The sequence below is a fragment of the Spermophilus citellus genome, assembly GCF_964194105.1.
Source record: "Spermophilus citellus genome assembly, chromosome: X".
Classification (NCBI taxonomy): domain Eukaryota; kingdom Metazoa; phylum Chordata; class Mammalia; order Rodentia; family Sciuridae; genus Spermophilus; species Spermophilus citellus.
In genome coordinates, this window is record NC_138190.1 from 61114863 (window position 1) to 61259041 (window position 144179).

Below are 144179 nucleotides of genomic sequence, written 5' to 3' on the forward strand. Positions count from 1 at the left end.
CGTAATTTTTGGAAGCTTGGCAACCCCTTTCAATGAAAGTGTTTCTCGCCAGTCACTGCTTAGGGCTACATCAAGAGGAAACATAACATAGAGACAGAACGTGAATCTACTTTACTGTGTGAAGTTTCAAGGAGCTAGCACAAACCGTGTTGGATTTAGAGTTCCAAATACATCTATCAATATAGGAGAAAACAGTGTGAAACGCTAAAATTCAAACTGTTACTGGAAACGAACGCTTCAACATAGAAGAACGAAATTTGGGGAACCAAGTGGGCTTCGTGCACTGATCATTACCTGAAAGTATTATCCAGTTTGGGTGAAAAAATATTTGCTGAGATTTCTGGAGATACTTAATTTTTGGAAGCTTGGCAACCCCTTTCAATGTAAGTGTTTCTCGCCAGTCACTGCTTAGGGCTACATCAAGAGGAAACATAACATAGAGAGAGAACGTGAAACTACTTTACTGTGTGAAGTTTCAAGAAGCTAGCACAAACCGTGTTGGATTTAGAGTTCCAAATACATCTATCAATATAGGAGAAAACAGTGTGAAACGCCAAAATTCATACTGTTACTGGAAACGAACGCTTCAACATAGAAGAACGAAATTTGGGGAACCAAGTGGGCTTAGTGTACTGAACATTACCAGAAAGTATCATCCAGTTTGGGTGAAAAAATATTTGCTGAGATTTCTGGAGACTCGTTATTTTTGGAAGCTTGGCAACCCCTTTCAATGAAAGTGTTTCTCGCCAGTCACTGCTTAGGGCTACATCAAGAGGAAACAAAACATAGAGATAGAACTTGAAACTACTTTATTGTGTCAAGTTTCAAGAAGCTAGCACAAACCGTGTTGGATTTAGAGTTCCAAATACATCTATCAATATAGGGGAAAACAGTGTGAAACGCCAAAATTCAAACTGTTACTGGAAACGAACGCTTCAACATAGAAGAACGAAATTTGGGGAACCAACCTGGCTTAGTGTACTGATCATTACCTGAAAGTATCATCCAGTTTGGGTGAAAAAATATTTGCTGAGATTTCTGGAGACTCATTTTTGGAAGCTTGGCAACCCCTTTCAATGAAAGTGTTTCTCGCCAGTCACTGCTTAGGGCTACATCAAGAGGAAACAAAACATAGAGAGATAACGTGAAACTACTTTACTGTGTGAAGTTTCAAGAAGCTAGCACAAACCGTGTTGAATTTAGAGTTCCAAATACATCTATCAATATAGGAGAAAACAGTGTGAAACGCCAAAATTCAAACTGTTACTGGAAACGAAGGCTTCAACATAGAAGAACGAAATTTGGGGAACCAAGTGGGCTTAGTGTACTGATCATTACCTGAAGTTATAATCCAGTTTGGGTGAAAAAATATTTGCTGAGATTTCTGGAGATTCTTAATTTTTGGAATCTTGGCAACCCCTTTCAATGAAAGTGTTTCTCGCCAGTCACTGCTTAGGGCTACATCAAGAGGAAACAAAACATAGAGATAGAACTTGAAACTACTTTATTGTGTCAAGTTTCAAGGAGCTAGCACAAACCGTGTTGGATTTAGAGTTCCAAATACATCTATCAATATAGGAGAAAACAGTGTGAAACGCCAAAATTCAAACTGTTACTGGAAACGAACGCTTCAACATAGATGAACGAAATTTGGGGAACCAAGTGGGCTTAGTGTACTGATCATTACCTGAAAGTATCATCCAGTTTGGGTGAAAAAATATTTGCTGAGATTTCTGGAGACTCGTAATTTTTGGAAGCTTGGCAACCCCTTTCAATGAAAGTGTTAATCGCCAGTCACTGCTGACGGCTACATCAAGAGGAAACAAAACATAGAGATAGAACATGAAACTACTTTATTGTGTCAAGTTTCAAGGAGCTAGCACAAACCGTGTTGGATTTAGAGTTCCAAATACATCTATCAATATAGGAGAAAACAGTGTGAAACGCCAAAATTCAAACTGAACTGGAAACGAACGCTTCAACATAGAAGAACGAAATTTGGGGAACCAAGTGGGCTTAGTGTACTGAACATTACCAGAAAGTATCATCCAGTTTGGGTGAAAAAATATTTGCTGAGATTTCTGGAGACTCGTAATTTTTGGAAGCTTGGCAACCCCTTTCAATGAAAGTGTTTCTCGCCAGTCACTGCTTAGGGCTACATCAAGAGGAAACATAACTTAGAGACAGAACGTGAATCTACTTTACTGTGTGAAGTTTCAAGGAGCTAGCACAAACCGTGTTGGATTTAGAGTTCCAAATACATCTATCAATATAGGAGAAAACAGTGTGAAACGCTAAAATTCAAACTGTTACTGGAAACGAACGCTTCAACATAGAAGAACGAAATTTGGGGAACCAAGTGGGCTTCGTGCACTGATCATTACCTGAAAGTATTATCCAGTTTGGGTGAAAAAATATTTGCTGAGATTTCTGGAGATACTTAATTTTTGGAAGCTTGGCAACCCCTTTCAATGTAAGTGTTTCTCGCCAGTCACTGCTTAGGGCTACATCAAGAGGAAACATAACATAGAGAGAGAACGTGAAACTACTTTACTGTGTGAAGTTTCAAGAAGCTAGCACAAACCGTGTTGGATTTAGAGTTCCAAATACATCTATCAATATAGGAGAAAACAGTGTGAAACGCCAAAATTCAAACTGTTACTGGAAACGAACGCTTCAACATAGATGAACGAAATTTGGGGAACCAAGTGGGCTTAGTGTACTGATCATTACCTGAAAGTATCATCCAGTTTGGGTGAAAAAATATTTGCTGAGATTTCTGGAGACTCGTAATTTTTGGAAGCTTGGCAACCCCTTTCAATGAAAGTGTTAATCGCCAGTCACTGCTGACGGCTACATCAAGAGGAAACTAAACATAGAGAGAGAACATGAAACTACTTTACTGTGTCAAGTTTCAAGGAGCTAGCACAAACCGTGTTGGATTTAGAGTTCCAAATACATCTATCAATATAGGAGAAAACAGTGTGAAACGCCAAAATTCAAACTGTTACTGGAAACGAACGCTTCAACATAGAAGAACGAAATTTGGGGAACCAAGTGGGCTTAGGGTACTGATCATTACCTGAAAGTATCATCCAGTTTGGGTGAAAAAATATTTGCTGAGATTTCTGGAGACTCGTAATTTTTGGAAGCTTGGCAACCCCTTTCAATGAAAGTGTTTCTCGCCAGTCACTGCTTAGGGCTACATCAAGAGGAAACAAAACATAGAGATAGAACTTGAAACTACTTTATTGTGTCAAGTTTCAAGGAGCTAGCACAAACCGTGTTGGATTTAGAGTTCCAAATACATCTATCAATATAGGAGAAAACAGTGTGAAATGCCAAAATTCAAACTGTTACTGGAAACGAATGCTTCAACATAGAAGAACGAAATTTGGGGAACCAAGTGGGCTTCGTGTACAGATCATTACCTGAAAGTATCATCCCGATTGGTTTAAAAAATATATGCTGAGATTTCAGGAGACTCGTAATTTTTGGAAGCTTGGCAACCCATTTCAATGAAAGTGTTTCTCGCCAGTCACTGCTTAGTGCTACATCAGGAGGAAACATAACATAGAGAGAGAACGTGAAACTACTTTATTGTGTGAAGTTTCAAGAAGCTAGCACATACCGTGTTGGATTTAGAGTTCCAAATACATCTATCAATATAGGGGAAAACAGTGTGAAACGCCAAAATTCAAACTGTTACTGGAAACGAACGCTTCAACATAGAAGAACGAAATTTGGGGAACCAAGTGGGCTTAGTGTACTGATCATTACCTGAAGGTATCATCCAGTTTGGGTGAAAAAATATTTGCTGAGATTTCTGGAGATTCTTAATTTTTGGAAGCTTGGCAACCCCTTTCAATGAAAGTGTTTCTCGCCCGTCACTGCTTAGGGCTACATCAAGAGGAAACAAAACATAGAGATAGAACTTGAAACTACTTTATTGTGTCAAGTTTCAAGGACTAGCACAAACCGTGTTGGATTTAGAGTTCCAAATACATCTATCAATATAGGAGAAAACAGAGTGAAACGCCAAAATTCAAACTGTTACTGGAAACGAACGCTTCAAAATAGAAGAACGAAATTTGGGGAACCAAGTGGGCTTAGTGTACTGATCATTACCTGAAAGTATCATCCAGTTTGGGTGAAAATATATTTGCTGAGATTTCTGGAGACTCGTAATTTTTGGAAGCTTGGCAACCCCTTTCAATGAAAGTGTTTCTCGCCAGTCACTGCTTAGGGCTACATCAAGAGGAAACAAAACATAGAGATAGAACTTGAAACTACTTTATTATGTCAAGTTTCAAGGAGCTAGCACAAACCGTGTTGGATTTAGAGTTCCAAATACATCTATCAATATAGGAGAAAACAGTGTGAAACGCCAAAATTCAAACTGTTACTGGGAACGAACGCTTCAACATAGAAGAACGAAATTTGGGGAACCAAGTGGGCTTAGTATTCTGAACATTACCTGAAAGTATCATCCAGTTTGGGTGAAAAAATATTTGCTGAGATTTCTGGAGACTCTTCATTTTTGGAAGCTTGGCAACCCCTTTCAATGAAAGTGTTTCTCGCCAGTCACTGCTTAGGGCTACATCAAGAGGAAACAAAACATAGAGATAGAAGTTGAAACTACTTTATTGTGTCAAGTTTCAAGAAGCTAGCACAAACCATGTTAAATTTAGAGATCCAAATACATCTATCAATATAGGAGAAGACGGTGTGAAACACCAAAATTCAAACTGTTACTGGAAACGAACTCTTCAACATAGAAGAACGAAATTTGGGGAACCAAGTGGGCTTAGTGTACTGATCATTACCTGACAGTATCATCCAGTTTGGGTGAAAAAATATTTGCTGAGATTTCTGGAGATTCTTAATTTTTGGAAGCTTGGCAACCCCTTTCAATGAAAGTGTTTCTCGCCAGTCACTGCTTAGGGCTACATCAGGAGGAAACATAACATAGAGAGAGAACGTGAAACTACTTAATTGTGTGAAGTTTCAAGAAGCTAGCACATACCGTGTTGGATTTAGAGTTCCAAATACATCTATCAATATAGGAGAAAACAGTGTGAAACGCCAAAATTCAAACTGTTACTGGAAACGAACGCTTCAACATAGAAGAACGAAATTTGGGGAACCAAGTGGGCTTAGTGTACTGATCATTACCTGAAGGTATAATCCAGTTTGGGTGAAAAAATATTTGCTGAGATTTCTGGAGATTCTTAATTTTTGGAAGCTTGGCAACCCCTTTCAATGAAAGTGTTTCTCGCCAGTCACTGCTTAGGGCTACATCAAGAGGAAACATAACATAGAGAGAGATCTTGAAACTACTTTATTATGTCAAGTTTCAAGAAGCTAGCACAAACCGTGTTGGATTTAGAGTTCCAAATACATCTATCAATATAGGAGAAAACAGTGTGAAATGCCAAAATTCAAACTGTTACTGGAAACGAACGCTTCAACATAGAAGAACGAAATTTGGGGAACCAAGTGGGCATAGTGTACTGATCATTACCTTAAGGTATCATCCAGTTTGGGTGAAAAAATATTTGCTGAGATTTCTGGAGATTCTTAATTTTTGGAAGCTTGGCAAGCCGTTTCAATGAAAGTGTTTCTCGCCAGTCACTGCTTAGGGCTACATCAAGAGGAAACATAACATAGAGAGAGAACGTGAAACTACTTTACTGTGTGAAGTTTCAAGAAGCTAGCACAAACCGTGTTGGATTTAGAGTTCCAAATACATATATCAATATAGGGGAAAACAGTGTGAAACGCCAAAATTCAAACAGTTACTGGAAACGAACGCTTCAACATAGAAGAACGAAATTTGGGGAACCAAGTGGGCTTAGTGTACTGATCATTACCTGAAAGTATCATCCAGTTTGGGTGAAAAAACATTTGCTGAGATTTCTGGAGACTCGTAATTTTTGGAAGCTTGGCAACCCCTTTCAATGAAAGTGTTTCTCGCCAGTCACTGCTTAGGGCTACATCAAGAGGAAACATAACATAGAGAGAGAACGTGAAACTACTTTACTGTGTGAAGTTTCAAGAAGCTAGCACAAACCGTGTTGGATTTAGAGTTCCAAATACATCTATCAATATAGGAGAAAACAGTGTCAAACGCCAAAATTCAAACTGTTACTGGAAACGAACGCTTCAACATAGAAGAACGAAATTTGGGGAACCAACCTGGCTTAGTGTACTGATCATTACCTGAAAGTATCATCCAGTTTGGGTGAAAAAATATTTGCTGAGATTTCTGGAGACTCGTAATTTTGGAAGCTTGGCAACCCCTTTCAATGAAAGTGTTTCTCGCCAGTCACTGCTTAGGGCTACATCAAGAGGAAACATAACATAGAGACAGAACGTGAATCTACTTTACTGTGTGAAGTTTCAAGAAGCTAGCACAAACCGTGTTGGATTTAGAGTTCCAAATACATCTATCAATATAGGAGAAAACAGTGTGAAACGCCAAAATTCATACTGTTACTGGAAACGAACGCTTCAACATAGAAGAACGAAATTTGGGGAACCAAGTGGGCTTAGTGTACTGAACATTACCAGAAAGTATCATCCAGTTTGGGTGAAAAAATAATTGCTGAGATTTCTGGAGACTCGTAATTTTTGGAAGCTTGGCAACCCCTTTCAATGAAAGTGTTAATCGCCAGTCACTGCTGACGGCTACATCAAGAGGAAACAAAACATAGAGATAGAACTTGAAACTACTTTATTGTGTCAAGTTTCAAGAAGCTAGCACAAACCGTGTTGGATTTAGAGTTCCAAATACATCTATCAATATAGGGGAAAACAGTGTGAAACGCCAAAATTCAAACTGTTACTGGAAACGAACGCTTCAACATAGAGGAACGAAATTTGGGGAACCAACCTGGCTTAGTGTACTGATCATTACCTGAAAGTATCATCCAGTTTGGGTGAAAAAATATTTGCTGAGATTTCTGGAGACTCATTTTTGGAAGCTTGGCAACCCCTTTCAATGAAAGTGTTTCTCGCCAGTCACTGCTTAGGGCTACATCAAGAGGAAACAAAACATAGAGAGATAACGTGAAACTACTTTACTGTGTGAAGTTTCAAGAAGCTAGCACAAACCGTGTTGAATTTAGAGTTCCAAATACATCTATCAATATAGGAGAAAACAGTGTGAAACGCCAAAATTCAAACTGTTACTGGAAACAAAGGCTTCAACATAGAAGAACGAAATTTGGGGAACCAAGTGGGCTTAGTGTACTGATCATTACCTGAAGTTATAATCCAGTTTGGGTGAAAAAATATTTGCTGAGATTTCTGGAGATTCTTAATTTTTGGAATCTTGGCAACCCCTTTCAATGAAAGTGTTTCTCGCCAGTCACTGCTTAGGGCTACATCAAGAGGAAACAAAACATAGAGATAGAACTTGAAACTACTTTATTGTGTCAAGTTTCAAGGAGCTAGCACAAACCGTGTTGGATTTAGAGTTCCAAATACATCTATCAATATAGGAGAAAACAGTGTGAAACGCCAAAATTCAAACTGTTACTGGAAACGAACGCTTCAACATAGATGAACGAAATTTGGGGAACCAAGTGGGCTTAGTGTACTGATCATTACCTGAAAGTATCATCCAGTTTGGGTGAAAAAATATTTGCTGAGATTTCTGGAGACTCGTAATTTTTGGAAGCTTGGCAACCCCTTTCAATGAAAGTGTTAATCGCCAGTCACTGCTGACGGCTACATCAAGAGGAAACAAAACATAGAGATAGAACATGAAACTACTTTATTGTGTCAAGTTTCAAGGAGCTAGCACAAACCGTGTTGGATTTAGAGTTCCAAATACATCTATCAATATAGGAGAAAACAGTGTGAAACGCCAAAATTCAAACTGAACTGGAAACGAACGCTTCAACATAGAAGAACGAAATTTGGGGAACCAAGTGGGCTTAGGGTACTGATCATTACCTGAAAGTATCATCCAGTTTGGGTGAAAAAATATTTGCTGAGATTTCTGGAGACTCGTAATTTTTGGAAGCTTGGCAACCCCTTTCAATGAAAGTGTTTCTCGCCAGTCACTGCTTAGGGCTACATCAAGAGGAAACAAAACATAGAGATAGAACTTGAAACTACTTTATTGTGTCAAGTTTCAAGGAGCTAGCACAAACCGTGTTGGATTTAGAGTTCCAAATACATCTATCAATATAGGAGAAAACAGTGTGAAACGCCAAAATTCAAAGTGTTTCTGGAAACGAACGCTTCAACATAGAAGAACAAAATTTGGGGAACCAAGTGGGCTTAGTGTACTGAACATTACCAGAAAGTATCATCCAGTTTGGGTGAAAAAATATTTGCTGAGATTTCTAGAGATACTTAATTTTTGGAAGCTTGGCAACCCCTTTCAATGAAAGTGTTTCTCGCCAGTCACTGCTTAGGGCTACATCAAGAGGAAACATAACATAGAGAGAGAACGTGAAACTACTTTATTCTGTCAAGTTTCACGAAGCTAGCACAAACCGTGTTGGATTTAGAGTTCCAAATACATGTATAAATATAGGAGAAAACAGTGTGAAACGCCAAAATTCAAACTGTTACTGGAAACGAATGCTTCAACATAGAAGAACGAAATTTGGGGAACCAAGTGGGCTTCGTGTACAGATCATTACCTGAAAGTATCATCCCGATTGGTTTAAAAAATATATGCTGAGATTTCAGGAGACTCGTAATTTTTGGAAGCTTGGCAACCCATTTCAATGAAAGTGTTTCTCGCCAGTCACTGCTTAGTGCTACATCAGGAGGAAACATAACATAGAGAGAGAACGTGAAACTACTTTATTGTGTGAAGTTTCAAGAAGCTAGCACATACCGTGTTGGATTTAGAGTTCCAAATACATCTATCAATATAGGGGAAAACAGTGTGAAACGCCAAAATTCAAACTGTTACTGGAAACGAACGCTTCAACATAGAAGAACGAAATTTGGGGAACCAAGTGGGCTTAGTGTACTGATCATTACCTGAAGGTATCATCCAGTTTGGGTGAAAAAATATTTGCTGAGATTTCTGGAGATTCTTAATTTTTGGAAGCTTGGCAACCCCTTTCAATGAAAGTGTTTCTCGCCCGTCACTGCTTAGGGCTACATCAAGAGGAAACAAAACATAGAGATAGAACTTGAAACTACTTTATTGTGTCAAGTTTCAAGGACTAGCACAAACCGTGTTGGATTTAGAGTTCCAAATACATCTATCAATATAGGAGAAAACAGAGTGAAACGCCAAAATTCAAACTGTTACTGGAAACGAACGCTTCAAAATAGAAGAACGAAATTTGGGGAACCAAGTGGGCTTAGTGTACTGATCATTACCTGAAAGTATCATCCAGTTTGGGTGAAAATATATTTGCTGAGATTTCTGGAGACTCGTAATTTTTGGAAGCTTGGCAACCCCTTTCAATGAAAGTGTTTCTCGCCAGTCACTGCTTAGGGCTACATCAAGAGGAAACAAAACATAGAGATAGAACTTGAAACTACTTTATTATGTCAAGTTTCAAGGAGCTAGCACAAACCGTGTTGGATTTAGAGTTCCAAATACATCTATCAATATAGGAGAAAACAGTGTGAAACGCCAAAATTCAAACTGTTACTGGGAACGAACGCTTCAAAATAGAAGAACGAAATTTGGGGAACCAAGTGGGCTTAGTATTCTGAACATTACCTGAAAGTATCATCCAGTTTGGGTGAAAAAATATTTGCTGAGATTTCTGGAGACTCTTCATTTTTGGAAGCTTGGCAACCCCTTTCAATGAAAGTGTTTCTCGCCAGTCACTGCTTAGGGCTACATCAAGAGGAAACAAAACATAGAGATAGAAGTTGAAACTACTTTATTGTGTCAAGTTTCAAGAAGCTAGCACAAACCATGTTAAATTTAGAGATCCAAATACATCTATCAATATAGGAGAAGACGGTGTGAAACACCAAAATTCAAACTGTTACTGGAAACGAACTCTTCAACATAGAAGAACGAAATTTGGGGAACCAAGTGGGCTTAGTGTACTGATCATTACCTGACAGTATCATCCAGTTTGGGTGAAAAAATATTTGCTGAGATTTCTGGAGATTCTTAATTTTTGGAAGCTTGGCAACCCCTTTCAATGAAAGTGTTTCTCGCCAGTCACTGCTTAGGGCTACATCAGGAGGAAACATAACATAGAGAGAGAACGTGAAACTACTTAATTGTGTGAAGTTTCAAGAAGCTAGCACATACCGTGTTGGATTTAGAGTTCCAAATACATCTATCAATATAGGAGAAAACAGTGTGAAACGCCAAAATTCAAACTGTTACTGGAAACGAACGCTTCAACATAGAAGAACGAAATTTGGGGAACCAAGTGGGCTTAGTGTACTGATCATTACCTGAAGGTATAATCCAGTTTGGGTGAAAAAATATTTGCTGAGATTTCTGGAGATTCTTAATTTTTGGAAGCTTGGCAACCCCTTTCAATGAAAGTGTTTCTCGCCAGTCACTGCTTAGGGCTACATCAAGAGGAAACATAACATAGAGAGAGATCTTGAAACTACTTTATTATGTCAAGTTTCAAGAAGCTAGCACAAACCGTGTTGGATTTAGAGTTCCAAATACATCTATCAATATAGGAGAAAACAGTGTGAAATGCCAAAATTCAAACTGTTACTGGAAACGAACGCTTCAACATAGAAGAACGAAATTTGGGGAACCAAGTGGGCATAGTGTACTGATCATTACCTTAAGGTATCATCCAGTTTGGGTGAAAAAATATTTGCTGAGATTTCTGGAGATTCTTAATTTTTGGAAGCTTGGCAAGCCGTTTCAATGAAAGTGTTTCTCGCCAGTCACTGCTTAGGGCTACATCAAGAGGAAACATAACATAGAGAGAGAACGTGAAACTACTTTACTGTGTGAAGTTTCAAGAAGCTAGCACAAACCGTGTTGGATTTAGAGTTCCAAATACATATATCAATATAGGGGAAAACAGTGTGAAACGCCAAAATTCAAACAGTTACTGGAAACGAACGCTTCAACATAGAAGAACGAAATTTGGGGAACCAAGTGGGCTTAGTGTACTGATCATTACCTGAAAGTATCATCCAGTTTGGGTGAAAAAACATTTGCTGAGATTTCTGGAGACTCGTAATTTTTGGAAGCTTGGCAACCCCTTTCAATGAAAGTGTTTCTCGCCAGTCACTGCTTAGGGCTACATCAAGAGGAAACATAACATAGAGAGAGAACGTGAAACTACTTTACTGTGTGAAGTTTCAAGAAGCTAGCACAAACCGTGTTGGATTTAGAGTTCCAAATACATCTATCAATATAGGAGAAAACAGTGTGAAACGCCAAAATTCAAACTGTTACTGGAAACGAACGCTTCAACATAGAAGAACGAAATTTGGGGAACCAACCTGGCTTAGTGTACTGATCATTACCTGAAAGTATCATCCAGTTTGGGTGAAAAAATATTTGCTGAGATTTCTGGAGACTCGTAATTTTGGAAGCTTGGCAACCCCTTTCAATGAAAGTGTTTCTCGCCAGTCACTGCTTAGGGCTACATCAAGAGGAAACATAACATAGAGACAGAACGTGAATCTACTTTACTGTGTGAAGTTTCAAGAAGCTAGCACAAACCGTGTTGGATTTAGAGTTCCAAATACATCTATCAATATAGGAGAAAACAGTGTGAAACGCCAAAATTCATACTGTTACTGGAAACGAACGCTTCAACATAGAAGAACGAAATTTGGGGAACCAAGTGGGCTTAGTGTACTGAACATTACCAGAAAGTATCATCCAGTTTGGGTGAAAAAATAATTGCTGAGATTTCTGGAGACTCGTAATTTTTGGAAGCTTGGCAACCCCTTTCAATGAAAGTGTTAATCGCCAGTCACTGCTGACGGCTACATCAAGAGGAAACAAAACATAGAGATAGAACTTGAAACTACTTTATTGTGTCAAGTTTCAAGAAGCTAGCACAAACCGTGTTGGATTTAGAGTTCCAAATACATCTATCAATATAGGGGAAAACAGTGTGAAACGCCAAAATTCAAACTGTTACTGGAAACGAACGCTTCAACATAGAGGAACGAAATTTGGGGAACCAACCTGGCTTAGTGTACTGATCATTACCTGAAAGTATCATCCAGTTTGGGTGAAAAAATATTTGCTGAGATTTCTGGAGACTCATTTTTGGAAGCTTGGCAACCCCTTTCAATGAAAGTGTTTCTCGCCAGTCACTGCTTAGGGCTACATCAAGAGGAAACAAAACATAGAGAGATAACGTGAAACTACTTTACTGTGTGAAGTTTCAAGAAGCTAGCACAAACCGTGTTGAATTTAGAGTTCCAAATACATCTATCAATATAGGAGAAAACAGTGTGAAACGCCAAAATTCAAACTGTTACTGGAAACAAAGGCTTCAACATAGAAGAACGAAATTTGGGGAACCAAGTGGGCTTAGTGTACTGATCATTACCTGAAGTTATAATCCAGTTTGGGTGAAAAAATATTTGCTGAGATTTCTGGAGATTCTTAATTTTTGGAATCTTGGCAACCCCTTTCAATGAAAGTGTTTCTCGCCAGTCACTGCTTAGGGCTACATCAAGAGGAAACAAAACATAGAGATAGAACTTGAAACTACTTTATTGTGTCAAGTTTCAAGGAGCTAGCACAAACCGTGTTGGATTTAGAGTTCCAAATACATCTATCAATATAGGAGAAAACAGTGTGAAACGCCAAAATTCAAACTGTTACTGGAAACGAACGCTTCAACATAGATGAACGAAATTTGGGGAACCAAGTGGGCTTAGTGTACTGATCATTACCTGAAAGTATCATCCAGTTTGGGTGAAAAAATATTTGCTGAGATTTCTGGAGACTCGTAATTTTTGGAAGCTTGGCAACCCCTTTCAATGAAAGTGTTAATCGCCAGTCACTGCTGACGGCTACATCAAGAGGAAACAAAACATAGAGATAGAACATGAAACTACTTTATTGTGTCAAGTTTCAAGGAGCTAGCACAAACCGTGTTGGATTTAGAGTTCCAAATACATCTATCAATATAGGAGAAAACAGTGTGAAACGCCAAAATTCAAACTGAACTGGAAACGAACGCTTCAACATAGAAGAACGAAATTTGGGGAACCAAGTGGGCTTAGTGTACTGAACATTACCAGAAAGTATCATCCAGTTTGGGTGAAAAAATATTTGCTGAGATTTCTGGAGACTCGTAATTTTTGGAAGCTTGGCAACCCCTTTCAATGAAAGTGTTTCTCGCCAGTCACTGCTTAGGGCTACATCAAGAGGAAACATAACATAGAGACAGAACGTGAATCTACTTTACTGTGTGAAGTTTCAAGGAGCTAGCACAAACCGTGTTGGATTTAGAGTTCCAAATACATCTATCAATATAGGAGAAAACAGTGTGAAACGCTAAAATTCAAACTGTTACTGGAAACGAACGCTTCAACATAGAAGAACGAAATTTGGGGAACCAAGTGGGCTTCGTGCACTGATCATTACCTGAAAGTATTATCCAGTTTGGGTAAAAAAATATTTGCTGAGATTTCTGGAGATACTTAATTTTTGGAAGCTTGGCAACCCCTTTCAATGTAAGTGTTTCTCGCCAGTCACTGCTTAGGGCTACATCAAGAGGAAACATAACATAGAGAGAGAACGTGAAACTACTTTACTGTGTGAAGTTTCAAGAAGCTAGCACAAACCGTGTTGGATTTAGAGTTCCAAATACATCTATCAATATAGGAGAAAACAGTGTGAAACGCCAAAATTCAAACTGTTACTGGAAACGAACGCTTCAACATAGATGAACGAAATTTGGGGAACCAAGTGGGCTTAGTGTACTGATCATTACCTGAAAGTATCATCCAGTTTGGGTGAAAAAATATTTGCTGAGATTTCTGGAGACTCGTAATTTTTGGAAGCTTGGCAACCCCTTTCAATGAAAGTGTTAATCGCCAGTCACTGCTGACGGCTACATCAAGAGGAAACAAAACATAGAGAGAGAACATGAAACTACTTTATTGTGTCAAGTTTCAAGGAGCTAGCACAAACCGTGTTGGATTTAGAGTTCCAAATACATCTATCAATATAGGAGAAAACAGTGTGAAACGCCAAAATTCAAACTGTTACTGGAAACGAACGCTTCAACATAGAAGAACGAAATTTGGGGAACCAAGTGGGCTTAGGGTACTGATCATTACCTGAAAGTATCATCCAGTTTGGGTGAAAAAATATTTGCTGAGATTTCTGGAGACTCGTAATTTTTGGAAGCTTGGCAACCCCTTTCAATGAAAGTGTTTCTCGCCAGTCACTGCTTAGGGCTACATCAAGAGGAAACAAAACATAGAGATAGAACTTGAAACTACTTTATTGTGTCAAGTTTCAAGGAGCTAGCACAAACCGTGTTGGATTTAGAGTTCCAAATACATCTATCAATATAGGAGAAAACAGTGTGAAACGCCAAAATTCAAAGTGTTTCTGGAAACGAACGCTTCAACATAGAAGAACAAAATTTGGGGAACCAAGTGGGCTTAGTGTACTGAACATTACCAGAAAGTATCATCCAGTTTGGGTGAAAAAATATTTGCTGAGATTTCTAGAGATACTTAATTTTTGGAAGCTTGGCAACCCCTTTCAATGAAAGTGTTTCTCGCCAGTCACTGCTTAGGGCTACATCAAGAGGAAACATAACATAGAGAGAGAACGTGAAACTACTTTATTCTGTCAAGTTTCACGAAGCTAGCACAAACCGTGTTGGATTTAGAGTTCCAAATACATGTATAAATATAGGAGAAAACAGTGTGAAACGCCAAAATTCAAACTGTTACTGGAAACGAATGCTTCAACATAGAAGAACGAAATTTGGGGAACCAAGTGGGCTTCGTGTACAGATCATTACCTGAAAGTATCATCCCGATTGGTTTAAAAAATATATGCTGAGATTTCAGGAGACTCGTAATTTTTGGAAGCTTGGCAACCCATTTCAATGAAAGTGTTTCTCGCCAGTCACTGCTTAGTGCTACATCAGGAGGAAACATAACATAGAGAGAGAACGTGAAACTACTTTATTGTGTGAAGTTTCAAGAAGCTAGCACATACCGTGTTGGATTTAGAGTTCCAAATACATCTATCAATATAGGAGAAAACAGTGTGAAACGCCAAAATTCAAACTGTTACTGGAAACGAACGCTTCAACATAGAAGAACGAAATTTGGGGAACCAAGTGGGCTTAGTGTACTGATCATTACCTGAAGGTATCATCCAGTTTGGGTGAAAAAATATTTGCTGAGATTTCTGGAGATTCTTAATTTTTGGAAGCTTGGCAACCCCTTTCAATGAAAGTGTTTCTCGCCCGTCACTGCTTAGGGCTACATCAAGAGGAAACAAAACATAGAGATAGAACTTGAAACTACTTTATTGTGTCAAGTTTCAAGGACTAGCACAAACCGTGTTGGATTTAGAGTTCCAAATACATCTATCAATATAGGAGAAAACAGAGTGAAACGCCAAAATTCAAACTGTTACTGGAAACGAACGCTTCAAAATAGAAGAACGAAATTTGGGGAACCAAGTGGGCTTAGTGTACAGATCATTACCTGAAAGTATCATCCAGTTTGGGTGAAAATATATTTGCTGAGATTTCTGGAGACTCGTAATTTTTGGAAGCTTGGCAACCCCTTTCAATGAAAGTGTTTCTCGCCAGTCACTGCTTAGGGCTACATCAAGAGGAAACAAAACATAGAGATAGAACTGGAAACTACTTTATTATGTCAAGTTTCAAGGAGCTAGCACAAACCGTGTTGGATTTAGAGTTCCAAATACATCTATCAATATAGGAGAAAACAGTGTGAAACGCCAAAATTCAAACTGTTACTGGGAACGAACGCTTCAACATAGAAGAACGAAATTTGGGGAACCAAGTGGGCTTAGTGTTCTGAACATTACCTGAAAGTATCATCCAGTTTGGGTGAAAAAATATTTGCTGAGATTTCTGGAGACTCTTCATTTTTGGAAGCTTGGCAACCCCTTTCAATGAAAGTGTTTCTCGCCAGTCACTGCTTAGGGCTACATCAAGAGGAAACAAAACATAGAGATAGAAGTTGAAACTACTTTATTGTGTCAAGTTTCAAGAAGCTAGCACAAACCATGTTAAATTTAGAGATCCAAATACATCTATCAATATAGGAGAAGACGGTGTGAAACACCAAAATTCAAACTGTTACTGGAAACGAACTCTTCAACATAGAAGAACGAAATTTGGGGAACCAAGTGGGCTTAGTGTACTGATCATTACCTGACAGTATCATCCAGTTTGGGTGAAAAAATATTTGCTGAGATTTCTGGAGATTCTTAATTTTTGGAAGCTTGGCAACCCCTTTCAATGAAAGTGTTTCTCGCCAGTCACTGCTTAGGGCTACATCAGGAGGAAACATAACATAGAGAGAGAACGTGAAACTACTTAATTGTGTGAAGTTTCAAGAAGCTAGCACATACCGTGTTGGATTTAGAGTTCCAAATACATCTATCAATATAGGAGAAAACAGTGTGAAACGCCAAAATTCAAACTGTTACTGGAAACGAACGCTTCAACATAGAAGAACGAAATTTGGGGAACCAAGTGGGCTTAGTGTACTGATCATTACCTGAAGGTATAATCCAGTTTGGGTGAAAAAATATTTGCTGAGATTTCTGGAGATTCTTAATTTTTGGAAGCTTGGCAACCCCTTTCAATGAAAGTGTTTCTCGCCAGTCACTGCTTAGGGCTACATCAAGAGGAAACATAACATAGAGAGAGATCTTGAAACTACTTTATTATGTCAAGTTTCAAGAAGCTAGCACAAACCGTGTTGGATTTAGAGTTCCAAATACATCTATCAATATAGGAGAAAACAGTGTGAAATGCCAAAATTCAAACTGTTACTGGAAACGAACGCTTCAACATAGAAGAACGAAATTTGGGGAACCAAGTGGGCATAGTGTACTGATCATTACCTTAAGGTATCATCCAGTTTGGGTGAAAAAATATTTGCTGAGATTTCTGGAGATTCTTAATTTTTGGAAGCTTGGCAAGCCGTTTCAATGAAAGTGTTTCTCGCCAGTCACTGCTTAGGGCTACATCAAGAGGAAACATAACATAGAGAGAGAACGTGAAACTACTTTACTGTGTGAAGTTTCAAGAAGCTAGCAAAAACCGTGTTGGATTTAGAGTTCCCAATACATATATCAATATAGGGGAAAACAGTGTGAAACGCCAAAATTCAAACAGTTACTGGAAACGAACGCTTCAACATAGAAGAACGAAATTTGGGGAACCAAGTGGGCTTAGTGTACTGATCATTACCTGAAAGTATCATCCAGTTTGGGTGAAAAAACATTTGCTGAGATTTCTGGAGACTCGTAATTTTTGGAAGCTTGGCAACCCCTTTCAATGAAAGTGTTTCTCGCCAGTCACTGCTTAGGGCTACATCAAGAGGAAACATAACATAGAGAGAGAACGTGAAACTACTTTACTGTGTGAAGTTTCAAGAAGCTAGCACAAACCGTGTTGGATTTAGAGTTCCAAATACATCTATCAATATAGGAGAAAACAGTGTGAAACGCCAAAATTCAAACTGTTACTGGAAACGAACGCTTCAACATAGATGAACGAAATTTGGGGAACCAAGTGGGCTTAGTGTACTGATCATTACCTGAAAGAATCATCCAGTTTGGGTGAAAAAATATTTGCTGATATTTCTGGAGACTCGTAATTTTTGGAAGCTTGGCAACCCCTTTCAATGAAAGTGTTTCTCGCCAGTCACTGCTGACAGCTACATCAAGAGGAAACAAAACATAGAGATAGAACATGAAACTACTTTATTGTGTCAAGTTTCAAGGAGCTAGCACAAACCGTGTTGGATTTACAGTTCCAAATACATCTATCAATATAGGAGAAAACAGTGTGAAACGCCAAAATTCAAACTGTTACTGGAAACGAACGCTTCAACATAGAAGAACGAAATTTGGGGAACCAAGTGGGCTTAGGGTACTGATCATTACCTGCAAGTATCATCCAGTTTGGGTGAAAAAATATTTGCTGAGATTTCTGGAGACTCGTAATTTTTGGAAGCTTGGCAACCCCTTTCAATGAAAGTGTTTCTCGCCAGTCACTGCTTAGGGCTACATCAAGAGGAAACAAAACATAGAGATAGAAGTTGAAACTACTTTATTGTGTCAAGTTTCAAGAAGCTAGCACAAACCATGTTAAATTTAGAGATCCAAATACATCTATCAATATAGGAGAAGACGGTGTGAAACACCAAAATTCAAACTGTTACTGGAAACGAACTCTTCAACATAGAAGAACGAAATTTGGGGAACCAAGTGGGCTTAGTGTACTGATCATTACCTGACAGTATCATCCAGTTTGGGTGAAAAAATATTTGCTGAGATTTCTGGAGATTCTTAATTTTTGGAAGCTTGGCAACCCCTTTCAATGAAAGTGTTTCTCGCCAGTCACTGCTTAGGGCTACATCAGGAGGAAACATAACATAGAGAGAGAACGTGAAACTACTTAATTGTGTGAAGTTTCAAGAAGCTAGCACATACCTTGTTGGATTTAGAGTTCCAAATACATCTATCAATATAGGAGAAAACAGTGTGAAACGCCAAAATTCAAACTGTTACTGGAAACGAACGCTTCAACATAGAAGAACGAAATTTGGGGAACCAAGTGGGCTTAGTGTACTGATCATTACCTGAAGGTATAATCCAGTTTGGGTGAAAAAATATTTGCTGAGATTTCTGGAGATTCTTAATTTTTGGAAGCTTGGCAACCCCTTTCAATGAAAGTGTTTCTCGCCAGTCACTGCTTAGGGCTACATCAAGAGGAAACATAACATAGAGAGAGATCTTGAAACTACTTTATTATGTCAAGTTTCAAGAAGCTAGCACAAACCGTGTTGGATTTAGAGTTCCAAATACATCTATCAATATAGGAGAAAACAGTGTGAAATGCCAAAATTCAAACTGTTACTGGAAACGAACGCTTCAACATAGAAGAACGAAATTTGGGGAACCAAGTGGGCATAGTGTACTGATCATTACCTTAAGGTATCATCCAGTTTGGGTGAAAAAATATTTGCTGAGATTTCTGGAGATTCTTAATTTTTGGAAGCTTGGCAAGCCGTTTCAATGAAAGTGTTTCTCGCCAGTCACTGCTTAGGGCTACATCAAGAGGAAACATAACATAGAGAGAGAACGTGAAACTACTTTACTGTGTGAAGTTTCAAGAAGCTAGCAAAAACCGTGTTGGATTTAGAGTTCCCAATACATATATCAATATAGGGGAAAACAGTGTGAAACGCCAAAATTCAAACAGTTACTGGAAACGAACGCTTCAACATAGAAGAACGAAATTTGGGGAACCAAGTGGGCTTAGTGTACTGATCATTACCTGAAAGTATCATCCAGTTTGGGTGAAAAAACATTTGCTGAGATTTCTGGAGACTCGTAATTTTTGGAAGCTTGGCAACCCCTTTCAATGAAAGTGTTTCTCGCCAGTCACTGCTTAGGGCTACATCAAGAGGAAACATAACATAGAGAGAGAACGTGAAACTACTTTACTGTGTGAAGTTTCAAGAAGCTAGCACAAACCGTGTTGGATTTAGAGTTCCAAATACATCTATCAATATAGGAGAAAACAGTGTGAAACGCCAAAATTCAAACTGTTACTGGAAACGAACGCTTCAACATAGATGAACGAAATTTGGGGAACCAAGTGGGCTTAGTGTACTGATCATTACCTGAAAGAATCATCCAGTTTGGGTGAAAAAATATTTGCTGATATTTCTGGAGACTCGTAATTTTTGGAAGCTTGGCAACCCCTTTCAATGAAAGTGTTTCTCGCCAGTCACTGCTGACAGCTACATCAAGAGGAAACAAAACATAGAGATAGAACATGAAACTACTTTATTGTGTCAAGTTTCAAGGAGCTAGCACAAACCGTGTTGGATTTACAGTTCCAAATACATCTATCAATATAGGAGAAAACAGTGTGAAACGCCAAAATTCAAACTGTTACTGGAAACGAACGCTTCAACATAGAAGAACGAAATTTGGGGAACCAAGTGGGCTTAGGGTACTGATCATTACCTGCAAGTATCATCCAGTTTGGGTGAAAAAATATTTGCTGAGATTTCTGGAGACTCGTAATTTTTGGAAGCTTGGCAACCCCTTTCAATGAAAGTGTTTCTCGCCAGTCACTGCTTAGGGCTACATCAAGAGGAAACAAAACATAGAGATAGAAGTTGAAACTACTTTATTGTGTCAAGTTTCAAGAAGCTAGCACAAACCATGTTAAATTTAGAGATCCAAATACATCTATCAATATAGGAGAAGACGGTGTGAAACACCAAAATTCAAACTGTTACTGGAAACGAACTCTTCAACATAGAAGAACGAAATTTGGGGAACCAAGTGGGCTTAGTGTACTGATCATTACCTGACAGTATCATCCAGTTTGGGTGAAAAAATATTTGCTGAGATTTCTGGAGATTCTTAATTTTTGGAAGCTTGGCAACCCCTTTCAATGAAAGTGTTTCTCGCCAGTCACTGCTTAGGGCTACATCAGGAGGAAACATAACATAGAGAGAGAACGTGAAACTACTTAATTGTGTGAAGTTTCAAGAAGCTAGCACATACCTTGTTGGATTTAGAGTTCCAAATACATCTATCAATATAGGAGAAAACAGTGTGAAACGCCAAAATTCAAACTGTTACTGGAAACGAACGCTTCAACATAGAAGAACGAAATTTGGGGAACCAAGTGGGCTTAGTGTACTGATCATTACCTGAAGGTATAATCCAGTTTGGGTGAAAAAATATTTGCTGAGATTTCTGGAGATTCTTAATTTTTGGAAGCTTGGCAACCCCTTTCAATGAAAGTGTTTCTCGCCAGTCACTGCTTAGGGCTACATCAAGAGGAAACATAACATAGAGAGAGATCTTGAAACTACTTTATTATGTCAAGTTTCAAGAAGCTAGCACAAACCGTGTTGGATTTAGAGTTCCAAATACATCTATCAATATAGGAGAAAACAGTGTGAAATGCCAAAATTCAAACTGTTACTGGAAACGAACGCTTCAACATAGAAGAACGAAATTTGGGGAACCAAGTGGGCATAGTGTACTGATCATTACCTTAAGGTATCATCCAGTTTGGGTGAAAAAATATTTGCTGAGATTTCTGGAGATTCTTAATTTTTGGAAGCTTGGCAAGCCGTTTCAATGAAAGTGTTTCTCGCCAGTCACTGCTTAGGGCTACATCAAGAGGAAACATAACATAGAGAGAGAACGTGAAACTACTTTACTGTGTGAAGTTTCAAGAAGCTAGCACAAACCGTGTTGGATTTAGAGTTCCAAATACATATATCAATATAGGGGAAAACAGTGTGAAACGCCAAAATTCAAACAGTTACTGGAAACGAACGCTTCAACATAGAAGAACGAAATTTGGGGAACCAAGTGGGCTTAGGGTACTGATCATTACCTGAAAGTATCATCCAGTTTGGGTGAAAAAACATTTGCTGAGATTTCTGGAGACTCGTAATTTTTGGAAGCTTGGCAACCCCTTTCAATGAAAGTGTTTCTCGCCAGTCACTGCTTAGGGCTACATCAAGAGGAAACATAACATAGAGAGAGAACGTGAAACTACTTTACTGTGTGAAGTTTCAAGAAGCTAGCACAAACCGTGTTGGATTTAGAGTTCCAAATACATCTATCAATATAGGAGAAAACAGTGTGAAACGCCAAAATTCAAACTGTTACTGGAAACGAACGCTTCAACATAGATGAACGAAATTTGGGGAACCAAGTGGGCTTAGTGTACTGATCATTACCTGAAAGAATCATCCAGTTTGGGTGAAAAAATATTTGCTGATATTTCTGGAGACTCGTAATTTTTGGAAGCTTGGCAACCCCTTTCAATGAAAGTGTTTCTCGCCAGTCACTGCTGACAGCTACATCAAGAGGAAACAAAACATAGAGATAGAACATGAAACTACTTTATTGTGTCAAGTTTCAAGGAGCTAGCACAAACCGTGTTGGATTTACAGTTCCAAATACATCTATCAATATAAGAGAAAACAGTGTGAAACGCCAAAATTCAAACTGTTACTGGAAACGAACGCTTCAACATAGAAGAACGAAATTTGGGGAACCAAGTGGGCTTAGGGTACTGATCATTACCTGCAAGTATCATCCAGTTTGGGTGAAAAAATATTTGCTGAGATTTCTGGAGACTCGTAATTTTTGGAAGCTTGACAACCCCTTTCAATGAAAGTGTTTCTCGCCAGTCACTGCTTAGGGCTACATCAAGAGGAAACAAAACATAGAGATAGAACTTGAAACTACTTTATTGTGTCAAGTTTCAAGGAGCTAGCACAAACCGTGTTGGATTTAGAGTTCCAAATACATCTATCAATATAGGAGAAAACAGTGTGAAACGCCAAAATTCAAAGTGTTACTGGAAACGAACGCTTCAACATAGAAGAACAAAATTTGGGGAACCAAGTGGGCTTAGTGTACTGAACATTACCAGAAAGTATCATCCAGTTTGGGTGAAAAAATATTTGCTGAGATTTCTAGAGATACTTAATTTTTGGAAGCTTGGCAACCCCTTTCAATGAAAGTGTTTCTCGCCAGTCACTGCTTAGGGCTACATCAAGAGGAAACAAAACATAGAGAGAGAACGTGAAACTACTTTACTGTGTGAAGTTTCAAGAAGCTAGCACAAACCGAGTTGGATTTAGAGTTCCAAATACATCTATCAATATAGGAGAAAACAGTGTGAAACGCCAAAATTCAAACTGTTACTGGAAACGAACGCTTCAACATAGAAGAACGAAGTTTGGGGAACCAAGTGGGCTTAGGGTACTGATCATTACCTGAAAGTATCATCCAGTTTGGGTGAAAAAATATTTGCTGAGATTTCTGGAGACTCGTAATTTTTGGAAGCTTGGCAACCCCTTTCAATGAAAGTGTTTCTCGCCAGTCACTGCTTAGGGCTACATCAAGAGGAAACAAAACATAGAGATAGAACTTGAAACTACTTTATTGTTCAAGTTTCAAGGAGCTAGCACAAACCGTGTTGGATTTAGAGTTCCAAATACATCTATCAATATAGGAGAAAACAGTGTGAAACGCCAAAATTCAAAGTGTTACTGGAAACGAACGCTTCAACATAGAAGAACGAAATTTGGGGAACCAAGTGGGCTTAGTGTACTGAACATTACCAGAAAGTATCATCCAGTTTGGGTGAAAAAATATTTGCTGAGATTTCTAGAGATACTTAATTTTTGGAAGCTTGGCAACCCCTTTCAATGAAAGTGTTTCTCGCCAGTCACTGCTTAGGGCTACATCAAGAGGAAACATAACATAGAGAGAGAACGTGAAACTACTTTACTGTGTGAAGTTTCAAGAAGCTAGCACAAACCGTGTTGGATTTAGAGTTCCAAATACATCTATCAATATAGGGGAAAACAGTGTGAAATGCCAAAATTCAAACTGTTACTGGAAACGAACGCTTCAACATAGAAGAACGAAATTTGGGGAACCAAGTGGGCTTCGTGTACTGATCCTTACCTGAAAGTATCATCCAGTTTGGGTGAAAAAATATTTGCTGAGATTTCTGGAGATATATAATTTTTGGAAGATTGGCAACCCCTTTCAATGAAAGTGTTTCTCGCCAGTCAATGCTTAGGCCTACATCAAGAGGAAACAAAACATAGAGATAGAACTTGAAACTACTTTATTGTGTCAAGTTTCAAGGAGCTACCACAAACCGTGTTGGATTTAGCGTTCCAAATACATCTATCAATATAGGAGAAAACAGTGTGAAACGCCAAAATTCAAACTGTTACTGGAAATGAACGCTTCAACATAGAAGAACGAAATTTGGGGAACCAAGTGGGCTTAGTGTACTGATCATTATCTGAAGGTATCATCCAGTTTGGGTGAAAAAATATTTGCTGAGATTTCTGGAGATTCTTAATTTTTGGAAGCTTGGCAACCCCTTTCAATGAAAGTGTTTCTCGCCACTCACTGCTTAGGGCTACATCAAGAGGAAAAAAAAACATAGAGAGAGAACTTGAAACTACTTTATTGTGTCAAGTTTCAAGGAGCTAGCACAAACCGTGTTGGATTTAGAGTTCCATATACATCTATCAATATAGGAGAAAACAGTGTGAAACGCCAAAATTCAAACTTTTACTGGAAACGAACGCTTCAACATAGAAGAACGAAATTTGGGGAACCAAGTGGGCTTCGTGTACTGATCATTACCTGAAAGTATCATCCAGTTTGGGTGAAAAAATATTTGCTGAGATTTCTGGAGACTCGTAATTTTTGGAAGCTTGGCAACCCCTTTCAATGAAAGTGTTTCTCGCCAGTCACTGCTTAGGGCTACATCAAGAGGAAACATAACATAGAGAGAGAATGTGAAACTACTTTACTGTGTAAAGTTTCAAGAAGCTCGCACAAACCGTGTTGGATTTAGAGTTCCAAATACATCTATCAATATAGGAGAAAACAATGTGAAACGCCAAAATTCAAACTGTTACTGGAAACGAACGCTTCAACATAGAAGAACGAAATTTGGGGAACCAAGTTGGCTTAGTGTACTGATCATTACCTGAAAGGATCATAAAGTTTGGGTGAAAAAATATTTACTGAGATTTCTGGATACTCGTAATTCTTGGAAGCTTGGCAACCCCTTTCAATGAAAGTGTTTCTCGCCAGTCACTGCTTAGGGCTACATCAAGAGAAAACATAACATAGAGACAGAACGTGAAACTACTTTACTGTGTGAAGTTTCAAGAAGCTAGCACAAACCATGTTGGATTTAGAGTTCCAAATACATCTATCAATATAGGAGAAAACAGTGTGAAACGCCAAAATTCAAACTGTTACTGGAAACGAACGCTTCAACATAGAAGAACGAAATTTGGGGAACCATGTGGGCTTAGTGTACTGATCATTACCTGAAAGTATCATCCAGTTTGGGTGAAAAAATATTTGCTGAGATTTCTGGAGACTCGTAATTTTTGGAAGCTTGGCAACCCCTTTCAATGAAAGTGTTTCTCGCCACTCACTGCTTAGGGCTACATCAAGAGGAAAAAAAACATAGAGATAGAACTTGAAACTACTTTATTGTGTCAAGTTTCAAGGAGCTAGCACAAACCGTGTTGGATTTAGAGTTCCATATACATATATCAATATAGGAGAAAACAGTGTGAAACGCCAAAATTCAAACTGTTACTGGAAACGAACGCTTCAACATAGAAGAACGAAATTTGGGGAACCAAGTGGGCTTAGTGTACTGATCATTACTTGAAAGTATCATCCAGTTTGGGTGAAAAAATATTTGCTGAGATTTCTGGAGATACTTAATTTTTGTAAGCTTGGCAACCCCTTTCAATGAAAGTGTTTCTCGCCAGTCACTGCTTAGGGCTACCTCAAGAGGAAACATAACATAGAGAGAGAACGTGAAACTACTTTACTGTGTGAAGTTTCAAGAAGCTAGCACAAACCGTGTTGGATTTAGAGTTCCAAATACATCTATCAATATAGGAGAAAACAGTGTGAAACGCCAAAATTCAAACTGTTACTGGAAACGAACGCTTCAACATAGAAGAAAGAAATTTGGGGAACCAAGTGGGCTTAGTGTGCTGATCATTACCTGAAATTATCATCCAGTTTGGGTGAAAAAATATTTGCTGAGATTTCTGGAGACTCGTAATTTTTGGAAGCTTGGCAACCCCTTTCAATGAAAGTGTTTCTCGCCACTCACTGCTTAGGGCTACATCAAGAGGAAAAAAAACATAGAGATAGAACTTGAAACTACTTTATTGTGTCAAGTTTCAAGGAGCTAGCACAAACCGTGTTGGATTTAGAGTTCCATATACATCTATCAATATAGGAGAAAACAGTGTGAAACGCCAAAATTCAAACTGTTACCGGAAACGAACGCTTCAACATAGAAGAACGAAATTTGGGGAACCAAGTGGGCTTAGTGTACTGATCATTACTTGAAAGTATCATCCAGTTTGGGTGAAAAAATATTTGCTGAGATTTCTGGAGATACTTAATTTTTGTAAGCTTGGCAACCCCTTTCAATGAAAGTGTTTCTCGCCAGTCACTGCTTAGGGCTACATCAAGAGGAAACATAACATAGAGAGAGAACGTGAAACTACTTTACTGTGTGAAGTTTCAAAAAGCTAGCACAAACCGTGTTGGATTTAGAGTTCCAAATACATCTATCAATATAGGAGAAAACAGTGTGAAACGCCAAAATTCAAACTGTTACTGGAAACGAACGCTTCAACATAGAAGAAAGAAATTTGGGGAACCAAGTGGGCTTAGTGTGCTGATCATTACCTGAAATTATCATCCAGTTTGGGTGAAAAAATATTTGCTGAGATTTCTGGAGACTCGTAATTTTTGGAAGCTTGGCAACCCCTTTCAATGAAAGTGTTTCTCGCCAGTCACTGCTTAGGGCTACATCAAGAGGAAACATAACATAGAGAGAGAACGTGAAACTACTTTATTGTGTGAAGTTTCACGAAGCTAGCACAATCCGTGTTGGATTTAGAGTTCCAAATACATCTATCAATATAGGAGAAAACAGTGGGAAACGCCAAAATTCAAACTGTTACTGGAAACGAACGCTTCAACATAGAAGAACGAAATTTGGGGAACCAAGTGGGCTTAGTGTACTGAACATTACCAGAAAGTATCATCCAGTTTGGGTGAAAAAATATTTCCTGAGATTTCTGGAGACTCGTAATTTTTGGAAGCTTGGCAACCCCTTTCAATGAAAGTGTTTCTCGCCAGTCACTGCTTAGGGCTACATCAAGAGAAAACATAACATAGTGACAGAATGTGAAACTACTTTACTGTGTGAAGTTTCAAGAAGCTAGCACAAACCGTGTTGGGTTTAGAGTTCCAAATACATCTATCAATATAGGAGAAAACAGTGTGAAACGCCAAAATTCAAACTGTTACTGGAAATGAACGCTTCAACATAGAAGAACAAAATTTGGGGAACCAAGTGGGCTTAGTGTACTGATCACTACCTGAAAGTATCATCCAGTTTGGGTGAAAAAATAATTGCTGAGATTTCTGGAGATTCTTAATTTTTGGAAGCTTGGCAACCCCTTTCAATGAAAGTGTTTCTCGCCACTCACTGCTTAGGGCTACATCAAGAGGAAAAAAAACATAGAGATAGAACTTGAAACTACTTTATTGTGTCAAGTTTCAAGGAGCTAGCACAAACCGTGTTGGATTTAGAGTTCCATATACATCTATCAATATGGGAGAAAACAGTGTGAAACGCCAAAATTCAAACTGTTACTGGAAACGAACGCTTCAACATAGAAGAACGAAATTTGGGGAACCAAGTGGGCTTCGTGTACTGATCATTACCTGAAAGTATCATCCAGTTTGGGTGAAAAAATATTTGCTGAGATTTCTGGAGACTCGTAATTTTTGGAAGCTTGGCAACCCCTTTCAATGAAAGTGTTTCTCGCCAGTCACTGCTTAGGGCTACCTCAAGAGGAAACATAACATAGAGAGAGAACGTGAAACTACTTTACTGTGTGAAGTTTCAAGAAGCTACCACAAACCATGTTGGATTTAGAGTTCCAAATACATCTATCAATATAGGGGAAAACAGTGTGAAACGCCAAAATTCAAACTGTTACTGGAAACGAACGCTTCAACATAGAAGAACGAAATTTGGGGAACCAAGTGGGCTTAGTGTACTGATCATTACCTGAAAGTATCATCCAGTTTGGGTGAAAAAATATTTGCTGAGATATCTGGAGACTCGTTATTTTTGGAAGCTTGGCAACCCCTTTCAATGAAAGTGTTTCTCGCCAGTCACTGCTTAAGGCTACATCAAGAGGAAACAAAACATAGAGAGAGAACTTGAAACTACTTTATTGTGTCAAGTTTCAAGGAGCTAGCACAAACCGTGTTGGATTTAGAGTTCCAAATACATATATCAATATAGGGGAAAACAGTGTGAAACGCCAAAATTCAAACAGTTACTGGAAACGAACGCTTCAACATAGAAGAACGAAATTTGGGGAACCAAGTGGGCTTCGTGTACTGATCATTACCTGAAAGTATCATCCAGTTTGGGTGAAAAAATATTTGCTGAGATTTCTGGAGATACTTAATTTTTGGAAGCTTGGCAACCCCTTTCAATGAAAGTGTTTCTCGCCAGTCACTGCTTAGGGCTACATCAAGAGGAAACAAAACATAGAGAGAGAACGTGAAACTACTTTATTGTGTGAAGTTTCACGAAGCTAGCACAAACCGTGTTGGATTTAGAGTTCCAAATACATCTATCAATATAGGAGAAAACAGTGTGAAATGCCAAAATTCAAACTGTTACTGGAAACGAATGCTTCAACATAGAAGAACGAAATTTGGGGAACCAAGTGGGCTTAGTGTACTGAACATTACCAGAAAGTATCATCAAGTTTGGGTGAAAAAATATTTGCTGAGATTTCTGGAGATTCTTAATTTTTGGAAGCTTGGCAACCCCTTTCAATGAAAGTGGTTCTCGCCAGTCACTGCTTAGGGCTACATCAAGAGGAAACAAAACATAGAGATAGATGTTCAGACTACTTTATTGTGTCAAGTTTCAAGAAGCTAGCACAAACCGTGTTGGATTTAGAGTTCCAAATACATCTATCAATATAGGAGAAAACAGTGTGAAACGCCAAAATTCTAACTGTTACTGGAAACGAACGCTTCAACATAGAAGAACGAAATTTGGGGAACCAAGTGGGCTTAGTGTACTGATCATTACCTGAAGTTATAATCCAGTTTGGGTGAAAAAATATTTGCTGAGATTTCTGGAGATTCTTAATTTTTGAAATCTTGGCAACCCCTTTCAATGTAAGTGTTTCTCGCCAGTCACTGCTTAGGGCTACATCAAGAGGAAACAAAACATAGAGATAGAACTTGAAACTACTTTATTGTGTCAAGTTTCAAGGAGCTAGCACAAACCGTGTTGGATTTAGAGTTCCAAATACATCTATCAATATAGGAGAAAACAGTGTGAAACGCCAAAATTCATACTGTTACTGGAAACGAACGCTTCAACATAGAAGAACGAAATTTGGGGAACCAAGTGGGCTTAGTGTACTGAACATTACCAGAAAGTATCATCCAGTTTGGGTGAAAAAATATTTGCTGAGATTTCTGGAGACTCGTTATTTTTGGAAGCTTGGCAACCCCTTTCAATGAAAGTGTTTCTCGCCAGTCACTGCTTAGGGCTACATCAAGAGGAAACAAAACATAGAGATAGAACTTGAAACTACTTTATTGTGTCAAGTTTCAAGAAGCTAGCACAAACCGTGTTGGATTTAGAGTTCCAAATACATCTATCAATATAGGGGAAAACAGTGTGAAACGCCAAAATTCAAACTGTTACTGGAAACGAACGCTTCAACATAGAAGAACGAAATTTGGGGAACCAAGTGGGCTTAGTGTACTGATCATTACCTGAAAGTATCATCCAGTTTGGGTGAAAAAATATTTGCTGAGATTTCTGGAGACTCATTTTTGGAAGCTTGGCAACCCCTTTCAATGAAAGTGTTTCTCGCCAGTCACTGCTTAGGGCTACATCAAGAGGAAACAAAACATAGAGAGATAACGTGAAACTACTTTACTGTGTGAAGTTTCAAGAAGCTAGCACAAACCGTGTTGGATTTAGAGTTCCAAATACATCTATCAATATAGGAGAAAACAGTGTGAAACGCCAAAATTCAAACTGTTACTGGAAACGAAGGCTTCAACATAGAAGAACGAAATTTGGGGAACCAAGTGGGCTTAGTGTACTGATCATTACCTGAAGTTATAATCCAGTTTGGGTGAAAAAATATTTGCTGAGATTTCTGGAGATTCTTAATTTTTGGAATCTTGGCAACCCCTTTCAATGAAAGTGTTTCTCGCCAGTCACTGCTTAGGGCTACATCAAGAGGAAACAAAACATAGAGATAGAACTTGAAACTACTTTATTGTGTCAAGTTTCAAGGAGCTAGCACAAACCGTGTTGGATTTAGAGTTCCAAATACATCTATGAATATAGGAGAAAACAGTGTGAAACACCAAAATTCAAACTGAACTGGAAACGAACGCTTCAACATAGAAGAACGAAATTTGGGGAACCAAGTGGGCTTAGTGTACTGAACATTACCAGAAAGTATCATCCAGTTTGGGTGAAAAAATATTTGCTGAGATTTCTGGAGACTCGTAATTTTTGGAAGCTTGGCAACCCCTTTCAATGAAAGTGTTTCTCGCCAGTCACTGCTTAAGGCTACATCAAGAGGAAACATAACATAGAGACAGAACGTGAATCTACTTTACTGTGTGAAGTTTCAAGGAGCTAGCACAAACCGTGTTGGATTTAGAGTTCCAAATACATCTATCAATATAGGAGAAAACAGTGTGAAACGCCAAAATTCAAACTGTTACTGGAAACGAACGCTTCAACATAGAAGAACGAAATTTGGGGAACCAAGTGGGCTTCGTGTACTGATCATTACCTGAAAGTATTATCCAGTTTGGGTGAAAAAATATTTGCTGAGATTTCTGGAGATACTTAATTTTTGGAAGCTTGGCAACCCCTTTCAATGTAAGTGTTTCTCGCCAGTCACTGCTTAGGGCTACATCAAGAGGAAACATAACATAGAGAGAGAACGTGAAACTACTTTACTGTTAAGTTTCAAGAAGCTAGCACAAACCGTGTTGGATTTAGAGTTCCAAATACATCTATCAATATAGGAGAAAACAGTGTGAAACGCCAAAATTCAAACTGTTACTGGAAACGAACGCTTCAACATAGATGAACGAAATTTGGGGAACCAAGTGGGCTTAGTGTACTGATCATTACCTGAAAGTATCATCCAGTTTGGGTGAAAAAATATTTGCTGAGATTTCTGGAGACTCGTAATTTTTGGAAGCTTGGCTACCCATTTCAATGAAAGTGTTAATCGCCAGTCACTGCTGATGGCTACATCAAGAGGAAACAAAACATAGAGATAGAACATGAAACTACTTTATTGTGTCAAGTTTCAAGGAGCTAGCACAAACCGTGTTGGATTTAGAGTTCCAAATACATCTATCAATATAGGAGAAAACAGTGTGAAACGCCAAAATTCAAACTGTTACTGGAAACGAACGCTTCAACATAGAAGAACGAAATTTGGGGAACCAAGTGGGCTTAGGGTACTGATCATTACCTGAAAGTATCATCCAGTTTGGGTGAAAAAATATTTGCTGAGATTTCTGGAGATACTTATTTTTTGGAATCTTGGCAACCCCTTTCAATGAAAGTGTTTCTCGCCAGTCACTGCTTAGGGCTACATCAAGAGGAAACAAAACATAGAGATAGAACTTGAAACTACTTTATTGTGTCAAGTTTCAAGGAGCTAGCACAAACCGTGTTGGATTTAGAGTTCCAAATACATCTATCAATATAGGAGAAAACAGTGTGAAACGCCAAAATTCAAAGTGTTACTGGAAACGAACGCTTCAACATAGAAGAACGAAATTTGGGGAACCAAGTGGGCTTAGTGTACTGAACATTACCAGAAAGTATCATCCAGTTTGGGTGAAAAAATATTTGCTGAGATTTCTAGAGATACTTAATTTTTGGAAGCTTGGCAACCCCTTTCAATGAAAGTGTTTCTCGCCAGTCACTGCTTAGGGCTACATCAAGAGGAAACATAACATAGAGAGAGAACGTGAAACTACTTTACTGTGTGAAGTTTCAAGAAGCTAGCACAAACCGTGTTGGATTTAGAGTTCCAAATACATCTATCAATATAGGAGAAAACAGTGTGAAACGCCAAAATTCAAACTGTTACTGGAAACGAACGCTTCAACATAGAAGAACGAAATTTGGGGAACCAAGTTGGCTTAGTGTACTGATCATTACCTGAAAGGATCATAAAGTTTGGGTGAAAAAATATTTACTGAGATTTCTGGAGACTCGTAATTCTTGGAAGCTTGGCAACCCCTTTCAATGAAAGTGTTTCTCGCCAGTCACTGCTTAGGGCTACATCAAGAGAAAACATAACATAGAGACAGAACGTGAAACTACTTTACTGTGTGAAGTTTCAAGAAGCTAGCACAAACCGTGTTGGATTTAGAGTTCCAAATACATCTATCAATATAGGAGAAAACAGTGTGAAACGCCAAAATTCAAACTGTTACTGGAAACGAACGCTTCAACATAGAAGAACGAAATTTGGGGAACTATGTGGGCTTAGTGTACTGATCATTACCTGAAAGTATCATCCAGTTTGGGTGAAAAAATATTTGCTGAGATTTCTGGAGATTCTTAATTTTTGGAAGCTTGGCAACCCCTTTCAATGAAAGTGTTTCTCGCCACTCACTGCTTAGGGCTACATCAAGAGGAAAAAAAACATAGAGATAGAACTTGAAACTACTTTATTGTGTCAAGTTTCAAGGAGCTAGCACAAACCGTGTTGGATTTAGAGTTCCATATACATCTATCAATATAGGAGAAAACAGTGTGAAACGCCAAAATTCAAACTGTTACTGGAAAAGAACGCTTCAACATAGAAGAACGAAATTTGGGGAACCAAGTGGGCTTAGTGTACTGATCATTACCTGAAAGTATCATCCAGTTTGGGTGAAAAAATATTTGCTGAGATTTGTGGAGATACTTAATTTTTGGAATCTTGGCAACCCCTTTCAATGAAAGTGTTTCTCGCCAGTCACTGCTTAGGGCTACATCAAGAGGAAACATAACATAGAGAGAGAACGTGAAACTACTTTACTGTGTGAAGTTTCAAGAAGCTAGCACAAACCGTGTTGGATTTAGAGTTCCAAATACATCTATCAATATAGGAGAAAACAGTGTGAAACGCCAAAATTCAAACTGTTACTGGAAACGAACGCTTCAACATAGAAGAACGAAATTTGGGGAACCAAGTGGGCTTAGTGTACTGATCATTACCTGAAAGTATCATCCAGTTTGGGTAAAAAAATATTTGCTGAGATTTCTGGAGACTCGTAATTTTTGGAAGCTTGGCAACCCCTTTCAATGAAAGTGTTTCTCGCCAGTCACTGCTTAGGGCTACATCAAGAGGAAACATAACATAGAGAGAGAACGTGAAACTACTTTACTGTGTGAAGTTTCCAGAAGCTAGCACAAACCGTGTTGGATTTAGAGTTCCAAATACATCTATCAATATAGGAGAAAACAGTGTGAAACGCCAAAATTCAAACTGTTACTGGAAATGAATGCTTCAACATAGAAGAACAAAATTTGGGGAACCAAGTGGGCTTAGTGTACTGATCATTACCTGAAAGTATCATCCAGTTTGGGTGAAAAAATAATTGCTGAGATTTCTGGAGATTCTTAATTTTTGGAAGCTTGGCAACCCCTTTCAATGTAAGTGTTTCTCGCCAGTCACTGCTTAGGTCTACATCAAGAGGAAACATAACATAGAGAGAGAACGTGAAACTACTTTAATGTGTGAAGTTTCAAGAAGCTAGCACAAACCGTGTTGGATTTAGAGTTCCAAATACATCTATCAATATAGGAGAAAACAGTGTGAAACACCAAAATTCAAACTGTTACTGGAAACGAACGCTTCAACATAGATGAACGAAATTTGGGGAACCAAGTGGGCTTAGTGTACTGATCATTACCTGAAAGTATCATCCAGTTTGGGTGAAAAAATATTTGCTGAGATTTCTGGAGACTCGTAATTTTTGGAAGCTTGGCAACCCCTTTCAATGAAAGTGTTAATCGCCAGTCACTGCTGACAGCTACATCAAGAGGAAACAAAACATAGAGATAGAACATGAAACTACTTTATTGTGTCAAGTTTCAAGGAGCTAGCACAAACCGTGTTGGATTTAGAGTTCCAAATACATCTATCAATATAGGAGAAAACAGTGTGAAACGCCAAAATTCAAACTGTTACTGGAAACGAACGCTTCAACATAGAAGAACGAAATTTGGGGAACCAAGTGGGCTTAGGGTACTGATCATTACCTGAAAGTATCATCCAGTTTGGGTGAAAAAATATTTGCTGAGATTTCTGGAGACTCGTAATTTTTGGAAGCTTGGCAACCCCTTTCAATGAAAGTGTTTCTCGCCAGTCACTGCTTAGGGCTACATCAAGAGGAAACAAAACATAGAGATAGAACTTGAAACTACTTTATTGTGTCAAGTTTCAAGGAGCTACCACAAACTGTGTTGGATTTAGAGTTCCAAATACATCTATCAATATAGGAGAAAACAGTGTGAAACGCCAAAATTCAAACTGTTACTGGAAATGAACGCTTCAACATAGAAGAACGAAATTTGGGGAACCAAGTGGGCTTAGTGTACTGATCATTACCTGAAGGTATCATCGAGTTTGGCTGAAAAAATATTTGCTGAGATTTCTGGAGATTCTTAATTTTTGGAAGCTTGGCAACCCCTTTCAATGAAAGTGTTTCTCGCCACTCACTGCTTAGGGCTACATCAAGAGGAAAAAAAACATAGAGAGAGAACTTGAAACTACTTTATTGTGTCAAGTTTCAAGGAGCTAGCACAAACCGTGTTGGATTTAGAGTTCCAAATACATCTATCAATATAGGGGAAAACAGTGTGAAACGCCAAAATTCAAACTGTTACTGGAAACGAACGCTTCAACATAGAAGAACGAAATTTGGGGAACCAAGTGGGCTTCGTGTACTGATCATTACCTGAAAGTATCATCCAGTTTGGGTGAAAAAATATTTGCTGAGATTTCTGGAGCCACTTAATTTTTGGAATCTTGGCAACCCCTTTCAATGAAAGTGTTTCTCGCCAGTCACTGCTTAGGGCTACATCAAGAGGAAACATAACATAGAGAGAGAACCTGAAACTACTTTACTGTGTGAAGTTTCAAGAAGCTAGCACAAACCGTGTTGGATTTAGAGTTCCAAATACATCTATCAATATAGGAGAAAACAGTGTGAAACGCCAAAATTCAAACTGTTACTGGAAACGAACGCTTCAACATAGAAGAACGAAATTTGGGGAACCAAGTGGGCTTAGTGTACTGATCATTACCTGAAAGTATCATCCAGTTTGGGTAAAAAAATATTTGCTGAGATTTCTGGAGACTCGTAATTTTTGGAAGCTTGGCAACCCCTTTCAATGAAAGTGTTTCTCGCCAGTCACTGCTTAGGGCTACATCAAGAGGAAACATAACATAGAGAGAGAACGTGAAACTACTTTACTGTGTGAAGTTTCCAGAAGCTAGCACAAACCGTGTTGGATTTAGAGTTCCAAATACATCTATCAATATAGGAGAAAACAGTGTGAAACGCCAAAATTCAAACTGTTACTGGAAATGAATGCTTCAACATAGAAGAACAAAATTTGGGGAACCAAGTGGGCTTAGTGTACTGATCATTACCTGAAAGTATCATCAAGTTTGGGTGAAAAAATAATTGCTGAGATTTCTGGAGATTCTTAATTTTTGGAAGCTTGGCAACCCCTTTCAATGAAAGTGTTTCTCGCCACTCACTGCTTAGGGCTACATCAAGAGGAAAAAAAAACATAGATATAGAACTTGAAACTACTTTATTGTGTCAAGTTTCAAGGAGCTAGCACAAACCGTGTTGGATTTAGAGTTCCATATACATCTATCAATATGGGAGAAAACAGTGTGAAACGCCAAAATTCAAACTGTTACTGGAAACGAACGCTTCAACATAGAAGAACGAAATTTGGGGAACCAAGTGGGCTTCGTGTACTGATCATTACCTGAAAGTATCATCCAGTTTGGGTGAAAAAATATTTGCTGAGATTTCTGGAGATACTTAATTTTTGGAAGCTTGGCAACCCCTTTCAATGAAAGTGTTTCTCGCCAGTCACTGCTTAGGGCTACATCAAGAGGAAACATAACATAGAGAGAGAACGTGAAACTACTTTACTGTGTGAAGTTTCAAGAAGCTAGCACAAACCGTGTTGGATTTAGAGTTCCAAATACATCTATCAATATAGGGGAAAACAGTGTGAAACGCCAAAATTCAAACTGTTACTGGAAACGAACGCTTCAACATAGAAGAACGAAATTTGGGGAACCAACTGGGCTTAGTGTACTGATCATTACCTGAAAGTATCATCCAGTTTGGGTGAAAAAATATTTGCTGAGATTTCTGGAGACTCGTTATTTTTGGAAGCTTGGCAACCCCTTTCAATGAAAGTGTTTCTCGCCAGTCACTGCTTAGGGCTACATCAAGAGGAAACAAAACATAGAGACAGAACTTGAAACTACTTTATTGTGTCAAGTTTCAAGGAGCTAGCACAAACCGTGTTGGATTTAGAGTTCCAAATACATCTATCAATATAGGAGAAAACAGTGTGAAACGCTAAAATTCAAACTGTTACTGGAAACGAACGCTTCAACATAGAAGAACGAAATTTGGGGAACCAAGTGGGCTTAGTGTACTGAACATTACCAGAAAGTATCATCCAGTTTGGGTGAAAAAATATTTGCTGAGATTTCTGGAGACTCGTAATTTTTGGAAGCTTGGCAACCCCTTTCAATGAAAGTGTTTCTCGCCAGTCACTGCTTAGGGCTACATCAAGAGGAAACATAACATAGAGAGAGAACGTGAAACTACTTTACTGTGTGAAGTTTCCAGAAGCTAGCACAAACCGTGTTGGATTTAGAGTTCCAAATACATCTATCAATATAGGAGAAAACAGTGTGAAACGCCAAAATTCAAACTGTTACTGGAAATGAATGCTTCAACATAGAAGAACAAAATTTGGGGAACCAAGTGGGCTTAGTGTACTGATCATTACCTGAAAGTATCATCCAGTTTGGGTGAAAAAATAATTGCTGAGATTTCTGGAGATTCTTAATTTTTGGAAGCTTGGCAACCCCTTTCAATGAAAGTGTTTCTCGCCACTCACTGCTTAGGGCTACATCAAGAGGAAAAAAAAACATAGATATAGAACTTGAAACTACTTTATTGTGTCAAGTTTCAAGGAGCTAGCACAAACCGTGTTGGATTTAGAGTTCCATATACATCTATCAATATGGGAGAAAACAGTGTGAAACGCCAAAATTCAAACTGTTACTGGAAACGAACGCTTCAACATAGAAGAACGAAATTTGGGGAACCAAGTGGGCTTCGTGTACTGATCATTACCTGAAAGTATCATCCAGTTTGGGTGAAAAAATATTTGCTGAGATTTCTGGAGATACTTAATTTTTGGAAGCTTGGCAACCCCTTTCAATGAAAGTGTTTCTCGCCAGTCACTGCTTAGGGCTACATCAAGAGGGAACATAACATAGAGAGAGAACGTGAAACTACTTTACTGTGTGAAGTTTCAAGAAGCTAGCACAAACCGTGTTGGATTTAGAGTTCCAAATACATCTATCAATATAGGGGAAAACAGTGTGAAACGCCAAAATTCAAACTGTTACTGGAAACGAACGCTTCAACATAGAAGAACGAAATTTGGGGAACCAACTGGGCTTAGTGTACTGATCATTACCTGAAAGTATCATCCAGTTTGGGTGAAAAAATATTTGCTGAGATTTCTGGAGACTCGTTATTTTTGGAAGCTTGGCAACCCCTTTCAATGAAAGTGTTTCTCGCCAGTCACTGCTTAGGGCTACATCAAGAGGAAACAAAACATAGAGACAGAACTTGAAACTACTTTATTGTGTCAAGTTTCAAGGAGCTAGCACAAACCGTGTTGGATTTAGAGTTCCAAATACATCTATCAATATAGGAGAAAACAGTGTGAAACGCTAAAATTCAAACTGTTACTGGAAACGAACGCTTCAACATAGAAGAACGAAATTTGGGGAACCAAGTGGGCTTCGTGTACTGATCATTACCTGAAAGTATCATCCAGTTTGGGTGAAAAAATATTTGCTGAGATTTCTGGAGATACTTAATTTTTGGAAGCTTGGCAACCCCTTTCAATGTAAGTGTTTCTCGCCAGTCACTGCTTAGGTCTACATCAAGAGGAAACATAACATAGAGAGAGAACGTGAAACTACTTTACTGTGTGAAGTTTCAAGAAGCTAGCACAAACCGTGTTGGATTTAGAGTTCCAAATACATCTATCAATATAGGAGAAAACAGTGTGAAACACCAAAATTCAAACTGTTACTGGAAACGAACGCTTCAACATAGATGAACGAAATTTGGGGAACCAAGTGGGCTTAGTGTACTGATCATTACCTGAAAGTATCATCCAGTTTGGGTGAAAAAATATTTGCTGAGATTTCTGGAGACTCGTAATTTTTGGAAGCTTGGCAACCCCTTTCAATGAAAGTGTTAATCGCCAGTCACTGCTGACGGCTACATCAAGAGGAAACAAAACATAGAGACAGAACATGAAACTACTTTATTGTGTCAAGTTTCAAGGAGCTAGCACAAACCGTGTTGGATTTAGAGTTCCAAATACATCTATCAATATAGGAGAAAACAGTGTGAAACGCTAAAATTCAAACTGTTACTGGAAACGAACGCTTCAACATAGAAGAACGAAATTTGGGGAACCAAGTGGGCTTCGTGTACTGATCATTACCTGAAAGTATCATCCAGTTTGGGTGAAAAAATATTTGCTGAGATTTCTGGAGATACTTAATTTTTGGAAGCTTGGCAACCCCTTTCAATGTAAGTGTTTCTCGCCAGTCACTGCTTAGGGCTACATCAAGAGGAAACAAAACATAGAGATAGAACTTGAAACTACTTTATTGTGTCAAGTTTCAAGGAGCTACCACAAACTGTGTTGGATTTAGAGTTCCAAATACATCTATCAATATAGGAGAAAACAGTGTGAAACGCCAAAATTCAAACTGTTACTGGAAATGAACGCTTCAACATAGAAGAACGAAATTTGGGGAACCAAGTGGGCTTAGTGTACTGATCATTACCTGAAGGTATCATCGAGTTTGGCTGAAAAAATATTTGCTGAGATTTCTGGAGATTCTTAATTTTTGGAAGCTTGGCAACCCCTTTCAATGAAAGTGTTTCTCGCCACTCACTGCTTAGGGCTACATCAAGAGGAAAAAAAACATAGAGAGAGAACTTGAAACTACTTTATTGTGTCAAGTTTCAAGGAGCTAGCACAAACCGTGTTGGATTTAGAGTTCCATATACATCTATCAATATAGGAGAAAACAGTGTGAAACGCCAAAATTCAAACTGTTACTGGAAACGAACGCTTCAACATAGAAGAACGAAATTTGGGGAACCAAGTGGGCTTCGTGTACTGATCATTACCTGAAAGTATCATCCAGTTTGGGTGAAAAAATATTTGCTGAGATTTCTGGAGCCACTTAATTTTTGGAATCTTGGCAACCCCTTTCAATGAAAGTGTTTCTCGCCAGTCACTGCTTAGGGCTACATCAAGAGGAAACATAACATAGAGAGAGAACGTGAAACTACTTTACTGTGTGAAGTTTCAAGAAGCTAGCACAAACCGTGTTGGAATTAGAGTTCCAAATACATCTATCAATATAGGAGAAAACAGTGTGAAACGCCAAAATTCAAACTGTTACTGGAAACGAACGCTTCAACATAGAAGAACGAAATTTGGGGAACCAAGTGGGCTTAGTGTACTGATCATTACCTGAAAGTATCATCCAGTTTGGGTAAAAAAATATTTGCTGAGATTTCTGGAGACTCGTAATTTTTGGAAGCTTGGCAACCCCTTTCAATGAAAGTGTTTCTCGCCAGTCACTGCTTAGGGCTACATCAAGAGGAAACATAACATAGAGAGAGAACGTGAAACTACTTTATTGTGTGAAGTTTCACGAAGCTAGCACAAACCGTGTTGGATTTAGAGTTCCAAATACATCTATCAATATAGGAGAAAACAGTGTGAAACGCCAAAAATCAAACTGTTACTGGAAACGAACGCTTCAACATAGAAGAACGAAATTTGGGGAACCAAGTGGGCTTAGTGTACTGAACATTACCAGAAAGTATCATCCAGTTTGGGTGAAAAAATATTTGCTGAGATTTCTGGAGACTCGTAATTTTTGGAAGCTTGGCAACCCCTTTCAATGAAAGTGTTTCTCGCCAGTCACTGCTTAGGGCTACATCAAGAGAAAACATAACATAGAGACAGAACGTGAAACTACTTTACTGTGTGAAGTTTCAAGAAGCTAGCACAAACCGTGTTGGGTTTAGAGTTCCAAATACATCTATCAATATAGGAGAAAACAGTGTGAAACGCCAAAATTCAAACTGTTACTGGAAATGAATGCTTCAACATAGAAGAACAAAATTTGGGGAACCAAGTGGGCTTAGTGTACTGATCATTACCTGAAAGTATCATCCAGTTTGGGTGAAAAAATATTTGCTGAGATTTCTGGAGACTCGTAATTTTTGGAAGCTTGGCAACCCCTTTCAATGAAAGTGTTTCTCGCCAGTCACTGCTTAGGGCTACATCAAGAGGAAACAAAACATAGAGATAGAACTTGAAACTTCTTTATTGTGTCAAGTTTCAAGGAGCTAGCACAAACCGTGTTGGACTTAGAGTTCCATATACATCTATCAATATAGGAGAAAACAGTGTGAAACGCCAAAATTCAAACTGTTACTGGAAACGAACGCTTCAACATAGAAGAACGAAATTTGGGGAACCAAGTGGGCTTAGGGTACTGATCATTACCTGAGTGTATCATCCAGTTTGGGTGAAAAAATATTTGCTGAGATTTCTGGAGATACTTAATTTTTGGAATCTTGGCAACCCCTTTCAATGAAAGTGTTTCTCGCCAGTCACTGCTTAGGGCTACATCAAGAGGAAACATAACATAGAGAGAGAACCTGAAACTACTTTACTGTGTGAAGTTTCAAGAAGCTAGCACAAACCGGGTTGGATTTAGAGTTCCAAATACAGCTATCAATATAGGAGAAAACAGTGTGAAACGCCAAAATTCAAACTGTTACTGGAAACGAACGCTTCAACATAGAAGAACGAAATTTGGGGAACCAAGTGGGCTTCGTGTACTGATCATTACCTGAAAGTATCATCCAGTTTGGGTGAAAAAATATTTGCTGAGATTTCTGGAGACTCGTAATTTTTGGAAGCTTGGCAACCCCTTTCAATGAAAGTGTTTCTCGCCAGTCACTGCTTAGGGCTACATCAAGAGGAAACAAAACATAGAGATAGAACTTGAAACTTCTTTATTGTGTCAAGTTTCAAGGAGCTACCACAAACTGTGTTGGATTTAGAGTTCCAAATACATCTATCAATATAGGAGAAAACAGTGTGAAACGCCAAAATTCAAACTGTTACTGGAAATGAACGCTTCAACATAGAAGAACGAAATTTGGGGAACCAAGTGGGCTTAGTGTACTGATCATTACCTGAAGGTATCATCGAGTTTGGCTGAAAAAATATTTGCTGAGATTTCTGGAGATTCTTAATTTTTGGAAGCTTGGCAACCCCTTTCAATGAAAGTGTTTCTCGCCACTCACTGCTTAGGGCTACATCAAGAGGAAAAAAAACATAGAGAGAGAACTTGAAACTACTTTATTGTGTCAAGTTTCAAGGAGCTAGCACAAACCGTGTTGGATTTAGAGTTCCATATACATCTATCAATATAGGAGAAAACAGTGTGAAACGCCAAAATTCAAACTGTTACTGTAAACGAACGCTTCAACATAGAAGAACGAAATTTGGGGAACCAAGTGGGCTTAGTGTACTGATCATTACCTGAAGGTATCATCCAGTTTGGGTGAAAAAATATTTGCTGAGATTTCTGGAGATTCTTAATTTTTGGAAGCTTGGCAACCCCTTTCAATGAAAGTGTTCCTCGCCACTCACTGCTTAGGGCTACATCAAGAGGAAAAAAAACATAGAGAGAGAACTTGAAACTACTTTATTGTGTCAAGTTTCAAGGAGCTAGCACAAACCGTGTTGGATTTAGAGTTCCATATACATCTATCAATATAGGAGAAAACAGTGTGAAACGCCAAAATTCAAACTGTTACTGGAAACGAACGCTTCAACATAGAAGAACGAAATTTGGGGAACCAAGTTGGCTTAGTGTACTGATCATTACCTGAAAGGATCATAAAGTTTGGGTGAAAAAATATTTACTGAGATTTCTGGAGACTCGTAATTCTTGGAAGCTTGGCAACCCCTTTCAATGAAAGTGTTTCTCGCCAGTCACTGCTTAGGGCTACATCAAGAGAAAACATAACATAGAGACAGAACGTGAAACTACTTTACTGTGTGAAGTTTCAAGAAGCTAGCACAAACCGTGTTGGATTTAGAGTTCCAAATACATCTATCAATATAGGAGAAAACAGTGTGAAACGCCAAAATTCAAACTGTTACTGGAAACGAACGCTTCAACATAGAAGAACGAAATTTGGGGAACCAAGTGGGCTTAGTGTACTGATCATTACCTGAAAGTATCATCCAGTTTGGGTGAAAAAATATTTGCTGAGATTTGTGGAGATACTTAATTTTTGGAAGCTTGGCAACCCCTTTCAATGAAAGTGTTTCTCGCCAGTCACTGCTTAGGGCTACATCAAGAGGAAACATAACATAGAGAGAGAGAACGTGAAACTACTTTACTGTGTGAAGTTTCAAGAAGCTAGCACAAACCGTGTTTGATTTAGAGTTCCAAATACATCTATCAATATAGGAGAAAACAGTGTGAAACGCCAAAATTCAAACTGTTACTGGAAACGAACGCTTCAACATAGAAGAACGAAATTTGGGGAACCAAGTGGGCTTAGTGTACTGATCATTACCTGAAAGTATCATCCAGTTTGGGTGAAAAAATATTTGCTGAGATTTCTGGAGACTCGTAATTTTTGGAAGCTTGGCAACCCCTTTCAATGAAAGTGTTAATCGCCAGTCACTGCTGACGGCTACATCAAGAGGAAACAAAACATAGAGATAGAACATGAAACTACTTTATTGTGTCAAGTTTCAAGGAGCTAGCACAAACCGTGTTGGATTTAGAGTTCCAAATACATCTATCAATATAGGAGAAAACAGTGTGAAACGCCAAAATTCAAACTGTTACTGGAAACGAACGCTTCAACATAGAAGAACGAAATTTGGGGAACCAAGTGGGCTTAGGGTACTGATCATTACCTGAAAGTATCATCCAGTTTGGGTGAAAAAATATTTGCTGAGATTTCTGGAGACTCGTAATTTTTGGAAGCTTGGCAACCCCTTTCAATGAAAGTGTTTCTCGCCAGTCACTGCTTAGGGCTACATCAAGAGGAAACAAAACATAGAGATAGAACTTGAAACTACTTTATTGTGTCAAGTTTCAAGGAGCTACCACAAACTGTGTTGGATTTAGAGTTCCAAATACATCTATCAATATAGGAGAAAACAGTGTGAAACGCCAAAATTCAAACTGTTACTGGAAATGAACGCTTCAACATAGAAGAACAAAATTTGGGGAACCAAGTGGGCTTAGTGTACTGATCATTACCTGAAGGTATCATCGAGTTTGGCTGAAAAAATATTTGCTGAGATTTCTGGAGATTCTTAATTTTTGGAAGCTTGGCAACCCCTTTCAATGAAAGTGTTTCTCGCCACTCACTGCTTAGGGCTACATCAAGAGGAAAAAAAACATAGAGAGAGAACTTGAAACTACTTTATTGTGTCAAGTTTCAAGGAGCTAGCACAAACCGTGTTGGATTTAGAGTTCCATATACATCTATCAATATAGGAGAAAACAGTGTGAAACGCCAAAATTCAAACTGTTACTGGAAACGAACGCTTCAACATAGAAGAACGAAATTTGGGGAACCAAGTGGGCTTCGTGTACTGATCATTACCTGAAAGTATCATCCAGTTTGGGTGAAAAAATATTTGCTGAGATTTCTGGAGCCACTTAATTTTTGGAATCTTGGCAACCCCTTTCAATGAAAGTGTTTCTCGCCAGTCACTGCTTAGGGCTACATCAAGAGGAAACATAACATAGAGAGAGAACGTGAAACTACTTTACTGTGTGAAGTTTCAAGAAGCTAGCACAAACCGTGTTGGATTTAGAGTTCCAAATACATCTATCAATATAGGAGAAAACAGTGTGAAACGCCAAAATTCAAACTGTTACTGGAAATGAATGCTTCAACATAGAAGAACAAAATTTGGGGAACCAAGTGGGCTTAGTGTACTGATCATTACCTGAAAGTATCATCCAGTTTGGGTGAAAAAATATTTGCTGAGATTTCTGGAGACTCGTAATTTTTGGAAGCTTGGCAACCCCTTTCAATGAAAGTGTTTCTCGCCAGTCACTGCTTAGGGCTACATCAAGAGGAAACAAAACATAGAGATAGAACTTGAAACTTCTTTATTGTGTCAAGTTTCAAGGAGCTAGCACAAACCGTGTTGGACTTAGAGTTCCATATACATCTATCAATATAGGAGAAAACAGTGTGAAACGCCAAAATTCAAACTGTTACTGGAAACGAACGCTTCAACATAGAAGAACGAAATTTGGGGAACCAAGTGGGCTTAGGGTACTGATCATTACCTGAGTGTATCATCCAGTTTGGGTGAAAAAATATTTGCTGAGATTTCTGGAGATACTTAATTTTTGGAATCTTGGCAACCCCTTTCAATGAAAGTGTTTCTCGCCAGTCACTGCTTAGGGCTACATCAAGAGGAAACATAACATAGAGAGAGAACCTGAAACTACTTTACTGTGTGAAGTTTCAAGAAGCTAGCACAAACCGGGTTGGATTTAGAGTTCCAAATACAGCTATCAATATAGGAGAAAACAGTGTGAAACGCCAAAATTCAAACTGTTACTGGAAACGAACGCTTCAACATAGAAGAACGAAATTTGGGGAACCAAGTGGGCTTCGTGTACTGATCATTACCTGAAAGTATCATCCAGTTTGGGTGAAAAAATATTTGCTGAGATTTCTGGAGACTCGTAATTTTTGGAAGCTTGGCAACCCCTTTCAATGAAAGTGTTTCTCGCCAGTCACTGCTTAGGGCTACATCAAGAGGAAACAAAACATAGAGATAGAACTTGAAACTTCTTTATTGTGTCAAGTTTCAAGGAGCTACCACAAACTGTGTTGGATTTAGAGTTCCAAATACATCTATCAATATAGGAGAAAACAGTGTGAAACGCCAAAATTCAAACTGTTACTGGAAATGAACGCTTCAACATAGAAGAACGAAATTTGGGGAACCAAGTGGGCTTAGTGTACTGATCATTACCTGAAGGTATCATCGAGTTTGGCTGAAAAAATATTTGCTGAGATTTCTGGAGATTCTTAATTTTTGGAAGCTTGGCAACCCCTTTCAATGAAAGTGTTTCTCGCCACTCACTGCTTAGGGCTACATCAAGAGGAAAAAAAACATAGAGAGAGAACTTGAAACTACTTTATTGTGTCAAGTTTCAAGGAGCTAGCACAAACCGTGTTGGATTTAGAGTTCCATATACATCTATCAATATAGGAGAAAACAGTGTGAAACGCCAAAATTCAAACTGTTACTGTAAACGAACGCTTCAACATAGAAGAACGAAATTTGGGGAACCAAGTGGGCTTAGTGTACTGATCATTACCTGAAGGTATCATCCAGTTTGGGTGAAAAAATATTTGCTGAGATTTCTGGAGATTCTTAATTTTTGGAAGCTTGGCAACCCCTTTCAATGAAAGTGTTCCTCGCCACTCACTGCTTAGGGCTACATCAAGAGGAAAAAAAACATAGAGAGAGAACTTGAAACTACTTTATTGTGTCAAGTTTCAAGGAGCTAGCACAAACCGTGTTGGATTTAGAGTTCCATATACATCTATCAATATAGGAGAAAACAGTGTGAAACGCCAAAATTCAAACTGTTACTGGAAACGAACGCTTCAACATAGAAGAACGAAATTTGGGGAACCAAGTTGGCTTAGTGTACTGATCATTACCTGAAAGGATCATAAAGTTTGGGTGAAAAAATATTTACTGAGATTTCTGGAGACTCGTAATTCTTGGAAGCTTGGCAACCCCTTTCAATGAAAGTGTTTCTCGCCAGTCACTGCTTAGGGCTACATCAAGAGAAAACATAACATAGAGACAGAACGTGAAACTACTTTACTGTGTGAAGTTTCAAGAAGCTAGCACAAACCGTGTTGGATTTAGAGTTCCAAATACATCTATCAATATAGGAGAAAACAGTGTGAAACGCCAAAATTCAAACTGTTACTGGAAACGAACGCTTCAACATAGAAGAACGAAATTTGGGGAACCATGTGGGCTTAGTGTACTGATCATTACCTGAAAGTATCATCCAGTTTGGGTGAAAAAATATTTGCTGAGATTTCTGGAGATTCTTAATTTTTGGAAGCTTGGCAACCCCTTTCAATGAAAGTGTTTCTCGCCACTCACTGCTTAGGGCTACATCAAGAGGAAAAAAAACATAGAGATAGAACTTGAAACTACTTTATTGTGTCAAGTTTCAAGGAGCTAGCACAAACCGTGTTGGATTTAGAGTTCCATATACATCTATCAATATAGGAGAAAACAGTGTGAAACGCCAAAATTCAATCTGTTACTGGAAACGAACGCTTCAACATAGAAGAACGAAATTTGGGGAACCAAGTGGGCTTAGTGTACTGATCATTACCTGAAAGTATCATCCAGTTTGGGTGAAAAAATATTTGCTGAGATTTGTGGAGATACTTAATTTTTGGAAGCTTGGCAACCCCTTTCAATGAAAGTGTTTCTCGCCAGTCACTGCTTAGGGCTACATCAAGAGGAAACATAACATAGAGAGAGAGAACGTGAAACTACTTTACTGTGTGAAGTTTCAAGAAGCTAGCACAAACCGTGTTTGATTTAGAGTTCCAAATACATCTATCAATATAGGAGAAAACAGTGTGAAACGCCAAAATTCAAACTGTTACTGGAAACGAACGCTTCAACATAGAAGAACGAAATTTGGGGAACCAAGTGGGCTTAGTGTACTGATCATTACCTGAAAGTATCATCCAGTTTGGGTGAAAAAATATTTGCTGAGATTTCTGGAGACTCGTAATTTTTGGAAGCTTGGCAACCCCTTTCAATGAAAGTGTTAATCGCCAGTCACTGCTGACGGCTACATCAAGAGGAAACAAAACATAGAGATAGAACATGAAACTACTTTATTGTGTCAAGTTTCAAGGAGCTAGCACAAACCGTGTTGGATTTAGAGTTCCAAATACATCTATCAATATAGGAGAAAACAGTGTGAAACGCCAAAATTCAAACTGTTACTGGAAACGAACGCTTCAACATAGAAGAACGAAATTTGGGGAACCAAGTGGGCTTAGGGTACTGATCATTACCTGAAAGTATCATCCAGTTTGGGTGAAAAAATATTTGCTGAGATTTCTGGAGACTCGTAATTTTTGGAAGCTTGGCAACCCCTTTCAATGAAAGTGTTTCTCGCCAGTCACTGCTTAGGGCTACATCAAGAGGAAACAAAACATAGAGATAGAACTTGAAACTACTTTATTGTGTCAAGTTTCAAGGAGCTACCACAAACTGTGTTGGATTTAGAGTTCCAAATACATCTATCAATATAGGAGAAAACAGTGTGAAACGCCAAAATTCAAACTGTTACTGGAAATGAACGCTTCAACATAGAAGAACAAAATTTGGGGAACCAAGTGGGCTTAGTGTACTGATCATTACCTGAAGGTATCATCGAGTTTGGCTGAAAAAATATTTGCTGAGATTTCTGGAGATTCTTAATTTTTGGAAGCTTGGCAACCCCTTTCAATGAAAGTGTTTCTCGCCACTCACTGCTTAGGGCTACATCAAGAGGAAAAAAAACATAGAGAGAGAACTTGAAACTACTTTATTGTGTCAAGTTTCAAGGAGCTAGCACAAACCGTGTTGGATTTAGAGTTCCATATACATCTATCAATATAGGAGAAAACAGTGTGAAACGCCAAAATTCAAACTGTTACTGGAAACGAACGCTTCAACATAGAAGAACGAAATTTGGGGAACCAAGTGGGCTTCGTGTACTGATCATTACCTGAAAGTATCATCCAGTTTGGGTGAAAAAATATTTGCTGAGATTTCTGGAGCCACTTAATTTTTGGAATCTTGGCAACCCCTTTCAATGAAAGTGTTTCTCGCCAGTCACTGCTTAGGGCTACATCAAGAGGAAACATAACATAGAGAGAGAACGTGAAACTACTTTACTGTGTGAAGTTTCAAGAAGCTAGCACAAACCGTGTTGGATTTAGAGTTCCAAATACATCTATCAATATAGGAGAAAACAGTGTGAAACGCCAAAATTCAAACTGTTACTGGAAACGAACGCTTCAACATAGAAGAACGAAATTTGGGGAACCAAGTGGGCTTAGTGTACTGATCATTACCTGAAAGTATCATCCAGTTTGGGTAAAAAAATATTTGCTGAGATTTCTGGAGACTCGTAATTTTTGGAAGCTTGGCAACCCCTTTCAATGAAAGTGTTTCTCGCCAGTCACTGCTTAGGGCTACATTAAGAGGAAACATAACATAGAGAGAGAACGTGAAACTACTTTACTGTGTGAAGTTTCCAGAAGCTAGCACAAACCGTGTTGGATTTAGAGTTCCAAATACATCTATCAATATAGGAGAAAACAGTGTGAAACGCCAAAATTCAAACTGTTACTGGAAATGAATGCTTCAACATAGAAGAACAAAATTTGGGGAACCAAGTGGGCTTAGTGTACTGATCATTACCTGAAAGTATCATCCAGTTTGGGTGAAAAAATAATTGCTGAGATTTCTGGAGATTCTTAATTTTTAGAAGCTTGGCAACCCCTTTCAATGAAAGTGTTTCTCGCCACTCACTGCTTAGGGCTACATCAAGAGGAAAAAAAAACATAGATATAGAACTTGAAACTACTTTATTGTGTCAAGTTTCAAGGAGCTAGCACAAACCGTGTTGGATTTAGAGTTCCATATACATCTATCAATATGGGAGAAAACAGTGTGAAACGCCAAAATTCAAACTGTTACTGGAAACGAACGCTTCAACATAGAAGAACGAAATTTGGGGAACCAAGTGGGCTTCGTGTACTGATCATTACCTGAAAGTATCATCCAGTTTGGGTGAAAAAATATTTGCTGAGATTTCTGGAGATACTTAATTTTTGGAAGCTTGGCAACCCCTTTCAATGAAAGTGTTTCTCGCCAGTCACTGCTTAGGGCTACATCAAGAGGAAACATAACATAGAGAGAGAACGTGAAACTACTTTACTGTGTGAAGTTTCAAGAAGCTAGCACAAACCGTGTTGGATTTAGAGTTCCAAATACATCTATCAATATAGGGGAAAACAGTGTGAAACGCCAAAATTCAAACTGTTACTGGAAACGAACGCTTCAACATAGAAGAACGAAATTTGGGGAACCAACTGGGCTTAGTGTACTGATCATTACCTGAAAGTATCATCCAGTTTGGGTGAAAAAATATTTGCTGAGATTTCTGGAGACTCGTTATTTTTGGAAGCTTGGCAACCCCTTTCAATGAAAGTGTTTCTCGCCAGTCACTGCTTAGGGCTACATCAAGAGGAAACAAAACATAGAGACAGAACTTGAAACTACTTTATTGTGTCAAGTTTCAAGGAGCTAGCACAAACCGTGTTGGATTTAGAGTTCCAAATACATCTATCAATATAGGAGAAAACAGTGTGAAACGCTAAACTTCAAACTGTTACTGGAAACGAACGCTTCAACATAGAAGAACGAAATTTGGGGAACCAAGTGGGCTTCGTGTACTGATCATTACCTGAAAGTATCATCCAGTTTGGGTGAAAAAATATTTGCTGAGATTTCTGGAGATACTTAATTTTTGGAAGCTTGGCAACCCCTTTCAATGTAAGTGTTTCTCGCCAGTCACTGCTTAGGTCTACATCAAGAGGAAACATAACATAGAGAGAGAACGTGAAACTACTTTACTGTGTGAAGTTTCAAGAAGCTAGCACAAACCGTGTTGGATTTAGAGTTCCAAATACATCTATCAATATAGGAGAAAACAGTGTGAAACACCAAAATTCAAACTGTTACTGGAAACGAACGCTTCAACATAGATGAACGAAATTTGGGGAACCAAGTGGGCTTAGTGTACTGATCATTACCTGAAAGTATCATCCAGTTTGGGTGAAAAAATATTTGCTGAGATTTCTGGAGACTCGTAATTTTTGGAAGCTTGGCAACCCCTTTCAATGAAAGTGTTAATCGCCAGTCACTGCTGACGGCTACATCAAGAGGAAACAAAACATAGAGATAGAACATGAAACTACTTTATTGTGTCAAGTTTCAAGGAGCTAGCACAAACCGTGTTGGATTTAGAGTTCCAAATACATCTATCAATATAGGAGAAAACAGTGTGAAACGCCAAAATTCAAACTGTTACTGGAAATGAACGCTTCAACATAGAAGAACGAAATTTGGGGAACCAAGTGGGCTTAGGGTACTGATCATTACCTGAAAGTATCATCCAGTTTGGGTGAAAAAATATTTGCTGAGATTTCTGGAGACTCGTAATTTTTGGAAGCTTGGCAACCCCTTTCAATGAAAGTGTTTCTCGCCAGTCACTGCTTAGGGCTACATCAAGAGGAAACAAAACATAGAGATAGAACTTGAAACTACTTTATTGTGTCAAGTTTCAAGGAGCTACCACAAACTGTGTTGGATTTAGAGTTCCAAATACATCTATCAATATAGGAGAAAACAGTGTGAAACGCCAAAATTCAAACTGTTACTGGAAATGAACGCTTCAACATAGAAGAACGAAATTTGGGGAACCAAGTGGGCTTAGTGTACTGATCATTACCTGAAGGTATCATCGAGTTTGGCTGAAAAAATATTTGCTGAGATTTCTGGAGATTCTTAATTTTTGGAAGCTTGGCAACCCCTTTCAATGAAAGTGTTTCTCGCCACTCACTGCTTAGGGCTACATCAAGAGGAAAAAAAACATAGAGAGAGAACTTGAAACTACTTTATTGTGTCAAGTTTCAAGGAGCTAGCACAAACCGTGTTGGATTTAGAGTTCCATATACATCTATCAATATAGGAGAAAACAGTGTGAAACGCCAAAATTCAAACTGTTACTGGAAACGAACGCTTCAACATAGAAGAACGAAATTTGGGGAACCAAGTGGGCTTCGTGTACTGATCATTACCTGAAAGTATCATCCAGTTTGGGTGAAAAAATATTTGCTGAGATTTCTGGAGCCACTTAATTTTTGGAATCTTGGCAACCCCTTTCAATGAAAGTGTTTCTCGCCAGTCACTGCTTAGGGCTACATCAAGAGGAAACATAACATAGAGAGAGAACGTGAAACTACTTTACTGTGTGAAGTTTCAAGAAGCTAGCACAAACCGTGTTGGATTTAGAGTTCCAAATACATCTATCAATATAGGGGAAAACAGTGTGAAACGCCAAAATTCAAACTGTTACTGGAAACGAACGCTTCAACATAGAAGAACGAAATTTGGGGAACCAACTGGGCTTAGTGTACTGATCATTACCTGAAAGTATCATCCAGTTTGGGTGAAAAAATATTTGCTGAGATTTCTGGAGACTCGTTATTTTTGGAAGCTTGGCAACCCCTTTCAATGAAAGTGTTTCTCGCCAGTCACTGCTTAGGGCTACATCAAGAGGAAACAAAACATAGAGACAGAACTTGAAACTACTTTATTGTGTCAAGTTTCAAGGAGCTAGCACAAACCGTGTTGGATTTAGAGTTCCAAATACATCTATCAATATAGGAGAAAACAGTGTGAAACGCTAAAATTCAAACTGTTACTGGAAACGAACGCTTCAACATAGAAGAACGAAATTTGGGGAACCAAGTGGGCTTCGTGTACTGATCATTACCTGAAAGTATCATCCAGTTTGGGTGAAAAAATATTTGCTGAGATTTCTGGAGATACTTAATTTTTGGAAGCTTGGCAACCCCTTTCAATGTAAGTGTTTCTCGCCAGTCACTGCTTAGGTCTACATCAAGAGGAAACATAACATAGAGAGAGAACGTGAAACTACTTTACTGTGTGAAGTTTCAAGAAGCTAGCACAAACCGTGTTGGATTTAGAGTTCCAAATACATCTATCAATATAGGAGAAAACAGTGTGAAACACCAAAATTCAAACTGTTACTGGAAACGAACGCTTCAACATAGATGAACGAAATTTGGGGAACCAAGTGGGCTTAGTGTACTGATCATTACCTGAAAGTATCATCCAGTTTGGGTGAAAAAATATTTGCTGAGATTTCTGGAGACTCGTAATTTTTGGAAGCTTGGCAACCCCTTTCAATGAAAGTGTTAATCGCAAGTCACTGCTGACGGCTACATCAAGAGGAAACAAAACATAGAGATAGAACATGAAACTACTTTATTGTGTCAAGTTTCAAGGAGCTAGCACAAACCGTGTTGGATTTAGAGTTCCAAATACATCTATCAATATAGGAGAAAACAGTGTGAAACGCCAAAATTCAAACTGTTACTGGAAACGAACGCTTCAACATAGAAGAACGAAATTTGGGGAACCAAGTGGGCTTAGGGTACTGATCATTACCTGAAAGTATCATCCAGTTTGGGTGAAAAAATATTTGCTGAGATTTCTGGAGACTCGTAATTTTTGGAAGCTTGGCAACCCCTTTCAATGAAAGTGTTTCTCGCCAGTCACTGCTTAGGGCTACATCAAGAGGAAACAAAACATAGAGATAGAACTTGAAACTACTTTATTGTGTCAAGTTTCAAGGAGCTACCACAAACTGTGTTGGATTTAGAGTTCCAAATACATCTATCAATATAGGAGAAAACAGTGTGAAACGCCAAAATTCAAACTGTTACTGGAAATGAACGCTTCAACATAGAAGAACGAAATTTGGGGAACCAAGTGGGCTTAGTGTACTGATCATTACCTGAAGGTATCATCGAGTTTGGCTGAAAAAATATTTGCTGAGATTTCTGGAGATTCTTAATTTTTGGAAGCTTGGCAACCCCTTTCAATGAAAGTGTTTCTCGCCACTCACTGCTTAGGGCTACATCAAGAGGAAAAAAAACATAGAGAGAGAACTTGAAACTACTTTATTGTGTCAAGTTTCAAGGAGCTAGCACAAACCGTGTTGGATTTAGAGTTCCATATACATCTATCAATATAGGAGAAAACAGTGTGAAACGCCAAAATTCAAACTGTTACTGGAAACGAACGCTTCAACATAGAAGAACGAAATTTGGGGAACCAAGTGGGCTTCGTGTACTGATCATTACCTGAAAGTATCATCCAGTTTGGGTGAAAAAATATTTGCTGAGATTTCTGGAGCCACTTAATTTTTGGAATCTTGGCAACCCCTTTCAATGAAAGTGTTTCTCGCCAGTCACTGCTTAGGGCTACATCAAGAGGAAACATAACATAGAGAGAGAACGTGAAACTACTTTACTGTGTGAAGTTTCAAGAAGCTAGCACAAACCGTGTTGGATTTAGAGTTCCAAATACATCTATCAATATAGGGGAAAACAGTGTGAAACGCCAAAATTCAAACTGTTACTGGAAACGAACGCTTCAACATAGAAGAACGAAATTTGGGGAACCAACTGGGCTTAGTGTACTGATCATTACCTGAAAGTATCATCCAGTTTGGGTGAAAAAATATTTGCTGAGATTTCTGGAGACTCGTTATTTTTGGAAGCTTGGCAACCCCTTTCAATGAAAGTGTTTCTCGCCAGTCACTGCTTAGGGCTACATCAAGAGGAAACAAAACATAGAGACAGAACTTGAAACTACTTTATTGTGTCAAGTTTCAAGGAGCTAGCACAAACCGTGTTGGATTTAGAGTTCCAAATACATCTATCAATATAGGAGAAAACAGTGTGAAACGCTAAAATTCAAACTGTTACTGGAAACGAACGCTTCAACATAGAAGAACGAAATTTGGGGAACCAAGTGGGCTTCGTGTACTGATCATTACCTGAAAGTATCATCCAGTTTGGGTGAAAAAATATTTGCTGAGATTTCTGGAGATACTTAATTTTTGGAAGCTTGGCAACCCCTTTCAATGTAAGTGTTTCTCGCCAGTCACTGCTTAGGTCTACATCAAGAGGAAACATAACATAGAGAGAGAACGTGAAACTACTTTACTGTGTGAAGTTTCAAGAAGCTAGCACAAACCGTGTTGGATTTAGAGTTCCAAATACATCTATCAATATAGGAGAAAACAGTGTGAAACACCAAAATTCAAACTGTTACTGGAAACGAACGCTTCAACATAGATGAACGAAATTTGGGGAACCAAGTGGGCTTAGTGTACTGATCATTACCTGAAAGTATCATCCAGTTTGGGTGAAAAAATATTTGCTGAGATTTCTGGAGACTCGTAATTTTTGGAAGCTTGGCAACCCCTTTCAATGAAAGTGTTAATCGCAAGTCACTGCTGACGGCTACATCAAGAGGAAACAAAACATAGAGATAGAACATGAAACTACTTTATTGTGTCAAGTTTCAAGGAGCTAGCACAAACCGTGTTGGATTTAGAGTTCCAAATACATCTATCAATATAGGAGAAAACAGTGTGAAACGCCAAAATTCAAACTGTTACTGGAAACGAACGCTTCAACATAGAAGAACGAAATTTGGGGAACCAAGTGGGCTTAGGGTACTGATCATTACCTGAAAGTATCATCCAGTTTGGGTGAAAAAATATTTGCTGAGATTTCTGGAGACTCGTAATTTTTGGAAGCTTGGCAACCCCTTTCAATGAAAGTGTTTCTCGCCAGTCACTGCTTAGGGCTACATCAAGAGGAAACAAAACATAGAGATAGAACTTGAAACTACTTTATTGTGTCAAGTTTCAAGGAGCTACCACAAACTGTGTTGGATTTAGAGTTCCAAATACATCTATCAATATAGGAGAAAACAGTGTGAAACGCCAAAATTCAAACTGTTACTGGAAATGAACGCTTCAACATAGAAGAACGAAATTTGGGGAACCAAGTGGGCTTAGTGTACTGATCATTACCTGAAGGTATCATCGAGTTTGGCTGAAAAAATATTTGCTGAGATTTCTGGAGATTCTTAATTTTTGGAAGCTTGGCAACCCCTTTCAATGAAAGTGTTTCTCGCCACTCACTGCTTAGGGCTACATCAAGAGGAAAAAAAACATAGAGAGAGAACTTGAAACTACTTTATTGTGTCAAGTTTCAAGGAGCTAGCACAAACCGTGTTGGATTTAGAGTTCCATATACATCTATCAATATAGGAGAAAACAGTGTGAAACGCCAAAATTCAAACTGTTACTGGAAACGAACGCTTCAACATAGAAGAACGAAATTTGGGGAACCAAGTGGGCTTCGTGTACTGATCATTACCTGAAAGTATCATCCAGTTTGGGTGAAAAAATATTTGCTGAGATTTCTGGAGCCACTTAATTTTTGGAATCTTGGCAACCCCTTTCAATGAAAGTGTTTCTCGCCAGTCACTGCTTAGGGCTACATCAAGAGGAAACATAACATAGAGAGAGAACGTGAAACTACTTTACTGTGTGAAGTTTCAAGAAGCTAGCACAAACCGTGTTGGATTTAGAGTTCCAAATACATCTATCAATATAGGAGAAAACAGTGTGAAACGCCAAAATTCAAACTGTTACTGGAAACGAACGCTTCAACATAGAAGAACGAAATTTGGGGAACCAAGTGGGCTTAGTGTACTGATCATTACCTGAAAGTATCATCCAGTTTGGGTAAAAAAATATTTGCTGAGATTTCTGGAGACTCGTAATTTTTGGAAGCTTGGCAACCCCTTTCAATGAAAGTGTTTCTCGCCAGTCACTGCTTAGGGCTACATCAAGAGGAAACATAACATAGAGAGAGAACGTGAAACTACTTTATTGTGTGAAGTTTCACGAAGCTAGCACAAACCGTGTTGGATTTAGAGTTCCAAATACATCTATCAATATAGGAGAAAACAGTGTGAAACGCCAAAAATCAAACTGTTACTGGAAACGAACGCTTCAACATAGAAGAACGAAATTTGGGGAACCAAGTGGGCTTAGTGTACTGAACATTACCAGAAAGTATCATCCAGTTTGGGTGAAAAAATATTTGCTGAGATTTCTGGAGACTCGTAATTTTTGGAAGCTTGGCAACCCCTTTCAATGAAAGTGTTTCTCGCCAGTCACTGCTTAGGGCTACATCAAGAGAAAACATAACATAGAGACAGAACGTGAAACTACTTTACTGTGTGAAGTTTCAAGAAGCTAGCACAAACCGTGTTGGGTTTAGAGTTCCAAATACATCTATCAATATAGGAGAAAACAGTGTGAAACGCCAAAATTCAAACTGTTACTGGAAATGAATGCTTCAACATAGAAGAACAAAATTTGGGGAACCAAGTGGGCTTAGTGTACTGATCATTACCTGAAAGTATCATCCAGTTTGGGTGAAAAAATATTTGCTGAGATTTCTGGAGACTCGTAATTTTTGGAAGCTTGGCAACCCCTTTCAATGAAAGTGTTTCTCGCCAGTCACTGCTTAGGGCTACATCAAGAGGAAACAAAACATAGAGATAGAACTTGAAACTTCTTTATTGTGTCAAGTTTCAAGGAGCTAGCACAAACCGTGTTGGACTTAGAGTTCCATATACATCTATCAATATAGGAGAAAACAGTGTGAAACGCCAAAATTCAAACTGTTACTGGAAACGAACGCTTCAACATAGAAGAACGAAATTTGGGGAACCAAGTGGGCTTAGGGTACTGATCATTACCTGAGTGTATCATCCAGTTTGGGTGAAAAAATATTTGCTGAGATTTCTGGAGATACTTAATTTTTGGAATCTTGGCAACCCCTTTCAATGAAAGTGTTTCTCGCCAGTCACTGCTTAGGGCTACATCAAGAGGAAACATAACATAGAGAGAGAACCTGAAACTACTTTACTGTGTGAAGTTTCAAGAAGCTAGCACAAACCGGGTTGGATTTAGAGTTCCAAATACAGCTATCAATATAGGAGAAAACAGTGTGAAACGCCAAAATTCAAACTGTTACTGGAAACGAACGCTTCAACATAGAAGAACGAAATTTGGGGAACCAAGTGGGCTTCGTGTACTGATCATTACCTGAAAGTATCATCCAGTTTGGGTGAAAAAATATTTGCTGAGATTTCTGGAGACTCGTAATTTTTGGAAGCTTGGCAACCCCTTTCAATGAAAGTGTTTCTCGCCAGTCACTGCTTAGGGCTACATCAAGAGGAAACAAAACATAGAGATAGAACTTGAAACTACTTTATTGTGTCAAGTTTCAAGGAGCTACCACAAACTGTGTTGGATTTAGAGTTCCAAATACATCTATCAATATAGGAGAAAACAGTGTGAAACGCCAAAATTCAAACTGTTACTGGAAATGAACGCTTCAACATAGAAGAACGAAATTTGGGGAACCAAGTGGGCTTAGTGTACTGATCATTACCTGAAGGTATCATCGAGTTTGGCTGAAAAAATATTTGCTGAGATTTCTGGAGATTCTTAATTTTTGGAAGCTTGGCAACCCCTTTCAATGAAAGTGTTTCTCGCCACTCACTGCTTAGGGCTACATCAAGAGGAAAAAAAACATAGAGAGAGAACTTGAAACTACTTTATTGTGTCAAGTTTCAAGGAGCTAGCACAAACCGTGTTGGATTTAGAGTTCCATATACATCTATCAATATAGGAGAAAACAGTGTGAAACGCCAAAATTCAAACTGTTACTGTAAACGAACGCTTCAACATAGAAGAACGAAATTTGGGGAACCAAGTGGGCTTAGTGTACTGATCATTACCTGAAGGTATCATCCAGTTTGGGTGAAAAAATATTTGCTGAGATTTCTGGAGATTCTTAATTTTTGGAAGCTTGGCAACCCCTTTCAATGAAAGTGTTTCTCGCCACTCACTGCTTAGGGCTACATCAAGAGGAAAAAAAACATAGAGAGAGAACTTGAAACTACTTTATTGTGTCAAGTTTCAAGGAGCTAGCACAAACCGTGTTGGATTTAGAGTTCCATATACATCTATCAATATAGGAGAAAACAGTGTGAAACGCCAAAATTCAAACTGTTACTGGAAACGAACGCTTCAACATAGAAGAACGAAATTTGGGGAACCAAGTTGGCTTAGTGTACTGATCATTACCTGAAAGGATCATAAAGTTTGGGTGAAAAAATATTTACTGAGATTTCTGGAGACTCGTAATTCTTGGAAGCTTGGCAACCCCTTTCAATGAAAGTGTTTCTCGCCAGTCACTGCTTAGGGCTACATCAAGAGAAAACATAACATAGAGACAGAACGTGAAACTACTTTACTGTGTGAAGTTTCAAGAAGCTAGCACAAACCGTGTTGGATTTAGAGTTCCAAATACATCTATCAATATAGGAGAAAACAGTGTGAAACGCCAAAATTCAAACTGTTACTGGAAACGAACGCTTCAACATAGAAGAACGAAATTTGGGGAACCATGTGGGCTTAGTGTACTGATCATTACCTGAAAGTATCATCCAGTTTGGGTGAAAAAATATTTGCTGAGATTTCTGGAGATTCTTAATTTTTGGAAGCTTGGCAACCCCTTTCAATGAAAGTGTTTCTCGCCACTCACTGCTTAGGGCTACATCAAGAGGAAAAAAAACATAGAGATAGAACTTGAAACTACTTTATTGTGTCAAGTTTCAAGGAGCTAGCACAAACCGTGTTGGATTTAGAGTTCCATATACATCTATCAATATAGGAGAAAACAGTGTGAAACGCCAAAATTCAATCTGTTACTGGAAACGAACGCTTCAACATAGAAGAACGAAATTTGGGGAACCAAGTGGGCTTAGTGTACTGATCATTACCTGAAAGTATCATCCAGTTTGGGTGAAAAAATATTTGCTGAGATTTGTGGAGATACTTAATTTTTGGAAGCTTGGCAACCCCTTTCAATGAAAGTGTTTCTCGCCAGTCACTGCTTAGGGCTACATCAAGAGGAAACATAACATAGAGAGAGAGAACGTGAAACTACTTTACTGTGTGAAGTTTCAAGAAGCTAGCACAAACCGTGTTTGATTTAGAGTTCCAAATACATCTATCAATATAGGAGAAAACAGTGTGAAACGCCAAAATTCAAACTGTTACTGGAAACGAACGCTTCAACATAGAAGAACGAAATTTGGGGAACCAAGTGGGCTTAGTGTACTGATCATTACCTGAAAGTATCATCCAGTTTGGGTGAAAAAATATTTGCTGAGATTTCTGGAGACTCGTAATTTTTGGAAGCTTGGCAACCCCTTTCAATGAAAGTGTTTCTCGCCAGTCACTGCTTAGGGCTACATCAAGAGGAAACATAACATAGAGAGAGAATGTAAAACTACTTTATTGTGTGAAGTTTCACGAAGCTAGCACAAACCGTGTTGGATTTAGAGTTCCAAATACATCTATCAATATAGGAGAAAACAGTGTGAAACGCCAAAAATTCAAACTGTTACTGGAAACGAACGCTTCAACATAGAAGAACGAAATTTGGGGAACCAAGTGGGCTTAGTGTACTGAACATTACCAGAAAGTATCATCCAGTTTGGGTGAAAAAATATTTGCTGAGATTTCTGGAGACTCGTAATTTTTGGAAGCTTGGCAACCCCTTTAAATGAAAGTGTTTCTCGCCAGTCACTGCTTAGGGCTACATCAAGAGAAAACATAACATAGAGACAGAACGTGAAACTACTTTACTGTGTGAAGTTTCAAGAAGCTAGCACAAACCGTGTTGGGTTTAGAGTTCCAAATACATCTATCAATATAGGAGAAAACAGTGTGAAACGCCAAAATTCAAACTGTTACTGGAAATGAATGCTTCAACATAGAAGAACAAAATTTGGGGAACCAAGTGGGCTTAGTGTACTGATCATTACCTGAAAGTATCATCCAGTTTGGGTGAAAAAATATTTGCTGAGATTTCTGGAGATTCTTAATTTTTGGAAGCTTGGCAACCCCTTTCAATGAAAGTGTTTCTCGCCACTCACTGCTTAGGGCTACATCAAGAGGAAAAAAAACATAGAGAGAGAACTTGAAACTACTTTATTGTGTCAAGTTTCAAGGAGCTAGCACAAACCGTGTTGGATTTAGAGTTCCATATACATCTATCAATATGGGAGAAAACAGTGTGAAACGCCAAAATTCAAACTGTTACTGGAAACGAACGCTTCAACATAGAAGAACGAAATTTGGGGAACCAAGTGGGCTTCGTGTACTGATCATTACCTGAAAGTATCATCCAGTTTGGGTGAAAAAATATTTGCTGAGATTTCTGGAGATACTTAATTTTTGGAAGCTTGGCAACCCCTTTCAATGAAAGTGTTTCTCGCCAGTCACTGCTTAGGGCTACATCAAGAGGAAACATAACATAGAGAGAGAACGTGAAACTACTTTACTGTGTGAAGTTTCAAGAAGCTAGCACAAACCGTGTTGGATTTAGAGTTCCAAATACATCTATCAATATAGGAGAAAACAGTGTGAAACGCCAAAATTCAAACTGTTACTGGAAACGAACGCTTCAACATAGAAGAACGAAATTTGGGGAACCAAGTGGGCTTAGTGTACTGAACATTACCAGAAAGTATCATCCAGTTTGGGTGAAAAAATATTTGCTGAGATTTCTGGAGACTCGTAATTTTTGGAAGCTTGGCAACCCCTTTCAATGAAAGTGTTTCTCGCCAGTCACTGCTTAGGGCTACATCAAGAGGAAACAAAACATAGAGATAGAAGTTGAAACTACTTTATTGTGTCAAGTTTCAAGAAGCTAGCACAAACCGTGTTGGATTTAGAGATCCAAATACATCTATCAATATAGGAGAAAATAGTGTGAAACACCAAAATTCAAACTGTAACTGGAAACGAATGCTTCAACATAGAAGAACGAAATTTGGGGAACCAAGTGGGCTTAGTGTACTGATCATTACCTGAGTGTATCATCCAGTTTGGGTGAAAAAATATTTGCTGAGATTTCTGGAGACTCGTAATTTTTGGAAGCTTGGCAACCCCTTTCAATGAAAGTGTTTCTCGCCAGTCACTGCTTAGGGCTACATCAAGAGGAAACATAACATAGAGAGAGAACGTGAAACTACGTTATTGTGTGAAGTTTCACGAAGCTAGCACAAACCGTGTTGGATTTAGAGTTCCAAATACATGTATAAATATAGGAGAAAACAGTGTGAAACGCCAAAATTCAAACTGTTATTGGAAACGAACGCTTCAACATAGAAGAACGAAATTTGGGGAACGAAGTGGGCTTAGTGTACTGATCATTACCTGAAAGTATCATCCAGTTTGGGTGAAAAAATATTTGCTAAGATTTCTGGAGATACTTAATTTTTGGAAGCTTGGCAACCCCTTTCAATGAAAGTGGTTCTCGCCAGTCACTGCTTAGGGCTACATCAAGAGGAAACAAAACATAGAGATAGAGGCTGAGACTACTTTATTGTGTCAAGTTTCAAGAAGCTAGCACAAACCGTGTTGGATTTAGAGTTCCAAATACATCTATCAATATAGGAGAAAACAGTGTGAAACGCCAAAATTCAAACTGTTACTGGAAACGAACGCTTCAACATAGAAGAACGAAATTTGGGGAACCAAGTGGGCTTAGTGTACTGATCATTACCTGAAACTATCATCCAGTTTGGGTGAAAAAAATATTTGCTGAGATTTCTGGAGACTCGTAATTTTTGGAAGCTTGGCAACCCCTTTCAATGAAAGTGTTTCTCGCCAGTCACTGCTTAGGGGTACATCAGGAGGAAACATAACATAGAGAGAGAACGTGAAACTACTTAATTGTGTGAAGTTTCAAGAAGCTAGCACATACTGTGTTGGATTTAGAGTTCCAAATACATCTATCAATATAAGAGAAAACAGTGTGAAACGCCAAAATTCAAACTGTTACTGGAAACGAACGCTTCAACATAGAAGAACGAAATTTGGGGAACCAAGTGGGCTTAGTGTACTGATCATTACCTGAAGGTATAATCCAGTTTGGGTGAAAAAATATTTGCTGAGATTTCTGGAGATTCTTAATTTTTGGAAGCTTGGCAACCCCTTTCAATGAAAGTGTTTCTCGCCAGTCACTGCTTAGGGCTACATCAAGAGGAAACAAAACATAGAGATAGAACTTGAAACTACTTTATTGTGTCAAGTTTCAAGAAGCTAGCACAAACCGTGTTGGATTTAGAGTTCCAAATACATCTATCAATATAGGGCAAAACAGGTGAAACGCCAAAATTCAAACTGTTACTGGAAACGAACGCTTCAACATAGAAGAACGAAATTTGGGGAACCAACTGGGCTTAGTGTACTGATCATTACCTGAAAGTATCATCCAGTTTGGGTGAAAAAATATTTGCTGAGATTTCTGGAGACTCGTTATTTTTGGAAGCTTGGCAACCCCTTTCAATGAAAGTGTTTCTCGCCAGTCACTGCTTAGGGCTACATCAAGAGGAAACAAAACATAGAGACAGAACTTGAAACTACTTTATTGTGTCAAGTTTCAAGGAGCTAGCACAAACCGTGTTGGATTTAGAGTTCCAAATACATCTATCAATATAGGAGAAAACAGTGTGAAACGCCAAAATTCAAACTGTTACTGGAAACGAACGCTTCAACATAGAAGAACGAAATTTGGGGAACCAAGTGGGCTTCGTGTACTGATCATTACCTGAAAGTATCATCCAGTTTGGGTGAAAAAATATTTGCTGAGTTTTCTGGAGATACTTAATTTTTGGAAGCTTGGCAACCCCTTTCAATGTAAGTGTTTCTCGCCAGTCACTGCTTAGGGCTACATCAAGAGGAAACATAACATAGAGAGAGAACGTGAAACTACTTTACTGTGTGAAGTTTCAAGAAGCTAGCACAAACCGTGTTGGATTTAGAGTTCCAAATGCATATATCAATATAGGGGAAAACAGTGTGAAACGCCAAAATTCAAACAGTTACTGGAAATGAACGCTTCAACATAGAAGAACGAAATTTGGGGAACCAAGTGGGCTTAGTGTACTGATCATTACCTGAAAGTATCATCCAGTTTGGGTGAAAAAATATTTGCTGAGATTTCTGGAGACTCGTTATTTTTGGAAGCTTGGCAACCCCTTTCAATGAAAGTGTTTCTCGCCAGTCACTGCTTAGGGCTACATCAATAGGAAACAAAACATAGAGAGAGAACGTGAAACTACTTTATTGTGTGAAGTTTCAAGAAGCTAGCACAAACCGTGGTGGATTTAGTGTTCCAAATACATCTATCAATATAGGAGAAAACAGTGTGAAACGCCATAATTCAAACTGTTACTGGAAACGAACGCTTCAACATAGATGAACGAAATTTGGGGAACCAAGTGGGCTTAGTGTACTGATCATTACCTGAAAGTATCATCCAGTTTGGGTGAAAAAATATTTGCTGAGATTTCTGGAGACTCGTAATTTTTGGAAGCTTGGCAACCCCTTTCAATGAAAGTGTTTCTCACCAGTCACTGCTGAGGGCTACATCAAGAGGAAACAAAACATAGAGATAGAACATGAAACTACTTTATTGTGTCAAGTTTCAAGGAGCTAGCACAAACCGTGTTGGATTTAGAGTTCCAAATACATCTATCAATATAGGAGAAAACAGTGTGAAACGCCAAAATTCAAACTGTTACTGGAAACGAACGCTTCAACATAGAAGAACGAAATTTGGGGAACCAAGTGGGCTTAGTGTACTGATCATTACCTGAAACTATCATCCAGTTTGGGTGAAAAAATATTTGCTGAGATTTCTGGAGACTCGTAATTTTTGGAAGCTTGGCAACCCCTTTCAATGAAAGTGTTTCTCGCCAGTCACTGCTTAGGGGTACATCAGGAGGAAACATAACATAGAGAGAGAACGTGAAACTACTTAATTGTGTGAAGTTTCAAGAAGCTAGCACATACTGTGTTGGATTTAGAGTTCCAAATACATCTATCAATATAAGAGAAAACAGTGTGAAACGCCAAAATTCAAACTGTTACTGGAAACGAACGCTTCAACATAGAAGAACGAAATTTGGGGAACCAAGTGGGCTTATTGTACTGATCATTACCTGAAGGTATAATCCAGTTTGGGTGAAAAAATATTTGCTGAGATTTCTGGAGATTCTTAATTTTTGGAAGCTTGGCAACCCCTTTCAATGAAAGTGTTTCTCGCCAGTCACTGCTTAGGGCTACATCAAGAGGAAACAAAACATAGAGATAGAACTTGAAACTACTTTATTGTGTCAAGTTTCAAGAAGCTAGCACAAACCGTGTTGGATTTAGAGTTCCAAATACATCTATCAATATAGGGCAAAACAGGTGAAACGCCAAAATTCAAACTGTTACTGGAAACGAACGCTTCAACATAGAAGAACGAAATTTGGGGAACCAACTGGGCTTAGTGTACTGATCATTACCTGAAAGTATCATCCAGTTTGGGTGAAAAAATATTTGCTGAGATTTCTGGAGACTCGTTATTTTTGGAAGCTTGGCAACCCCTTTCAATGAAAGTGTTTCTCGCCAGTCACTGCTTAGGGCTACATCAAGAGGAAACAAAACATAGAGACAGAACTTGAAACTACTTTATTGTGTCAAGTTTCAAGGAGCTAGCACAAACCGTGTTGGATTTAGAGTTCCAAATACATCTATCAATATAGGAGAAAACAGTGTGAAACGCCAAAATTCAAACTGTTACTGGAAACGAACGCTTCAACATAGAAGAACGAAATTTGGGGAACCAAGTGGGCTTCGTGTACTGATCATTACCTGAAAGTATCATCCAGTTTGGGTGAAAAAATATTTGCTGAGTTTTCTGGAGATACTTAATTTTTGGAAGCTTGGCAACCCCTTTCAATGTAAGTGTTTCTCGCCAGTCACTGCTTAGGGCTACATCAAGAGGAAACATAACATAGAGAGAGAACGTGAAACTACTTTACTGTGTGAAGTTTCAAGAAGCTAGCACAAACCGTGTTGGATTTAGAGTTCCAAATGCATATATCAATATAGGGGAAAACAGTGTGAAACGCCAAAATTCAAACAGTTACTGGAAATGAACGCTTCAACATAGAAGAACGAAATTTGGGGAACCAAGTGGGCTTAGTGTACTGATCATTACCTGAAAGTATCATCCAGTTTGGGTGAAAAAATATTTGCTGAGATTTCTGGAGACTCGTTATTTTTGGAAGCTTGGCAACCCCTTTCAATGAAAGTGTTTCTCGCCAGTCACTGCTTAGGGCTACATCAATAGGAAACAAAACATAGAGAGAGAACGTGAAACTACTTTATTGTGTGAAGTTTCAAGAAGCTAGCACAAACCGTGGTGGATTTAGTGTTCCAAATACATCTATCAATATAGGAGAAAACAGTGTGAAACGCCATAATTCAAACTGTTACTGGAAACGAACGCTTCAACATAGATGAACGAAATTTGGGGAACCAAGTGGGCTTAGTGTACTGATCATTACCTGAAAGTATCATCCAGTTTGGGTGAAAAAATATTTGCTGAGATTTCTGGAGACTCGTAATTTTTGGAAGCTTGGCAACCCCTTTCAATGAAAGTGTTTCTCACCAGTCACTGCTGAGGGCTACATCAAGAGGAAACAAAACATAGAGATAGAACATGAAACTACTTTATTGTGTCAAGTTTCAAGGAGCTAGCACAAACCGTGTTGGATTTAGAGTTCCAAATACATCTATCAATATAGGAGAAAACAGTGTGAAACGCCAAAATTCAAACTGTTACTGGAAACGAACGCTTCAACATAGAAGAACGAAATTTGGGGAACCAAGTGGGCTTAGTGTACTGATCATTACCTGAAACTATCATCCAGTTTGGGTGAAAAAATATTTGCTGAGATTTCTGGAGACTCGTAATTTTTGGAAGCTTGGCAACCCCTTTCAATGAAAGTGTTTCTCGCCAGTCACTGCTTAGGGGTACATCAGGAGGAAACATAACATAGAGAGAGAATGTGAAACTACTTAATTGTGTGAAGTTTCAAGAAGCTAGCACATACTGTGTTGGATTTAGAGTTCCAAATACATCTATCAATATAAGAGAAAACAGTGTGAAACGCCAAAATTCAAACTGTTACTGGAAACGAACGCTTCAACATAGAAGAACGAAATTTGGGGAACCAAGTGGGCTTAGTGTACTGATCATTACCTGAAGGTATAATCCAGTTTGGGTGAAAAAATATTTGCTGAGATTTCTGGAGATTCTTAATTTTTGGAAGCTTGGCAACCCCTTTCAATGAAAGTGTTTCTCGCCAGTCACTGCTTAGGGCTACATCAAGAGGAAACAAAACATAGAGATAGAACTTGAAACTACTTTATTGTGTCAAGTTTCAAGAAGCTAGCACAAACCGTGTTGGATTTAGAGTTCCAAATACATCTATCAATATAGGGCAAAACAGGTGAAACGCCAAAATTCAAACTGTTACTGGAAACGAACGCTTCAACATAGAAGAACGAAATTTGGGGAACCAACTGGGCTTAGTGTACTGATCATTACCTGAAAGTATCATCCAGTTTGGGTGAAAAAATATTTGCTGAGATTTCTGGAGACTCGTTATTTTTGGAAGCTTGGCAACCCCTTTCAATGAAAGTGTTTCTCGCCAGTCACTGTTTAGGGCTACATCAAGAGGAAACAAAACATAGAGACAGAACTTGAAACTACTTTATTGTGTCAAGTTTCAAGGAGCTAGCACAAACCGTGTTGGATTTAGAGTTCCAAATACATCTATCAATATAGGAGAAAACAGTGTGAAACGCCAAAATTCAAACTGTTACTGGAAACGAACGCTTCAACATAGAAGAACGAAATTTGGGGAACCAAGTGGGCTTCGTGTACTGATCATTACCTGAAAGTATCATCCAGTTTGGGTGAAAAAATATTTGCTGAGTTTTCTGGAGATACTTAATTTTTGGAAGCTTGGCAACCCCTTTCAATGTAAGTGTTTCTCGCCAGTCACTGCTTAGGGCTACATCAAGAGGAAACATAACATAGAGAGAGAACGTGAAACTACTTTACTGTGTGAAGTTTCAAGAAGCTAGCACAAACCGTGTTGGATTTAGAGTTCCAAATACATATATCAATATAGGGGAAAACAGTGTGAAACGCCAAAATTCAAACAGTTACTGGAAATGAACGCTTCAACATAGAAGAACGAAATTTGGGGAACCAAGTGGGCTTAGTGTACTGATCATTACCTGAAAGTATCATCCAGTTTGGGTGAAAAAATATTTGCTGAGATTTCTGGAGACTCGTTATTTTTGGAAGCTTGGCAACCCCTTTCAATGAAAGTGTTTCTCGCCAGTCACTGCTTAGGGCTACATCAATAGGAAACAAAACATAGAGAGAGAACGTGAAACTACTTTATTGTGTGAAGTTTCAAGAAGCTAGCACAAACCGTGGTGGATTTAGAGTTCCATATACATCTATCAATATGGGAGAAAACAGTGTGAAACGCCAAAATTCAAACTGTTACTGGAAACGAACGCTTCAACATAGAAGAACGAAATTTGGGGAACCAAGTGGGCTTCGTGTACTGATCATTACCTGAAAGTATCATCCAGTTTGGGTGAAAAAATATTTGCTGAGATTTCTGGAGATACTTAATTTTTGGAAGCTTGGCAACCCCTTTCAATGAAAGTGTTTCTCGCCAGTCACTGCTTAGGGCTACATCAAGAGGAAACATAACATAGAGAGAGAACGTGAAACTACTTTACTGTGTGAAGTTTCAAGAAGCTAGCACAAACCGTGTTGGATTTAGAGTTCCAAATACATCTATCAATATAGGAGAAAACAGTGTGAAACGCCAAAATTCAAACTGTTACTGGAAACGAACGCTTCAACATAGAAGAACGAAATTTGGGGAACCAAGTGGGCTTAGTGTACTGAACATTACCAGAAAGTATCATCCAGTTTGGGTGAAAAAATATTTGCTGAGATTTCTGGAGACTCGTAATTTTTGGAAGCTTGGCAACCCCTTTCAATGAAAGTGTTTCTCGCCAGTCACTGCTTAGGGCTACATCAAGAGGAAACAAAACATAGAGATAGAAGTTGAAACTACTTTATTGTGTCAAGTTTCAAGAAGCTAGCACAAACCGTGTTGGATTTAGAGATCCAAATACATCTATCAATATAGGAGAAAATAGTGTGAAACACCAAAATTCAAACTGTAACTGGAAACGAATGCTTCAACATAGAAGAACGAAATTTGGGGAACCAAGTGGGCTTAGTGTACTGATCATTACCTGAGTGTATCATCCAGTTTGGGTGAAAAAATATTTGCTGAGATTTCTGGAGACTCGTAATTTTTGGAAGCTTGGCAACCCCTTTCAATGAAAGTGTTTCTCGCCAGTCACTGCTTAGGGCTACATCAAGAGGAAACATAACATAGAGAGAGAACGTGAAACTACGTTATTGTGTGAAGTTTCACGAAGCTAGCACAAACCGTGTTGGATTTAGAGTTCCAAATACATGTATAAATATAGGAGAAAACAGTGTGAAACGCCAAAATTCAAACTGTTATTGGAAACGAACGCTTCAACATAGAAGAACGAAATTTGGGGAACGAAGTGGGCTTAGTGTACTGATCATTACCTGAAAGTATCATCCAGTTTGGGTGAAAAAATATTTGCTAAGATTTCTGGAGATACTTAATTTTTGGAAGCTTGGCAACCCCTTTCAATGAAAGTGGTTCTCGCCAGTCACTGCTTAGGGCTACATCAAGAGGAAACAAAACATAGAGATAGAGGCTGAGACTACTTTATTGTGTCAAGTTTCAAGAAGCTAGCACAAACCGTGTTGGATTTAGAGTTCCAAATACATCTATCAATATAGGAGAAAACAGTGTGAAACGCCAAAATTCAAACTGTTACTGGAAACGAACGCTTCAACATAGAAGAACGAAATTTGGGGAACCAAGTGGGCTTAGTGTACTGATCATTACCTGAAACTATCATCCAGTTTGGGTGAAAAAAATATTTGCTGAGATTTCTGGAGACTCGTAATTTTTGGAAGCTTGGCAACCCCTTTCAATGAAAGTGTTTCTCGCCAGTCACTGCTTAGGGGTACATCAGGAGGAAACATAACATAGAGAGAGAACGTGAAACTACTTAATTGTGTGAAGTTTCAAGAAGCTAGCACATACTGTGTTGGATTTAGAGTTCCAAATACATCTATCAATATAAGAGAAAACAGTGTGAAACGCCAAAATTCAAACTGTTACTGGAAACGAACGCTTCAACATAGAAGAACGAAATTTGGGGAACCAAGTGGGCTTAGTGTACTGATCATTACCTGAAGGTATAATCCAGTTTGGGTGAAAAAATATTTGCTGAGATTTCTGGAGATTCTTAATTTTTGGAAGCTTGGCAACCCCTTTCAATGAAAGTGTTTCTCGCCAGTCACTGCTTAGGGCTACATCAAGAGGAAACAAAACATAGAGATAGAACTTGAAACTACTTTATTGTGTCAAGTTTCAAGAAGCTAGCACAAACCGTGTTGGATTTAGAGTTCCAAATACATCTATCAATATAGGGCAAAACAGGTGAAACGCCAAAATTCAAACTGTTACTGGAAACGAACGCTTCAACATAGAAGAACGAAATTTGGGGAACCAACTGGGCTTAGTGTACTGATCATTACCTGAAAGTATCATCCAGTTTGGGTGAAAAAATATTTGCTGAGATTTCTGGAGACTCGTTATTTTTGGAAGCTTGGCAACCCCTTTCAATGAAAGTGTTTCTCGCCAGTCACTGCTTAGGGCTACATCAAGAGGAAACAAAACATAGAGACAGAACTTGAAACTACTTTATTGTGTCAAGTTTCAAGGAGCTAGCACAAACCGTGTTGGATTTAGAGTTCCAAATACATCTATCAATATAGGAGAAAACAGTGTGAAACGCCAAAATTCAAACTGTTACTGGAAACGAACGCTTCAACATAGAAGAACGAAATTTGGGGAACCAAGTGGGCTTCGTGTACTGATCATTACCTGAAAGTATCATCCAGTTTGGGTGAAAAAATATTTGCTGAGTTTTCTGGAGATACTTAATTTTTGGAAGCTTGGCAACCCCTTTCAATGTAAGTGTTTCTCGCCAGTCACTGCTTAGGGCTACATCAAGAGGAAACATAACATAGAGAGAGAACGTGAAACTACTTTACTGTGTGAAGTTTCAAGAAGCTAGCACAAACCGTGTTGGATTTAGAGTTCCAAATGCATATATCAATATAGGGGAAAACAGTGTGAAACGCCAAAATTCAAACAGTTACTGGAAATGAACGCTTCAACATAGAAGAACGAAATTTGGGGAACCAAGTGGGCTTAGTGTACTGATCATTACCTGAAAGTATCATCCAGTTTGGGTGAAAAAATATTTGCTGAGATTTCTGGAGACTCGTTATTTTTGGAAGCTTGGCAACCCCTTTCAATGAAAGTGTTTCTCGCCAGTCACTGCTTAGGGCTACATCAATAGGAAACAAAACATAGAGAGAGAACGTGAAACTACTTTATTGTGTGAAGTTTCAAGAAGCTAGCACAAACCGTGGTGGATTTAGTGTTCCAAATACATCTATCAATATAGGAGAAAACAGTGTGAAACGCCATAATTCAAACTGTTACTGGAAACGAACGCTTCAACATAGATGAACGAAATTTGGGGAACCAAGTGGGCTTAGTGTACTGATCATTACCTGAAAGTATCATCCAGTTTGGGTGAAAAAATATTTGCTGAGATTTCTGGAGACTCGTAATTTTTGGAAGCTTGGCAACCCCTTTCAATGAAAGTGTTTCTCACCAGTCACTGCTGAGGGCTACATCAAGAGGAAACAAAACATAGAGATAGAACATGAAACTACTTTATTGTGTCAAGTTTCAAGGAGCTAGCACAAACCGTGTTGGATTTAGAGTTCCAAATACATCTATCAATATAGGAGAAAACAGTGTGAAACGCCAAAATTCAAACTGTTACTGGAAACGAACGCTTCAACATAGAAGAACGAAATTTGGGGAACCAAGTGGGCTTAGTGTACTGATCATTACCTGAAACTATCATCCAGTTTGGGTGAAAAAATATTTGCTGAGATTTCTGGAGACTCGTAATTTTTGGAAGCTTGGCAACCCCTTTCAATGAAAGTGTTTCTCGCCAGTCACTGCTTAGGGGTACATCAGGAGGAAACATAACATAGAGAGAGAACGTGAAACTACTTAATTGTGTGAAGTTTCAAGAAGCTAGCACATACTGTGTTGGATTTAGAGTTCCAAATACATCTATCAATATAAGAGAAAACAGTGTGAAACGCCAAAATTCAAACTGTTACTGGAAACGAACGCTTCAACATAGAAGAACGAAATTTGGGGAACCAAGTGGGCTTATTGTACTGATCATTACCTGAAGGTATAATCCAGTTTGGGTGAAAAAATATTTGCTGAGATTTCTGGAGATTCTTAATTTTTGGAAGCTTGGCAACCCCTTTCAATGAAAGTGTTTCTCGCCAGTCACTGCTTAGGGCTACATCAAGAGGAAACAAAACATAGAGATAGAACTTGAAACTACTTTATTGTGTCAAGTTTCAAGAAGCTAGCACAAACCGTGTTGGATTTAGAGTTCCAAATACATCTATCAATATAGGGCAAAACAGGTGAAACGCCAAAATTCAAACTGTTACTGGAAACGAACGCTTCAACATAGAAGAACGAAATTTGGGGAACCAACTGGGCTTAGTGTACTGATCATTACCTGAAAGTATCATCCAGTTTGGGTGAAAAAATATTTGCTGAGATTTCTGGAGACTCGTTATTTTTGGAAGCTTGGCAACCCCTTTCAATGAAAGTGTTTCTCGCCAGTCACTGCTTAGGGCTACATCAAGAGGAAACAAAACATAGAGACAGAACTTGAAACTACTTTATTGTGTCAAGTTTCAAGGAGCTAGCACAAACCGTGTTGGATTTAGAGTTCCAAATACATCTATCAATATAGGAGAAAACAGTGTGAAACGCCAAAATTCAAACTGTTACTGGAAACGAACGCTTCAACATAGAAGAACGAAATTTGGGGAACCAAGTGGGCTTCGTGTACTGATCATTACCTGAAAGTATCATCCAGTTTGGGTGAAAAAATATTTGCTGAGTTTTCTGGAGATACTTAATTTTTGGAAGCTTGGCAACCCCTTTCAATGTAAGTGTTTCTCGCCAGTCACTGCTTAGGGCTACATCAAGAGGAAACATAACATAGAGAGAGAACGTGAAACTACTTTACTGTGTGAAGTTTCAAGAAGCTAGCACAAACCGTGTTGGATTTAGAGTTCCAAATGCATATATCAATATAGGGGAAAACAGTGTGAAACGCCAAAATTCAAACAGTTACTGGAAATGAACGCTTCAACATAGAAGAACGAAATTTGGGGAACCAAGTGGGCTTAGTGTACTGATCATTACCTGAAAGTATCATCCAGTTTGGGTGAAAAAATATTTGCTGAGATTTCTGGAGACTCGTTATTTTTGGAAGCTTGGCAACCCCTTTCAATGAAAGTGTTTCTCGCCAGTCACTGCTTAGGGCTACATCAATAGGAAACAAAACATAGAGAGAGAACGTGAAACTACTTTATTGTGTGAAGTTTCAAGAAGCTAGCACAAACCGTGGTGGATTTAGTGTTCCAAATACATCTATCAATATAGGAGAAAACAGTGTGAAACGCCATAATTCAAACTGTTACTGGAAACGAACGCTTCAACATAGATGAACGAAATTTGGGGAACCAAGTGGGCTTAGTGTACTGATCATTACCTGAAAGTATCATCCAGTTTGGGTGAAAAAATATTTGCTGAGATTTCTGGAGACTCGTAATTTTTGGAAGCTTGGCAACCCCTTTCAATGAAAGTGTTTCTCACCAGTCACTGCTGAGGGCTACATCAAGAGGAAACAAAACATAGAGATAGAACATGAAACTACTTTATTGTGTCAAGTTTCAAGGAGCTAGCACAAACCGTGTTGGATTTAGAGTTCCAAATACATCTATCAATATAGGAGAAAACAGTGTGAAACGCCAAAATTCAAACTGTTACTGGAAACGAACGCTTCAACATAGAAGAACGAAATTTGGGGAACCAAGTGGGCTTAGTGTACTGATCATTACCTGAAACTATCATCCAGTTTGGGTGAAAAAATATTTGCTGAGATTTCTGGAGACTCGTAATTTTTGGAAGCTTGGCAACCCCTTTCAATGAAAGTGTTTCTCGCCAGTCACTGCTTAGGGGTACATCAGGAGGAAACATAACATAGAGAGAGAATGTGAAACTACTTAATTGTGTGAAGTTTCAAGAAGCTAGCACATACTGTGTTGGATTTAGAGTTCCAAATACATCTATCAATATAAGAGAAAACAGTGTGAAACGCCAAAATTCAAACTGTTACTGGAAACGAACGCTTCAACATAGAAGAACGAAATTTGGGGAACCAAGTGGGCTTAGTGTACTGATCATTACCTGAAGGTATAATCCAGTTTGGGTGAAAAAATATTTGCTGAGATTTCTGGAGATTCTTAATTTTTGGAAGCTTGGCAACCCCTTTCAATGAAAGTGTTTCTCGCCAGTCACTGCTTAGGGCTACATCAAGAGGATACAAAACATAGAGATAGAACTTGAAACTACTTTATTGTGTCAAGTTTCAAGAAGCTAGCACAAACCGTGTTGGATTTAGAGTTCCAAATACATCTATCAATATAGGGCAAAACAGGTGAAACGCCAAAATTCAAACTGTTACTGGAAACGAACGCTTCAACATAGAAGAACGAAATTTGGGGAACCAACTGGGCTTAGTGTACTGATCATTACCTGAAAGTATCATCCAGTTTGGGTGAAAAAATATTTGCTGAGATTTCTGGAGACTCGTTATTTTTGGAAGCTTGGCAACCCCTTTCAATGAAAGTGTTTCTCGCCAGTCACTGTTTAGGGCTACATCAAGAGGAAACAAAACATAGAGACAGAACTTGAAACTACTTTATTGTGTCAAGTTTCAAGGAGCTAGCACAAACCGTGTTGGATTTAGAGTTCCAAATACATCTATCAATATAGGAGAAAACAGTGTGAAACGCCAAAATTCAAACTGTTACTGGAAACGAACGCTTCAACATAGAAGAACGAAATTTGGGGAACCAAGTGGGCTTCGTGTACTGATCATTACCTGAAAGTATCATCCAGTTTGGGTGAAAAAATATTTGCTGAGTTTTCTGGAGATACTTAATTTTTGGAAGCTTGGCAACCCCTTTCAATGTAAGTGTTTCTCGCCAGTCACTGCTTAGGGCTACATCAAGAGGAAACATAACATAGAGAGAGAACGTGAAACTACTTTACTGTGTGAAGTTTCAAGAAGCTAGCACAAACCGTGTTGGATTTAGAGTTCCAAATACATATATCAATATAGGGGAAAACAGTGTGAAACGCCAAAATTCAAACAGTTACTGGAAATGAACGCTTCAACATAGAAGAACGAAATTTGGGGAACCAAGTGGGCTTAGTGTACTGATCATTACCTGAAAGTATCATCCAGTTTGGGTGAAAAAATATTTGCTGAGATTTCTGGAGACTCGTTATTTTTGGAAGCTTGGCAACCCCTTTCAATGAAAGTGTTTCTCGCCAGTCACTGCTTAGGGCTACATCAATAGGAAACAAAACATAGAGAGAGAACGTGAAACTACTTTATTGTGTGAAGTTTCAAGAAGCTAGCACAAACCGTGGTGGATTTAGTGTTCCAAATACATCTATCAATATAGGAGAAAACAGTGTGAAACGCCATAATTCAAACTGTTACTGGAAACGAACGCTTCAACATAGATGAACGAAATTTGGGGAACCAAGTGGGCTTAGTGTACTGATCATTACCTGAAAGTATCATCCAGTTTGGGTGAAAAAATATTTGCTGAGATTTCTGGAGACTCGTAATTTTTGGAAGCTTGGCAACCCCTTTCAATGAAAGTGTTTCTCACCAGTCACTGCTGAGGGCTACATCAAGAGGAAACAAAACATAGAGATAGAACATGAAACTACTTTATTGTGTCAAGTTTCAAGGAGCTAGCACAAACCGTGTTGGATTTAGAGTTCCAAATACATCTATCAATATAGGAGAAAACAGTGTGAAACGCCAAAATTCAAACTGTTACTGGAAACGAACGCTTCAACATAGAAGAACGAAATTTGGGGAACCAAGTGGGCTTAGTGTACTGATCATTACCTGAAACTATCATCCAGTTTGGGTGAAAAAATATTTGCTGAGATTTCTGGAGACTCGTAATTTTTGGAAGCTTGGCAACCCCTTTCAATGAAAGTGTTTCTCACCAGTCACTGCTGAGGGCTACATCAAGAGGAAACAAAACATAGAGATAGAACATGAAACTACTTTATTGTGTCAAGTTTCAAGGAGCTAGCACAAACCGTGTTGGATTTAGAGTTCCAAATACATCTATCAATATAGGAGAAAACAGTGTGAAACGCCAAAATTCAAACTGTTACTGGAAACGAACGCTTCAACATAGAAGAACGAAATTTGGGGAACCAAGTGGGCTTAGTGTACTGATCATTACCTGAAACTATCATCCAGTTTGGGTGAAAAAATATTTGCTGAGATTTCTGGAGACTCGTAATTTTTGGAAGCTTGGCAACCCCTTTCAATGAAAGTGTTTCTCGCCAGTCACTGCTTAGGGGTACATCAGGAGGAAACATAACATAGAGAGAGAACGTGAAACTACTTAATTGTGTGAAGTTTCAAGAAGCTAGCACATACTGTGTTGGATTTAGAGTTCCAAATACATCTATCAATATAAGAGAAAACAGTGTGAAACGCCAAAATTCAAACTGTTACTGGAAACGAACGCTTCAACATAGAAGAACGAAATTTGGGGAACCAAGTGGGCTTATTGTACTGATCATTACCTGAAGGTATAATCCAGTTTGGGTGAAAAAATATTTGCTGAGATTTCTGGAGATTCTTAATTTTTGGAAGCTTGGCAACCCCTTTCAATGAAAGTGTTTCTCGCCAGTCACTGCTTAGGGCTACATCAAGAGGAAACAAAACATAGAGATAGAACTTGAAACTACTTTATTGTGTCAAGTTTCAAGAAGCTAGCACAAACCGTGTTGGATTTAGAGTTCCAAATACATCTATCAATATAGGGCAAAACAGGTGAAACGCCAAAATTCAAACTGTTACTGGAAACGAACGCTTCAACATAGAAGAACGAAATTTGGGGAACCAACTGGGCTTAGTGTACTGATCATTACCTGAAAGTATCATCCAGTTTGGGTGAAAAAATATTTGCTGAGATTTCTGGAGACTCGTTATTTTTGGAAGCTTGGCAACCCCTTTCAATGAAAGTGTTTCTCGCCAGTCACTGCTTAGGGCTACATCAAGAGGAAACAAAACATAGAGACAGAACTTGAAACTACTTTATTGTGTCAAGTTTCAAGGAGCTAGCACAAACCGTGTTGGATTTAGAGTTCCAAATACATCTATCAATATAGGAGAAAACAGTGTGAAACGCCAAAATTCAAACTGTTACTGGAAACGAACGCTTCAACATAGAAGAACGAAATTTGGGGAACCAAGTGGGCTTCGTGTACTGATCATTACCTGAAAGTATCATCCAGTTTGGGTGAAAAAATATTTGCTGAGTTTTCTGGAGATACTTAATTTTTGGAAGCTTGGCAACCCCTTTCAATGTAAGTGTTTCTCGCCAGTCACTGCTTAGGGCTACATCAAGAGGAAACATAACATAGAGAGAGAACGTGAAACTACTTTACTGTGTGAAGTTTCAAGAAGCTAGCACAAACCGTGTTGGATTTAGAGTTCCAAATGCATATATCAATATAGGGGAAAACAGTGTGAAACGCCAAAATTCAAACAGTTACTGGAAATGAACGCTTCAACATAGAAGAACGAAATTTGGGGAACCAAGTGGGCTTAGTGTACTGATCATTACCTGAAAGTATCATCCAGTTTGGGTGAAAAAATATTTGCTGAGATTTCTGGAGACTCGTTATTTTTGGAAGCTTGGCAACCCCTTTCAATGAAAGTGTTTCTCGCCAGTCACTGCTTAGGGCTACATCAATAGGAAACAAAACATAGAGAGAGAACGTGAAACTACTTTATTGTGTGAAGTTTCAAGAAGCTAGCACAAACCGTGGTGGATTTAGTGTTCCAAATACATCTATCAATATAGGAGAAAACAGTGTGAAACGCCATAATTCAAACTGTTACTGGAAACGAACGCTTCAACATAGATGAACGAAATTTGGGGAACCAAGTGGGCTTAGTGTACTGATCATTACCTGAAAGTATCATCCAGTTTGGGTGAAAAAATATTTGCTGAGATTTCTGGAGACTCGTAATTTTTGGAAGCTTGGCAACCCCTTTCAATGAAAGTGTTTCTCACCAGTCACTGCTGAGGGCTACATCAAGAGGAAACAAAACATAGAGATAGAACATGAAACTACTTTATTGTGTCAAGTTTCAAGGAGCTAGCACAAACCGTGTTGGATTTAGAGTTCCAAATACATCTATCAATATAGGAGAAAACAGTGTGAAACGCCAAAATTCAAACTGTTACTGGAAACGAACGCTTCAACATAGAAGAACGAAATTTGGGGAACCAAGTGGGCTTAGTGTACTGATCATTACCTGAAACTATCATCCAGTTTGGGTGAAAAAATATTTGCTGAGATTTCTGGAGACTCGTAATTTTTGGAAGCTTGGCAACCCCTTTCAATGAAAGTGTTTCTCGCCAGTCACTGCTTAGGGGTACATCAGGAGGAAACATAACATAGAGAGAGAATGTGAAACTACTTAATTGTGTGAAGTTTCAAGAAGCTAGCACATACTGTGTTGGATTTAGAGTTCCAAATACATCTATCAATATAAGAGAAAACAGTGTGAAACGCCAAAATTCAAACTGTTACTGGAAACGAACGCTTCAACATAGAAGAACGAAATTTGGGGAACCAAGTGGGCTTAGTGTACTGATCATTACCTGAAGGTATAATCCAGTTTGGGTGAAAAAATATTTGCTGAGATTTCTGGAGATTCTTAATTTTTGGAAGCTTGGCAACCCCTTTCAATGAAAGTGTTTCTCGCCAGTCACTGCTTAGGGCTACATCAAGAGGAAACAAAACATAGAGATAGAACTTGAAACTACTTTATTGTGTCAAGTTTCAAGAAGCTAGCACAAACCGTGTTGGATTTAGAGTTCCAAATACATCTATCAATATAGGGCAAAACAGGTGAAACGCCAAAATTCAAACTGTTACTGGAAACGAACGCTTCAACATAGAAGAACGAAATTTGGGGAACCAAGTGGGCTTAGTGTACTGATCATTACCTGAAAGTATCATCCAGTTTGGGTGAAAAAATATTTGCTGAGATTTCTGGAGACTCGTTATTTTTGGAAGCTTGGCAACCCCTTTCAATGAAAGTGTTTCTCGCCAGTCACTGTTTAGGGCTACATCAAGAGGAAACAAAACATAGAGACAGAACTTGAAACTACTTTATTGTGTCAAGTTTCAAGGAGCTAGCACAAACCGTGTTGGATTTAGAGTTCCAAATACATCTATCAATATAGGAGAAAACAGTGTGAAACGCCAAAATTCAAACTGTTACTGGAAACGAACGCTTCAACATAGAAGAACGAAATTTGGGGAACCAAGTGGGCTTCGTGTACTGATCATTACCTGAAAGTATCATCCAGTTTGGGTGAAAAAATATTTGCTGAGTTTTCTGGAGATACTTAATTTTTGGAAGCTTGGCAACCCCTTTCAATGTAAGTGTTTCTCGCCAGTCACTGCTTAGGGCTACATCAAGAGGAAACATAACATAGAGAGAGAACGTGAAACTACTTTACTGTGTGAAGTTTCAAGAAGCTAGCACAAACCGTGTTGGATTTAGAGTTCCAAATACATATATCAATATAGGGGAAAACAGTGTGAAACGCCAAAATTCAAACAGTTACTGGAAATGAACGCTTCAACATAGAAGAACGAAATTTGGGGAACCAAGTGGGCTTAGTGTACTGATCATTACCTGAAAGTATCATCCAGTTTGGGTGAAAAAATATTTGCTGAGATTTCTGGAGACTCGTTATTTTTGGAAGCTTGGCAACCCCTTTCAATGAAAGTGTTTCTCGCCAGTCACTGCTTAGGGCTACATCAATAGGAAACAAAACATAGAGAGAGAACGTGAAACTACTTTATTGTGTGAAGTTTCAAGAAGCTAGCACAAACCGTGGTGGATTTAGTGTTCCAAATACATCTATCAATATAGGAGAAAACAGTGTGAAACGCCATAATTCAAACTGTTACTGGAAACGAACGCTTCAACATAGATGAACGAAATTTGGGGAACCAAGTGGGCTTAGTGTACTGATCATTACCTGAAAGTATCATCCAGTTTGGGTGAAAAAATATTTGCTGAGATTTCTGGAGACTCGTAATTTTTGGAAGCTTGGCAACCCCTTTCAATGAAAGTGTTTCTCACCAGTCACTGCTGAGGGCTACATCAAGAGGAAACAAAACATAGAGATAGAACATGAAACTACTTTATTGTGTCAAGTTTCAAGGAGCTAGCACAAACCGTGTTGGATTTAGAGTTCCAAATACATCTATCAATATAGGAGAAAACAGTGTGAAACGCCAAAATTCAAACTGTTACTGGAAACGAACGCTTCAACATAGAAGAACGAAATTTGGGGAACCAAGTGGGCTTAGTGTACTGATCATTACCTGAAACTATCATCCAGTTTGGGTGAAAAAATATTTGCTGAGATTTCTGGAGATTCTTAATTTTTGGAAGCTTGGCAACCCCTTTCAATGAAAGTGTTTCTCGCCAGTCACTGCTTAGGGCTACATCAAGAGGAAACAAAACATAGAGATAGAACTTGAAACTACTTTATTGTGTCAAGTTTCAAGAAGCTAGCACAAACCGTGTTGGATTTAGAGTTCCAAATAAATCTATCAATATAGGGCAAAACAGGTGAAACGCCAAAATTCAAACTGTTACTGGAAACGAACGCTTCAACATAGAAGAACGAAATTTGGGGAACCAACTGGGCTTAGTGTACTGATCATTACCTGAAAGTATCATCCAGTTTGGGTGAAAAAATATTTGCTGAGATTTCTGGAGACTCGTTATTTTTGGAAGCTTGGCAACCCCTTTCAATGAAAGTGTTTCTCGCCAGTCACTGCTTAGGGCTACATCAAGAGGAAACAAAACATAGAGACAGAACTTGAAACTACTTTATTGTGTCAAGTTTCAAGGAGCTAGCACAAACCGTGTTGGATTTAGAGTTCCAAATACATCTATCAATATAGGAGAAAACAGTGTGAAACGCCAAAATTCAAACTGTTACTGGAAACGAACGCTTCAACATAGAAGAACGAAATTTGGGGAACCAAGTGGGCTTAGTGTACTGATCATTACCTGAAGGTATAATCCAGTTTGGGTGAAAAAATATTTGCTGAGATTTCTGGAGATTCTTAATTTTTGGAAGCTTGGCAACCCCTTTCAATGAAAGTGTTTCTCGCCAGTCACTGCTTAGGGCTACATCAAGAGGAAACAAAACATAGAGATAGAACTTGAAACTACTTTATTGTGTCAAGTTTCAAGAAGCTAGCACAAACCGTGTTGGATTTAGAGTTCCAAATAAATCTATCAATATAGGGCAAAACAGGTGAAACGCCAAAATTCAAACTGTTACTGGAAACGAACGCTTCAACATAGAAGAACGAAATTTGGGGAACCAACTGGGCTTAGTGTACTGATCATTACCTGAAAGTATCATCCAGTTTGGGTGAAAAAATATTTGCTGAGATTTCTGGAGACTCGTTATTTTTGGAAGCTTGGCAACCCCTTTCAATGAAAGTGTTTCTCGCCAGTCACTGCTTAGGGCTACATCAAGAGGAAACAAAACATAGAGACAGAACTTGAAACTACTTTATTGTGTCAAGTTTCAAGGAGCTAGCACAAACCGTGTTGGATTTAGAGTTCCAAATACATCTATCAATATAGGAGAAAACAGTGTGAAACGCCAAAATTCAAACTGTTACTGGAAACGAACGCTTCAACATAGAAGAACGAAATTTGGGGAACCAAGTGGGCTTCGTGTACTGATCATTACCTGAAAGTATCATCCAGTTTGGGTGAAAAAATATTTGCTGAGTTTTCTGGAGATACTTAATTTTTGGAAGCTTGGCAACCCCTTTCAATGTAAGTGTTTCTCGCCAGTCACTGCTTAGGGCTACATCAAGAGGAAACATAACATAGAGAGAGAACGTGAAACTACTTTACTGTGTGAAGTTTCAAGAAGCTAGCACAAACCGTGTTGGATTTAGAGTTCCAAATACATATATCAATATAGGGGAAAACAGTGTGAAACGCCAAAATTCAAACAGTTACTGGAAATGAACGCTTCAACATAGAAGAACGAAATTTGGGGAACCAAGTGGGCTTAGTGTACTGATCATTACCTGAAAGTATCATCCAGTTTGGGTGAAAAAATATTTGCTGAGATTTCTGGAGACTCGTTATTTTTGGAAGCTTGGCAACCCCTTTCAATGAAAGTGTTTCTCGCCAGTCACTGCTTAGGGCTACATCAATAGGAAACAAAACATAGAGAGAGAACGTGAAACTACTTTATTGTGTGAAGTTTCAAGAAGCTAGCACAAACCGTGGTGGATTTAGTGTTCCAAATACATCTATCAATATAGGAGAAAACAGTGTGAAACGCCATAATTCAAACTGTTACTGGAAACGAACGCTTCAACATAGATGAACGAAATTTGGGGAACCAAGTGGGCTTAGTGTACTGATCATTACCTGAAAGTATCATCCAGTTTGGGTGAAAAAATATTTGCTGAGATTTCTGGAGACTCGTAATTTTTGGAAGCTTGGCAACCCCTTTCAATGAAAGTGTTTCTCACCAGTCACTGCTGAGGGCTACATCAAGAGGAAACAAAACATAGAGATAGAACATGAAACTACTTTATTGTGTCAAGTTTCAAGGAGCTAGCACAAACCGTGTTGGATTTAGAGTTCCAAATACATCTATCAATATAGGAGAAAACAGTGTGAAACGCCAAAATTCAAACTGTTACTGGAAACGAACGCTTCAACATAGAAGAACGAAATTTGGGGAACCAAGTGGGCTTAGGGTACTGATTATTACCTGAAAGTATCATCCAGTTTGGGTGAAAAAATATTTGCTGAGATTTCTGGAGACTCGTAATTTTTGGAAGCTTTGCAACCCCTTTCAATGAAAGTGTTTCTCGCCAGTCACTGCTTAGGGCTACATCAAGAGGAAACAAAACATAGAGATAGAACTTGAAACTACTTTATTGTGTCAAGTTTCAAGGAGCTAGCACAAACCGTGTTGGATTTAGAGTTCCAAATACATCTATCAATATAGGAGAAAACAGTGTGAAACGCCAAAATTCAAACTGTTACTGGAAACGAACGCTTCAACATAGAAGAACGAAATTTGGGGAACCAAGTGGGCTTAGTGTACTGAACATTACCAGAAAGTATCATAGAGTTTGGGTGAAAAAATATTTGCTGAGATTTCTGGAGACTCGTAATTTTTGGAAGCTTGGCAACCCCTTTCAATGAAAGTGTTTCTCGCCAGTCACTGCTTAGGACTACATCAAGAGGAAACATAACATAGAGACAGAACGTGAATCTACTTTACTGTGTGAAGTTTCAAGAAGCTAGCACAAACCGTGTTGGATTTAGAGTTCCAAATACATCTATCAATATAGGAGAAAATAGTGTGAAATGCCAAAATTCATACTGTTACTGGAAACGAACGCTTCAACATAGAAGAACGAAATTTGGGGAACCAAGTGGGCTTAGTGTACTGAACATTACCAGAAAGTATCATCCAGTTTGGGTGAAAAAATATTTGCTGAGATTTCTGGAGACTCGTAATTTTTGGAAGCTTGGCAACCCCTTTCAATGAAAGTGTTTCTCGCCAGTCACTGCTTAGGGCTACATCAAGAGGAAACAAAACATAGAGATAGATGCTGAGACTACTTTATTGTGTCAAGTTTCAAGAAGCTAGCACAAACCGTGTTGGATTTAGAGTTCCATATACATCTATCAATATAGGAGAAAACAGTGTGAAACGCCAAAATTCAAACTGTTACTGGAAACGAACGCTTCAACATAGAAGAACGAAATTTGGGGAACCAAGTGGGCTTAGTGTACTGATCATTACCTGAGTGTATCATCCAGTTTGGGTGAAAAAATATTTGCTGAGATTTCTGGAGACTCGTTATTTTTGGAAGCTTGGCAACCCCTTTCAATGAAAGTGTTTCTCGCCGGTCACTGCTTAGGGCTACATCAAGAGGAAACAAAACATAGAGATAGAACTTGAAACTACTTTATTGTGTCAAGTTTCAAGGAGCTAGCACAAACCGTGTTGGATTTAGAGTTCCAAATACATCTATCAATATAGGAGAAAACAGTGTGAAACGCCAAAATTCAAACTGTTACTGGAAACGAACGCTTCAACATAGAAGAACGAAATTTGGGGAACCAAGTGGGCTTAGTGTACTGATCATTACCTGAAAGTATCATCCAGTTTGGGTGAAAAAATATTTGCTGAGATTTCTGGAGACTCGTAATTTTTGGAAGCTTGGCAACCCCTTTCAATGAAAGTGTTTCTCACCAGTCACTGCTTAGGGCTACATCAAGAGGAAGCAAAAGATAGAGATAGAACTTGAAACTACTTTATTGTGTCAAGTTTCAAGGACTAGCACAAACCGTGTTGGATTTAGAGTTAAAAATACATCTATCAATATAGGAGAAAACAGTGTGAAACGCCAAAATTCAACCTGTTACTGGAAACGAACGCTTCAACATAGAAGAACGAAATTTGGGGAACCAAGTGGGCTTAGTGTACTGATCGTTACCTGAAAGTATCATCCAGTTTGGGTGAAAAAACATTTGCTGAGATTTCTGGAGACTCGTAATTTTTGGAAGCTTGGCAACCCCTTTCAATGAAAGTGTTTCTCGCCAGTCACTGCTTAGGGCTACATCATGAGAAAACATAACATAGAGACAGAACGGGAAACTACTTTACTGTGTGAAGTTTCAAGAAGCTAGCACAAACCGTGTTGGATTTAGAGTTCCAAATACATCTATCAATATAGGAGAAAACAGTGTGAAACGCCGAAATTCAAACTGTTACTGGAAACGAACGCTTCAACATAGAAGAACGAAATTTGGGGAACCAAGTGGGATAGGGTACTGATCATTACCTGAAAGTATCATCCAGTTTGGGTGAAAAAATATTTCCTGAGATTTCTGGAGACTCGTAATTTTTGGAAGCTTGGCAAACCCTTTCAATGAAAGTGTTTCTCGCCAGTCACTGCTTAGGGCTACATCAAGAGGAAACATAACATAGAGACAGAACTTGAAACTACTTTATTGTGTCAAGTATCAAGGAGCTAGCACAAACCGTGTTGGATTTAGAGTTCCAAATACATCTATCAATATAGGAGAAAACAGTGTGAAACGCCAAAATTAAAAGTGTTACTGGAAACGAACGCTTCAAAATAGAAGAACGTAATTTGGGGAACCAAGTGGGCTTAGTGTTCTGAACATTACCAGAAAGTATCATCCAATTTGGGTGAAAAAATATTTGCTGAGATTTCTGGAGATTCTTAATTTTTGGAAGCTTGGCAAGTCTTTTTAATGAAAGTGTTTCTCGCCAGTCACTGCTTAGGGCTACAGCAAGAGGAAACAAAACATAGAGATAGAAGTTGAAACTACTTTATTGTGTCAAGTTTCAAGAAGCTAGCACAAACCGTGTTGGATTTAGAGATCCAAATACATCTATCAATATAGGAGAAAACAGTGTGAAACGCCAAAATTCAAACTGTTACTGGAAACGAACGCTTCAACATAGAAGAACGAAATTTGGGGAACCAAGTGGGCTTAGTGTACTGATCATTACCTGAAAGTATCATCCAGTTTGGGTGAAAAAATATTTGCTGAGATTTCTGGAGATCCTTAATTTTTGGAAGCTTGGCAACCCCTTTCAATGAAAGTGCTTCTCGCCAGTCACTGCTTAGGGCTACATCAAGAGGAAACAAAACATAGAGATAGAACTTGAAACTACTTTATTGTGTCAAGTTTCAAGGAGCTAGCACAAACCGTATTGGATTTAGAGTTCCAAATACATCTATCAATATAGGAGAAAACAGTGTGAAACGCCAAAATTCAAACTGTTACTGGAAACGAACGCTTCAACATAGAAGAACGAAATTTGGGGAACCAAGTGGGCTTAGTGTACTGATCATTACCTGAAAGTATCATCCAGTTTGGGTGAAAAAATATTTGCTGAGATTTCTGGAGACTCGTAATTTTTGGAAGCTTGGCAACCCCTTTCAATGAAAGTGTTTCTCGCCAGTCACTGCTTAGGGCTACATCAAGAGGAAGCAAAAGATAGAGATAGAACTTGAAACTACTTTATTGTGTCAAGTTTCAAGGACTAGCACAAACCGTGTTGGATTTAGAGTTCCAAATACATCTATCAATATAGGAGAAAACAGTGTGAAACGCCAAAATTCAACCTGTTACTGGAAACGAACGCTTCAACATAGAAGAACGAAATTTGGGGAACCAAGTGGGCTTAGTGTACAGATCATTACCTGAAAGTATCATCCAGTTTGGGTGAAAAAATATTTGCTGAAATATCTGGAGATTCTTAATTTTTGGAAGCTTGGCAACCCCTTTCAATGAAAGTGTTTCTCGCCAGTCACTGCTTAGGGCTACATCAAGAGGAAACATAACATAGAGATAGAACTTGAAACTACTTTATTCTGTCAAGTTTCAAGGAGCTAGCACAAACCGTGTTGGATTTAGAGTTCCATATACATCTATCAATATAGGAGAACACAGTGTGAAACGCCAAAATTCAAACTGTTACTGGAAACGAACGCTTCAACATAGAAGAACGAAATTTGTGGAACCAAGTGGGCTTAGTGTACTGATCATTACCTGAAGGTGTCATCCCGTTTGGGTGAAAAAATATTTGCTGAAATATCTGGAGATTCTTAATTTTTGGAAGCTTGGCAACCCCTTTCAATGAAAGTGTTTCTCGCCAGTCACTGCTTAGGGCTACATCAAGAGGAAACATAAAATAGAGAGAGAACGTGAAACTACTTTACTGTGTGAAGTTTCAAGAAGCTAGCAGAAACCGTGTTGGATTTCGAGTTCCAAATACATCTATCAATATAGGAGAAAACAGTGTGAAACGCCAAAATTCAAACTGTTACTGGAAACGAACGCTTCAACATAGAAGAACGGAATTTGGGGAACCAAGTGGGCTTAGTGTACTGATCATTACCTGAAAGTATCATACAGTTTGGGTGAAAAAAATATTTGCTGAGATTTCTGGAGACTCGTAATTTTTGGAAGCTTGGCAACCCCTTTCAATGAAAGTGTTTCTCGCCAGTCACTGCTGAGGGCTACATCAAGAGGAAACAAAACATAGAGACAGAACATGAAACTACGTTATTGTGTCAAGTTTCAAAGAGCTAGCACAAACCGTGTTGGATTTAGAGTTCCAAATACATCTATCAATATAGGAGAAAACAGTGTGAAACGCCAAAATTCAAACTGTTACTGGAAACGAACGCTTCAACATAGAAGAACGAAATTTGGGGAACCAAGTGGGCTTCGTGTACTGATCATTACCTGAAAGTATCATCCCGTTTGGGTTAAAAAATACATGCTGAGATTTCTGGAGACTCGTAATTTTTGGAAGCTTGGCAACCCATTACAATGAAAGTGTTTCTCGCCAGTCACTGCTTAGTGCTACATCAGGAGGAAACATAACATAGAGAGAGAACGTGAAACTACTTTATTGTGTGAAGTTTCAAGAAGCTAGCACAAACCGTGTTGGATTTAGAGTTCCATATACATCTATCAATATAGGAGAAAACAGTGTGAAACGCCAAAATTCAAACTGTTACTGGAAACGAACGCTTCAACATAGAAGAACGAAATTTGGGGAACCAAGTGGGCTTAGTGTACTGATCATTACCTTAGTGTATCATCCAGTTTGGGTGAAAAAATATTTGCTGAGACTTCTGGAGATACTTAATTTTTGGAAGCTTGGCAACCCCTTTCAATGAAAGTGTTTCTCGCCAGTCACTGCTTAGGGCTACATCAAGAGGAAACATAACAAAGAGAGAGAACGTGAAACTACTTTACTGTGTGAAGTTTCAAGAAGCTAGCCCAAACCGTGTTGGATTTAGAGTTCCAAATACATCTATCAATATAGGGGAAAACAGTGTGAAACGCCAAAATTCAAACTGTTACTGGAAACGAACGCTTCAACATAGAAGAACGAAATTTGGGGAACCAAGTGGGCTTAGTGTACTGATCATTACCTTAAGGTATCATCCAGTTTGGGTGAAAAAATGTTTGCTGAGATTTCTGGAGACTCGTAATTTTTGGAAGCTTGGCAACCGATTTCAATGAAAGTGTTTCTCGCCAGTCACTGCTTAGTGCTACATCAGGAGGAAACATAACATAGAGAGAGAACGTGAAACAACTATATTGTGTGAAGTTTCACGAAGCTAGCACAAACCGTGTTGGATTTAGAGTTCCAAATACATCTATCAATATAGGAGAAAACAGTGTGAAACGCCAAAATTCAAACTGTTATTGAAAACGTACGCTTCAACATAGAAGAACGAAATTTGGGGAACCAAGTGGGCTTAGTGTACTGATCATTACCTGAAAGTATCATCCAGTTTGGGTGAAAAAATATTTGCTGAGATTTCTGGAGATTCTTAATTTTTGGAAGCTTGGCAACCCCTTTCAATGAAAGTGTTTCTTGCCACTCACTGCTTAGGGCTACATCAAGAGGAAACAAAACATAGAGATAGAACTTGAAACTACTTTATTGTGTGAAGTTTCACGAAGCTAGCACAAACCGTGTTGGATTTAGAGTTCCAAATACATCTATCAATATAGGAGAAACCAGTGTGAAACGCCAAAATTCAAACTGTTATTGAAAACGTACGCTTCAACATAGAAGAACGAAATTTGGGGAACCAAGTGGGCTTAGTGTACTGATCATTACCTGAAGGTATCATCCAGTTTGGGTGAAAAAATATTTGCTGAGATTTCTGGAGATTCTTAATTTTTGGAAGCTTGGCAAGCCCTTTCAATGAAAGTGTTTCTCGCCAGTCACTGCTTAGGGCTACATCAAGAGGAAACATAACATAGAGAGAGAACTTGAAACTACTTTATTATGTCAAGTTTCACAAAGCTAGCACAAACCGTGTTGGATTTAGAGTTCCAAATACATCTATCCATATAGGAGAAAACAGTGTGAAACGCCAAAATTTAAACTTTTACTGAAAACGAACGCTTCAACATAGAAGAACGAAATTTGGGGAACCAAGTGGGCTTAGTGTACTGATCATTACCTGAAGGTATCATCCAGTTTGGGTGAAAAAATATTTGCTGAGATTTCTGGAGATTCTTAATTTTTGGAAGCTTGGCAAGCACTTTCAATGAAAGTGTTTCTCGCCAGTCACTGCTTAGGGCTACATCAAGAGGAAACAAAACATAGAGATAGATGCTGAGACTACTTTATTGTGTCAAGTTTCAAGAAGCTAGCACAAACCGTGTTGGATTTAGAGTTCCATATACATCTATCAATATAGGAGAAAACAGTGTGAAACGCCAAAATTCAAACTGTTACTGGAAACGAACGCTTCAACATAGAAGAACGAAATTTGGGGAACCAAGTGGGCTTAGTGTACTGATCATTACCTGAGTGTATCATCCAGTTTGGGTGAAAAAATATTTGCTGAGATTTCTGGAGACTCGTTATTTTTGGAAGCTTGGCAACCCCTTTCAATGAAAGTGTTTCTCGCCACTCACTGCTTAGGGCTACATCAAGAGGAAACAAAACATAGAGATAGAACTTGAAACTACTTTATTGTGTCAAGTTTCAAGGAGCTAGCACAAACCGTGTTGGATTTAGAGTTCCAAATACATCTATCAATATAGGAGAAAACAGTGTGAAACGCCAAAATTCAAACTGTTACTGGAAACGAACGCTTCAACATAGAAGAACGAAATTTGGGGAACCAAGTGGGCTTAGTGTACTGATCATTACCTGAAAGTATCATCCAGTTTGGGTGAAAAAATATTTGCTGAGATTTCTGGAGACTCGTAATTTTTGGAAGCTTGGCAACCCCTTTCAATGAAAGTGTTTCTCACCAGTCACTGCTTAGGGCTACATCAAGAGGAAGCAAAAGATAGAGATAGAACTTGAAACTACTTTATTGTGTCAAGTTTCAAGGACTAGCACAAACCGTGTTGGATTTAGAGTTAAAAATACATCTATCAATATAGGAGAAAACAGTGTGAAACGCCAAAATTCAACCTGTTACTGGAAACGAACGCTTCAACATAGAAGAACGAAATTTGGGGAACCAAGTGGGCTTAGTGTACTGATCATTACCTGAAAGGATCATCCAGTTTGGGTGAAAAAATATTTGCTGAGATTTCTGGAGACTCGTAATTTTTGGAAGCTTGGCAACCCCTTTCAATGAAAGTGTTTCTCGCCAGTCACTGCTTAGGGCTACATCAAGAGGAAACATAACATAGAGAGAGAACGTGAAACTACTTTACTGTGTGAAGTTTCACGAAGCTAGCACAAACCGTGTTGAATTTAGAGTTCCAAATACATCTATCAATATAGGAGAAAACAGTGTGAAACGCCAAAATTCAAACTGTTACTGGAAATGAACGCTTCAACATAGAAGAACGAAATTTGGGGAACCAAGTGGGCTTAGGGTACTGAACATTACCAGAAAGTATCATCCAGTTTGGGTGAAAAAACATTTGCTGAGATTTCTGGAGACTCGTAATTTTTGGAAGCTTTGCAACCCCTTTCAATGAAAGTGTTTCTCGCCAGTCACTGCTTAGGGCTACATCATGAGAAAACATAACATAGAGACAGAACGGGAAACTACTTTACTGTGTGAAGTTTCAAGAAGCTAGCACAAACCGTGTTGGATTTAGAGTTCCAAATACATCTCTCAATATAGGAGAAAACAGTGTGAAACGCCGAAATTCAAACTGTTACTGGAAACGAACGCTTCAACATAGAAGAACGAAATTTGGGGAACCAAGTGGGATAGGGTACTGATCATTACCTGAAAGTATCATCCAGTTTGGGTTAAAAAATATTTCCTGAGATTTCTGGAGACTCGTAATTTTTGGAAGCTTGGCAAACCCTTTCAATGAAAGTGTTTCTCGCCAGTCACTGCTTAGGGCTACATCAAGAGGAAACATAACATAGAGACAGAACGTGAAACTACTTTATTGTGTCAAGTATCAAGGAGCTAGCACAAACCGTGTTGGATTTAGAGTTCCAAATACATCTATCAATATAGGAGAAAACAGTGTGAAACGCCAAAATTTAAAGTGTTACTGGAAACGAACGCTTCAAAATAGAAGAACGTAATTTGGGGAACCAAGTGGGCTTAGTGTTCTGAACATTACCAGAAAGTATCATCCAATTTGGGTGAAAAAATATTTGCTGAGATTTCTGGAGATTCTTAATTTTTGGAAGCTTGGCAAGTCTTTTTAATGAAAGTGTTTCTCGCCAGTCACTGCTTAGGGCTACAGCAAGAGGAAACAAAACATAGAGATAGAAGTTGAAACTACTTTATTGTGTCAAGTTTCAAGAAGCTAGCACAAACCGTGTTGGATTTAGAGATCCAAATACATCTATCAATATAGGAGAAAACAGTGTGAAACGCCAAAATTCAAACTGTAACTGGAAACAAACGCTTCAACATAGAAGAACGAAATTTGGGGAACCAAGTGGGGTTAGTGTACTGATCATTACCTGAAAGTATCATCCAGTTTGGGTGAAAAAATATTTGCTGAGATTTCTGGAGATCCTTAATTTTTGGAAGCTTGGCAACCCCTTTCAATGAAAGTGTTTCTCGCCAGTCACTGCTTAGGGCTACATCAAGAGGAAACAAAACATAGAGATAGATGCTGAGACTACTTTATTGTGTCAAGTTTCAAGAAGCTAGCACAAACCGTGTTGGATTTAGAGTTCCATATACATCTATCAATATAGGAGAAAACAGTGTGAAACGCCAAAATTCAAACTGTTACTGGAAACGAACGCTTCAACATAGAAGAACGAAATTTGGGGAACCAAGTGGGCTTAGTGTACTGATCATTACCTGAGTGTATCATCCAGTTTGGGTGAAAAAATATTTGCTGAGATTTCTGGAGACTCGTTATTTTTGGAAGCTTGGCAACCCCTTTCAATGAAAGTGTTTCTCGCCACTCACTGCTTAGGGCTACATCAAGAGGAAACAAAACATAGAGATAGAACTTGAAACTACTTTATTGTGTCAAGTTTCAAGGAGCTAGCACAAACCGTGTTGGATTTAGAGTTCCAAATACATCTATCAATATAGGAGAAAACAGTGTGAAACGCCAAAATTCAAACTGTTACTGGAAACGAACGCTTCAACATAGAAGAACGAAATTTGGGGAACCAAGTGGGCTTAGTGTACTGATCATTACCTGAAAGTATCATCCAGTTTGGGTGAAAAAATATTTGCTGAGATTTCTGGAGACTCGTAATTTTTGGAAGCTTGGCAACCCCTTTCAATGAAAGTGTTTCTCACCAGTCACTGCTTAGGGCTACATCAAGAGGAAGCAAAAGATAGAGATAGAACTTGAAACTACTTTATTGTGTCAAGTTTCAAGGAGCTAGCACAAACCGTGTTGGATTTAGAGTTCCATATACATCTATCAATATGGGAGAAAACAGTGTGAAACGCCAAAATTCAAACTGTTACTGGAAACGAACGCTTCAACATAGAAGAACGAAATTTGGGGAACCAAGTGGGCTTAGTGTACTGATCATTACCTGAAAGGATCATCCAGTTTGGGTGAAAAAATATTTGCTGAGATTTCTGGAGACTCGTAATTTTTGGAAGCTTGGCAACCCCTTTCAATGAAAGTGTTTCTCGCCAGTCACTGCTTAGGGCTACATCAAGAGGAAACATAACATAGAGAGAGAACGTGAAACTACTTTACTGTGTGAAGTTTCACGAAGCTAGCACAAACCGTGTTGAATTTAGAGTTCCAAATACATCTATCAATATAGGAGAAAACAGTGTGAAACGCCAAAATTCAAACTGTTACTGGAAATGAACGCTTCAACATAGAAGAACGAAATTTGGGGAACCAAGTGGGCTTAGGGTACTGAACATTACCAGAAAGTATCATCCAGTTTGGGTGAAAAAACATTTGCTGAGATTTCTGGAGACTCGTAATTTTTGGAAGCTTTGCAACCCCTTTCAATGAAAGTGTTTCTCGCCAGTCACTGCTTAGGGCTACATCATGAGAAAACATAACATAGAGACAGAACGGGAAACTACTTTACTGTGTGAAGTTTCAAGAAGCTAGCACAAACCGTGTTGGATTTAGAGTTCCAAATACATCTCTCAATATAGGAGAAAACAGTGTGAAACGCCGAAATTCAAACTGTTACTGGAAACGAACGCTTCAACATAGAAGAACGAAATTTGGGGAACCAAGTGGGATAGGGTACTGATCATTACCTGAAAGTATCATCCAGTTTGGGTTAAAAAATATTTCCTGAGATTTCTGGAGACTCGTAATTTTTGGAAGCTTGGCAAACCCTTTCAATGAAAGTGTTTCTCGCCAGTCACTGCTTAGGGCTACATCAAGAGGAAACATAACATAGAGACAGAACGTGAAACTACTTTATTGTGTCAAGTATCAAGGAGCTAGCACAAACCGTGTTGGATTTAGAGTTCCAAATACATCTATCAATATAGGAGAAAACAGTGTGAAACGCCAAAATTTAAAGTGTTACTGGAAACGAACGCTTCAAAATAGAAGAACGTAATTTGGGGAACCAAGTGGGCTTAGTGTTCTGAACATTACCAGAAAGTATCATCCAATTTGGGTGAAAAAATATTTGCTGAGATTTCTGGAGATTCTTAATTTTTGGAAGCTTGGCAAGTCTTTTTAATGAAAGTGTTTCTCGCCAGTCACTGCTTAGGGCTACAGCAAGAGGAAACAAAACATAGAGATAGAAGTTGAAACTACTTTATTGTGTCAAGTTTCAAGAAGCTAGCACAAACCGTGTTGGATTTAGAGATCCAAATACATCTATCAATATAGGAGAAAACAGTGTGAAACGCCAAAATTCAAACTGTAACTGGAAACAAACGCTTCAACATAGAAGAACGAAATTTGGGGAACCAAGTGGGGTTAGTGTACTGATCATTACCTGAAAGTATCATCCAGTTTGGGTGAAAAAATATTTGCTGAGATTTCTGGAGATCCTTAATTTTTGGAAGCTTGGCAACCCCTTTCAATGAAAGTGCTTCTCGCCAGTCACTGCTTAGGGCTACATCAAGAGGAAACAAAACATAGAGATAGAACTTGAAACTACTTTATTGTGTCAAGTTTCAAGGAGCTAGCACAAACCGTGTTGGATTTAGAGTTCCAAATACATCTATCAATATAGGAGAAAACAGTGTGAAACGCCAAAATTCAAACTGTTACTGGAAACGAACGCTTCAACATAGAAGAACGAAATTTGGGGAACCAAGTGGGCTTAGTGTACTGATCATTACCTGAAAGTATCATCCAGTTTGGGTGAAAAAATATTTGCTGAGATTTCTGGAGACTCGTAATTTTTGGAAGCTTGGCAACCCCTTTCAATGAAAGTGTTTCTCGCCAGTCACTGCTTAGGGCTACATCAAGAGGAAGCAAAAGATAGAGATAGAACTTGAAACTACTTTATTGTGTCAAGTTTCAAGGACTAGCACAAACCGTGTTGGATTTAGAGTTCCAAATACATCTATCAATATAGGAGAAAACAGTGTGAAACGCCAAAATTCAACCTGTTACTGGAAACGAACGCTTCAACATAGAAGAACGAAATTTGGGGAACCAAGTGGGCTTAGTGTACTGATCATTACCTGAAAGTATCATCCAGTTTGGGTGAAAAAATATTTGCTGAAATATCTGGAGATTCTTAATTTTTGGAAGCTTGGCAACCCCTTTCAATGAAAGTGTTTCTCGCCAGTCACTGCTTAGGGCTACATCAAGAGGAAACATAACATAGAGATAGAACTTGAAACTACTTTATTCTGTCAAGTTTCAAGGAGCTAGCACAAACCGTGTTGGATTTAGAGTTCCATATACATCTATCAATATAGGAGAACACAGTGTGAAACGCCAAAATTCAAACTGTTACTGGAAACGAACGCTTCAACATAGAAGAACGAAATTTGTGGAACCAAGTGGGCTTAGTGTACTGATCATTACCTGAAGGTGTCATCCCGTTTGGGTGAAAAAATATTTGCTGAAATATCTGGAGATTCTTAATTTTTGGAAGCTTGGCAACCCCTTTCAATGAAAGTGTTTCTCGCCAGTCACTGCTTAGGGCTACATCAAGAGGAAACATAAAATAGAGAGAGAACGTGAAACTACTTTACTGTGTGAAGTTTCAAGAAGCTAGCAGAAACCGTGTTGGATTTCGAGTTCCAAATACATCTATCAATATAGGAGAAAACAGTGTGAAACGCCAAAATTAAAAGTGTTACTGGAAACGAACGCTTCAACATAGAAGAACGGAATTTGGGGAACCAAGTGGGCTTAGTGTACTGATCATTACCTGAAAGTATCATCCAGTTTGGGTGAAAAAAATATTTGCTGAGATTTCTGGAGACTCGTAATTTTTGGAAGCTTGGCAACCCCTTTCAATGAAAGTGTTTCTCGCCAGTCACTGCTTAGGGCTACATCAAGAGGAAACAAAACATAGAGATAGAACTTGAAACTAATTTATTCTGTCAAGTTTCAAGAAGCTAGCACAAACCGTGTTGGATTTAGAGATCCAAATACATCTATCAATATAGGAGAAAACAGTGTGAAACGCCAAAATTCAAACTGTTACTGGAAACGAACGCTTCAACATAGAAGAACGAAATTTGGGGAACCAAGTGGGCTTAGTGTACTGATCATTACCTGAAAGTATCATCCAGTTTGGGTGAAAAAATATTTGCTGAAATATCTGGAGATTCTTAATTTTTGGAAGCTTGGCAACCCCTTTCAATGAAAGTGTTTCTCGCCAGTCACTGCTTAGGGCTACATCAAGAGGAAACATAACATAGAGATAGAACTTGAAACTACTTTATTCTGTCAAGTTTCAAGGAGCTAGCACAAACCGTGTTGGATTTAGAGTTCCATATACATCTATCAATATAGGAGAACACAGTGTGAAACGCCAAAATTCAAACTGTTACTGGAAACGAACGCTTCAACATAGAAGAACGAAATTTGTGGAACCAAGTGGGCTTAGTGTACTGATCATTACCTGAAGGTGTCATCCCGTTTGGGTGAAAAAATATTTGCTGAAATATCTGGAGATTCTTAATTTTTGGAAGCTTGGCAACCCCTTTCAATGAAAGTGTTTCTCGCCAGTCACTGCTTAGGGCTACATCAAGAGGAAACATAAAATAGAGAGAGAACGTGAAACTACTTTACTGTGTGAAGTTTCAAGAAGCTAGCAGAAACCGTGTTGGATTTCGAGTTCCAAATACATCTATCAATATAGGAGAAAACAGTGTGAAACGCCAAAATTAAAAGTGTTACTGGAAACGAACGCTTCAACATAGAAGAACGGAATTTGGGGAACCAAGTGGGCTTAGTGTACTGATCATTACCTGAAAGTATCATCCAGTTTGGGTGAAAAAAATATTTGCTGAGATTTCTGGAGACTCGTAATTTTTGGAAGCTTGGCAACCCCTTTCAATGAAAGTGTTTCTCGCCAGTCACTGCTTAGGGCTACATCAAGAGGAAACAAAACATAGAGATAGAACTTGAAACTAATTTATTCTGTCAAGTTTCAAGAAGCTAGCACAAACCGTGTTGGATTTAGAGATCCAAATACATCTATCAATATAGGAGAAAACAGTGTGAAACGCCAAAATTCAAACTGTTACTGGAAACGAACGCTTCAACATAGAAGAACGAAATTTGGGGAACCAAGTGGGCTTAGTGTACTGATCATTACCTGAAAGTATCAACCAGTTTGGGTGAAAAAATATTTGCTGAGATTTCTGGAGATTCTTAATTTTTGGAAGCTTGGCAACCCCTTTCAATGAAAGTCTTTCTCGCCAGTCACTGCTTAGGGCTACATCAAGAGGAAACAAAATATAGAGATAGAACTTGAAACTTCTTTATTGTGTCAAGTTTCAAGGAGCTAGCACAAACCGTGTTGGATTTAGAGTTCCATATACATCTATCAATATAGGAGAAAACAGTGTGAAACTCAAAAATTCAAACTGTTACTGGAAACGAATGCTTCAACATAGAAGAACGAAATTTGGGGAACCAAGTGGGCTTAGTGTACTGATCATTACCTTAGTGTATCATCCAGTTTGGGTGAAAAAATATTTGCTGAGATTTCTGGAGACTCGTAATTTTTGGAAGCTTGGCAACCCCTTTCAATGAAAGTGTTTCTCGCCAGTCACTGCTTAGGGCTACATCAAGAGGAAACATAACATAGAGAGAGAACGTGAAACAACTATATTGTGTGAAGTTTCACGAAGCTAGCACAAACCGTGTTGGATTTAGAGTTCCAAATACATCTATCAATATAGGAGAAAACAGTGTGAAACGCCAAAATTCAAACTGTTATTGAAAACGTACGCTTCAACATAGAAGAACGAAATTTGGGGAACCAAGTGGGCTTAGTGTACAGATCATTACCTGAAAGTATCATCCAGTTTGGGTGAAAAAATATTTGCTGAAATATCTGGAGATTCTTAATTTTTGGAAGCTTGGCAACCCCTTTCAATGAAAGTGTTTCTCGCCAGTCACTGCTTAGGGCTACATCAAGAGGAAACAAAACATAGAGATAGAACTTGAAACTACTTTATTCTGTCAAGTTTCAAGGAGCTAGCACAAACCGTGTTGGATTTAGAGTTCCATATACATCTATCAATATAGGAGAAAACAGTGTGAAACGCCAAAATTCAAACTGTTACTGGAAACGAACGCTTCAACATAGAAGAACGAAATTTGTGGAACCAAGTGGGCTTAGTGTACTGATCATTACCTGAAGGTATCATCCAGTTTGGGTGAAAAAATATTTGCTGAAATATCTGGAGATTCTTAAATTTTGGATGTTTGGCAACCCCTTTCAATGAAAGTGTTTCTCGCCAGTCACTGCTTAGGGCTACATCAAGAGGAAACATAAAATAGAGAGAGAACGTGAAACTACTTTACTGTGTGAAGTTTCAAGAAGCTAGCAGAAACCGTGTTGGATTTCGAGTTCCAAATACATCTATCCATATAGGAGAAAACAGTGTGAAACGCCAAAATTCAAACTGTTACTGGAAAAGAACGCTTCAACATAGAAGAACGAAATTTGGGGAACCAAGTGGGCTTAGTGTACTGATCATTACCTGAAAGTATCATCCAGTTTGGGTGAAAAAAATATTTGCTGAGATTTCTGGAGACTCGTAATTTTTGGAAGCTTGGCAACCCCTTTCAATGAAAGTGTTTCTCGCCAGTCACTGCTGAGGGCTACATCAAGAGGAAACAAAACATAGAGACAGAACATGAAACTACGTTATTGTGTCCAGTTTCAAAGATCTAGCACAAACCGTGTTGGATTTAGAGTTCCAAATACATCTATCAATATAGGAGAAAACAGTGTGAAACGCCAAAATTCAAACTCTTACTGGAAACGAACGCTTCAACATAGAAGAACGAAATTTGGGGAACCAAGTGGGCTTCGTGTACTGATTATTACCTTAAAGTATCATCCCGTTTGGGTTAAAAAATACATGCTGAGATTTCTGGGAACTCGTAATTTTTGGAAGCTTGGCAACCCATTTCAATGAAAGTGTTTCTCGCCAGTCACTGCTTAGTGCTACATCAGGAGGAAACATAACATAGAGAGAGAACGTGAAACTACTTTATTGTGTGAAGTTTCAAGAAGCTAGCACAAACCGTGTTGGATTTAGAGTTCCATATACATCTATCAATATAGGAGAAAACAGTGTGAAACGCCAAAATTCAAACTGTTACTGGAAATGAACGCTTCAACATAGAAGAACGAAATTTGGGGAACCAAGTGGGCTTAGTGTACTGATCATTACCTTAGTGTATCATCCAGTTTGGGTGAAAAAATATTTGCTGAGATTTCTGGAGACTCGTAATTTTTGGGAGCTTGGCAAACACTTTCAATGAAAGTGTTTCTCGCCAGTCACTGCTTAGGGCTACATCAAGAGGAAACATAACATAGAGAGAGAACGTGAAACAACTATATTGTGTGAAGTTTCACGAAGCTAGCACAAACCGTGTTGGATTTAGAGTTCCAAATACATCTATCAATATAGGAGAAAACAGTGTGAAACGCCAAAATTCAAACTGTTATTGAAAACGTACGCTTCAACATAGAAGAACGAAATTTGGGGAACCAAGTGGGCTCAGTGTACTGATTATTACCTGAAAGTATCATCCAGTTTGGGTGAAAAAATATTTGCTGAGATTTCTGGAGATTCTTAATTTTTGGAAGCTTGGCAAGCACTTTCAATGAAAGTGTTTCTCGCCAGTCCCTGCTTAGGGCTACATCAAGAGGAAACATAACATAGAGAGAGAACTTGAAACTACTTTATTGTGTCAAGTTTCAAGGAGCTAGCACAAACCGTGTTGGATTTAGAGTTCCAAATACATCTATCAATATAGGAGAAAACAGTGTGAAACGCCAAATTTCAAACTGCTACTGGAAACGAACGCTTCAACATAGAAGAACGAAATTTGGGGAACCAAGTGGGCTTAGTGTACTGATCATTACCTAAAAGTATCATCCAGTTTGGGTGAAAAAATATTTGCTGAGATTTCTGGAGATTCTTAATTTTTGGAAGCTTGGCAACCCCTTTCAATGAAAGTGTTTCTCGCCAGTCACTGCTTAGGGCTACATCAAGAGGAAACAAAACATAGAGATAGAACTTGAAACTACTTTATTGTGTCAAGTTTCAAGGAGCTAGCACAAACCGTGTTGGATTTAGAGTTCCAAATACATCTATCAATATAGGAGAAAACAGTTTGAAACGCCAAAATTCAAACTGTTACTGGAAACGAACGCTTCAACATAGAAGAACGAAATTTGGGGAACCAAGTGGGCTTAGTGTACTGATCATTACCTGAGTGTATCATCCAGTTTGGGTGAAAAAATATTTGCTGAGATTTCTGGAGACTCGTAATTTTTGGAAGCTTGGCAACCCCTTTCAATGAAAGTGTTTCTCGCCAGTCACTACTTAGGGCTACATCAAGAGGAAACAAAACATAGAGATAGAACTTGAAACTACTTTATTCTGTCAAGTTTCAAGAAGCTAGCACAAACCGTGTTGGATTTAGAGATCCAAATACATCTATCAATATAGGAGAAAACAGTGTGAAACGCCAAAATTCAAACTGTTACTGGAAACGAACGCTTCAACATAGAAGAACGAAATTTGGGGAACCAAGTGGGCTTAGTGTACTGATCATTACCTGAAAGTATCATCCAGTTTGGGTGAAAAAATATTTGCTGAGATTTCTGGAGATTCTTAATTTTTGGAAGCTTGGCAACCCCTTTCAATGAAAGTCTTTCTCGCCAGTCACTGCTTAGGGCTACATCAAGAGGAAACAAAATATAGAGATAGAACTTGAAACTTCTTTATTGTGTCAAGTTTCAAGGAGCTAGCACAAACCGTGTTGGATTTAGAGTTCCATATACATCTATCAATATAATAGAAAACAGTGTGAAACTCAAAAATTCAAACTGTTACTGGAAACGAATGCTTCAACATAGAAGAACGAAATTTGGGGAACCAAGTGGGCTTAGTGTTCTGATCATTACCTTAGTGTATCATCCAGTTTGGGTGAAAAAATATTTGCTGAGATTTCTGGAGACTCGTAATTTTTGGAAGCTTGGCAACCCCTTTCAATGAAAGTGTTTCTCGCCAGTCACTGCTTAGGGCTACATCAAGAGGAAACAAAACATAGAGATAGAACTTGAAACTACTTTATTCTGTCAAGTTTCAAGAAGCTAGCACAAACCGTGTTGGATTTAGAGATCCAAATACATCTATCAATATAGGAGAAAACAGTGTGAAACGCCAAAATTCAAACTGTTATTGAAAACGTACGCTTCAACATAGAAGAACGAAATTTGGGGAACCAAGTGGGCTTAGTGTACTGATCATTACCTGAAAGTATCATCCAGTTTGGGTGAAAAAATATTTGCTGAAATATCTGGAGATTCTTAATTTTTGGAAGCTTGGCAACCCCTTTCAATGAAAGTGTTTCTCGCCAGTCACTGCTTAGGGCTACATCAAGAGGAAACATAAAATAGAGAGAGAACGTGAAACTACTTTACTGTGTGAAGTTTCAAGAAGCTAGCAGAAACCGTGTTGGATTTCGAGTTCCAAATACATCTATCCATATAGGAGAAAACAGTGTGAAACGCCAAAATTCAAACTGTTACTGGAAAAGAACGCTTCAACATAGAAGAACGAAATTTGGGGAACCAAGTGGGCTTAGTGTACTGATCATTACCTGAAAGTATCATCCAGTTTGGGTGAAAAAAATATTTGCTGAGATTTCTGGAGACTCGTAATTTTTGGAAGCTTGGCAACCCCTTTCAATGAAAGTGTTTCTCGCCAGTCACTGCTGAGGGCTACATCAAGAGGAAACAAAACATAGAGACAGAACATGAAACTACGTTATTGTGTCCAGTTTCAAAGATCTAGCACAAACCGTGTTGGATTTAGAGTTCCAAATACATCTATCAATATAGGAGAAAACAGTGTGAAACGCCAAAATTCAAACTCTTACTGGAAACGAACGCTTCAACATAGAAGAACGAAATTTGGGGAACCAAGTGGGCTTCGTGTACTGATTATTACCTTAAAGTATCATCCCGTTTGGGTTAAAAAATACATGCTGAGATTTCTGGGAACTCGTAATTTTTGGAAGCTTGGCAACCCATTTCAATGAAAGTGTTTCTCGCCAGTCACTGCTTAGTGCTACATCAGGAGGAAACATAACATAGAGAGAGAACGTGAAACTACTTTATTGTGTGAAGTTTCAAGAAGCTAGCACAAACCGTGTTGGATTTAGAGTTCCATATACATCTATCAATATAGGAGAAAACAGTGTGAAACGCCAAAATTCAAACTGTTACTGGAAACGAACGCTTCAACATAGAAGAACGAAATTTGGGGAACCAAGTGGGCTTAGTGTACTGATCATTACCTTAGTGTATCATCCAGTTTGGGTGAAAAAATATTTGCTGAGATTTCTGGAGACTCGTAATTTTTGGGAGCTTGGCAAACACTTTCAATGAAAGTGTTTCTCGCCAGTCACTGCTTAGGGCTACATCAAGAGGAAACATAACATAGAGAGAGAACGTGAAACAACTATATTGTGTGAAGTTTCACGAAGCTAGCACAAACCGTGTTGGATTTAGAGTTCCAAATACATCTATCAATATAGGAGAAAACAGTGTGAAACGCCAAAATTCAAACTGTTATTGAAAACGTACGCTTCAACATAGAAGAACGAAATTTGGGGAACCAAGTGGGCTCAGTGTACTGATTATTACCTGAAAGTATCATCCAGTTTGGGTGAAAAAATATTTGCTGAGATTTCTGGAGATTCTTAATTTTTGGAAGCTTGGCAAGCACTTTCAATGAAAGTGTTTCTCGCCAGTCCCTGCTTAGGGCTACATCAAGAGGAAACATAACATAGAGAGAGAACTTGAAACTACTTTATTGTGTCAAGTTTCAAGGAGCTAGCACAAACCGTGTTGGATTTAGAGTTCCAAATACATCTATCAATATAGGAGAAAACAGTGTGAAACGCCAAATTTCAAACTGCTACTGGAAACGAACGCTTCAACATAGAAGAACGAAATTTGGGGAACCAAGTGGGCTTAGTGTACTGATCATTACCTAAAAGTATCATCCAGTTTGGGTGAAAAAATATTTGCTGAGATTTCTGGAGATTCTTAATTTTTGGAAGCTTGGCAACCCCTTTCAATGAAAGTGTTTCTCGCCAGTCACTGCTTAGGGCTACATCAAGAGGAAACAAAACATAGAGATAGAACTTGAAACTACTTTATTGTGTCAAGTTTCAAGGAGCTAGCACAAACCGTGTTGGATTTAGAGTTCCAAATACATCTATCAATATAGGAGAAAACAGTTTGAAACGCCAAAATTCAAACTGTTACTGGAAACGAACGCTTCAACATAGAAGAACGAAATTTGGGGAACCAAGTGGGCTTAGTGTACTGATCATTACCTGAGTGTATCATCCAGTTTGGGTGAAAAAATATTTGCTGAGATTTCTGGAGACTCGTAATTTTTGGAAGCTTGGCAACCCCTTTCAATGAAAGTGTTTCTCGCCAGTCACTACTTAGGGCTACATCAAGAGGAAACAAAACATAGAGATAGAACTTGAAACTACTTTATTCTGTCAAGTTTCAAGAAGCTAGCACAAACCGTGTTGGATTTAGAGATCCAAATACATCTATCAATATAGGAGAAAACAGTGTGAAACGCCAAAATTCAAACTGTTACTGGAAACGAACGCTTCAACATAGAAGAACGAAATTTGGGGAACCAAGTGGGCTTAGTGTACTGATCATTACCTGAAAGTATCATCCAGTTTGGGTGAAAAAATATTTGCTGAGATTTCTGGAGATTCTTAATTTTTGGAAGCTTGGCAACCCCTTTCAATGAAAGTCTTTCTCGCCAGTCACTGCTTAGGGCTACATCAAGAGGAAACAAAATATAGAGATAGAACTTGAAACTTCTTTATTGTGTCAAGTTTCAAGGAGCTAGCACAAACCGTGTTGGATTTAGAGTTCCATATACATCTATCAATATAATAGAAAACAGTGTGAAACTCAAAAATTCAAACTGTTACTGGAAACGAATGCTTCAACATAGAAGAACGAAATTTGGGGAACCAAGTGGGCTTAGTGTTCTGATCATTACCTTAGTGTATCATCCAGTTTGGGTGAAAAAATATTTGCTGAGATTTCTGGAGACTCGTAATTTTTGGAAGCTTGGCAACCCCTTTCAATGAAAGTGTTTCTCGCCAGTCACTGCTTAGGGCTACATCAAGAGGAAACAAAACATAGAGATAGAACTTGAAACTACTTTATTCTGTCAAGTTTCAAGAAGCTAGCACAAACCGTGTTGGATTTAGAGATCCAAATACATCTATCAATATAGGAGAAAACAGTGTGAAACGCCAAAATTCAAACTGTTATTGAAAACGTACGCTTCAACATAGAAGAACGAAATTTGGGGAACCAAGTGGGCTTAGTGTACTGATCATTACCTGAAAGTATCATCCAGTTTGGGTGAAAAAATATTTGCTGAAATATCTGGAGATTCTTAATTTTTGGAAGCTTGGCAACCCCTTTCAATGAAAGTGTTTCTCGCCAGTCACTGCTTAGGGCTACATCAAGAGGAAACATAAAATAGAGAGAGAACGTGAAACTACTTTACTGTGTGAAGTTTCAAGAAGCTAGCAGAAACCGTGTTGGATTTCGAGTTCCAAATACATCTATCCATATAGGAGAAAACAGTGTGAAACGCCAAAATTCAAACTGTTACTGGAAAAGAACGCTTCAACATAGAAGAACGAAATTTGGGGAACCAAGTGGGCTTAGTGTACTGATCATTACCTGAAAGTATCATCCAGTTTGGGTGAAAAAAATATTTGCTGAGATTTCTGGAGACTCGTAATTTTTGGAAGCTTGGCAACCCCTTTCAATGAAAGTGTTTCTCGCCAGTCACTGCTGAGGGCTACATCAAGAGGAAACAAAACATAGAGACAGAACATGAAACTACGTTATTGTGTCCAGTTTCAAAGATCTAGCACAAACCGTGTTGGATTTAGAGTTCCAAATACATCTATCAATATAGGAGAAAACAGTGTGAAACGCCAAAATTCAAACTCTTACTGGAAACGAACGCTTCAACATAGAAGAACGAAATTTGGGGAACCAAGTGGGCTTCGTGTACTGATTATTACCTTAAAGTATCATCCCGTTTGGGTTAAAAAATACATGCTGAGATTTCTGGGAACTCGTAATTTTTGGAAGCTTGGCAACCCATTTCAATGAAAGTGTTTCTCGCCAGTCACTGCTTAGTGCTACATCAGGAGGAAACATAACATAGAGAGAGAACGTGAAACTACTTTATTGTGTGAAGTTTCAAGAAGCTAGCACAAACCGTGTTGGATTTAGAGTTCCATATACATCTATCAATATAGGAGAAAACAGTGTGAAACGCCAAAATTCAAACTGTTACTGGAAACGAACGCTTCAACATAGAAGAACGAAATTTGGGGAACCAAGTGGGCTTAGTGTACTGATCATTACCTTAGTGTATCATCCAGTTTGGGTGAAAAAATATTTGCTGAGATTTCTGGAGACTCGTAATTTTTGGGAGCTTGGCAAACACTTTCAATGAAAGTGTTTCTCGCCAGTCACTGCTTAGGGCTACATCAAGAGGAAACATAACATAGAGAGAGAACGTGAAACAACTATATTGTGTGAAGTTTCACGAAGCTAGCACAAACCGTGTTGGATTTAGAGTTCCAAATACATCTATCAATATAGGAGAAAACAGTGTGAAACGCCAAAATTCAAACTGTTATTGAAAACGTACGCTTCAACATAGAAGAACGAAATTTGGGGAACCAAGTGGGCTCAGTGTACTGATTATTACCTGAAAGTATCATCCAGTTTGGGTGAAAAAATATTTGCTGAGATTTCTGGAGATTCTTAATTTTTGGAAGCTTGGCAAGCACTTTCAATGAAAGTGTTTCTCGCTAGTCCCTGCTTAGGGCTACATCAAGAGGAAACATAACATAGAGAGAGAACTTGAAACTACTTTATTGTGTCAAGTTTCAAGGAGCTAGCACAAACCGTGTTGGATTTAGAGTTCCAAATACATCTATCAATATAGGAGAAAACAGTGTGAAACGCCAAATTTCAAACTGGTACTGGAAACGAACGCTTCAACATAGAAGAACGAAATTTGGGGAACCAAGTGGGCTTAGTGTACTGATCATTACCTAAAAGTATCATCCAGTTTGGGTGAAAAAATATTTGCTGAGATTTCTGGAGATTCTTAATTTTTGGAAGCTTGGCAACCCCTTTCAATGAAAGTGTTTCTCGCCAGTCACTGCTTAGGGCTACATCAAGAGGAAACAAAACATAGAGATAGAACTTGAAACTACTTTATTGTGTCAAGTTTCAAGGAGCTAGCACAAACCGTGTTGGATTTAGAGTTCCAAATACATCTATCAATATAGGAGAAAACAGTTTGAAACGCCAAAATTCAAACTGTTACTGGAAACGAACGCTTCAACATAGAAGAACGAAATTTGGGGAACCAAGTGGGCTTAGTGTACTGATCATTACCTGAGTGTATCATCCAGTTTGGGTGAAAAAATATTTGCTGAGATTTCTGGAGACTCGTAATTTTTGGAAGCTTGGCAACCCCTTTCAATGAAAGTGTTTCTCGCCAGTCACTACTTAGGGCTACATCAAGAGGAAACAAAACATAGAGATAGAACTTGAAACTACTTTATTCTGTCAAGTTTCAAGAAGCTAGCACAAACCGTGTTGGATTTAGAGATCCAAATACATCTATCAATATAGGAGAAAACAGTGTGAAACGCCAAAATTCAAACTGTTACTGGAAACGAACGCTTCAACATAGAAGAACGAAATTTGGGGAACCAAGTGGGCTTAGTGTACTGATCATTACCTGAAAGTATCATCCAGTTTGGGTGAAAAAATATTTGCTGAGATTTCTGGAGATTCTTAATTTTTGGAAGCTTGGCAACCCCTTTCAATGAAAGTCTTTCTCGCCAGTCACTGCTTAGGGCTACATCAAGAGGAAACAAAATATAGAGATAGAACTTGAAACTTCTTTATTGTGTCAAGTTTCAAGGAGCTAGCACAAACCGTGTTGGATTTAGAGTTCCATATACATCTATCAATATAATAGAAAACAGTGTGAAACTCAAAAATTCAAACTGTTACTGGAAACGAATGCTTCAACATAGAAGAACGAAATTTGGGGAACCAAGTGGGCTTAGTGTACTGATCATTACCTTAGTGTATCATCCAGTTTGGGTGAAAAAATATTTGCTGAGATTTCTGGAGACTCGTAATTTTTGGAAGCTTGGCAACCCCTTTCAATGAAAGTGTTTCTCGCCAGTCACTGCTTAGGGCTACATCAAGAGGAAACAAAACATAGAGATAGAACTTGAAACTACTTTATTCTGTCAAGTTTCAAGAAGCTAGCACAAACCGTGTTGGATTTAGAGATCCAAATACATCTATCAATATAGGAGAAAACAGTGTGAAACGCCAAAATTCAAACTGTTATTGAAAACGTACGCTTCAACATAGAAGAACGAAATTTGGGGAACCAAGTGGGCTTAGTGTACTGATCATTACCTGAAAGTATCATCCAGTTTGGGTGAAAAAATATTTGCTGAGATTTCTGGAGACTCGTAATTTTTGGAAGCTTGGCAACCCATTTCAATGAAAGTGTTTCTCGCCAGTCACTGCTTAGTGCTACATCAGGAGGAAACATAACATAGAGAGAGAACGTGAAACTACTTTATTTTGTGAAGTTTCAAGAAGCTAGCACATACCGTGTTGGATTTAGAGTTCCAAATACATCTATCAATATAGGAGAAAACAGTGTGAAACGCCAAAATTCAAACTGTTACTGGAAACGAATGCTTCAACATAGAAGAACGAAATTTGGGGAACCAAGTGGGGTTAGTTTATTGAACATTACCAGAAAGTATCATCCAGTTTGGGTGAAAAAATATTTGCTGAGATTTCTGGAGATTCTTAATTTTTGGAAGCTTGGCAACCCCTTTCAATGAAAGTGTTTCTCGCCAGTCACTGCTTAGGGCTACATCAAGAGGAAACATAACATAGAGAGAGAACGTGAAACTATTTTATTGTGTCAAGTTTCAAGAAGCTAGCACAAACCGTGTTGGATTTAGAGTTCCAAATACATCTATCAATATAGGAGAAATCAGTGTGAAACGCCAAAATTCAAACTGTTACTGGAAACGAACGCTTCAATATAGAAGAACGAAATTTGGGGAACCAAGTGGGCTTAGTGTACTGATCATTACCTGAAAGTATCATCCAGTTTGGGTGAAAAAATATTTGCTGAGATTTCTGGAGACTCGTAATTTTTGGAAGCTTGGCAACCCATTTCAATGAAAGTGTTTCTCGCCAGTCACTGCTTAGTGCTACATCAGGAGGAAACATAACATAGAGAGAGAACGTGAAACTACTTTATTTTGTGAAGTTTCAAGAAGCTAGCACATACCGTGTTGGATTTAGAGTTCCAAATACATCTATCAATATAGGAGAAAACAGTGTGAAACGCCAAAATTCAAACTGTTACTGGAAACGAATGCTTCAACATAGAAGAACGAAATTTGGGGAACCAAGTGGGGTTAGTTTATTGAACATTACCAGAAAGTATCATCCAGTTTGGGTGAAAAAATATTTGCTGAGATTTCTGGAGATTCTTAATTTTTGGAAGCTTGGCAACCCCTTTCAATGAAAGTGTTTCTCGCCAGTCACTGCTTAGGGCTACATCAAGAGGAAACATAACATAGAGAGAGAACGTGAAACTATTTTATTGTGTCAAGTTTCAAGAAGCTAGCACAAACCGTGTTGGATTTAGAGTTCCAAATACATCTATCAATATAGGAGAAATCAGTGTGAAACGCCAAAATTCAAACTGTTACTGGAAACGAACGCTTCAACATAGAAGAACGAAATTTGGGGAACCAAGTGGGCGTCGTGTACTGATCATTACCTGAAAGTATCATCCAGTTAGGGTGAAAAAATATTTGCTGAGATTTCTGGAGACTCGTAATTTTTGGAAGCTTGGCAACCCCTTTCAATGAAAGTGTTTCTCGCCAGTCACTGCTTAGGGCTACATCAGGAGGAAACATAACATAGAGAGAGAACGTGAAACTACTTAATTGTGTGAAGTTTCAAGAAGCTAGCACATACCGTGTTGGATTTAGAGTTCCAAATACATCTATCAATATAGGAGAAAACAGTGTGAAACGACAAAATTCAAACTTTTACTGAAAACGAACGCTTCAACATAGAAGAACGAAATTTGGGGAACCAAGTGGGCTTCGTGTACTGATCATTACCTGAAAGTATCATCCCGTTTGGGTTAAAAAATACATGCTGAGATTTCTGGAGACTCGTAATTTTTGGAAGCTTGGCAACCCCTTTCAATGAAAGTGTTTCTCGCCAGTCACTGCTGAGGGCTACATCAAGAGGAAACAAAACATAGAGACAGAACTTGAAACTACTTTATTGTGTCAAGTTTCAAGGAGCTAGCACAAACCGTGTTGTATTTAGAGTTCCAAATACATCTATCAATATAGGAGAAAACAGTGTGAAACGCCAAAATTCAAACTGTTACTGGAAACGAACGCTTCAACATAGAAGAACGAAATTTGGGGAACCAAGTAGGCTTCGTGTACTGATCATTACCTGAAAGTATCATCCCGTTTGGGTTAAAAAATATATGCTGAGATTTCTGGAGACTCGTAATTTTTGGAAGCTTGGCAACCCATTTCAATGAAAGTGTTTCTCGCCAGTCACTGCTTAGTGCTACATCAGGAGGAAACATAACATAGAGAGAGAACGTGAAACTACTTTATTGTGTGAAGTTTCAAGAAGCTAGCACATACCGTGTTGGATTTAGAGTTCCAAATACATCTATCAATATAGGAGAAAACAGTGTGAAACGCCAAAATTCAAACTGTTACTGGAAACGAACGCTTCAACATAGAAGAACGAAATTTGGGGAACCAAGTGGGCTTAGTGTACTGATCATTACCTGAAAGTATCATCCAGTTTGGGTGAAAAAATATTTGCTGAGATTTCTGGAGATCCTTAATTTTTGGAAGCTTGGCAACCCCTTTCAATGAAAGTGCTTCTTGCCAGTCACTGCTTAGGGCTACATCAAGAGGAAACAAAACATAGAGATAGAACTTGAAACTACTTTATTGTGTCAAGTTTCAAGGAGCTAGCACAAACCGTATTGGATTTAGAGTTCCAAATACATCTATCAATATAGGAGAAAACAGTGTGAAACGCCAAAATTCAAACTGTTACTGGAAACGAACGCTTCAACATAGAAGAACGAAATTTGGGGAACCAAGTGGGCTTAGTGTACTGATCATTACCTGAGTGTATCATCCAGTTTGGGTGAAAAAATATTTGCTGAGATTTCTGGAGACTCGTAATTTTTGGAAGCTTGGCAACCCCTTTCAATGAAAGTGTTTCTCGCCAGTCACTGCTTAGGGCTACATCAAGAGGAAGCAAAAGATATAGATAGAACTTGAAACTACTTTATTGTGTCAAGTTTCAAGGACTAGCACAAACCGTGTTGGATTTAGAGTTCCAAATACATCTATCAATATAGGAGAAAACAGTGTGAAACGCCAAAATTCAACCTGTTACTGGAAACGAACGCTTCAACATAGAAGAACGAAATTTGGGGAACCAAGTGGGCTTAGTGTACAGATCATTACCTGAAAGTATCATCCAGTTTGGGTGAAAAAATATTTGCTGAAATATCTGGAGATTCTTAATTTTTGGAAGCTTGGCAACCCCTTTCAATGAAAGTGTTTCTCGCCAGTCACTGCTTAGGGCTACATCAAGAGGAAACATAACATAGAGATAGAACTTGAAACTACTTTATTCTGTCAAGTTTCAAGGAGCTAGCACAAACCGTGTTGGATTTAGAGTTCCATATACATCTATCAATATAGGAGAACACAGTGTGAAACGCCAAAATTCAAACTGTTACTGGAAACGAACGCTTCAACATAGAAGAACGAAATTTGTGGAACCAAGTGGGCTTAGTGTACTGATCATTACCTGAAGGTGTCATCCCGTTTGGGTGAAAAAATATTTGCTGAAATATCTGGAGATTCTTAATTTTTGGAAGCTTGGCAACCCCTTTCAATGAAAGTGTTTCTCGCCAGTCACTGCTTAGGGCTACATCAAGAGGAAACATAAAATAGAGAGAGAACGTGAAACTACTTTACTGTGTGAAGTTTCAAGAAGCTAGCAGAAACCGTGTTGGATTTCGAGTTCCAAATACATCTATCAATATAGGAGAAAACAGTGTGAAACGCCAAAATTCAAACTGTTACTGGAAACGAACGCTTCAACATAGAAGAACGGAATTTGGGGAACCAAGTGGGCTTAGTGTACTGATCATTACCTGAAAGTATCATACAGTTTGGGTGAAAAAAATATTTGCTGAGATTTCTGGAGACTCGTAATTTTTGGAAGCTTGGCAACCCCTTTCAATGAAAGTGTTTCTCGCCAGTCACTGCTGAGGGCTACATCAAGAGGAAACAAAACATAGAGACAGAACATGAAACTACGTTATTGTGTCAAGTTTCAAAGAGCTAGCACAAACCGTGTTGGATTTAGAGTTCCAAATACATCTATCAATATAGGAGAAAACAGTGTGAAACGCCAAAATTCAAACTGTTACTGGAAACGAACGCTTCAACATAGAAGAACGAAATTTGGGGAACCAAGTGGGCTTCGTGTACTGATCATTACCTGAAAGTATCATCCCGTTTGGGTTAAAAAATACATGCTGAGATTTCTGGAGACTCGTAATTTTTGGAAGCTTGGCAACCCATTACAATGAAAGTGTTTCTCGCCAGTCACTGCTTAGTGCTACATCAGGAGGAAACATAACATAGAGAGAGAACGTGAAACTACTTTATTGTGTGAAGTTTCAAGAAGCTAGCACAAACCGTGTTGGATTTAGAGTTCCATATACATCTATCAATATAGGAGAAAACAGTGTGAAACGCCAAAATTCAAACTGTTACTGGAAACGAACGCTTCAACATAGAAGAACGAAATTTGGGGAACCAAGTGGGCTTAGTGTACTGATCATTACCTTAGTGTATCATCCAGTTTGGGTGAAAAAATATTTGCTGAGACTTCTGGAGATACTTAATTTTTGGAAGCTTGGCAACCCCTTTCAATGAAAGTGTTTCTCGCCAGTCACTGCTTAGGGCTACATCAAGAGGAAACATAACATAGAGAGAGAACGTGAAACTACTTTACTGTGTGAAGTTTCAAGAAGCTAGCCCAAACCGTGTTGGATTTAGAGTTCCAAATGCATCTATCAATATAGGGGAAAACAGTGTGAAACGCCAAAATTCAAACTGTTACTGGAAACGAACGCTTCAACATAGAAGAACGAAATTTGGGGAACCAAGTGGGCTTAGTGTACTGATCATTACCTTAAGGTATCATCCAGTTTGGGTGAAAAAATGTTTGCTGAGATTTCTGGAGACTCGTAATTTTTGGAAGCTTGGCAACCCATTTCAATGAAAGTGTTTCTCGCCAGTCACTGCTTAGTGCTACATCAGGAGGAAACATAACATAGAGAGAGAACGTGAAACAACTATATTGTGTGAAGTTTCACGAAGCTAGCACAAACCGTGTTGGATTTAGAGTTCCAAATACATCTATCAATATAGGAGAAAACAGTGTGAAACGCCAAAATTCAAACTGTTATTGAAAACGTACGCTTCAACATAGAAGAACGAAATTTGGGGAACCAAGTGGGCTTAGTGTACTGATCATTACCTGAAAGTATCATCCAGTTTGGGTGAAAAAATATTTGCTGAGATTTCTGGAGATTCTTAATTTTTGGAAGCTCGGCAACCCCTTTCAATGAAAGTGTTTCTTGCCACTCACTGCTTAGGGCTACATCAAGAGGAAACAAAACATAGAGATAGAACTTGAAACTACTTTATTGTGTGAAGTTTCACGAAGCTAGCACAAACCGTGTTGGATTTAGAGTTCCAAATACATCTATCAATATAGGAGAAACCAGTGTGAAACGCCAAAATTCAAACTGTTATTGAAAACGTACGCTTCAACATAGAAGAACGAAATTTGGGGAACCAAGTGGGCTTAGTGTACTGATCATTACCTGAAGGTATCATCCAGTTTGGGTGAAAAAATATTTGCTGAGATTTCTGGAGATTCTTAATTTTTGGAAGCTTGGCAAGCCCTTTCAATGAAAGTGTTTCTCGCCAGTCACTGCTTAGGGCTACATCAAGAGGAAACATAACATAGAGAGAGAACTTGAAACTACTTTATTATGTCAAGTTTCACGAAGCTAGCACAAACCGTGTTGGATTTAGAGTTCCAAATACATCTATCCATATAGGAGAAAACAGTGTGAAACGCCAAAATTTAAACTTTTACTGAAAACGAACGCTTCAACATAGAAGAACGAAATTTGGGGAACCAAGTGGGCTTAGTGTACTGATCATTACCTGAAGGTATCATCCAGTTTGGGTGAAAAAATATTTGCTGAGATTTCTGGAGATTCTTAATTTTTGGAAGCTTGGCAAGCACTTTCAATGAAAGTGTTTCTCGCCAGTCACTGCTTAGGGCTACATCAAGAGGAAACAAAACATAGAGATAGATGCTGAGACTACTTTATTGTGTCAAGTTTCAAGAAGCTAGCACAAACCGTGTTGGATTTAGAGTTCCATATACATCTATCAATATAGGAGAAAACAGTGTGAAACTCCAAAATTCAAACTGTTACTGGAAACGAACGCTTCAACATAGAAGAACGAAATTTGGGGAACCAAGTGGGCTTAGTGTACTGATCATTACCTGAGTGTATCATCCAGTTTGGGTGAAAAAATATTTGCTGAGATTTCTGGAGACTCGTTATTTTTGGAAGCTTGGCAACCCCTTTCAATGAAAGTGTTTCTCGCCACTCACTGCTTAGGGCTACATCAAGAGGAAACAAAACATAGAGATAGAACTTGAAACTACTTTATTGTGTCAAGTTTCAAGGAGCTAGCACAAACCGTGTTGGATTTAGAGTTCCAAATACATCTATCAATATAGGAGAAAACAGTGTGAAACGCCAAAATTCAAACTGTTACTGGAAACGAACGCTTCAACATAGAAGAACGAAATTTGGGGAACCAAGTGGGCTTAGTGTACTGATCATTACCTGAAAGTATCATCCAGTTTGGGTGAAAAAATATTTGCTGAGATTTCTGGAGACTCGTAATTTTTGGAAGCTTGGCAACCCCTTTCAATGAAAGTGTTTCTCACCAGTCACTGCTTAGGGCTACATCAAGAGGAAGCAAAAGATAGAGATAGAACTTGAAACTACTTTATTGTGTCAAGTTTCAAGGACTAGCACAAACCGTGTTGGATTTAGAGTTCCAAATACATCTATCAATATAGGAGAAAACAGTGTGAAACGCCAAAATTCAAACTGTTACTGGAAACGAACGCTTCAACATAGAAGAACGAAATTTGGGGAACCAAGTGGGCTTCGTGTACTGATCATTACCTGAAAGTATCATCCCGTTTGGGTTAAAAAATACATGCTGAGATTTCTGGAGACTCGTAATTTTTGGAAGCTTGGCAACCCATTACAATGAAAGTGTTTCTCGCCAGTCACTGCTTAGTGCTACATCAGGAGGAAACATAACATAGAGAGAGAACGTGAAACTACTTTATTGTGTGAAGTTTCAAGAAGCTAGCACAAACCGTGTTGGATTTAGAGTTCCATATACATCTATCAATATAGGAGAAAACAGTGTGAAACGCCAAAATTCAAACTGTTACTGGAAACGAACGCTTCAACATAGAAGAACGAAATTTGGGGAACCAAGTGGGCTTAGTGTACTGATCATTACCTTAGTGTATCATCCAGTTTGGGTGAAAAAATATTTGCTGAGACTTCTGGAGATACTTAATTTTTGGAAGCTTGGCAACCCCTTTCAATGAAAGTGTTTCTCGCCAGTCACTGCTTAGGGCTACATCAAGAGGAAACATAACATAGAGAGAGAACGTGAAACTACTTTACTGTGTGAAGTTTCAAGAAGCTAGCCCAAACCGTGTTGGATTTAGAGTTCCAAATACATCTATCAATATAGGGGAAAACAGTGTGAAACGCCAAAATTCAAACTGTTACTGGAAACGAACGCTTCAACATAGAAGAACGAAATTTGGGGAACCAAGTGGGCTTAGTGTACTGATCATTACCTTAAGGTATCATCCAGTTTGGGTGAAAAAATGTTTGCTGAGATTTCTGGAGACTCGTAATTTTTGGAAGCTTGGCAACCCATTTCAATGAAAGTGTTTCTCGCCAGTCACTGCTTAGTGCTACATCAGGAGGAAACATAACATAGAGAGAGAACGTGAAACAACTATATTGTGTGAAGTTTCACGAAGCTAGCACAAACCGTGTTGGATTTAGAGTTCCAAATACATCTATCAATATAGGAGAAAACAGTGTGAAACGCCAAAATTCAAACTGTTATTGAAAACGTACGCTTCAACATAGAAGAACGAAATTTGGGGAACCAAGTGGGCTTAGTGTACTGATCATTACCTGAAAGTATCATCCAGTTTGGGTGAAAAAATATTTGCTGAGATTTCTGGAGATTCTTAATTTTTGGAAGCTCGGCAACCCCTTTCAATGAAAGTGTTTCTTGCCACTCACTGCTTAGGGCTACATCAAGAGGAAACAAAACATAGAGATAGAACTTGAAACTACTTTATTGTGTGAAGTTTCACGAAGCTAGCACAAACCGTGTTGGATTTAGAGTTCCAAATACATCTATCAATATAGGAGAAACCAGTGTGAAACGCCAAAATTCAAACTGTTATTGAAAACGTACGCTTCAACATAGAAGAACGAAATTTGGGGAACCAAGTGGGCTTAGTGTACTGATCATTACCTGAAGGTATCATCCAGTTTGGGTGAAAAAATATTTGCTGAGATTTCTGGAGATTCTTAATTTTTGGAAGCTTGGCAAGCCCTTTCAATGAAAGTGTTTCTCGCCAGTCACTGCTTAGGGCTACATCAAGAGGAAACATAACATAGAGAGAGAACTTGAAACTACTTTATTATGTCAAGTTTCACGAAGCTAGCACAAACCGTGTTGGATTTAGAGTTCCAAATACATCTATCCATATAGGAGAAAACAGTGTGAAACGCCAAAATTTAAACTTTTACTGAAAACGAACGCTTCAACATAGAAGAACGAAATTTGGGGAACCAAGTGGGCTTAGTGTACTGATCATTACCTGAAGGTATCATCCAGTTTGGGTGAAAAAATATTTGCTGAGATTTCTGGAGATTCTTAATTTTTGGAAGCTTGGCAAGCACTTTCAATGAAAGTGTTTCTCGCCAGTCACTGCTTAGGGCTACATCAAGAGGAAACAAAACATAGAGATAGATGCTGAGACTACTTTATTGTGTCAAGTTTCAAGAAGCTAGCACAAACCGTGTTGGATTTAGAGTTCCATATACATCTATCAATATAGGAGAAAACAGTGTGAAACTCCAAAATTCAAACTGTTACTGGAAACGAACGCTTCAACATAGAAGAACGAAATTTGGGGAACCAAGTGGGCTTAGTGTACTGATCATTACCTGAGTGTATCATCCAGTTTGGGTGAAAAAATATTTGCTGAGATTTCTGGAGACTCGTTATTTTTGGAAGCTTGGCAACCCCTTTCAATGAAAGTGTTTCTCGCCACTCACTGCTTAGGGCTACATCAAGAGGAAACAAAACATAGAGATAGAACTTGAAACTACTTTATTGTGTCAAGTTTCAAGGAGCTAGCACAAACCGTGTTGGATTTAGAGTTCCAAATACATCTATCAATATAGGAGAAAACAGTGTGAAACGCCAAAATTCAAACTGTTACTGGAAACGAACGCTTCAACATAGAAGAACGAAATTTGGGGAACCAAGTGGGCTTAGTGTACTGATCATTACCTGAAAGTATCATCCAGTTTGGGTGAAAAAATATTTGCTGAGATTTCTGGAGACTCGTAATTTTTGGAAGCTTGGCAACCCCTTTCAATGAAAGTGTTTCTCACCAGTCACTGCTTAGGGCTACATCAAGAGGAAGCAAAAGATAGAGATAGAACTTGAAACTACTTTATTGTGTCAAGTTTCAAGGACTAGCACAAACCGTGTTGGATTTAGAGTTAAAAATACATCTATCAATATAGGAGAAAACAGTGTGAAACGCCAAAATTCAACCTGTTACTGGAAACGAACGCTTCAACATAGAAGAACGAAATTTGGGGAACCAAGTGGGCTTAGTGTACTGATCATTACCTGAAAGGATCATCCAGTTTGGGTGAAAAAATATTTGCTGAGATTTCTGGAGACTCGTAATTTTTGGAAGCTTGGCAACCCCTTTCAATGAAAGTGTTTCTCGCCAGTCACTGCTTAGGGCTACATCAAGAGGAAACATAACATAGAGAGAGAACGTGAAACTACTTTACTGTGTGAAGTTTCACGAAGCTAGCACAAACCGTGTTGAATTTAGAGTTCCAAATACATCTATCAATATAGGAGAAAACAGTGTGAAACGCCAAAATTCAAACTGTTACTGGAAATGAACGCTTCAACATAGAAGAACGAAATTTGGGGAACCAAGTGGGCTTAGGGTACTGAACATTACCAGAAAGTATCATCCAGTTTGGGTGAAAAAACATTTGCTGAGATTTCTGGAGACTCGTAATTTTTGGAAGCTTTGCAACCCCTTTCAATGAAAGTGTTTCTCGCCAGTCACTGCTTAGGGCTACATCATGAGAAAACATAACATAGAGACAGAACGGGAAACTACTTTACTGTGTGAAGTTTCAAGAAGCTAGCACAAACCGTGTTGGATTTAGAGTTCCAAATACATCTCTCAATATAGGAGAAAACAGTGTGAAACGCCGAAATTCAAACTGTTACTGGAAACGAACGCTTCAACATAGAAGAACGAAATTTGGGGAACCAAGTGGGATAGGGTACTGATCATTACCTGAAAGTATCATCCAGTTTGGGTGAAAAAATATTTCCTGAGATTTCTGGAGACTCGTAATTTTTGGAAGCTTGGCAAACCCTTTCAATGAAAGTGTTTCTCGCCAGTCACTGCTTAGGGCTACATCAAGAGGAAACATAACATAGAGACAGAACGTGAAACTACTTTATTGTGTCAAGTATCAAGGAGCTAGCACAAACCGTGTTGGATTTAGAGTTCCAAATACATCTATCAATATAGGAGAAAACAGTGTGAAACGCCAAAATTTAAAGTGTTACTGGAAACGAACGCTTCAAAATAGAAGAACGTAATTTGGGGAACCAAGTGGGCTTAGTGTTCTGAACATTACCAGAAAGTATCATCCAATTTGGGTGAAAAAATATTTGCTGAGATTTCTGGAGATTCTTAATTTTTGGAAGCTTGGCAAGTCTTTTTAATGAAAGTGTTTCTCGCCAGTCACTGCTTAGGGCTACAGCAAGAGGAAACAAAACATAGAGATAGAAGTTGAAACTACTTTATTGTGTCAAGTTTCAAGAAGCTAGCACAAACCGTGTTGGATTTAGAGATCCAAATACATCTATCAATATAGGAGAAAACAGTGTGAAACGCCAAAATTCAAACTGTAACTGGAAACAAACGCTTCAACATAGAAGAACGAAATTTGGGGAACCAAGTGGGCTTAGTGTACTGATCATTACCTGAAAGTATCATCCAGTTTGGGTGAAAAAATATTTGCTGAGATTTCTGGAGACTCGTAATTTTTGGAAGCTTGGCAACCCCTTTCAATGAAAGTGTTTCTCACCAGTCACTGCTTAGGGCTACATCAAGAGGAAGCAAAAGATAGAGATAGAACTTGAAACTACTTTATTGTGTCAAGTTTCAAGGACTAGCACAAACCGTGTTGGATTTAGAGTTAAAAATACATCTATCAATATAGGAGAAAACAGTGTGAAACGCCAAAATTCAACCTGTTACTGGAAACGAACGCTTCAACATAGAAGAACGAAATTTGGGGAACCAAGTGGGCTTAGTGTACTGATCATTACCTGAAAGGATCATCCAGTTTGGGTGAAAAAATATTTGCTGAGATTTCTGGAGACTCGTAATTTTTGGAAGCTTGGCAACCCCTTTCAATGAAAGTGTTTCTCGCCAGTCACTGCTTAGGGCTACATCAAGAGGAAACATAACATAGAGAGAGAACGTGAAACTACTTTACTGTGTGAAGTTTCACGAAGCTAGCACAAACCGTGTTGAATTTAGAGTTCCAAATACATCTATCAATATAGGAGAAAACAGTGTGAAACGCCAAAATTCAAACTGTTACTGGAAATGAACGCTTCAACATAGAAGAACGAAATTTGGGGAACCAAGTGGGCTTAGGGTACTGAACATTACCAGAAAGTATCATCCAGTTTGGGTGAAAAAACATTTGCTGAGATTTCTGGAGACTCGTAATTTTTGGAAGCTTTGCAACCCCTTTCAATGAAAGTGTTTCTCGCCAGTCACTGCTTAGGGCTACATCATGAGAAAACATAACATAGAGACAGAATGGGAAACTACTTTACTGTGTGAAGTTTCAAGAAGCTAGCACAAACCGTGTTGGATTTAGAGTTCCAAATACATCTCTCAATATAGGAGAAAACAGTGTGAAACGCCGAAATTCAAACTGTTACTGGAAACGAACGCTTCAACATAGAAGAACGAAATTTGGGGAACCAAGTGGGATAGGGTACTGATCATTACCTGAAAGTATCATCCAGTTTGGGTGAAAAAATATTTCCTGAGATTTCTGGAGACTCGTAATTTTTGGAAGCTTGGCAAACCCTTTCAATGAAAGTGTTTCTCGCCAGTCACTGCTTAGGGCTACATCAAGAGGAAACATAACATAGAGACAGAACGTGAAACTACTTTATTGTGTCAAGTATCAAGGAGCTAGCACAAACCGTGTTGGATTTAGAGTTCCAAATACATCTATCAATATAGGAGAAAACAGTGTGAAACGCCAAAATTTAAAGTGTTACTGGAAACGAACGCTTCAAAATAGAAGAACGTAATTTGGGGAACCAAGTGGGCTTAGTGTTCTGAACATTACCAGAAAGTATCATCCAATTTGGGTGAAAAAATATTTGCTGAGATTTCTGGAGATTCTTAATTTTTGGAAGCTTGGCAAGTCTTTTTAATGAAAGTGTTTCTCGCCAGTCACTGCTTAGGGCTACAGCAAGAGGAAACAAAACATAGAGATAGAAGTTGAAACTACTTTATTGTGTCAAGTTTCAAGAAGCTAGCACAAACCGTGTTGGATTTAGAGATCCAAATACATCTATCAATATAGGAGAAAACAGTGTGAAACGCCAAAATTCAAACTGTAACTGGAAACAAACGCTTCAACATAGAAGAACGAAATTTGTGGAACCAAGTGGGCTTAGTGTACTGATCATTACCTGAAGGTGTCATCCCGTTTGGGTGAAAAAATATTTGCTGAAATATCTGGAGATTCTTAATTTTTGGAAGCTTGGCAACCCCTTTCAATGAAAGTGTTTCTCGCCAGTCACTGCTTAGGGCTACATCAAGAGGAAACATAAAATAGAGAGAGAACGTGAAACTACTTTACTGTGTGAAGTTTCAAGAAGCTAGCAGAAACCGTGTTGGATTTCGAGTTCCAAATACATCTATCAATATAGGAGAAAACAGTGTGAAACGCCAAAATTCAAACTGTTACTGGAAACGAACGCTTCAACATAGAAGAACGGAATTTGGGGAACCAAGTGGGCTTAGTGTACTGATCATTACCTGAAAGTATCATCCAGTTTGGGTGAAAAAAATATTTGCTGAGATTTCTGGAGACTCGTAATTTTTGGAAGCTTGGCAACCCCTTTCAATGAAAGTGTTTCTCGCCAGTCACTGCTTAGGGCTACATCAAGAGGAAACAAAACATAGAGATAGAACTTGAAACTACTTTATTCTGTCAAGTTTCAAGAAGCTAGCACAAACCGTGTTGGATTTAGAGATCCAAATACATCTATCAATATAGGAGAAAACAGTGTGAAACGCCAAAATTCAAACTGTTACTGGAAACGAACGCTTCAACATAGAAGAACGAAATTTGGGGAACCAAGTGGGCTTAGTGTACTGATCATTACCTGAAAGTATCATCCAGTTTGGGTGAAAAAATATTTGCTGAGATTTCTGGAGATTCTTAATTTTTGGAAGCTTGGCAACCCCTTTCAATGAAAGTCTTTCTCGCCAGTCACTGCTTAGGGCTACATCAAGAGGAAACAAAATATAGAGATAGAACTTGAAACTTCTTTATTGTGTCAAGTTTCAAGGAGCTAGCACAAACCGTGTTGGATTTAGAGTTCCATATACATCTATCAATATAGGAGAAAACAGTGTGAAACTCAAAAATTCAAACTGTTACTGGAAACGAATGCTTCAACATAGAAGAACGAAATTTGGGGAACCAAGTGGGCTTAGTGTACTGATCATTACCTTAGTGTATCATCCAGTTTGGGTGAAAAAATATTTGCTGAGATTTCTGGAGACTCGTAATTTTTGGAAGCTTGGCAACCCCTTTCAATGAAAGTGTTTCTCGCCAGTCACTGCTTAGGGCTACATCAAGAGGAAACATAACATAGAGAGAGAACGTGAAACAACTATATTGTGTGAAGTTTCACGAAGCTAGCACAAACCGTGTTGGATTTAGAGTTCCAAATACATCTATCAATATAGGAGAAAACAGTGTGAAACGCCAAAATTCAAACTGTTATTGAAAACGTACGCTTCAACATAGAAGAACGAAATTTGGGGAACCAAGTGGGCTTAGTGTACAGATCATTACCTGAAAGTATCATCCAGTTTGGGTGAAAAAATATTTGCTGAAATATCTGGAGATTCTTAATTTTTGGAAGCTTGGCAACCCCTTTCAATGAAAGTGTTTCTCGCCAGTCACTGCTTAGGGCTACATCAAGAGGAAACAAAACATAGAGATAGAACTTGAAACTACTTTATTCTGTCAAGTTTCAAGGAGCTAGCACAAACCGTGTTGGATTTAGAGTTCCATATACATCTATCAATATAGGAGAAAACAGTGTGAAACGCCAAAATTCAAACTGTTACTGGAAACGAACGCTTCAACATAGAAGAACGAAATTTGTGGAACCAAGTGGGCTTAGTGTACTGATCATTACCTGAAGGTATCATCCAGTTTGGGTGAAAAAATATTTGCTGAAATATCTGGAGATTCTTAATTTTTGGAAGCTTGGCAACCCCTTTCAATGAAAGTGTTTCTCGCCAGTCACTGCTTAGGGCTACATCAAGAGGAAACATAAAATAGAGAGAGAACGTGAAACTACTTTACTGTGTGAAGTTTCAAGAAGCTAGCAGAAACCGTGTTGGATTTCGAGTTCCAAATACATCTATCCATATAGGAGAAAACAGTGTGAAACGCCAAAATTCAAACTGTTACTGGAAACGAACGCTTCAACATAGAAGAACGAAATTTGGGGAACCAAGTGGGCTTAGTGTACTGATCATTACCTGAAAGTATCATCCAGTTTGGGTGAAAAAAATATTTGCTGAGATTTCAGGAGACTCGTAATTTTTGGAAGCTTGGCAACCCCTTTCAATGAAAGTGTTTCTCGCCAGTCACTGCTGAGGGCTACATCAAGAGGAAACAAAACATAGAGACAGAACATGAAACTACGTTATTGTGTCCAGTTTCAAAGATCTAGCACAAACCGTGTTGGATTTAGAGTTCCAAATACATCTATCAATATAGGAGAAAACAGTGTGAAACGCCAAAATTCAAACTCTTACTGGAAACGAACGCTTCAACATAGAAGAACGAAATTTGGGGAACCAAGTGGGCTTCGTGTACTGATTATTACCTTAAAGTATCATCCCGTTTGGGTTAAAAAATACATGCTGAGATTTCTGGAGACTCGTAATTTTTGGAAGCTTGGCAACCCATTTCAATGAAAGTGTTTCTCGCCAGTCACTGCTTAGTGCTACATCAGGAGGAAACATAACATAGAGAGAGAACGTGAAACTACTTTATTGTGTGAAGTTTCAAGAAGCTAGCACAAACCGTGTTGGATTTAGAGTTCCATATACATCTATCAATATAGGAGAAAACAGTGTGAAACGCCAAAATTCAAACTGTTACTGGAAACGAACGCTTCAACATAGAAGAACGAAATTTGGGGAACCAAGTGGGCTTAGTGTACTGATCATTACCTTAGTGTATCATCCAGTTTGGGTGAAAAAATATTTGCTGAGATTTCTGGAGACTCGTAATTTTTGGGAGCTTGGCAAACACTTTCAATGAAAGTGTTTCTCGCCAGTCACTGCTTAGGGCTACATCAAGAGGAAACATAACATAGAGAGAGAACGTGAAACAACTATATTGTGTGAAGTTTCACGAAGCTAGCACAAACCGTGTTGGATTTAGAGTTCCAAATACATCTATCAATATAGGAGAAAACAGTGTGAAACGCCAAAATTCAAACTGTTATTGAAAACGTACGCTTCAACATAGAAGAACGAAATTTGGGGAACCAAGTGGGCTCAGTGTACTGATTATTACCTGAAAGTATCATCCAGTTTGGGTGAAAAAATATTTGCTGAGATTTCTGGAGATTCTTAATTTTTGGAAGCTTGGCAAGCACTTTCAATGAAAGTGTTTCTCGCCAGTCCCTGCTTAGGGCTACATCAAGAGGAAACATAACATAGAGAGAGAACTTGAAACTACTTTATTGTGTCAAGTTTCAAGGAGCTAGCACAAACCCTGTTGGATTTAGAGTTCCAAATACATCTATCAATATAGGAGAAAACAGTGTGAAACGCCAAATTTCAAACTGCTACTGGAAACGAACGCTTCAACATAGAAGAACGAAATTTGGGGAACCAAGTGGGCTTAGTGTACTGATCATTACCTAAAAGTATCATCCAGTTTGGGTGAAAAAATATTTGCTGAGATTTCTGGAGATTCTTAATTTTTGGAAGCTTGGCAACCCCTTTCAATGAAAGTGTTTCTCGCCAGTCACTGCTTAGGGCTACATCAAGAGGAAACAAAACATAGAGATAGAACTTGAAACTACTTTATTGTGTCAAGTTTCAAGGAGCTAGCACAAACCGTGTTGGATTTAGAGTTCCAAATACATCTATCAATATAGGAGAAAACAGTTTGAAACGCCAAAATTCAAACTGTTACTGGAAACGAACGCTTCAACATAGAAGAACGAAATTTGGGGAACCAAGTGGGCTTAGTGTACTGATCATTACCTGAGTGTATCATCCAGTTTGGGTGAAAAAATATTTGCTGAGATTTCTGGAGACTCGTAATTTTTGGAAGCTTGGCAACCCCTTTCAATGAAAGTGTTTCTCGCCAGTCACTACTTAGGGCTACATCAAGAGGAAACAAAACATAGAGATAGAACTTGAAACTACTTTATTCTGTCAAGTTTCAAGAAGCTAGCACAAACCGTGTTGGATTTAGAGATCCAAATACATCTATCAATATAGGAGAAAACAGTGTGAAACGCCAAAATTCAAACTGTTACTGGAAACGAACGCTTCAACATAGAAGAACGAAATTTGGGGAACCAAGTGGGCTTAGTGTACTGATCATTACCTGAAAGTATCATCCAGTTTGGGTGAAAAAATATTTGCTGAGATTTCTGGAGATTCTTAATTTTTGGAAGCTTGGCAACCCCTTTCAATGAAAGTCTTTCTCGCCAGTCACTGCTTAGGGCTACATCAAGAGGAAACAAAATATAGAGATAGAACTTGAAACTTCTTTATTGTGTCAAGTTTCAAGGAGCTAGCACAAACCGTGTTGGATTTAGAGTTCCATATACATCTATCAATATAATAGAAAACAGTGTGAAACTCAAAAATTCAAACTGTTACTGGAAACGAATGCTTCAAAATAGAAGAACGAAATTTGGGGAACCAAGTGGGCTTAGTGTACTGATCATTACCTTAGTGTATCATCCAGTTTGGGTGAAAAAATATTTGCTGAGATTTCTGGAGACTCGTAATTTTTGGAAGCTTGGCAACCCCTTTCAATGAAAGTGTTTCTCGCCAGTCACTGCTTAGGGCTACATCAAGAGGAAACAAAACATAGAGATAGAACTTGAAACTACTTTATTCTGTCAAGTTTCAAGAAGCTAGCAAAAACCGTGTTGGATTTAGAGATCCAAATACATCTATCAATATAGGAGAAAACAGTGTGAAACGCCAAAATTCAAACTGTTACTGGAAACGAACGCTTCAACATAGAAGAACGAAATTTGGGGAACCAAGTGGGCTTAGTGTACTGATCATTACCTGAAAGTATCATCCAGTTTGGGTGAAAAAATATTTGCTGAGATTTCTGGAGATTCTTAATTTTTGGAAGCTTGGCAACCCCTTTCAATGAAAGTCTTTCTCGCCAGTCACTGCTTAGGGCTACATCAAGAGGAAACAAAATATAGAGATAGAACTTACAACTTCTTTATTGTGTCAAGTTTCAAGGAGCTAGCACAAACCGTGTTGGATTTAGAGTTCCATATACATCTATCAATATAGGAGAAAACAGTGTGAAACTCAAAAATTCAAACTGTTACTGGAAACGAATGCTTCAACATAGAAGAACGAAATTTGGGGAACCAAGTGGGCTTAGTGTACTGATCATTACCTTAGTGTATCATCCAGTTTGGGTGAAAAAATATTTGCTGAGATTTCTGGAGACTCGTAATTTTTGGAAGCTTGGCAACCCCTTTCAATGAAAGTGTTTCTCGCCAGTCACTGCTTAGGGCTACATCAAGAGGAAACATAACATAGAGAGAGAACGTGAAACAACTATATTGTGTGAAGTTTCACGAAGCTAGCACAAACCGTGTTGGATTTAGAGTTCCAAATACATCTATCAATATAGGAGAAAACAGTGTGAAACGCCAAAATTCAAACTGTTATTGAAAACGTACGCTTCAACATAGAAGAACGAAATTTGGGGAACCAAGTGGGCTTAGTGTACTGATCATTACCTGAAAGTATCATCCAGTTTGAGTGAAAAAATATTTGCTGAGATTTCTGGAGACTCGTAATTTTTGGAAGCTTGGCAACCCATTTCAATGAAAGTGTTTCTCGCCAGTCACTGCTTAGGGCTACATCAAGAGGAAACATAACATAGAGAGAGAACGTGAAACTACTTTATTTTGTGAAGTTTCAAGAAGCTAGCACATACCGTGTTGGATTTAGAGTTCCAAATACATCTATCAATATAGGAGAAAACAGTGTGAAACGCCAAAATTCAAACTGTTACTGGAAACGAATGCTTCAACATAGAAGAACGAAATATGGGGAACCAAGTGGGGTTAGTTTATTGAACATTACCAGAAAGTATCATCCAGTTTGGGTGAAAAAATATTTGCTGAGATTTCTGGAGATTCTTAAGTTTTGGAAGCTTGGCAACCCCTTTCAATGAAAGTGTTTCTCGCCAGTCACTGCTTAGGGCTACATCAAGAGGAAACATAACATAGAGAGAGAACGTGAAACTATTTTATTGTGTCAAGTTTCAAGGACTAGCACAAACCGTGTTGGATTTAGAGTTCCAAATACATCTATCAATATGGGAGAAAACAGAGTGAAACGCCAAAATTCAAACTGTTACTGGAAACGAACGCTTCAACATAGAAGAACGAAATTTGGGGAACCAAGTGGGCTTAGTGTACTGATCATTACCTGAAAGTATCATCCAGTTTGGGTGAAAATATATTTGCTGAGATTTCTGGAGACTCGTAATTTTTGGAAGCTTGGCAACCCCTTTCAATGAAAGTGTTTCTCGCCAGTCACTGCTTAGGGCTACATCAAGAGGAAACAAAACATAGAGATAGAACTTGAAACTACTTTATTATGTCAAGTTTCAAGGAGCTAGCACAAACCGTGTTGGATTTAGAGTTCCAAATACATCTATCAATATAGGAGAAAACAGTGTGAAACGCCAAAATTCAAACTGTTACTGGAAACGAACGCTTCAACATAGAAGAACGAAATTTGGGGAACCAAGTGGGCTTAGTGTACTGATCATTACCTGAAAGTATCATCCAGTTTGTGTGAAAAAATATTTGCTGAGATTTCTGGAGACTCGTAATTTTTGGAAGCTTGGCAACCCCTTTCAATGAAAGTGTTTCTCGCCAGTCACTGCTGAGGGCTACATCAAGAGGAAACAAAACATAAAGATAGAACATGAAACTACTTTATTGTGTCAAGTTTCAAGGAGCTAGCACAAACCGTGTTGGTTTAGAGTTCCAAATACATCTATCAATATAGGAGAAAACAGTGTGAAATGCCAAAATTCAAACTGTTACTGGAAACGAACGCTTCAACATAGAAGAACGAAATTTGGGGAACCAAGTGGGCTTCGTTTACTGATCATTACCTGAAAGTATCATCCCGTTTGGGTTAAAAAATATATGCTGAGATTTCTGGAGACTCGTAATTTTTGGAAGCATGGCAACCCATTTCAATGAAAGTGTTTCTCGCCCGTCACTGCTTAGGGCTACATCAAGAGGAAACAAAACATAGAGATAGAAGTTGAAACTACTTTATTGTGTCAAGTTTCAAGGACTAGCACAAACCGTGTTGGATTTAGATTTCCAAATACATCTATAAATATAGGAGAAAACAGTGTGAAACGCCAAAATTCAAACTGTTACTGGAAACGAACGCTTCAACATAGAAGAACGAAATTTGGGGAACCAAGTGGGCTTAGTGTACTGATCATTACCTGAAAGTATCATCCAGTTTGGGTGAAAAAATATTGGCTGAGATTTCTGGAGATTCTTAATTTTTGGAAGCTTGGCAACCCCTTTCAATGAAAGTGTTTCTCGCCAGTCACTGCTTAGGGCTACATCAAGAGGAAACAAAACATAGAGATAGAACTTGAAACTACTTTATTATGTCAAGTTTCAAGGAGCTAGCACAAACCGTGTTGGATTTAGAGTTCCAAATACATGTATCAATATAGGAGAAAACAGTGTGAAACGCCAAAATTCAAACTGTTACTGGAAACGAACGCTTCAACATAGAAGAACGAAATTTGGGGAACCAAGTGGGCTTAGTGTTCTGAACATTACCTGAAAGTATCATCCAGTTTGGGTGAAAAAAATATTTGCTGAGATTTCTGGAGACTCGTAATTTTTGGAAGCTTGGCAACCCCTTTCAATGAAAGTGTTTCTCGCCAGTCACTGCTTAGGGCTACATCAAGAGGAAACAAAACATAGAGAGAGAAGTTGAAACTACTTTATTGTGTCAAGTTTCAAGAAGCTAGCACAAACTGTGTTAAATTTAGAGATCCAAATACATCTATCAATATAGGAGAAAACGGTGTGAAACGCCAAAATTCAAACTGTTACTGGAAACGAATGCTTCAACATAGAAGAACGAAATTTGGGGAACCAAGTGGGCTTAGTGTACTGATCATTACCTGAAGGTATCATCCAGTTTTGGTGAAAAAATATTTGCTGAGATTTCTGGAGATTCTTAATTTTTGGAAGCTTGGCAACCCCTTTCAATGAAAGTGTTTCTCGCCAGTCACTGCTTAGGGCTACATCAAGAGGAAACAAAACATAGAGATAGAACTTGAAACTACTTTATTGTGTCAAGTTTCAAGGAGCTAGCACAAACCGTGTTGGATTTAGAGTTCCATATACATCTATCAATATAGGAGAAAACAGTGTGAAACGCCAAAATTCAAACTGTTACTGGAAACGAATGCTTCAACATAGAAGAACGAAATTTGGGGAACCAAGTGGGATTCGTGTACTGATCATTACCTGAAAGTATCATCCCGTTTGGGTTAAAAAATATATGCTGAGATTTCTGGAGACTCGTAATTTTTGGAAGCTTGGCAACCCATTTCAATGAAAGTGTTTCTCGCCAGTCACTGCTTAGTGCTACATCAGGAGGAAACATAACATAGAGAGAGAACGTGAAACTACTTTATTGTGTGAAGTTTCAAGAAGCTAGCACAAACCGTGTTGGATTTAGAGTTCCAAATACATCTATCAATATAGGAGAAAACAGTGTGAAACGCCAAAATTCAAACTGTTACTGGAAACGAACGCTTCAACATAGAAGAACGAAATTTGGGGAACCAAGTGGGCTTAGTGTACTGATCATTACCTGAAAGTATCATCCAGTTTGGGTGAAAAAATATTTGCTGAGATTTCTGGAGACTCGTAATTTTTGGAAGCTTGGCAACCCCTTTCAATGAAAGTGTTTCTCGCCAGTCACTGCTGAGGGCTACATCAGGAGGAAACAAAACATAGAGATAGAACATGAAACTACTTTATTGTGTCAAGTTTCAAGAAGCTAGAGCAAACCGTGTTGGATTTAGAGTTCCAAATACATCTATCAATATAGGAGAAAACAGTGTGAAACGCCAAAATTCAAACTGTTACTGGAAACGAACGCTTCAACATAGAAGAACGAAATTTGGGGAACCAAGTGGGCTTAGTGTACTGATCATTACCTGAAAGTATCATCCAGTTTTGGTGAAAAAATATTTGCTGAGATTTCTGGAGACTCGTAATTTTTGGAAGCTTGGCAACCCCTTTCAATTAAAGTGTTTCTCGCCAGTCACTGCTGAGGGCTACATCAGGAGGAAACAAAACATAGAGATAGAACATGAAACTACTTTATTGTGTCACGTTTCAAAGAGCTAGCACAAACCGTGTTGGATTTAGAGTTCCAAATACATCTATCAATATAGGAGAAAACAGTGTGAAACGCCAAAATTCAAACTGTTACTGGAAACGAACGCTTCAACATAGAAGAACGAAATTTGGGGAACCAAGTGGGCTTCGTGTACTGATCATTACCTGAAAGTATCATCCCGTTTGGGTTAAAAAATATATGCTGAGATTTCTGGAAACTCGTAATTTTTGGAAGCTTGGCAACCCATTTCAATGAAAGTGTTTCTCGCCAGTCACTGCTTAGTGCTATATCAGGAGGAAACATAACATAGAGAGAGAAAGTGAAACTACTTTACTGTGTGAAGTTTCAAGAAGCTAGCACATACCGTGTTGGATTTAGAGTTCCAAATACATCTATCAATATAGGAGAAAACAGTGTGAAACGCCAAAATTCAAACTGTTACTGGAAACGAACGCTTCAACATAGAAGAACGAAATTTGGGGAATCAAGTGGGCTTAGTGTACTGATCATTACCTGAAGGTATCCTCCAGTTTGGGTGAAAAAAATATTTGCTGAGATTTCTGGAGATTCTTAATTTTTGGAAGCTTGGCAACCCCTTTCAATGAAAGTGTTTCTCGCCCGTCACTGCTTAGGGCTACATCAAGAGGAAACAAAACATAGAGATAGAACTTGAAACTACTTTATTGTGTCAAGTTTCAAGGACTAGCACAAACCGTGTTGGATTTAGAGTTCCAAATACATCTATCAATATAGGAGAAAACAGAGTGAAACGCCAAAATTCAAACTGTTACTGGAAACGAACGCTTCAACATAGAAGAACGAAATTAGGGGAACCAAGTGGGCTTAGTGTACTGATCATTACCTGAAAGTATCATCCAGTTTGGGTGAAAATATATTTGCTGAGATTTCTGGAGACTCGTAATTTTTGGAAGCTTGGCAACCCCTTTCAATGAAAGTGTTTCTCGCCAGTCACTGCTTAGGGCTACATCAAGAGGAAACAAAACATAGAGATAGAACTTGAAACTACTTTATTATGTCAAGTTTCAAGGAGCTAGCACAAACCGTGTTGGATTTAGAGTTCCAAATACATCTATCAATATAGGAGAAAACAGTGTGAAACGCCAAAATTCAAACTGTTACTGGGAACGAACGCTTCAACATAGAAGAACGAAATTTGGGGAACCAAGTGGGCTTAGTGTTCTGAACATTACCTGAAAGTATCATCCTGTTTGGGTGAAAAAATATTTGCTGAGATTTCTGGAGACTCTTAATTTTTGGAAGCTTGGCAACCCCTTTCAATGAAAGTGTTTCTCGCCAGTCACTGCTTAGGGCTACATCAAGAGGAAACAAAACATAGAGATAGAAGTTGAAACTACTTTATTGTGTCAAGTTTCAAGAAGCTAGCACAAACCGTGTTAAATTTAGAGATCCAAATACATCTATCAATATAGGAGAAGACGGTGTGAAACACCAAAATTCAAACTGTTACTGGAAACGAACTCTTCAACATGGAAGAACGAAATTTGGGAAACCAAGTGGGCTTAGTGTACTGATCATTACCTGACAGTATTATCCAGTTTGGGTGAAAAAATATTTGCTGAGATTTCTGGAGATTCTTAATTTTTGGAAGCTTGGCAACCCCTTTCAATGATAGTGTTTCTCGCCAGTCACTGCTTAGGGTTACATCAAGAGGAAACAAAACATAGAGATAGAACTTGAAACTACTTTATTGTGTCAAGTTTCAAGGAGCTAGCACAAACCGTGTTGGATTTAGAGTTCCATATACATCTATCAATATAGGGGAAAACAGTGTGAAACGCCAAAATTCAAACTGTTACTGGAAACGAACGCTTCAACATAGAAGAACGAAATTTGGGGAACCAAGTGGGCTTAGTGTACTGATCATTACCTGAAAGTATCATCCAGTTTGGGTGAAAAAATATTTGCTGAGATTTCTGGAGACTCGTAATTTTTGGAAGCTTGGCAACCCATTTCAATGAAAGTGTTTCTCGCCAGTCACTGCTTAGGGCTACATCAGGAGGAAACATAACATAGAGAGAGAACGTGAAACTACTTTATTTTGTGAAGTTTCAAGAAGCTAGCACATACCGTGTTGGATTTAGAGTTCCAAATACATCTATCAATATAGGAGAAAACAGTGTGAAACGCCAAAATTCAAACTGTTACTGGAAACGAATGCTTCAACATAGAAGAACGAAATTTGGGGAACCAAGTGGGGTTAGTTTATTGAACATTACCAGAAAGTATCATCCAGTTTGGGTGAAAAAATATTTGCTGAGATTTCTGGAGATTCTTAATTTTTGGAAGCTTGGCAACCCCTTTCAATGAAAGTGTTTCTCGCCAGTCACTGCTTAGGGCTACATCAGGAGGAAACATAACATAGAGAGAGAACGTGAAACTACTTAATTGTGTGAAGTTTCAAGAAGCTAGCACATACCGTGTTGGATTTAGAGTTCCAAATACATCTATCAATATAGGAGAAAACAGTGTGAAACGCCAAAATTCAAACTTTTACTGAAAACGAACGCTTCAACATAGAAGAACGAAATTTGGGGAACCAAGTGGGCTTCGTGTACTGATCATTACCTGAAAGTATCATCCCGTTTGGGTTAAAAAATACATGCTGAGATTTCTGGAGAATCGTAATTTTTGGAAGCTTGGCAACCCATTTCAATGAAAGTGTTTCTCGCCAGTCACTGCTTAGTGCTACATCAGGAGGAAACATAACATAGAGATAGAACTTGAAACTACTTTATTGTGTGAAGTTTCAAGAAGCTAGCACAAACCGTGTTGGATTTAGAGTTCCATATACATCTATCAATATAGGAGAAAACAGTGTGAAACGCCAAAATTCAAACTGTTACTGGAAACGAACGCTTCAACATAGAAGAACGAAATTTGGGGAACCAAGTGGGCTTAGTGTACTGATCATTACCTGAGTGTATCATCCAGTTTGGGTGAAAAAATATTTGCTGAGATATCTGGAGACTCGTAATTTTTGGAAGCTTGGCAACCCCTTTCAATGAAAGTGTTTCTCGCCAGTCACTGCTTAGGGCTACATCAAGAGGAAACAAAACATAGAGATAGAACTTGAAACTACTTTATTCTGTCAAGTTTCAAGAAGCTAGCACATACCGTGTTGGATTTAGAGATCCAAATACATCTATGAATATAGGAGAAAACAGTGTGAAACGCCAAAATTCAAACTTTTACTGAAAACGAAAGCTTCAACATAGAAGAACGAAATTTGGGGAACCAAGTGGGCTTCGTGTACTGATCATTACCTGAAAGTATCATCCCGTTTGGGTTAAAAAATACATGCTGAGATTTCTGGAGACTCGTAATTTTTGGAAGCTTGGCAACCCATTTCAATGAAAGTGTTTCTCGCCAGTCACTGCTTAGTGCTACATCAGGAGGAAACATAACATAGAGAGAGAACGTGAAACTACTTTATTGTGTGAAGTTTCAAGAAGCTAGCACAAACCGTGTTGGATTTAGAGTTCCATATACATCTATCAATATAGGAGAAAACAGTGTGAAACGCCAAAATTCAAACTGTTACTGGAAACGAACGCTTCAACATAGAAGAACGAAATTTGGGGAACCAAGTGGGCTTAGTGTACTGATCATTACCTGAGTGTATCATCCAGTTTGGGTGAAAAAATATTTGCTGAGATATCTGGAGACTCGTAATTTTTGGAAGCTTGGCAACCCCTTTCAATGAAAGTGTTTCTCGCCAGTCACTGCTTAGGGCTACATCAAGAGGAAACAAAACATAGAGATAGAACTTGAAACTACTTTATTCTGTCAAGTTTCAAGAAGCTAGCACATACCGTGTTGGATTTAGAGATCCAAATACATCTATCAATATAGGAGAAAACAGTGTGAAACGCCAAAATTCAAACTGTTACTGGAAACGAACGCTTCAACATAGAACAACGAAATTTGGGGAACCAAGTGGGCTTAGTGTACTGATCATTACCTGAAGGTATCATCCAGTTTGGGTGAAAAAATATTTGCTGAGATTTCTGGAGATTCTTAATTTTTGGAAGCTTGGCAACCCCTTTCAATGAAAGTCTTTCTCGCCAGTCACTGCTTAGGGCTACATCAAGAGGAAACAAAATATAGAGATAGAACTTGAAACTTCTTTATTGTGTCAAGTTTCAAGGAGCTAGCACAAACCGTGTTGGATTTAGAGTTCCATATACATCTATCAATATAATAGAAAACAGTGTGAAACTCAAAAATTCAAACTGTTACTGGAAACGAATGCTTCAACATAGAAGAACGAAATTTGGGGAACCAAGTGGGCTTAGTGTACTGATCATTACCTTAGTGTATCATCCAGTTTGGGTGAAAAAATATTTGCTGAGATTTCTGGAGACTCGTAATTTTTGGAAGCTTGGCAACCCCTTTCAATGAAAGTGTTTCTCGCCAGTCACTGCTTAGGGCTACATCAAGAGGAAACAAAACATAGAGATAGAACTTGAAACTACTTTATTCTGTCAAGTTTCAAGAAGCTAGCACAAACCGTGTTGGATTTAGAGATCCAAATACATCTATCAATATAGGAGAAAACAGTGTGAAACGCCAAAATTCAAACTGTTACTGGAAACGAACGCTTCAACATAGAAGAACGAAATTTGGGGAACCAAGTGGGCTTAGTGTACTGATCATTACCTGAAAGTATCATCCAGTTTGGGTGAAAAAATATTTGCTGAGATTTCTGGAGATTCTTAATTTTTGGAAGCTTGGCAACCCCTTTCAATGAAAGTCTTTCTCGCCAGTCACTGCTTAGGGCTACATCAAGAGGAAACAAAATATAGAGATAGAACTTGAAACTTCTTTATTGTGTCAAGTTTCAAGGAGCTAGCACAAACCGTGTTGGATTTAGAGTTCCATATACATCTATCAATATAGGAGAAAACAGTGTGAAACTCAAAAATTCAAACTGTTACTGGAAACGAATGCTTCAACATAGAAGAACGAAATTTGGGGAACCAAGTGGGCTTAGTGTACTGATCATTACCTTAGTGTATCATCCAGTTTGGGTGAAAAAATATTTGCTGAGATTTCTGGAGACTCGTAATTTTTGGAAGCTTGGCAACCCCTTTCAATGAAAGTGTTTCTCGCCAGTCACTGCTTAGGGCTACATCAAGAGGAAACATAACATAGAGAGAGAACGTGAAACAACTATATTGTGTGAAGTTTCACGAAGCTAGCACAAACCGTGTTGGATTTAGAGTTCCAAATACATCTATCAATATAGGAGAAAACAGTGTGAAACGCCAAAATTCAAACTGTTATTGAAAACGTACGCTTCAACATAGAAGAACGAAATTTGGGGAACCAAGTGGGCTTAGTGTACAGATCATTACCTGAAAGTATCATCCAGTTTGGGTGAAAAAATATTTGCTGAAATATCTGGAGATTCTTAATTTTTGGAAGCTTGGCAACCCCTTTCAATGAAAGTGTTTCTCGCCAGTCACTGCTTAGGGCTACATCAAGAGGAAACAAAACATAGAGATAGAACTTGAAACTACTTTATTGTGTCAAGTTTCAAGGAGCTAGCACAAACCGTGTTGGATTTAGAGTTCCATATACATCTATCAATATAGGAGAAAACAGTGTGAAACGCCAAAATTCAAACTGTTACTGGAAACGAACGCTTCAACATAGAAGAACGAAATTTGTGGAACCAGTGGGCTTAGTGTACTGATCATTACCTGAAGGTATCATCCAGTTTGGGTGAAAAAATATTTGCTGAAATATCTGGAGATTCTTAATTTTTGGAAGCTTGGCAACCCCTTTCAATGAAAGTGTTTCTCGCCAGTCACTGCTTAGGGCTACATCAAGAGGAAACATAAAATAGAGAGAGAACGTGAAACTACTTTACTGTGTGAAGTTTCAAGAAGCTAGCAGAAACCGTGTTGGATTTCGAGTTCCAAATACATCTATCCATATAGGAGAAAACAGTGTGAAACGCCAAAATTCAAACTGTTACTGGAAACGAACGCTTCAACATAGAAGAACGAAATTTGGGGAACCAAGTGGGCTTAGTGTACTGATCATTACCTGAAAGTATCATCCAGTTTGGGTGAAAAAAATATTTGCTGAGATTTCTGGAGACTCGTAATTTTTGGAAGCTTGGCAACCCCTTTCAATGAAAGTGTTTCTCGCCAGTCACTGCTGAGGGCTACATCAAGAGGAAACAAAACATAGAGACAGAACATGAAACTACGTTATTGTGTCCAGTTTCAAAGATCTAGCACAAACCGTGTTGGATTTAGAGTTCCAAATACATCTATCAATATAGGAGAAAACAGTGTGAAACGCCAAAATTCAAACTCTTACTGGAAACGAACGCTTCAACATAGAAGAACGAAATATGGGGAACCAAGTGGGCTTCGTGTACTGATCATTACCTGAAAGTATCATCCCGTTTGGGTTAAAAAATACATGCTGAGATTTCTGGAGACTCGTAATTTTTGGAAGCTTGGCAACCCATTTCAATGAAAGTGTTTCTCGCCAGTCACTGCTTAGTGCTACATCAGGAGGAAACATAACATAGAGAGAGAACGTGAAACTACTTTATTGTGTGAAGTTTCAAGAAGCTAGCACAAACCGTGTTGGATTTAGACATCCAAATACATCTATCAATATAGGAGAAAACAGTGTGAAACTCAAAAATTCAAACTGTTACTGGAAACGAATGCTTCAACATAGAAGAACGAAATTTGGGGAACCAAGTGGGCTTAGTGTACTGATCATTACCTGAAAGTATCCTCCAGTTTGGGTGAAAAAATATTTGCTGAGATTTCTGGAGACTCGTAATTTTTGGAAGCTTGGCAACCCCTTTCAATGAAAGTGTTTCTCGCCAGTCACTGCTTAGGGCTACATCAAGAGGAAACATAACATAGAGAGAGAACGTGAAACAACTATATTGTGTGAAGTTTCACGAAGCTAGCACAAACCGTGTTGGATTTAGAGTTCCAAATACATCTATCAATATAGGAGAAAACAGTGTGAAACGCCAAAATTCAAACTGTTATTGAATACGTACGCTTCAACATAGAAGAACGAAATTTGGGGAACCAAGTGGGCTTAGTGTACAGATCATTACCTGAAAGTATCATCCAGTTTGGGTGAAAAAATATTTGCTGAAATATCTGGAGATTCTTAATTTATGGAAGCTTGGCAACCCCTTTCAATGAAAGTGTTTCTCGCCAGTCACTGCTTAGGGCTACATCAAGAGGAAACAAAACATAGAGATAGAACTTGAAACTACTTTATTCTGTCAAGTTTCAAGGAGCTAGCACAAACCGTGTTGGATTTAGAGTTCCATATACATCTATCAATATAGGAGAAAACAGTGTGAAACGCCAAAATTCAAACTGTTACTGGAAACGAACGCTTCAACATAGAAGAACGAAATTTGTGGAACCAAGTGGGCTTAGTGTACTGATCATTACCTGAAGGTATCATCCAGTTTGGGTGAAAAAATATTTGCTGAAATATCTGGAGATTCTTAATTTTTGGAAGCTTGGCAACCCCTTTCAATGAAAGTGTTTCTCGCCAGTCACTGCTTAGGGCTACATCAAGAGGAAACAAAACATAGAGATAGAACTTGAAACTACTTTATTCTGTCAAGTTTCATGGAGCTAGCAAAAACCGTGTTGGATTTAGAGTTCCATATACATCTATCAATATAGGAGAAAACAGTGTGAAACGCCAAAATTCAAACTGTTACTGGAAACGAACGCTTCAACATAGAAGAACGAAATTTGTGGAACAAAGTGGGCTTAGTGTACTGATCATTACCTGAAGGTATCATCCAGTTTGGTTGCAAAAATATTTGCTGAAATATCTATAGATTCTTAATTTTTGGAAGCTTGGCAAACCCTTTCAATGAAAGTGTTTCTCGCCTGTCACTGCTTAGGGCTACATCAAGAGGAAACATAACATAGAGAGAGAACGTGAAACTACTTTACTGTGTGAAGTTTCAAGAAGCTAGCACAAACCGTGTTGGATTTAGAGTTCCATATACATCTATCAATATAGGAGAAAACAGTGTGAAACTCAAAAATTCAAACTGTTACTGGAAACGAATGCTTCAACATAGAAGAACGAAATTTGGGGAACCAAGTGGGCTTAGTGTACTGATCATTACCTGAAAGTATCCTCCAGTTTGGGTGAAAAAATATTTGCTGAGATTTCTGGAGACTCGTAATTTTTGGAAGCTTGGCAACCCCTTTCAATGAAAGTGTTTCTCGCCAGTCACTGCTTAGGGCTACATCAAGAGGAAACATAACATAGAGAGAGAACGTGAAACAACTATATTGTGTGAAGTTTCACGAAGCTAGCACAAACCGTGTTGGATTTAGAGTTCCAAATACATCTATCAATATAGGAGAAAACAGTGTGAAACGCCAAAATTCAAACTGTTATTGAAAACGAACGCTTCACATAGAAGAACGAAATTTGGGGAACCAAGTGGGCTTAGTGTACTGAACATTACCAGAAAGTATCATCCAGTTTGGGTGAAAAAATATTTGCTGAGATTTCTGGAGACTCGTAATTTTTGGAAGCTTGGCAACCCCTTTCAATGAAAGTGTTTCTCGCCAGTCACTGCTTAGGGCTACATCAAGAGGAAACAAAACATAGAGATAGAACTTGAAACTACTTTATTCTGTCAAGTTTCAAGGAGCTAGCACAAACCGTGTTGGATTTAGAGTTCCATATACATCTATCAATATAGGAGAAAACAGTGTGAAACGCCAAAATTCAAACTGTTACTGGAAACGAACGCTTCAACATAGAAGAACGAAATTTGTGGAACCAAGTGGGCTTAGTGTACTGATCATTACCTGAAGGTATCATCCAGTTTGGGTGAAAAAATATTTGCTGAAATATCTGGAGATTCTTAATTTTTGGAAGCTTGGCAACCCCTTTCAATGAAAGTGTTTCTCGCCAGTCACTGCTTAGGGCTACATCAAGAGGAAACATAAAATAGAGAGAGAACGTGAAACTACTTTACTGTGTGAAGTTTCAAGAAGCTAGCAGAAACCGTGTTGGATTTCGAGTTCCAAATACATCTATCAATATAGGAGAAAACAGTGTGAAACGCCAAAATTCAAACTGTTACTGGAAACGAACGCTTCAACATAGAAGAACGAAATTTGGGGAACCAAGTGGGATTATTGTACAGATCATTACCTGAAAGTATCATCCAGTTTGGGTGCAAAAAATATTTGCTGAGATTTCTGGAGACTCGTAATTTTTGGAAGCTTGGCAACCCCTTTCAATGAAAGTGTTTCTCGCCAGTCACTGCTGAGGGCTACATCAAGAGGAAACAAAACATAGAGACAGAACATGAAACTACGTTATTGTGTCAAGTTTCAAAGAGTTAGCACAAACCGTGTTGGATTTAGAGTTCCATATACATCTATCAATATAGGAGAAAACAGTGTGAAACGCCAAAATTCAAACTGTTACTGGAAACGAACGCTTCAACATAGAAGAACGAAATTTGGGGAACCAAGTGGGCTTAGTGTACTGATCATTACCTTAGTGTATCATCCAGTTTGGGTGAAAATATATTTGCTGAGATTTCTAGAGATACTTAATTTTTGGAAGCTTGGCAACCCCTTTCAATGAAAGTGTTTCTCGCCAGTCACTGCTTAGGGCTACATCAAGAGGAAAGATAACATAGAGAGAGAACGTGAAACAACTATATTGTGTGAAGTTTCACGAAGCTAGCACAAACCGTGTTGGATTTAGAGTTCCAAATACATCTATCAATATAGGAGAAAACAGTGTGAAACGCCAAAATTCAAACTGTTATTGAAAACGTACGCTTCAACATAGAAGAACGAAATTTGTGGAACAAAGTGGGCTTAGTGTACTGATCATTACCTGAAGGTATCATCCAGTTTGGGTGAAAAAATATTTGCTGACATATCTGGAGATTCTTAATTTTTGGAAGCTTGGCAACCCCTTTCAATGAAAGTGTTTCTCGCCAGTCACTGCTTAGGGCTACATCAAGAGGAAAAAAAACATAGAGATAGAACTTGAAACTACTTTATTCTGTCAAGTTTCAAGGAGCTAGCACAAACCGTGTTTGATTTAGAGTTCCATATACATCTATCAATATAGGAGAAAACAGTGTGAAACGCCAAAATTCAAACTGTTACTGGAAACGAATGCTTCAACATAGAAGAACGAAATTTGGGGAACCAAGTGGGCTTAGTGTACTGATCATTACCTGAAAGTATCATCCAGTTTGGGTGAAAAAATATTTGCTGAGATTTCTGGAGACTCGTAATTTTTGGAAGCTTGGCAACCCCTTTCAATGAAAGTGTTTCTCGCCAGTCACTGCTGAGGGCTACATCAAGAGGAAACAAAACATAGAGATAGAACATGAAACTACTTTATTGTGTCAAGTTTCAAAGAGCTAGCACAAACCGTGTTGGATTTAGAGTTCCAAATACATCTATCAATATAGGAGAAAACAGTGTGAAACGCCAAAATTCAAACTGTTACTGGAAACGAACGCTTCAACATAGAAGAACGAAATTTGGGGAACCAAGTGGGCTTCGTGTACTGATCATTACCTGAAAGTATCATCCCGTTTGGGTTAAAAAATATATGCTGAGATTTCTGGAGACTCGTAATTTTTGGAAGCTTGGCAACCCATTTCAATGAAAGTGTTTCTCGCCAGTCACTGCTTAGTGCTACATCAGGAGGAAACATAACATAGAGAGAGAAAGTGAAACTACTTTACTGTGTGAAGTTTCAAGAAGCTAGCACATACCGTGTTGGATTTAGAGTTCCAAATACATCTATCAATATAGGAGAAAACAGTGTGAAACGCCAAAATTCAAACTGTTACTGGGAACGAACGCTTCAACATAGAAGAACGAAATTTGGGGAACCAAGTGGGCTTAGTGTTCTGAACATTACCTGATAGTATCATCCTGTTTGGGTGAAAAAATATTTGCTGAGATTTCTGGAGACTCTTAATTTTTGGAAGCTTGGCAACCCCTTTCAATGAAAGTGTTTCTCGCCAGTCACTGCTTAGGGCTACATCAAGAGGAAACAAAACATAGAGATAGAAGTTGAAACTACTTTATTGTGTCAAGTTTCAAGAAGCTAGCACAAACCATGTTAAATTTAGAGATCCAAATACATCTATCAATATAGGAGAAGACGGTGTGAAACACCAAAATTCAAACTGTTACTGGAAACGAACTCTTCAACATGGAAGAACGAAATTTGGGAAACCAAGTGGGCTTAGTGTACTGATCATTACCTGACAGTATCATCCAGTTTGGGTGAAAAAATATTTGCTGAGATTTTTGGAGATTCTTAATTTTTGGAAGCTTGGCAACCCCTTTCAATGAAAGTGTTTCTCGCCAGTCACTGCTTAGGGCTACATCAAGAGGAAACAAAACATAGAGATAGAACTTGAAACTACTTTATTGTGTCAAGTTTCAAGGAGCTAGCACAAACCGTGTTGGATTTAGAGTTCCATATACATCTATCAATATAGGAGAAAACAGTGTGAAACGCCAAAATTCAAACTGTTACTGGAAACGAATGCTTCAACATAGAAGAACGAAATTTGGGGAACCAAGTGGGATTCGTGTACTGATCATTACCTGAAAGTATCATCCAGTTTGGGTGAAAATATATTTGCTGAGATTTCTGGAGACTCGAAATTTTTGGAAGCTTGGCAACCCCTTTCAATGAAAGTGTTTCTCGCCAGTCACTGCTTAGGGCTACATCAAGAGGAAACAAAACATAGAGATAGAACTTGAAACTACTTTATTATGTCAAGTTTCAAGGAGCTAGCACAAACCGTGTTGGATTTAGAGTTCCAAATACATCTATCAATATAGGAGAAAACAGTGTGAAACGCCAAAATTCAAACTGTTACTGGGAACGAACGCTTCAACATAGAAGAACGAAATTTGGGGAACCAAGTGGGCTTAGTGTTCTGAACATTACCTGAAAGTATCATCCTGTTTGGGTGAAAAAATATTTGCTGAGATTTCTGGAGACTCTTAATTTTTGGAAGCTTGGCAACCCCTTTCAATGAAAGTGTTTCTCGCCAGTCACTGCTTAGGGCTACATCAAGAGGAAACAAAACATAGAGGTAGAAGTTGAAACTACTTTATTGTGTCAAGTTTCAAGAAGCTAGCACAAACCGTGTTAAATTTAGAGATCCAAATACATCTATCAATATTGGAGAAGACGGTGTGAAACACCAAAATTCAAACTGTTACTGGAAACGAACTCTTCAACATGGAAGAACGAAATTTGGGAAACCAAGTGGGCTTAGTGTACTGATCATTACCTGACAGTATCATCCAGTTTGGGTGAAAAAATATTTGCTGAGATTTCTGGAGATTCTTAATTTTTGGAAGCTTGGCAACCCCTTTCAATGATAGTGTTTCTCGCCAGTCACTGCTTAGGGTTACATCAAGAGGAAACAAAACATAGAGATAGAACTTGAAACTACTTTATTGTGTCAAGTTTCAAGGAGCTAGCACAAACCGTGTTGGATTTAGAGTTCCATATACATCTATCAATATAGGAGAAAACAGTGTGAAACGCCAAAATTCAAACTATTACTGGAAACGAACGCTTCAACATAGAAGAACGAAATTTGGGGAACCAAGTGGGCTTAGTGTACTGATCATTACCTGAAAGTATCATCCAGTTTGGGTGAAAAAATATTTGCTGAGATTTCTGGAGATACTTAATTTTTGGAAGCTTGGCAACCCCTTTCAATGAAAGTGTTTCTCGCCAGTCACTGCTTAGGGCTACATCAAGAGGAAACATAACATAGAGAGAGAACGTGAAACTACTTTACTGTGTGAAGTTTCAAGAAGCTAGCACAAACCGTGTTGGATTTAGAGTTCCAAATACATCTATCAATATAGGGGAAAACAGTGTGAAACGCCAAAATTCAAACAGTTACTGGAAACGAACGCTTCAACATAGAAGAACGAAATTTGGGGAACCAAGTGGGCTTAGTGTACTGATCATTACCTGAAAGTATCATCCAGTTTGGGTGAAAAAATATTTGCTGAGATTTCTGGAGACTCGTAATTTTTGGAAGCTTGGCAACCCATTTCAATGAAAGTGTTTCTCGCCAGTCACTGCTTAGTGCTACATCAGGAGGAAACATAACATAGAGAGAGAACGTGAAACTACTTTATTTTGTGAAGTTTCAAGAAGCTAGCACAAACCGTGTTGGATTTAGAGTTCCAAATACATCTATCAATATAGGAGAAAACAGTGTGAAACGCCAAAATTCAAACTGTTACTGGAAACGAATGCTTCAACATAGAAGAACGAAATTTGGGGAACCAAGTGGGGTTAGTTTATTGAACATTACCAGAAAGTATCATCCAGTTTGGGTGAAAAAATATTTGCTGAGATTTCTGGAGATTCTTAATTTTTGGAAGCTTGGCAACCCCTTTCAATGAAAGTGTTTCTCGCCAGTCACTGCTTAGGGCTACATCAAGAGGAAACATAACATAGAGAGAGAACGTGAAACTATTTTATTGTGTCAAGTTTCAAGAAGCTAGCACAAACCGTGTTGGATTTAGAGTTCCAAATACATCTATCAATATAGGAGAAATCAGTGTGAAACGCCAAAATTCAAACTGTTACTGGAAACGAACGCTTCAACATAGAAGAACGAAATATGGGGAACCAAGTGGGCTTCGTGTACTGATCATTACCTGAAAGTATCATCCCCTTTGGGTTAAAAAATACATGCTGAGATTTCTGGAGACTCGTAATTTTTGGAAGCTTGGCAACCCATTTCAATGAAAGTGTTTCTCGCCAGTCACTGCTTAGTGCTACATCAGGAGGAAACATAACATAGAGAGAGAACGTGAAACTACTTTATTGTGTGAAGTTTCAAGAAGCTAGCACAAACCGTGTTGGATTTAGACATCCAAATACATCTATCAATATAGGAGAAAACAGTGTGAAACTCAAAAATTCAAACTGTTACTGGAAACGAATGCTTCAACATAGAAGAACGAAATTTGGGGAACCAAGTGGGCTTAGTGTACTGATCATTACCTGAAACTATCATCCAGTTTGGGTGAAAAAATATTTGCTGAGATTTCTGGAGACTCGTAATTTTTGGAAGCTTGGCAACCCCTTTCAATGAAAGTGTTTCTCGCCAGTCACTGCTTAGGGCTACATCAAGAGGAAACATAACATAGAGAGAGAACGTGAAACAACTATATTGTGTGAAGTTTCACGAAGCTAGCACAAACCGTGTTGGATTTAGAGTTCCAAATACATCTATCAATATAGGAGAAAACAGTGTGAAACGCCAAAATTCAAACTGTTATTGAATACGTACGCTTCAACATAGAAGAAAGAAATTTGGGGAACCAAGTGGGCTTAGTGTACAGATCATTACCTGAAAGTATCATCCAGTTTGGGTGAAAAAATATTTGCTGAAATATCTGGAGATTCTTAATTTTTGGAAGCTTGGCAACCCCTTTCAATGAAAGTGTTTCTCGCCAGTCACTGCTTAGGGCTACATCAAGAGGAAACAAAACATAGAGATAGAACTTGAAACTACTTTATTCTGTCAAGTTTCAAGGAGCTAGCACAAACCGTGTTGGATTTAGAGTTCCATATACATCTATCAATATAGGAGAAAACAGTGTGAAACGCCAAAATTCAAACTGTTACTGGAAACGAACGCTTCAACATAGAAGAACGAAATTTGTGGAACCAAGTGGGCTTAGTGTACTGATCATTACCTGAAGGTATCATCCAGTTTGGGTGAAAAAATATTTGCTGAAATATCTGGAGATTCTTAATTTTTGGAAGCTTGGCAACCCCTTTCAATGAAAGTGTTTCTCGCCAGTCACTGCTTAGGGCTACATCAAGAGGAAACAAAACATAGAGATAGAACTTGAAACTACTTTATTCTGTCAAGTTTCATGGAGCTAGCAAAAACCGTGTTGGATTTAGAGTTCCATATACATCTATCAATATAGGAGAAAACAGTGTGAAACGCCAAAATTCAAACTGTTACTGGAAACGAACGCTTCAACATAGAAGAACGAAATTTGTGGAACAAAGTGGGCTTAGTGTACTGATCATTACCTGAAGGTATCATCCAGTTTGGTTGCAAAAATATTTGCTGAAATATCTATAGATTCTTAATTTTTGGAAGCTTGGCAAACCCTTTCAATGAAAGTGTTTCTCGCCTGTCACTGCTTAGGGCTAC